Source organism: Peromyscus californicus, unplaced genomic scaffold (assembly GCF_007827085.1).
Source record: "Peromyscus californicus insignis strain IS unplaced genomic scaffold, ASM782708v3 Scaffold_4__1_contigs__length_199733344, whole genome shotgun sequence".
NCBI classification, from domain to species: domain Eukaryota; kingdom Metazoa; phylum Chordata; class Mammalia; order Rodentia; family Cricetidae; genus Peromyscus; species Peromyscus californicus.
The window spans coordinates 147,354,764-147,498,942 of record NW_026294562.1 but is presented as its reverse complement, the minus strand read 5'-3'; the positions used below and the strand labels follow the sequence as shown (position 1 = coordinate 147,498,942).

The 144,179-nt window shown below is 38.6% G+C and overlaps 1 pseudogene; it reads left to right on the top strand.

The window, feature by feature from the left end:
* The first annotated feature begins 52,471 nt into the window (after positions 1-52,471).
* On the top strand, positions 52,472-131,833 carry LOC128123972 (polyamine-transporting ATPase 13A3-like; annotated as a pseudogene).
* The last annotated feature ends 12,346 nt before the right edge of the window (positions 131,834-144,179 follow it).

Below are 144,179 nucleotides of genomic sequence, written 5' to 3'. Positions count from 1 at the left end.
TAAGCTGCTATGCAGATTCAAGGTCCAAGATGGTCAGTGATTTATTCCAAATGCCAGGGTTTTAACTGTGTTTTGTTAAAATAACAACAAAACAACATAAAAACAGAATCCTAAAGCTTCTTTATTGGAACAAAAAAGGAACATTGAATTTGTGATGCTACATTGTAGTAGTTATTAACTGGTGTATTGAGACAACTAGAGTACCCACAGTATACCCTGTTACAGGGTATATACAGAACAGATTGCATTAGGAGGAATGAAATTTGCAGTTTTTTTTTTTTTTTTTTTTTTTTTTTTGGTCTTTCGAGACAGGGCTTCTCTGTGTAGCTTTGCGCCTTTCCTGGAACTCACTTGGTAGTCCAGGCTGGCCTCGAACTCACAGAGATCCGCCTGGCTCTGCCTCCCGAGTGCTGGGATTAAAGGCGTGCGCCACCACCGCCCGGCTGAAATTTGCAGTTTTTTAGAGCATGTGAAACCGATATACTGAGTCCATGTTATCATGAACATATCTCACTGATGGATATTTACTATGCATGATAGAGAACTAGGTGGCACCCAGAAGGGAGAATGATTTGAAAAGTGACACAACAGAAAAAATACCTCTTTAGACAAGAGCATTATGTTTATTTGTTTTTTAATAACATGAGAGAACAAAGATGGAGAGGTTTTTGTGACTGGGATCCTGTAGCAGGTATTCTAACAGGTCAGCTCTGGGAGTGAAGAAAAGTGGGGAAAGATCAGGCTTAATTTTCCCAAGGAAAGAACAGGGGAGGTAAAGTACATACATCACAGAACCATCAGAAGGACACAGGTGTAGCTAGAGTTTTTTGCCTGGCCCACAGTCAGGACAAATCTCTGTCACCCACTAGTCCCACAGCCACTCAGAGCCAACCAAGTAAACACAGAGACTTATATTGCTTATAAACTGTATGGCTGTGGCAGGCTTCTTGCTAACTGTTCTTATACCTTAAATTAATCCATTTCTATAAATCTATACCTTGCCACGTTGCTTGTGGCTTACCAGCGTCTTCACATGCTGCTTGTCATGGCACAGCTGGCAGTGTCTCCTCCCACCTTCCTATTCTCTCAATTCTCCTCTCTGTTAGTCCCGCCTATACTTCCTGCCTGGCCACTGGCCAATCAGTGTTTTATTTATTGACCAATCAGAGCAACAGATTTGACATACAGACCATCCCACAGCACATAGGGTCTCTACTCCAAGAAATACTAAGAGACTGAAGACAGATGCTCCAGAGATGAAGCACCACAAAAATAGTGTGACAAATATTGAGTCTCCCTACACAGATAGGTAAGTCAGGCCATGTAGTCATTACATATCATAATCCAAATTATTCTAAGATATAGAATGAGGGACATGAGACCAAACCCCAGTTCTACTCATTGCATCTCATTAGCACAGAGATATCAGCAGATGATTGACATAAAGATGGAGGAGGGAACTTATATACTTCAAAAGATTTCACAGAATGAAAACACTGACAAAGACCAGAAAAGCCTTCTGATTAACAAAAATAATACAAACTTATGGTATAACTGAAAAACAGAAAAATAGAAGGTAACATTTCAAATATAAAAAAATATAAGCCATGAGCTAAGTTGTCTTCCATTAATCAAGATGACTAGGAAATTCAAAGATGTTTTCCAGTGAAATGGAACCATGAGTACTATGAAATTATCAGCTGTGAATTTTGATACACTTATATGACAATAAGGAATGGGTAATAAGCACCATGAAAGGGTATGTCACATCCTTTAGGAATCCCACTGTCCACTTCAGGAAGTTCAAAGATCTCAATTACCGTTTGCTATATGATGAACTTCTGCTGTGGGATGTTCTGTATGGCAAATGTGTTGCTGATTAGTCAATAAATAAAACACTGATTGGCCATTGGTTAGGCAGGAAGTGTAGGCGGGACAAGGAGGAGAATAAAGCTGAGAAGTGGAAGGCTGAGTCAGAGAGACACTGCCAGCTGCCACGATGAGAAACAGCATGTGAAGATGCCAGTAAGCCACGAGCCATGTGGCAAGGTATAGATTAATGGAAATGGATTGATTTAAGTTGTAAGAACAGTTAGCAAGAAGCCTGCCATGGCCATACAGTTTGTAACCAATATAAGTCTCTGTGTTTACTTGGTCGGAACTGAGTAGCTGTGGGACTGGCAGGTGAGAGAGATTTGTCCTGACTGTGGGCCAGGCAGGAGAACTCTAGCTACAAACTTCTGTTGTTGCTTGTTGTCCATGATGCTTTCTTGCTGTTTGCTGTTTTATTGTCTTTGACCCTGCATGTTACTCTACAACCCAGGGTGGCCAGAGACTTCCTATTCTATGGCCTCACTCTCCCAAGTGCTGAGATTACAGGAATGTGTCACCATATTGAGCTTGACTACTGTGACTTTTATGTTTATTCTTTATTTTTTAAAGAAAATATTTTGTGTGTATGTGTTCTTTGCCTGCATCTATGTCTATGTATCATGTGTACATCTCACATCCCTGGAGGTCAAAAGAGATCATCAGACCCCCTAAAACTGGAATTACTGACAGTTGTGAGCCACCATGTGGGTTTGGGAATGGAAACTGTTCCTGTGTAAGAACAGCCAGCACCAAGCCATTTCTCCAACATCCATTTTATTCCTTTAAGTAAGTCACTTTTTAATGTATAGAGATAAATGTTTTTATAGAGACTGGGTAAAGAGGATTAAACATTCAGGAAATTGAAGAACTGCAAAAATGGAGAGTGCTTACTCATGAAAGTTAATTTGATAGAGTAAGAGTGCATAAATTTATGAATATGTAGTTGAGGTGTGGATAACTTAAATCTAAACTCTAACACTAATGCTGGTTCCCAAATTCACCCTGAAATAATGTGGTCAAATGTGCCAACAGAAAGGGTGGGATGACATTGGTGATAACTACATACCAACTTCTGTAAACTTCACATTAATGTGAGAAACCTCCTTCTATGATATTATTTACTAATGACATCTTCCTCAGCATGTTTGAAGAATGGACTTTTCAGTTCACATTCAAAACAGGGGACCATGGTGAAACTGAAGTAAGATGACATGAATACATTTTAATTTTACAAGCATATCTCCGTCTATAGGACTTTGTGAAATTTCTTAACGGTAATTTGAAGAGAAAAGCATTAGAGGAAATACCTGCTGTTAGAGAAGCTTCATTGCTATAGCTCAGCCTTTAACAAAAGTGGTCACATGAAATTTTCACAGGTGTAGCAGGGTCCTGTGCTGTTGTTCCCTTTGGGGAAGGGAGCCAAACAGGTACAGAGTCAATGACACGGACTCTGGGAGAATGTTGAAACAACAAGCTCAGTTTATTCAGGAAGAGGCAAGCCTTATATACCCTCCACCTCAACCTGGGGGAAGGTCTGATGAATATGCATCTGCTTGTGTGACATTGCTGCCTCTCATTGGTCCAGGTCATCTCCAGACCTTGTCTCAGCTGCTGTTGCTAAGGCCCTTAGGCAGACCCAGGTTGGCTGTCAGAATGTATCTTTTTTACTTGTTTGGGCTGGCTGGCCCTCAAGCCTGTTAAGGGTGAGTCATCTCACACATGGAATATATTTTCTAGAAATAATTTTATCTTCCATTTGTATCTGAATGGTTTTAATCTGAGACACATAGATGTTAAGATCCTGCAGTTAATGCTTTTGAATAGTGGTATTTTAAATTCATTTTTATAATCAAAATAATCATTACTAATGGAGAAAAAGTAAAACATCTAAATTGTTGAAAAAGCAAAAATAGTTTAGCCTCCAAATTTCTTTTTTTTTTCACTGTATAACTTTACTATATTGTAAAGTAAGTTATCAGAGAAATGATCTGTATTTTTCTTGATTTCTTTGGCTGCTATATTCATTTCAGATATTATACAAACAGTGAAATATAAAAAAATGTAATTTGAAAGGAAAGAAAGATATCTGAATAATCAATAATTTAGTGAAATGGATTACACTATTCCAGTTTACCTGCTATTTGGTTTGGAAGATATTGTAACATGAAACACAGTTGAGAGAATGACTGATTCAAGGTATACAGTAGTTCACTTGCTTCCTGATTCAGAATAACTTTCTTAACTTACTTTGCATCAGTGAAGATCAATGAACTCACTTGTAGCATGAATCTTAAAGAGTCTTATTAATAAAAATAAACCCAGGGCCTGGTATTGGGGTGAATGCTGGAAGATCAGAGAAGCAGAACAAGCCACAGCCACCTCACCTTGCCAATTCCTCAGCTGATCCTGTTTTCTCAGACTGGAAGCCTCTGAGTCCTTATCCAGATGGATCTCAGCTGAACTACTTCTCAAAAGCCTAAAACCTTAACCAGTCTCTAGTTCCTGGTCTTCACGTCTTATATACCTTTCTGCTTTTTGCCCTCACTTCCTGGGATTAAAGGCTCACTTCCTGGGATTAAAGGCTCACTTCATGGGATTAAAGGTGTGAGTCACCATGCCTGGCTGTTTCAAGTATGGCTTTAAACTCACAGAGGTCCAGGTGGATTTCTGCCTCTGGAATGCTAGGATTAAAGGCATGTGCTACCACTGCCTAACATCTATGTTTAATATTGGGGCTGTTCTCTTCTCTGACCCCAGATAAGTTTATTAGAGTGCACAGTAATTTGGGGAGCACAATACCACCACACTCACTAACCTACCAAACTGTGTAGAAAGTGCCCATTGCAGTGATCAAGCAAATAATATTGTCCTGATACCATGTATTTGTTATGTGTCCAGATTTTAAACATTTTCATCTTATCCTTTATGTATGTCTACTTTTATTTAAATTATGATTTTGATATGGTATGAGTTTGTATTCAAATCCCTAAAAGAATAGACATCTAAACAATAGGGTTATGAGATTGAAATTAAAACTCTGTAAGCTCATTTGAGAACTTTCATAAATGCTATTAACAAAAAAAATGAAGAAAAGTGAGGAAAAAGTTAGAAGATAAAAGTAAAATACAAATTACAAAGTGACTTTTCTTCCCTTTTCTAAAACATCATAGACTGTCCTTCAGAGAGTAATTATGAGTCTTGTCTTCAGTAGCTATTATGACAGATTTCTCCTGATCTCCAGTCCCACCTCCAACTACTCCAGTAGACATTTTTATTGCCAGTGACATCGCTCTTTCCCTTTCGTTTCACAGAAGCATTCTGTGTGGGACTTCTAAAAGTTAAACACGGTACCTAAATGAGAAAAGCAGACACAGATTTTGAGTAAAGGTTGCATTAACATACTCAGACACAGCGAGAGCAAATGTTATCGGAAGAGTAAATAAAGGTAAGGTGGAAGGTGAGGGTTAGAGTTCTTCCTGGACGAGAGAAAGGGAAGGAACAAAACACTCAGATATACAAAATAAATTTAATAACTACTTTTTCAATTACTTTTTATAGGTCATTGACTCCTTCTGAATTATGTTCTTTGTGCAGATGGTTTGTCTGCATCCTACAGATGAAGAGAATTGGATTTAACATTGACTTATCCATGGTAAAATAAGGGACAAACAATCCTTGATTTTGGGCTTTCAAATCCAGATAGCTTCATAATTCCAATATTATCCAATAAATTATGGTTTAAGATGTGCTGTATAGATTATAATATGAGGTAACAACATTATTTAAAAAATAGTTAAAAATAGTAATGAGAATGGAAGTACAGGATCTCATAGTCAGGTGTATCATTACATATAAATCATTCATTTCCGGGGTTGGGGATTTAACTCAGTGGTAGAGCACTTGCCTAGCAAGCACAAGGCCCTGGGTTCAGTCCTCAGCTCTGGAAAAAAAAAAAAGGACAAAAAAAATCATTCATTTCCTTCATATAAAGATTGTAATTAAAAAAATATGAGAAAGCATAAACTTACAGATATATCTGGAAAGGTATTCAGAAGAATATATGCATACATAGAGAAGGGAAATAGTTTACATGAAGGAAACATTCTAGGCAGAAGTAACATTTGCACAAACAGCCAGAGGCAAAGACAGGGAACAAGGCTTTAAAGATAAACCTGAAAGTCTAATACACTAAGATAACCCTGGGCATGGGAGTGAGAACAGAGTTGAGACCAGCAAAGGAGATGAGAATGAAATGTTCAAGGCTTTTACTAAAAGGATAAGGGTTTTGAAACTGACATTTTGCCCAGAGCCAACCCTAGGCTTACTTTTCTCAAGCGCAGTGAAGACACTTGAAATAGTGAAAAACGCTAGTCTGTCTAGGGCAGATTCACCATGTTCAGCTAGTAGGAGAGGTTTTTACATGTTTCAGAGGGATGACAAAGATGTCAGCAAGAACATTTATAGTACTGCTGATCTTTAATTCTTTTAAACTGTTTTAAAGATTTATTTTATTTTAAATTATTTGTATATATGTGTGTCTAAATGGGGGTTGGGTATGTGCACATGAGTGAGTGCAGCACTCAAGGAAGGTAGAGGAGTCAGATCCCTGGAAATGGAGTTACAGGCAAACATGGGCCACCCAGCATGCTGCTGGGAACCCAACTCAGTTCCTCTGCATGGTTAAGGGTACCTTCTCTTAATTGCTGAGTCAACTCTCCAGCTCCAAATTTCAATTTTTCGACTGAATTTTGAAAGGAATATAATGATCAGATAAAGAATGACAGATGCTTATTACTGACTGATAGTATATAACAGAATTCTAAAATTTATCTTCTGAACTAAAACAATTCATCTATATATTGATAAAATTAATTAATTATTTCTGTAGGTCACTTAGTGTCTACTGGTGGTATATCTAGTCATTGTCAATAATTCAGAACTTCACTGACTACTGACATTAGAGCTAATGCTGAGCTATTTCCCATCTGCCACATGTGACAGTGGTCTGAATAAACACAGCCTTATACAGAATACAAAATCGCAGTGGTAAAACTGCTTATTTTAACTTTCCTTCATACCCTGTGATGAAGAAACAGTCCAGGAGTAGAAGGCACTAGAATTTGAAGAGAAGCCTGCCATTTTCAAATATATCTTTTCCTTTCTGTCTCTATTAACAAACATCCACATGCTAACCTTTTCCATGTCTTGACTGTAAGGAAGTCTCAGGGTCTGCTCACACTAAACAGAAATGGTTTACATGTAGGTGTGCCCATTTAGATTCTGCCTACTTCTGAGAATAGATGCAATCCTAATGTGTGTTCATGCCTCTGTGCTTAGAAATGTCTAGAGATGTACAAATTGATTTGGGTCCCTGTGTTGACATTAAAAGGAGAATTGCATTTTACCTGTGTATAAATGAAGGAAATTATCTCCAATTCTACTTTTAACCACTTGACATACTGTCAATCTTCATGCTATTTGTGCTGCCAAATATCAAACCAAAGGAAAAGTATCCAAGAGACAAGAAGTATCAGCATGGAAATCCATATATTTTAGCAAAACCCATTTCAGTGAATAGTCCTTGTGTTATTTAAACCTGTAATTCCTAATCAATTGCCTTATAGTTGTTTAAAGATAATGAGTCAAGATTTAAATTAAAACAAAACCACAGGATGTTATAACTAACAAAATAATTTAAATCTTGCTTTCCTTAATGCTATTTTATGGGAAAAGAATACACTAAGCTTAGCACATGTCCACAGCTTGCAAAACATGTTGCTTTGGGAACCACACAACAACTATATTCAATTTTTATCTTAGATCCCCTGGATCTGAGTTATAGATGGTTGCAAAACCGTGTGGGTGCTGGAAATTGAATCTGGGTTCTCTTGAATAGCAATAAATGATCCTACACAATGAGCCATTTTCCATCTCCAGAAGGAATTTACATTTGTAAATGTGACAAATTTACAACCCAGTGATATCTAAAACCTATGGTTTGTATGAACTATAAGCACTAAGGAAAACAGCACCCTAAGCTAAACTCTTCATGTTTGAGAAAGAGCCTGACCATGGTATATTAATTATTACAAATTGTGAAACTATGAAATCATAAAGATTAATAATTAATAAAAATTAATATTCTTTAAGGTCACGGCAGTTAGCAAACTGAGATGTCCTGTGTTCTTACCACCCCAGTTAGCCATTGTTTCTATGAAGTAGAATTTAGGCTGAGTTCTGATCTTTAAACTCTATAAAATTTTTCTAAATAAATATTTACTTCATAACTTTTGTTTGGAATCTACATAACTCTATAAAGACAAAACATAAACAAAAACAAACAAAGGAGAAATAGATGAAATCTCCATGAGTAAACTGGGGATGAGGAGGGCCAATGGAGGGTAGGGAGTGGGGGATGAGAGCATAAGGAAATGGAATGGTCAAGCTGAAACAGGAATGGAGTGGGAGAGCAATGAAAAAGATATCATGATAGAGTGAGACATCATGGGAATAGAGAGAAACCAGATGCTAGAGAACTTCCCAGGAATCCACAAGGATGACCCCAGCTTAGACTGTTAGCAATAGCAGGGAGGGTGCCTGAACTGGCTTACCCAATTAATCACATCAGTGAATACTCTGTCATCATAGAGCCTTTCTCCTGTTACTGATGGAAGCAGATGCAGAGATTCACAGCCAAACACCAGGCTGAGCTCCAGGAGTCCAGTCAAAGAGAGAGAAGAGGGATTCTATGAGCAGAGTATCAAGATCATGATGGGGAAACCTACAGAGATAATAAAACCAAACTACTGGGAACTCATGAAATTTAGACCAACAGCTATGGAGCCTCCACAGGACTGGACTAGGCCTTCTGCATAAGTGACACAGTTGTGTAGCTTGGTCTGCTTAAGGGCCCCCCTGGCAGTAGGATCAGGATTCATCCCTGATGCATGACCTGGCTTTATGGAGCCCACTATCTATGATGGGGCACCTCAAATAGCCTTGAGGCAGGAGGAGGGGCTTGGACCTGCCTCTCCTGAATGTACCAGGTTCTGCTGACTTCCCATGGGAGGTCTTACCTTCTTATAGGAGGGAATGAGGAGTGGGTGGGTGGGTGAAGCCTGGAGAGGTGGGAGGAGGGAAGAGGGGCATCTGTGATTGGTATGTAAAATGAATGATAAAATTTCTCAAAGAAAAAAAAAACATGTAACAACAAACTGAAATTCCCAGGGACTCACTACAAGTGTTCTGACTAGATGCCACAAATGAAAGGCACTCTGGGGATCCACTTGGTGAAGAGAGAGTTCAGAATTGGTATTTTGTAGGTGTGGTTTGGACTCCTGGGCCTCTCTAGTATCTGGCCATTCCTATAGGGTCACACCTACCTTTATAGATGTGGTGACATGACCCATGACCACTGCTTCCTGCCCAGGCATTGGTCACTTTCTGATTATCTAAAGAGAATCCATTGACAAAGTGTTTCCCCCTTTCTACTGGTTCTAAAACCGTCACGTTCAATTCTTAGCTATGCAGTGTTTAATAATTTTATTTCTTTATCCCTTCTTTAGTCCTTCCCTCCCTCCCTCCCTCCCTGGATGACTGCACACTTGATGATGTTGAGACAGCAGCTTCTTACAACCCAGAATCATACTCTATATGCCCAATTCAATGCCTATGATATGAATTTCTGAACACTACAGTGAAGATTGCTCATGAGGAGAACTCCAAATATAAACACAACGACATACTAACTGACATGGGGAGTGTTGATCATGTGATAGTTTGTCTTAAGAGAAGTTTTACTTATGTAAATAAAGTTAAATGTAATATAACAGATATCTTCTGTATAGGACATCCCTGTCTCTATAGGAAATTCTGTCTGCTATCTGCTGCAACAAAGTCAAGAATAACATCATAAAAGATAAAGGGGGAAATGAAAGAGGAAAGATTAAATAAGTTAGGGAATGAGAGGGCATGGTAAAGGAAGGAAGACAAGGAGGGGTAACTAATACTAAAGGTCTTTTGAATACGTCATATGGAAACCAACTACTGTAGAAGCTTCTTAAAACATACAGATGTAAAAGGAAATTAAATACGATTTAACCTGTAATAAGGAGATGGTATCCCAACTATATATTGTGTTACGAAATAATGATTCTGATATCAAGAATGTGTTACCTTCATTTGAGTTGTTGGCCAATGGGACCCTATAGAACCTCCACTCACCACATTACAGGTTATTCCCAATGTATAGATGGACACAAAGTCCACTTGCTTACAGATAGCACTAAAGAAAACAGAATTGTCAAACATGTAAGCTGTTTCACTCAATGGAAGAAATTGAAACCTTTTCATCTAGAAGGCTGGAATGGATGTTGTTCAATAGCCTGATGATCTTTTGCTATTCTGTGAAGCCAGGCCTCACTCAAATCCCTCAGACCCCTGAGCATTTTTTTCAGTCAATAGAACCCATCCTTATGAAAGAGATCTAATATACTTTGAAAAATGGTTTGCTATTATGCTATTACAAACTCTTCCTCCCTAGATCCTTGTCCTGAACACTGTTTCTCTGTCAATAGAACCCATTCTTGTGGAAGAGGTCACAGGTCCTCTGCAAAGAGACGTAGTTTACAAAGGAGTTTTGATACAACCATGCCATAAGCTTTGTTGTGATAATTATCATGAGAAAATTTTCCTACAAAGTTTTACTATGTTTAAATATGTAAAAATAAACTAGTTGAGGCCAGACTTGAGAAGCAGGAGAGAGTCCAACTAAGTCATCCTGAACTGAGTTTCATTTTTGCTCTCCGTAGATGGTTTTGCTGCTGACCATTATGCTTGTACAGACCCCACCAAAGTGCATGGTCATTTTCCAGAGTTTTATTTTAGACCCTATTGCTGAAGACACCACACACTTATATCATGACACATAGAGAAATTGAGCCATTGGTCAACTGGAAGCTTCGTACATTCTGGCTAGCATTTGTAGCTTTGGAAGTTGCTACAGTTCTGAAGGGAAAAAGTAATCATCATTCTCACCCAGCTAGCAACGCGGTGGACTACAATAACAACCCGCCTGGTAAGATCTGCCCACTGGTGCAATGATGGCACAAATGGTATGGAAGTAACCCACACTTGCTGATTGGATTTTAGATATGCTCCATGAGATAGACAGCTGAGAGCCATCCCCGATGGTGGAAAGGTCCCAGCAGAGGATGTAAGGAGTTGGCAGGGGAAGGAGGTGAGCCAGGCATGATGGCTAGGAGAATCTTGCAGCCTGACTGACTCGCAGCCAGAGTGCTTCTTTATTTATACAGAATTTAATAAACAGGGATACATTCATGATGTTCCAAAACACAGATCATATCATTTTTATTTTTGGCCATGTGTTTCACTTCCTTTTGCTCATCTTTTAGTCATCATTAATAAACTATGACAGAACAGAGTTATCATTTCCAATCATTTTCCTCAAGTTTTGACATCACTGATAAACATAGTTATCATTTTTACTCATTAACCCTATAACTTAATTTTTAAGAGTCTAGAGGTAAATGACAACTTGTTCTCAGGCTGGTATCTCCGGTTGTTTCAAGGATGCTAGACCAAAACAAAATTTCCAAGTTAGCCTGGCATATTGCCATATCCTAAGCAGTGTATTGTTAACTCTTAGTTATCTGAGTGCCCAGGAAAAATCATCAGGCCAAAGCTGCTGCTGCAGTTATTATTCAAATTCTGGCATAATAAAATGTTTATATTGTATATCTTTATAGAATTTGTCTGTATGTTTAATCCTGGCATTCTGTTGTTCTTTGGTCACAGTGGCTCTGCATTTGTTAACTTTTTTAAGAAAAGGAGATCCTGACTTCTCATTCTTTTATTATCTTTCCATTCCATAATTTTCTCATCAATATAAGTCTCTGTGTAGGGCTGAGGTACCTTCAGCTAATCTAGCTTTGTTACTGTATATGCCACATAATTGAGTGTATAGTGGGAAGAGGCTTGCATTATGAACTGTGGCCAATTCCTCTAGCCCACCCAAAATGTTGACTATTTTGAGTTTACTTTGTTTTCAATATCTTATTCCTGTGTAAGTACAGGGACGGATGTTTCAAGAATGTCTTATAACCTCATAAAGAGACCTCTAGCTTCTGTATGTGTGTCACAACCTCCAAGGCATAAGGAAAACCATCAAGTAGATAATGATCTCTCTAAAAGTAGGGGAAATAGTATGTTCAGGACTGTCCTGGGGAAGAAGCTTGGAAGCAGCATTTTTGGGGGAAGGCATAAATGATTCATAAGGAATTTTCCATCAACCCAACATACCCAAACAGCACAAATATTACAAGTCTCTCAAGTATCCAACAGGTGAATATGAAAACCAAAAGTGGCACGGTGGCGATCATGTGGCTGAGCTTTCCTGGGTCTTTGTCAAGCAGCTGTGTGGCTTTATGACTTTTGCCATTCCCATCAGACATGTCTGTGCTAATGGACACTGTGCCTGACACTGTAAATGAGGCCAAGAATCCGAGGCTAGATAAGTACTGTGACTTATGGGAAATTGATTATTATTCTGCTATATTGCCTTAGGAACAAAATAGCTTCTAATGACATATTACTATACCTATAGTTTATTGTACTGCTCAACTCCCATCAAAGAAGCTTCTTTTCTTCAGTATAGGTACTTAACACAGACACACACAGCTAGTCAATGTTCAGAGAATAAGCAACCTTGGAGTGCTCAACCCTAAATGGAATGTCTATATAACACCCATCAGGCTCAAGGATCTTTGTACAAGAGAAGGCAGGGAGTGTTTAAGAGCCAGAAGTTGTCAATGACCCCAAGGAAACAGTTTCTATCTAACGCAGCAGGATGGATGTTCATATGAACTCACAGAGACTGACAACACTCACAAGACCTGCTCAAGATCAAGCAAAACAAAGTCCCATCAGCATGGGGTATGTAAGATGAGCATGAAATCCCAGCCCTAGTCAAATAGCTATTGGCAATTGCTACCTGTTTAAGACACAAAGCTATTTTCCTTAATGAAGTGACACAGTAGACTTATCACACACTGGGGCAGACGCCACACATAGGAGTAGTTGGCAAACACAAATTGGACTCTGTGGTTTATCTTTTAAAGGATTGAACACGACTGAAGTTGGGTGATTATGGGAGAATTTGGGAGGGGTTCAGGGAGTGTTGCATATGATCAAAATACAGTGTATGAAATTCTCAAACAATATACAAAATCATTACTAAAATTAAATTTAAGCAGGAGTGCATTACTAGAAACATTCTATTTTGGAAATATAATCTCTAGGTTGTCTTTTGATCTGTGGGGTGTATCTTCTTCGAGGTGGGAGCTTTTCAATTTAATGCAGCCCTATTCATCTACTTTTGATTTTGTTTGTTGCCAATGCTTTTTGAGGTTGCATAAGAAACCAGGAGATAAAACCAGGGGCTAGACTCTGTCGCCTCAGGTTTTATGAGCTGAGGTATTATGTTTAAGCCCTTTATCCATTTCAGTTGAGCTTTATGTGTAGTACACAATAAAGGTTAAATTTTATCCCTTTCTATGTATAAATCCTGCTATACCAGAATCAATTATTGAATAAACTGTCCTTTCAGGATGATGTGTATTTGGCACTTTTCTCAAAGATCAATGTGTGGATTTATCTCCTGCCCTTCCATTCTATTCCATTCGCCTGTTTTTCTGCTTCCGTTATCCTCCTCCTTTTTCTTCTTCTTTATTGTTTGTTTTGCTTTTTGTTGTTAAATAACTGCTCTTCTCTATCTCTCTTCCTCACTCCCCTTTTTGGAGTCAATTTCTCTCTCTAGTCCAGACTATCCTCCAACTTCCAATTCTCCTAGCTCAGATTCCTAAGTTCTGGGATCACAAGCAAGTGCCAACATGTCCACCTAGGTTTGTTCTTGCTCAAGATCATATTGGCTGTTGGGGTATTTTATGGTCCCATACTGTCTTAATTTCTGTCTATTCTCTGTGTGAAAAATAACATTGGAATTTTAAGTGACTTATTTGAATCAGTGTATCCCTGAAGAAGCACTTGCTATTTTTATAATATTAATTGTGCTGATCCATAAAGAGGAATTTTCTGTCTATTTGTGCCATCTTTTGTTCCTTAGATTCATGTTTCTTAGCTTCCTGTGCATATATCTTTTACATTTTGTTTAAACTTATTTTCAATTTCTTTCTAGAACTATTGCAAACGGGAATTTGAGTGCATGTGTGCATTTGTGCATGTGTATGTGTGTGTAATTTTTTTCAAGTAATTCATTATTAGCTATTAATTTGTATGTGCTGATTTTATAACCTGAAACTTTGTTGCATTTACTTCTTAGATACCTAAGATTTTGGTACATTATCTACCTCCTCCTGCCCATCATGTGTGTATGACATACCATCTGTGAACATGGGTGACTAAGATCTTCCTTTCCAATTTATGTTTGTTATTTCTTCCTAATTGTTCTGACTTGGTTCCTACAACTTTCTCAAAGAGATGTTCTAAGAGTGAGTGTCTATGTTCCTGCTCTCAGAATCAAAATTTTCACCATTGATGATGAGGTTAGCTTCAGACATGCTAGAGAGGATCTTCAGTAAGATGAATTTCATTTATCCCTTTATGTTTAAGGTACCTAAATTTGAAAGATCATAGACTTTTATCATGTGCTTCCTTCTGCATTGAGGTGATCCTGTGATTTTCATTCCACATTAAGGGCATGATGTATCTCTTACTGATTTGCAGATGTTGAAGATTTTCTGCAACTCAAGGATAAGTCTCACTTGATGACAGTGCACAATGACTTTAATGAGGTCCTAGATTCCATTTGCTACTATTATACTCAGAGTATTGACAGCTGTGTTCACCAAGGCTACTGATAGCATGCAGATTTTCTTTCCTTACAACACCTTTGCCTCGTTTGATTCAGGGTAATTATGCCTTAAAAAAACTTAAAGTGATCTTACTTTTTTGGGATTTTAGAAGAAATTGAAAGAGGTTTGTGTTAGCTGTTTTGAAAGCTATTGGTACAATAAAACAGTGGTGTCATTATGTCCTGGACTTTTCTTTATTGTATGTGTCATAGTCAACTTCTGCTTACTATAATGAAATTCTTGGAGTGATAATTTATAAAGAAATAATGTTTATCTTTGTCCACATTTTTGACAATCCCAATCCCAACATTAATAAGTACCATTCTTGGAGACTATGGTATGAACAGCACATTTTGACAGGATTATACAGTAGCAAAAGATGTTCATCTCATGAATCAGGAAGATGAGTGAGAGGCTGGGGGCTTAAATCATCTCATGATCTAAGGTTCTACACTGAGGCCTCAGCTCCTCAAGCCCCATTGCTCCTTCTAAGAGCATCACCCTAGAGACAAAGGCTGTGACACCTGTGCCCTGTGGACATCCCACCTCCAATCTGTAAGCAGATAATTAATCAGTGATTGCATTAATTCATTATCTATTTCAATGTTTTGTTTATTTATGAATATTGAGAGATTATCCATTCCTTCTAGACTTTGACTTTTTGTGTTAATAATCATCTCTCTTGATCCTTTGCATTTCTATGGTATCATTTGTCTTCATTTATATTTTTATTTGACTTTTCCTTTCTTTTTTATTTCCTAAAATATTTGCAAGTTTGTTTAGTTTTTTTAAAAAAACCCAGCTCTTTGTTTTATTAATATCTTCAACTGTTCTCTGTGAGTCTGTTTTTTATTTCTGTTGTGATATATATTATCTTTTTGCATTTTTTGCTTTAAAGACTATTTTATATGCTGTAGGTAAATATATCCCCATTCTTCATGGTGACAATTTAAATGGATTTCATTTCCCATCATTCCTTTTCTGCCTATATAGAGCCTTAACATCTGTCTCTTGAATGTAGCATATCATTAGATCTTGTATTTGTACCTATCCAACTATTCTATATCTTATTATTTGATAATTTATTGCCATTTAATGTAGTCATCCAGGGAGCAGAGAGATGGCTCAACAGTAAAGATCACTCACTGGGTTTGGTTCTTAGTACCCACTGGGTCACTTGCCACCATCTGTGACATTAGACAAAAGAATACAGTGCCCTCTTCTGGTTTCCATAGGCACTGCCCACATGTGGTACACGGACATACATGCAGACAAGAAACACACACAAAATAAAAATAAATCATTAAAGCAATTATCCATAGACAAGGATTTACTATTGTAAACAATCCAAGAACAAAATTGTATTGATTTATTGTGAAGTGCTGTGTAATCTGTTTATTTATTTATTTCATGCATCAAGGAAGTGTTCTTTGAAAATAGTCTCCAGCATTTTCATGCATCATCAGCTTATCCATCAGAATTTGAAGCAATTACTGCTGGGTACAGACTGCCGCCTTCTGTGTTGCCCACTGTTTCAGACCCTTTCTCAGTTCTTCTTGTTCCTGCCATTTCCTTACACAAAGTTTGAAGGTTTGGAGAGAGGCAAGCTGTGGCTTGGTTCTGATAGCCTTTGATTCATCTACCACAGGTTATTCCTTACAGTGACCACGAGAATTTAGTGAAACATTTTATAATGTTCAATTTTAATCTCAAGATCCAAGCTGCAAATTTAACTTTTCTTCTGATAGTCTCCTTCATGGTTTGTTACTGCTACCACAGTTTGAAACTGAGATTAAAAGTCTGTTGAAATGTTTTGGTAGTAGTTATTTTCAATATTTTTTGTCTCTCAGCTTTTTAAATAGGCTAGCAAATTATGCAGCACCATTACTATTATAATATGGGAATGTTATGAATTGGATAACATCCCTGCTTTTATAATAAATTACACTTTCATATGATTTTTGGGTTGCTAGCTGATATTCTTTCATCATTTGAATGATGAATGACTTTGTGCTATATTTTTTATGAGATGAAACTCTTTCTTTCTTCTCTGGGAAAACCTTTCTCTCCCCTGACCTTCCAGAGAGAACTTTCTCCCTCATGACATCCTCAATAGAAGTTGCTTATATTCTTCCCAATATTTTGAGAATTCCTAAGGAGATGACAAACTAAAAAAAATGCAAATGAAAACAACAAAGCATCATAACCAAGACAAGTTATTATAAATCATGTATTTGGCTTATGTTCTCAGAAGGTGAGCTTCTGTGATGGTGGAGCATGGCAGCAGAAACATCTGAAACATCTGAAAGCTTACATCTTGTGACAAAATCACAAGACAGACAGACAGACAGATACACACACACACACACACACACACACACACACACACACGAGAGAGAGACAGACAGAGACAGAGACAGACAGAGACAGAGAGACACAGAGACAGAGACAGGGACTGGGAATGGCATAAGATTTTTAAAACCTCACTTTCATTGACCCACCCCCTTCAACAAAGTCACACCTCCTAATCCTTTCCAAACATTTCCACCAAGGAGGAATCAAATATTCAATTGTATGATTCTATGGGTCCATTCGCATTCAACAAACACATCCTCTTATACAATAAATTACCTTTTCCTTATCTTTGGCTTTTGAAGGGTTACTGCAGTCTGTGCTGGTGTGGATCTCTTGAATTCCCTCTAGTTGGAGTTGTTCATAGATGCTATGGATCTGGCTGTTAAGTTTCACCTTCTGAACTTGGAAGTTTTCAATTATTATTTCTTATGTTAATTTTCAACTAATTTCCTGTCTTTTATTCTGTTCCTGATCAGTTCCAGCCAAAGGAAGCTGGGAGAAGTGGTGTGAGCTCCTTCTCAGCACAGCACTCAATCACTTAATGGATGGTGTCCTCACCAGTTTTCTTTGCTGACTGAATTGAGACTGGCCCTGTAACATAGAGATAAAAGGATGGAAAGTTACCAGGAAGAAGAGCCCTAATTGCTCCAAGTACCCTCTGTGCAGAAGTTACTCTCAGGCTATCAGGAAAACCTGGTTTCAGATTTAAGGAAATAAATATTCATCACATGTGAGCTGTTAGTGGTGGGGGCTTCTGCTGACTTTCATTAGCTACACAATATGAGTCTAAAAAGGAAGGGAAATATAATAGTAAAATATGTACATAAATGTTAAATATACCTCTGGAGGAATATTTTTAGCTAAAGCTTATCAATTCGTATTATACTCAAAATGTTTCATCCTAAAGAAACAAAGGATAGAAGTAAGAAGAAAAGTCGTTGCATGTACAGAAGAAAAGGCCTAATGGAAGAGGGGTAACAGATAATAACGCTTTTAGTTGCACTTACACCCTTGCAACACTTTGAGACACTCATTATAAATGCATGAAATGATAACATCTTGTTTTCCTTACTGTTTTGATATCATGTATTCTTTATGCCATTCTATTCCAAAATGCTTTGTTTGCCACAGGTGAAAAATATGAGAGATTTCTTTCAAGATAGCTAAATAATAATACTGAAAATTTTATATTGCTCAAACTTTTTAAGGAACTGGAAAATGTTGGGCTTATCTGGAATGAATGGTTGTTGGGTGAAGTGCTCCTCAGAAGCTATGGTTTCTTCTGTGAATGTATGCTGCTTAGGTCCAGCTGCATGGTGGAGGGCTCCTTAGGACATTCAAGGATGGTACCATTCAATGTGACCTGCAAATGAGGATGCTCAGTAAATGTTGGCCCTTGGATTGTGATTGGTGTTAATAGTCCCCAAATAATTTCTAGGCCCTGTAGATAATTTGAAAATACCCCTTCTAACATTTCCCAGACCTCACTTGTTTAAACATTTGCAGTCATGTCAGGTTCATGAAATATATTGTCACATTTAAAAAAAAAATGTTTAATTAACAAAATTTTTTCATTCATTTTACACACCAAAGATCCCCCTCTTCCCTCCTCCCCCTCCCCAGCCTCCCCCTCCCAACCCACCCCCTGTTCCCCCTACAAGAAGTCAAGGCATCTCATGGGGAGGCACATCCAGTTGAGGCAAGTCCAAAACTTTCCCCCTGCCTCAAGGTTGTGTGAGGTGTGCCATCATAGGCAGTGGGCTCCAAAAAGCTCGCTCATGCACCAGGGATGGATTCTGATCCTACCACCATGGGTGCCCCAAGCAGATCAAGCTACACAACTATCTCACCATGCAGAGGGCCTAGTCCAGTCCCATGAAGGCTCCACAGCCATTGATGCAACATTTAAGCTTCCCTCCAGTTGGGCTTTATGTAGTTAGATAAGGTTTATTTTCTGCCTAAGAAAGTCTGAATATTTTACTCTGAATTTATTGATAAACTAAACACAGACTTAAAATGACTTTGGGAACCATAGTATACTTTTTTCCAGTTAAGTTATTGGAACAAACAGTGATAGAAACTTAAAGAAATTTACATTTAAATTTTAATATTCTATCATGGAAAATCAGAACAAAAAGTATGCATGTTGGCTCACACATATAATCTTAGCACTTAGTAATCTGAGGCGTAAGGATTATCATGAGTTTGAGGCTAATATATGCCATAGAGTGAATTCTAAGCCAACATAATATAGAATGTGACTTTTCTCAAATGTAAATAAATAAATAAAATAAAATAGAAATAAAGCTAGAGCCGGGCGGTGGTGGCGCACGCCTTTAATCCCAGCACTCGGGAGGCAGAGCCAGGCGAATCTCTGTGAGTTCGAGGCCAGCCTGGTCTCCAAAGCGAGTTCCAGGAAAGGCGCAAAGCTACACAGAGAAACCCTGTCTCGAAAAACCAAAAAAAAAAAAAAAAAAAAAAAAAGAAATAAAGCTAGAACTTTTTTTTTAGTTATATGCTCTATTGTTGCACATTTTGGGGGGAAATCAGTTTTGGAGATAAGAAACTGTTTTTTATTAATTCTTTTTTCTTTCCTTTTACATACCAATTACTCTTCCCCCTCCCTTCTCTTCTCCCGTTCCCCTCACCTACCCCCATCCCACCCACATCCTACACCAATCCCACCCCCATCCCCTCCTCACAGAGGGTAAGGCCTCCCTTGGGTAGTCAACACAGGATATCATGCCACGTTGGGAACGGACCTAGCCCCTCTCCGCTGCATGAAGACTGAGTAAGGCATCACACCATAGGGAATGGCGTCTAAAAAGCCAGTTCTTGTACCCGGGATACGTTCTGGTCCCATTACCAGCGGACCCACAAACACATCAAGCCACGCAACTTTCACCCACATTCAGAGGGACCTCATTCAGTCCCATGCAGACTCCCCAGCTGTCAGTCCAGATTCCATGAGCTCTCGTTAGCTTGGGTCATCTATTTCTGTAACTTTTCCCATCATGGTTTAATCCATCTTGCTCCAGCCATTAAAGGCTAGGCTCACAAACAAAAATATAAGAGTTGGTTTCTTTTTTTTTTTTTTTAAAGAAAATCACTGACGTAACATTATAAGACAAGGAGCCTCCAACGATGAGGCTGAACTCTTATTCTGTTGGCTATATACTGCTGGGTGTGCAGCCTACTCTTAAGAGCAGTTTGTTTTCCCAATGAGACTCTCTTGGAGAAAACTAAATTTTTACTTGCAAGTAGTTATCAACTGAAGATAGCTTCTGGGTTAGTCATAGGAGTTTTTGTCCAAATTTCCTTTCAGCTCTAGGACCCCACTTGGTATAAACCCATTCAGACCTTGTGCATGCTGCCAAAGTCCTTATGAATTCTTCTGTGCATCAATCTTCTTGTTTTAAAGGGCCTGTAGTCTTGGTTTCCTCCATCTCCTCTGGATCCCACACTCTATTTGCCTCCTCTTTCACAAGGCTCCCTGAGGTCTGAGGGGTGGGATTTGATAGAGATATCTGTTCTAGGCTAAGTATTCTAAGTCCTCTCTGCGTAATGTCTGGTTGTAGATCTCTGCACCTAAACCTATTTTCTGCTGGGGAATGTTTCCTTGATGATGACTGAGCAGCTATGTCATAGATATTCCATAGATATCTTTGAGTATGGCATATTATGAGTATGTGGAGTATCATTAGGAGTCATTTTATTGCTCCATGTTCTGTTTCATTTGGAAAGGTATTACGTGGTTTCATACTAGGTCCCTGGCCTATCTAGTCTCAGTTTCTTGCTTATATAACCAGTGTTCAGTGTGGGTTCCATCTCGTGGAGTGGGTCCAATACGATATTGGTTGTTTACTCCCACAGGCTTTTTAACACCATTGCACTAAGCATATGTTGCAGGCCGGACACCATTGTAGATGAAGGGGTTCATGGCTGTGTTACTGCTTATGTTTCTCATTTGGTAGAGTACCTTCCAAAGATGCTAGAATATAGGTGTGAAGGCTTGTGGCTCTGTTTCTTCCTCGGGAATCAACTGTGGCTCTGCTTCTTCCCCAGGATTTCCAGTGTCTGTCTGTGAACAGAGTCAGCCAAAGTGGTGAGCAGGGTTGGACAACTTGTGAGTCAGCAGAGACAGCTCTCCAGGGAAACATTTAAGTGTTAAAACTCTAATTCATTCCAGAAAGAAAAGGGAATATAAAGGCTGGGGACAGTGACTGGGGCATCACACAATTTGCATTAAGAAGCATGTTCCTGTCACAAGACTTTGTATGTGGCAGTAGGGTCCCATAGCAAAGCTCTTAGTATAAACTTTAGTTACCATATGTGTAGCATGGAAGGCTTCTAGCAGGAATCCGTGCCAAGGGTCATCCTAGAAATTCCAGGCTAAGAGACAGCTTTCTCATAAGGTCAGTCCTCCAGGCCCAGGGACATTCTCCAGACAAGGGCAGGTAGAGAACCACAAGCCTCACTAGAGTGGGAGTTCCCATGTCATCGATCTTTGGAAAAAGCTGCAAGGCCATAATAGACTGTGACCTGTGACCAGCACGGCCTTCCAACAAAGGCTCTATGGAGGCACCAGTTTGACTTCTCCATGTTCAGTTAGTTGTGCAGTTGACTGTCTTCAGCAGTCAAGGCCTTGCTGTCAGTTTATGTATAGTAACCTATAGTCCTGGCAGCAACCTCAGTTGCTTGGAGAGTCATAAGAACCCCTTTGGCCAGCAGCTCAATTAGATGTAACCCAATCCTGCTAATGAAAGCTTCATTTGGTGACAAGAGATGTCCAGTTGGAGCTCTGTCCCCCAGTATTTGATGATTTCATGTAGATCATCTGCATATATGTATATAGTCCAGGAATCTTTTTCTGGGTCAGATTTCTATACTATCCTTTAGACAGCTCTTAGTTTTAGCTTTCTCCCTGTATTTCCTCCCTTATCCTCCTCTTCCTTCCTCCTCCCCACTTGATCCTCTAGTTCCAGCCCCCCTTATCCATCTGTATCTATTCTAGTTCCATTTCCTAGGGAGATCTATCTGCCCTCTCTCCTCATCTCTTACTCTACACCTAACCTAAGTGGTTATATGGATTGTTGCTTGGTTATGATTAGTGTAAAAGCTAATATCCACATATAAGTTAATACATGCCATATTTGTCTTTCTGGATCTAGTATACCTCACTAAAGTTTTTTTTTCAGTTCCATTCATTTACCCATGAATTTCATTTTTCTTTCAGGACTGAGAAATACTTTATTTTGTTAAATGTACCGTATTTTAAAAAATCCATTTTCTGTTTCCAATTTCTGGCTATTACGGATAGATTATCAATGGACATGGTTGAACAAGTGTGTCTGTGGTAGGATTAAGCATCCTTTGTGTATAATCTCAAGAGTAGTATAGATGCATCTTGAGGTAGAGAGATCCCCATTGTCCTGAGTAACTGCCACACTGTGGCTCAGTGGCACACTTGCCTTTCTGGCCTTTAGTAGTAATTGCCATAGGAGTCATCATTAACACCTTGACAAACAAACTAAAGTGGTTATTTACTAACATTGAGAGTCTTTCATAATGCAGAGCATGGCAGAAGAAGGCACATGAGACTTCCCCTTGTGGCTGCTACCATGGCACAACTCTAAAGAGCCTAATAATTCTAAGATTCAATATGAACTTCAGGATATAAACAGGATGATTCTAAGAGTCAATATGAACTTCAGGATATGAGCAGGGTAATTCTAAGATTCAATATGAGCTTTCAGCTCCTGAGGTACAAGTTGCTGTTAAGCCTGACTACAAGTTGTTCTTTTAGCTCCATATGTATGCTGTGGCATCTGTGCACATATACACATGAAGACATAAACTAAATAAATAAAATGTAATTTAAAGAAGTTCTATTAAAAGACTGTTTATCAAGTGATATTAAATATGCTAACAGGACATATCATAATTTACTAACAGTTTTTAACTTTTTGATAATTGTAAAATATCACAACACAGAATCCATCAACTTTTACTTGGATGTTTATTTTGGAAAAGGAGTGGACTTACTTCTTTGGCTCAAAAGATACACTCTTAGCCCCTTTGCTGAGCTGTTTCTTACAATATAATTGGGAAAATGTCTGAGCCTTGGTCATACATTATGTTCTTTGCACATCATATGATTTGTGCATCAGTGCCTGTAAACAATGTGGATACAACTAACACATGGGATGTGGGTGGGACAGGTGAAGCGAGGATTCAGGGAGAATGTAAAGAATCAGAAAGTGTTCATTGCCGAAAGCCTTTTCTAGTGTTTTGATGAAGTCCTAAGTTGGATTACATCTCAGAATGTTTTAGGAATACACACAACATTCTTCAATTATGTGCCACCCAGCTATTTGTTGTTGGCTAAAAAAATCAATGAGTTTCACGTGGACCTCATCTTTAAAGTAATTTTGTGAGATTTGACATCATTTCCTTTGAATTTTTTACTGCATGGTCACATGAGGTGTTTTTATACATTTTCTAACATTTAAGTAATGCATCTTGCTCAAAGTTTTCTTTTAATTTTAATTATAGCACACTGTTAATTTGAAAAATATTTTCAGTTTCCAATAAAATTCAATTATAACAATCAGTATTGCATGACCCCTGTTCTTAACAAGGGTTTGGAAAATAGAAGTCAAAGCAAGAATACACAGAGAGTACATGAAGAGAAAATAGGCATGTCACAAGACTGAATTGTCTTGGTGAATTTTAAGCACTTGGCCAGATATAGTGATTTTGTCATTAAAAGTTAGTATCATCCATATTGAAGATGAATTTTGAAAATTATAATTACATGAATATGAACACGCCGGGCGGTGGTGGCGCACGCCTTTAATCCCAGCACTCGGGAGGCAGAGCCAGGCGGATCTCTGTGAGTTCGAGGCCAGCCTGGGCTACCAAGTGAGTTCCAGGAAAAGGCGCAAAGCTGCACAGAGAAACCCTGTCTCGAAAAACCAAAAAAAAAAAGTTAGTATCATCCATATTGAAGATGAATTTTGAAAATTATAATTACATGAATATGAACACAAGGATCAAATCTTGCATAGAGAATTGTATTCTTTGTTGAAAGAAAGTAATAATTCTAAAAGTGCTAAGAAAATATTTTTGCTGTACATTTTAAATTTTTGTTTTTCCAAGTAGGTTTACCATTAGAAGATTGTGGTATATAAATGTTAAATGACAGTACGTGCTCATTGCATATAGAGTTCTACTGTTTTTCTCCATTAAGTAGAGAAGCAGCATCTACAATGTTTGAGTTAAATTTTTTAAGTCTTCTAAGTCTTATTCCATGCATGTCCCTGAGCCCTTGTCCCAAGTATGTCATTATCCCAGTGACACCTACCACAGTCCTAGTCTGCAAAACTGTCCCGAGCTTCAATCACAGGAGTTTCTGTCTTTGCACTATAAAGTATTATGCAGTATTTTGCAGTGGAAAAGAAGATACATATGCACTTCACAGTTAAGTCTCTTAAACAGCAGCATATGCCATCAGGAAGTAACTATGAACACCTCTTATCTGTCACTGAAGAAAGAACTCTCATCAATGCTTATTTGTCAATAGCAGACAGTTCTCTGCAGAGGTCTAGGATGCAGTCCCTGGTTTAGCATCAGACTCACAAACCACTCACAAATGCAGAGATTTAAAAAATAGTGAGACTGGCTCTGTGCATGTTTTTACACACTGAACACAAAGTAGAAAAACTTACCTGTATACAGATTGAGCAATAAATTATTTTGTTACCCAAGTTAACACTTGGGAAAACAGACAATAGTGATTGGTGGAAATGTGATTTATTCTTTAATCAAGACTTCTACACAGCATAGTCTGATTTAAAACATATTGGAATTAATCAATATACAGAGGAAAATTATGTAAATTCTGTGGGTTTTTGAAAGCCTGGGGATCAATCAAAGAGATTCTCATATGTGAGGTAAATCTCCCACCACTGAGCTACATCCTCCAAAATTCTCCCTAATCTTGCTTTAAAAAATATTTTGTATGTTTTTAATTTTTACTTCTACATTTTCATCATTTATTAAAGTTGATTTTTTCATCTAATATATCCCGATTGCAGTTTACCCTCACTCTATTCCTCCATGTTCCTCACCATTTCCTTCCCCTCCTGATACACTCCTTTTCTCTCTCTCATTAGAAAAGAATAGGCTTCTAAGAGATAACAAAAAAATATATAATAAGAGAAAACAAAAACCGTCACATTGGTATTGGATAAGGCAAACCAACAGAAGGATCAGAGACACACTTGTTTACACACTGACAAGTCCCATAAAAACACTAAATTGAAAGCTAGAATATGTTTGCAGAGGATGTGGTACAGACCTGTGTGTGCTCTTTGCATACTGCTTCAGTCTCTGCGAATTCATATGAGCTTTGCTCAGTTGATTTGGAGGGCTTTGCTCTCCGGGTGTCCTCCACCCACTCTGGCACTTACACTCTGCCTCCCCTTCTTCAGAGTTGCCTGAGCAGTGAGGGGAGGGATTTTATGGAGACATCCCATTTAGAGGTGTGTTTTTCAAGGTCTTACTCCCAGCATGATGTCTGGTTGTGGGTCTCTGTATTTGTTCTCATCTTCTGCAGGAGGAAGATTCTCTGATGATGGCTTAAAATGGCACTGATCTATGAGTATAGCAGAATATCAATAGGAGCCATTATATTACTGCTTTTACTTTTTTTTTAAAGATCAGTAGTATTTGATTTTCAACCTAGGTCTCTGGGCTATGTAGTCTCTGATTCTTAGTTATCCAAGCAGTGTCTGGTATGGGTTCCATCTCATGGAGTTGGCCTTATGTCAAGTCAAACATTGTTTGGTTACTCCCACAAGATTTGTGATATCATTGCCCTAGCATATTTTGCAATCAGGTCATTAAAATATTTCTTAACATTTATTTTTTATGAGCATAATTGTTTGGTTACTCCCACAAGCATTGTGACACTATTACCCTAGCATATTTTGCAATCAGATCACGACAATATTTCTTAACATTTATTTTTTTTATGAGCATGATTATTTTGCCTGAATGTATGAGTGTACACCATGTGTATACTTGTTGTGCATGGAGGCCAGAAGAAGGTGTCAGATTCCTTGTAACTGAAGTTACAGACAGTCAGTTGTGAGCCATCACTTGAGTGCTGGAAGTAAATCTAGGTCCTCTGGAAAAACAGCCAGTGTTCTTAATCACTAAGCCATCTCCCCTGACATGACTAACTGTTGTCTTTGTGGATCAAATGAATGATACTCTGATAACAAAATGTTTTCATTTAAACAAAATATCTGTGCTTTTTTGTGTTGGACCTCATGCTTGGAAAAGCATGAACTCACAGGTTGACTAAAGTTGAGAGTGATGATAGTATCCATAGGAGAGAATGATATTTATCTATATACAGATGTCATTTTTATACTGTGTTCTTTATCAGTGAATAATTTCAGGGAATCATTCACTGCATGGAAAAATTTGCTAATTCCTACCTTTTAGGAGGAAATGAGATAATAGTAAATTCAGATGTGTTTGAAATGTCATTTACTAAGAATTGGAAAGTGGATGTCAGGATATCAGAATGTCATTATCATCAGATAATACTGGGCTCCAAAATGAAGAATGTAGCAGAGTCCTTGCCTTGATATCACACTTTATGACTTTTCTAATATAAAAATGTGATTATTTTAATGACATGTTAGATTGAGAATATCAGCTCCACACCATGAAGCAACCACTTCATAATCCTATCTGTCTGGTTATGATTTAGAGTGATTACTGTCAGGGCTGACACTGCTCTGAGAGTGTTTACACAGCATGAATTCCATGGATGTGCTGCTAAACGCCTGACATTATCCACATTCAGGAAGAGGCAAACATCACATGATGAACAGACTCACAGTCAGATCACAGAATGGAAATACAGGCTTCTGACACAACCCTATTTCCTTCATTTTAGTTACAGACATTCTGGTCTTATAGTAGAGCTCTAATGCTTGGATTTAGGAGCTCTAATTCTTTTTATTTCATTACATTTATCACTATTAATAAGAAAAAACACAGAAATTTAGAATAATTCTCACATGCAAGTAATCCTGTCAGCACTTAACACATGTACTATTAATTTAGTCTTTTTACAACCCCTTATAGACTTTACGATTTTGCTTAATTTTGACAAAGCTTGCTTGGTTTTACAGTAGTCTTTCCCTTTATAGTTAATTACGTTAGTTTCTCCTTCAAGAAATATTTATGTATAACCACTTTATACCAGACATTATCATAGTGGAACATCTTTTAAAGTAAGTAATAACATTTTTAAAGGCACATTGAAAATTAAATGCTTTATACAATGTTTCATAGGAAAAAAAGAAACTCATATAAAGAGCAAAAGTAACTACAGCATACACTCTTTTATTGCTCTGCCTCTCTTCATTGTGCATATCATCCTCCAAGTGCAGACATTCCAACTGTGTTAGCATCTCTTGCTTCCACTTACTCAGTCTTCATATTTTCTACTGTCCACTGGTCAGGAAAACACATCTCATATTGCCTTGTGGTGAACATTCATATCTTTATACATGCGCATTCTGGTTTCTTTGTTATTTGGAAAAGGTTCTCTGCTGACTTCTGGTTCCCACACATCTTCCCAGGCTCCAGTTCTGCTCACATTTCCCAACTCCCATTTCCCACTTCTTTTTCCTTTGCTCTCTATGAACTCTTTAGACTAGGCTTTCAATTCACTCTTCTATGGGAGACCTTCTAATTAAGGGCTTTCTGTAACATGGTGACTCTACTCTGTCAGTGTGCCAGGGATGATACCGTTTGATTTCTCTAACTCTGCAGTGGAACCCAAACTTCAGGATGCTGACATATCCAGCAGTGTTTTTATTGTTCAAGGTGGGTTTTGCTACCCTCCTTCTTTTATGTTTCCATATGAATTTTGATTCTTTTTCAATTTCTGTGAAAAAATGTGTTGCAATTTCCATGGAAATAACATTGAATCTGTACAGTGCTTTTGGCATTTTCATAATATTAATCCTACTAATCCAAGAGCACCAGCCAAGAGGGCAAGGAGCTGCATTGGAGCAGTTTGTGAGGCTGGATCACTTGGGACTAGCCACTTTGGAGCAGTCTAGGACGTAGATTCTGAAGGAAAACCTGGGGTGGCACATTGTAGGCTGCCTTGGAATAGTCTGCAGTTGACTTGAAATCTTCTGGGACAGAAGGTAAAGTTCAAGAGTTCAGGGGAATATTTTTTGTCTTTGGTGTACATTTGAAACTTCCAGGCTCATAGTCCTGGAATCACAAGACGGGGGGTGGGGGGGGGGGTGGGGGGGAGTGAGAGCAAGAGCCAGAGCCAGAGATAGATTACACTCTATGGAATAGGAAGGGGAAGTATAGGCTGTTGATTGATAGGAATATTTATTCCAGAGTCCATTTGACCTGTGAGAGGTAAATTCAAGTTGACTCCCTAAAGCTTACATCAGTTTTTTTTTTTTTTTTTTGAGTAGCATTTATAAATCTATACTTAGAAGACAACCAAGAGGAATTTAAATTTTTGGGCTTGTTGACTATGATAAAATTAATAATGCTCTACCAGTGCTAGATTAACAGCTTATTAAAATTCATTGATTAATGTTAAAATTGTGAACTTTAGAAGTTTTAATGTAACAATGGCATAGAGAGTGAAATAAATTTTAAACATTTTTATTAACTTAAATCACTTTCTTAGACCTTTATAACTTACATTTACACATCTTAAAATACCTTTTTAGAGCCTCACAACTTACTTAAGCTTTTATATCCTCAGACACTTACAACCTGTATGTACATATCTTAAACTATTTTCTTAGACCCTCACAACTTACTTAAGCTGGAAACCTTTGCTTTTCGTCCAATCATTTACCATGACATACAGATGGCTGATTATTGATGGCAATCATTGTAAAACAATTCCTTTAAATAAATAAATAATAAATAAATAAATAAAGAACTAGTAAAAAGTTACGTTGAATCCTGTTTTGTGAGTTTATATATTTAAGAGAAGTAGGCCATCAAGGTAAACTGTGTTTGCCGTTCTCACCAGGAGGCCTAACAGCTCTGGAAAAGTGAGGTCTGAGGTCTGAGTTAAATGAATTACCAGGGCATCTGCAGCCATGGGGAAGGAGCTGATGTGTTTGCCCTGTTAAAGCTACAGTTAGAGTAAGTCAACATCATCAGAGATCTGAGGAGGATAAATCACAGCAGGAAGTATAATCCAACTGGCCTCTGTATTGATTAAAATGGCAGAGACTTACCTACTGGCTAGTCAGGTGCCTTAGACTCCAGTGATCTTGTTGGTTTCCTTGGTGAATCTTCTGCTGTCATACAGGACAGCAGTAAATCTTCTGTACAAGACAGCATCATCCTTCAGCTGTCAGACCCAGAAGGTCTGAGAGATTTTCCTGTGGAGAAGGAACTTGGGAAAACTGGCAGTGTCCACAGTTTGGATAGAGGAGGTGGAGGAATGGGGGCAGTTCTGTCCAGTGATTAGCACATTACCACAATCCAGATGGAGTCATTGTGTCCCTGTGTCTTCTTTGGAAACCTTAGAATTGACTCTAGGATTTGGCTTTTCTGTCTATAATGGGAAGAATTCTTATTAAACATTTTAAATGCCATAATCAGAACATCTCTGAAGAGTTTGAGAACCATTTATTAAGTATACCTGATTTGATTTGATTTTTGTTTTTTAACTTTTTATTGATTCTTTGTGGATTTCACATCATGCATCCAGATCCCTCTCTTCTCCCCATCCCCATGCTCCCACCCTCTGCCCCTGCAACCTCCCCCTAAAACAAAACAAAATTTAAAGTAAAACCAAAACAAACCAAACAAACAACATCTCAAGTGGAAGCTGTAATGTGGCCCAGTGGATCACACAATACATCATTTAGTTCATATGTCTTTACTTGTAAATATTCATTTCAATGTATCATTGGTCTGGTTCAAGACCCCTGACTCCTATTACACTATAGATACTGGGTCCTAGCTGGGACTCCTCTTGGATATACTGTTGTTGCCTTTTGTCATAGAAACCCTGTAGCTTTGGATCAGTAGCTCCATCACCATTTACATATTCCAGGAGGTCATAGATGAGGTGGGATCAGCTCTCCTACTCTCAAGCCCTCAGGCTGGCTCACCTACACCCCTGCCAAGATGGTCAGCTCTACTGTGCTGCCCAGACAAGGTACAGGGCCTGCTCTCCCTAGTGCTGCTGCCAGTGAGGGGCAGTGTCAATTCTCCCACTCTCATGACCTGAGGGTCAGCTCTCCCACCCACTACAGGCAACAAGGGGTGTGGGAGGGGTAGGTCATCTCTCCCTTATCTACTCTAGCATATAGCAGATGAGGGGTGGGACTAGATCTCACACACACATTCTTGAGGGTGGATCAACTGTACCCCCACCTACAGGGTCAGCTCTACTGTGCTGCCTGGGCAAGGTACAACAGCCAGTGAAGGGCAGGAACAGATCTCCTACTCTTATGACCCTAGGGCCAGCTTTTCCTGCCTGCAGTAGGTGACAAGGGACAAGGAGAGAAAGGTGAGGGGGTATCTCTCCCTTACTCACACCACTGTGTAACAGACAGTGGGGTGAGCTCTCCCACATTCACACCTTCAGAGATAGTTCATCCAGACCCTTGGCAACAGGGCCAACTCTACTGTGCTACCCAGGTGAGGTGCAGGGCTTGCTGTCCCTAGTGAGGCAGTAGATGAGGAGTAAGGTCAGTCCTTAGTGCTGCAGCCAATGAGGGACAGAACCAACCCCGTGCAGCCCTCTCCTCACTGCTTTCGATGGTAACAGGAGCCACAGACCTCAACACAGACCGAGGCTGCAGCAAGGCCATGGCCCAAGACAAGGCCCTTGGCAGTGGTCCAGGTTTTTGTAGTCCGAGGAGAATAATGAGAGGGCACAAAACAAAATTCCTCAGGAGGGAATTTCTATAGGTTCAAAGGAGCCAAGAGAACATAGGGGCCTCAAAAATCTTAGAGAAGATACAGGACTTTTAGGAGGGAGCTGAGAGACAGAGAACAGGGCTCTTCCTGAAGGAGGAGAAGCCTAGGAGGGCTTAAGCAGGTATATGAATGCTGTGTCCTCAGTGGGCAAGGGAGACTGAGCACAGAGCACTAAATAGGTATGGCTGATTGAAACTGCCATCTTGTCTCTCCATAGTCTCCCAAAACTCTACTTCCAAGGTAACTCAGGAGATCAAAGCTCAAAAGACTTCCAGAATTCCTCCGAGAAATTAAACCAGATAGATAGATCACCCACTGGGAGAAACTGTGGACTGAAATACAAGTTTACTGTGAGACAAGGCTACCCTTTTCTGACCTTCTCCTTGACAGAGTTTAGATGAGAAAGGATATATATGAAATGTCAGACTAAACAGAAACAAAAGAGAAAGAGGAGGAGGAGAGGAGGAGACAGAGAGAGAGAAAGAGAGGGAGAAAATAATCATCCATAAACCACTTGTTACTCATATGGCGAGTAGTCTTAAACTACTTCATTTACATAAATGAAGTATGTGGTGAACTTACGTTGCTTTATTGGTAGAAAATGCAATAACTTCACCAAATTTATACTTATATTGTGTATATACAGTAGAAGTCCCTCTTTCCATCTCCTTCCACATTGCCCCTGTGTGGGTTTAAAGTCTTAATCCACTTAGAGCCACTTCATGAACACAAGACTTCACACAGAGGCCTTAAATACAAGTCAATTTCAGATGGTCTGTTTCAATGAGAAGTCACTTGGCAAGCACATTATTCACAAAAGCAAACAATGAAAAAAAGCCCTAGTGGTAAGAAACTCAAAAGATTAATCTAAAGCAAAGTTTCCAAAACAAAACAAACAAAAAAATCAAAACCATTTTGTTACCTACTCCATCAAACTCAGCAATCCTATGAATGTCAGAACTACTATAAAATCTTTTCTTCTTTAATTCAGAAGCTATGTGATAAAGAACTGTCTAAAGCACATGTAAATCACGACTCTGATGCTCAGCAGTCGGCCTGCCTGTGGGTCTACTGGAGTTAATAGGGACCATAAAAATGTACATCCTTTGGGAACAGGTGCAGACAGCCCTCAGCATCGACTGTGACTAAGTCCTGGAGGCACAGTGGGTTTTGAGCCTCCCATCCAGCAAGGATGCTCATGACTGCCAGGACTAATCCTGTCACTCTGCACAGGCTCTTGGAAAACTGATGACCCGTTCACTCCACAGTTTCATCTACTGCCTTTTCCCACCAATGTAAAACTTTTAGAATATCTTATTATATCTATATATCTATAATATTTTATTATAGCTATGCTCATGTTCCCTGCTGAATGTCTACAATCTCCACAAATATTCTCTGTAGGTAACAGTGTCTCTCATGACAGAAATTTCAGACACAGTTGAGGAAGAAAATGTGTATCAAGATTGATGTGTGTGTGTGTGTACATGCTCTGTATATATGTGTGTGTTCTGCTTAAGAAGTTAGAAAAACTCTGCCTTCTCTATTTGTATCATTGTGGCTAGATTCTGTACCATGGATCCATGTTGGGAAATAGGTAAATAAGCCAATAGTTTTGTATACATTGAAAATGCTAGTGAGTGAAGAATTAAGACAGCAGGAAACTGATTGCTATTTTCGCCTTGAAGATGAATAAAGGCTAAGAGCTGATTGGAAGTCCTGCATATACACATTTGATCAATATTCACATCACATAGGAGTGAGTGCAGTTCCTTATATATAATGATACTTTAGTTGTAAAAAGGGCACAGGTTAAGTGAAAAGCACATTTCTCCCTTAGAATACACTGTGTGTCTCTAGGCTGGAGAGACTGCTAAGTGCTCATCCAGGAAGACACCACTGACAGGCAGATAACTCACTGGAAGGTATTCCTCAGCTTTGATCTCCAAGGACCATCTTCCTTCAAATTAGGGACAATCCCTATGGTGTAGAGCCATGGGAAGTTATTCAACCAGCTGTTAACTAAACTATTTACTCTACTCTCTTTTCCCTCTCTAATTGAAATCTCAAAACATTTTGCTCTAAAGTGTCCTTTTGAGATTGCTGTCTTCTTACAGCTGGTCACAGTTGTGGTGTGAATATAAAATCATCACTACAGGCTCTTGTGTTTGAATATATAGTCTCCAGCTGGTGGCACTGTTCTTGGAAACTTGTGGACTTTTGGAACATGGGATCTAGAGCTGGACCTCAAGGTTATGGCGCAGCCACTCTCTGGTTTTGTACCTGCTTCCTGACCCAGCAACATGTAATAATCTATAGCCCTGAGCTCCTACCGTCATGGACCAACATACACCACTATGCCTTCTAATTCTTGTTGGACCAACTCCTTCTGCCATTGAGGACCTTTGCCCAGGTATTGAGTCTGAGAATGACAATACAACCACTTGGCATCGTCTTCCCTAAGAGGCCCTGTAGGTATTTACATGCCTCCTGCCTGTAGATATTGTGAGCGCTGTAGCTTTGTTTTCTGAGGTTCTCCATCATCTCATTCTTCAGGTGAGCTGACCAGGCATCCAATGAAAGAACTCTGAGCAATAATGTAAAATACAATGTTTAGAAATGAGCCAGGTTTGTGAGTAACTTGCACCTAGACTCAATAAATTGAAGCCTGAACATCATAGCTCTAAGGCTGTCACTTAGAATTTCCATCTCACAGACTTATCATCTATAAAGCACTCTACCAGTGGGAATATTTGGGGGATTAGAAAGAGATATTTGAACATCACAATAGTCTTCATACCTCATCATTTCAACCAGGAGAAAAACTGTGCTCTAGGGACCAAGGTCTATTGCTTTGTGTAAATAATAGCTCCTCTATGAGTCTTGAATGGTACTAATTATGTATCAGCGGTTTCAAGAAAGTAATTATTCGAAACACTTCCATACTCTGCGAATGGAATGAAGAGCACACTAGCTGCATCTGTGATCTCCTGACATTCAGATTCCCAGAGAATGCAGTAGTTTCAAAATCACTGGGTCTTTCTTCTTTATAAATAGAAATCAAAATTCTCATTGTTGTCCAAATAGTCTAGGCCTTCGCCTACTTGTCACAAAATCCAAAGCTTGATAAACTTTCTGAAAATTAGAGAATTCAAAACACATCATTGTCCCTTAGATAGTTGCCCAGCCAAGGCAACAGTAACTGTGGAGGTGCCACAGAGAATACTTCCACTTTCGTGTTAATCACCTCAAACTGCCCGAGCTCCTGATACTACAATATTGTGATCACTGCTACCCTTTCTACAGATTCTAGGCAGGAAGGAAAGGAAATAAAATTCTTCTGGTCCTCTTTAGCTACCTACATCCCAGGTTCCATTTGAGATATAAATATCAGCATGTAAACTTCCTGAGAAAAATAGATGTGTGGTGATATTTTATTTGTGCTGAAATGTGGCGATATTTTATTTGTGCTTTAATAATTAAAGTTTGCCTGGAGATCAGAGCAAGACCAAGCCATTTTATGTAAACAAAAAAGTCAGGCAGTGGTAGCACATGCCCTTAATCCTATCCCTTAGTAGGCAGGATCTCTGTGTGTTCAAGGCTACACTAGGAAACAGAGCCAAACGTGGTGACACATGCCTGCTGTGGGATGTCCTGTATACTGTGAATATATGTTACTATGATTGATTGATAAATAAAACGCTGACTGGCCAGTAGCCAGGCAGGAAGTATAGTGTAGGCGGGACAAGAGAGAGGAGAATGGTGGGGAGATGAAGGCTGAGTCAGGAGACACTGCCAGCTGCTATGAGGAGAAGCATGATGTAAGATACCGGTAAGCCACGAGCCACGTGGCAAGGTATAGATTTATGGAAATGGGTTAATTTAAGATATAAGAACAGATAGCAAGAAGCCTGCCACTGCCATACAGTGTATAAGTAATATAAGTCTCTGTTTGTTTACTTGGGGGACGCCAGTGAGAGAGATTTGTCCCTACTGCCAGCAGGCCAGGACACAGGAAAACTTCAGCTACACATGCCTTTAATCTCAGTACCAACTATAGAGGCCTGGAGGTCTGTACAGGCAGATAGAAAGTGACAGAGTTGTGTAGGAAGAGAAAATGAGGTAGCTGGGCTAAGAGAGCCAATGAGAGGGCAGAAAAGCAAGGCATATAAAGGCATGGGTGAGCAAGAAGTAACTCGCATTTGGAAGCTGCTGAGTTGGTGAGGTAAGGTTAACTGTGGCTTTCCCTATTTGCTTGATCTTTCTCTAAGGCTTTTACCCCTATATTTGGCTCCATGTTTTTTTATTTAATAAGACCATTTAGAAATTCATCTACAGGAAATGACCAGAGTTCTGTAATAATTTGGTAATTATGCAAATAAGACATAATAATATCAAATAAGAGATTGTCTTTGGGTTTCTATTTCTGTGAAGAGACACCATGACCATGGGAACTCTTATAAGGAAAATACTTAATTGGGGGCTTGCTAACAGTTCAAAGGTTTAGTCCATTATCAACATGGCAGGAAGCATGGCAACATGCAGGCAGACATGGTGCTGGAGGAGCCGAGAGCTCTACAGCTAGATTGACAGGCAGCAGAAAGGGAGACAGAAACAGAGGAAGACAGAAAGAAGGAGAGATGGAGACACTGGGCTTAGCTTGAGCATCTGAAACCTTAAAGCACACACTCAACAACAATACACTTCCTCCAACAAGACCACAGCTCCTAATAGTGTCACTGCCTATGAGCTTATAGGGGCCATTTTCATTCAAATCACCACATTCCATGTCTGACCCCTTATATGGTTGTAGCCATATCATAAAGCAAAATGCATTTAATATAACTTCAAAAGTCCCCATAGCTGTAATAGTATCAGCACTGTTTAAAAGTACAAAGTTCCCTTATGTTCTCATCCCCCATCCCCTACCTTCCATTGTCTTCTTCATCCCCAGTCTACTCATGGAGATCGCATCCATTTCCCCTTCCCAGGGTGACCCATGTGTCACTCTTGGGGTTCTCCTTCTTAGCTAGCCTCTCTGGAGCTGTGGGTTGTAGTCTGGTTATCCTATGCCTTTCATATATTATCCACTTATGAGTGAGTACATACCATGCTTGTCCTTCTGAGTCTGGGTTACCTCACTCAGGATGATTTTTTTCTAGTTCCATCCATTTGCCTGTAAATTTCATGATGTCATTGTTTTTTACTGCTGAGTACTATTCCATTGTGTATATGTACCACATTTTCTGTATCCATTCTTTGATTGGAGGGCATCTAGGTTGTTTCCAGATTCTGGCTATTACAAACAATGCTGCTATGAACATAGTTAAGCATGTGTCCTTATGGTATGATTGAGCATTCCTTGAGTATATGCCCAAGAGTGGTATAGTTGAATCTTAAGGTAGATTGATTCCCAATTTTTGCTGATTTCCAAAAGTGGATGTACAAGTTTGCACTCCCATTAACAGTGGAGGAGTGTTCCCCTTACTCTGCATCCTCTCCAACATACGTATTTCACTGTTTCTAATTATAGTCATTCTGACAGGTAGAAGATGGTATCTCAGAGTCATTTTGATTTGCATTTCCCTGATGACTAAGGATGTTGAGCAATTTCTTAAATGTCTTTCAGCTTTTTGAGATTCTTCTGTTGAGAATTCTCTGTTTAGCTCTGTAACCCATTTTTAGTTGGATTGTTTGGTGTCTCATAAAATTGGGAATCAATCTACCTCCAAAAGGGAGGAAAGGAAGCATAAGAAGGGAATGCTGGACCAAAGCTAGACTGAAAACCAGTTGGACAAACTCCAAACTTTACATCTCCATTTCTGATGTCAAAACTCTATTCAGATACCCAATTCCTTTCAGCTTTGTTGACTATATCACACTTCTCTCTCTTGGACTGTTTCCACCTCATGTTAGCAGCTTTCCTACGGAGGTATCCCATAGCTCTGACATCTCCAACATTGTGGGGTCTCCAAGGCAATCTAGGTTTCACATTCACAGTTTCATACAATGATCTTTCTAGGCCTCCATTCAAGAACCCTTGGACACATGTCTGGCCTCAGTGGCTTTCCTTAGGCATAGATAGAGATTTTATACCCCCTTTCTTCTTTTCTTGTCTCTAAAGCCAGAACCACATGACCAAAGCTGCTAAATTCTGCTGCCTGGTATGACTGCAACATAATCCCCTCATTCAAGTGCATCTTCACCCTATTTATATTTTCAATGGTTTCCTTTACTGTCTAAGCTTGGCTGACCTGGAACTCATTCAGTAGAACAGGCTGGTCTCAAACTCCTAGATCTGCTGCCTCTGCATTCTGAGTGCTGAGATTAAAGGTCTGCACCACCATGCCTTTCCCTAACCTTTTCTTAAATTTATTTTCACAAGTTGGAAGCTTAGCTAGCTGGGGTCTTTCTCTGAAATAACTACTCTCTTTATGCCACATAGCATCAGGGTTTTCTTTAATCTGTTTATACTTCCTAGTGCTCCTTTCACCCTCATACTGTACATTTTATATTTTTCTTTGCTTAGCTTGCTCTTTTTATTACAGATCTGCATAAGTGTGGCCACTAATAACTAAGCAACACAGTCAATACTAGGCTGTCTTGAAATCTTCTCTGCCAATGCTGTTAATCCATAGCTCCTCAATTTAGCCTCAGGTAGATTTTTTGAACAAGGGCAGAAGACAATCACATTCTGCACCAAAATATCACAAGAATGATGTCTAAGCCACATATTAATATTCTTCTCCTCTGAAACCACTTGAACCATGCCCCCACAGTTCAAATCATTCCAAACCACTGTATTCCATGCTCCTACTAGTATGGCCCATTAAGCCTCACTTAAAGCATCTGGCTCCTTTCCTAATCCAAAGTCACAAAGTTCACATTTCTCCAACTAAAACCATGGTCAGGCCTGTCACAACAATACCCCAGTTTCTGGTACAAACATCTGTCTTAGTTAGAATTTCTATTGCTGTGAAGAGAAACTGTGACCACAGCAACTCTTATAAAAGAAAACATTTAATTGGGGCTGTATTACAGTCCCAAGGTTTAGTCCATTATCAACATGGTGGGGCATGGTAGCATGCAGGCAGACATGGTGCTACAGAGGTAGCTGGGAGCTCTACATCTGGATAAGCAGGAATAAAGAGAGACACTAGGCCTACCTTGAGCATGTGAAAGTTCAAAGCACACCCCCAGTGACACATTTCCTCCAACGAGGTCACACCTTTTAAAAGTGATACTCCATACGAGCCTATCGGGGGCTATTTTCATTCAAACCACCACAGAGACTACTTCTAAGCAGTGCAATGAAATACCTCTAGTGTGTTCATAACTTGTTTACAAGCTGGCCTCCATGGATAGATAAAATTAAACCTTTAGTAGCACGTCAGTACCAAGAAGATCACAAGGTTAAAAATGCACCAGTGACCAGTTTTATACTGGCCGCAAATAGGAATGGGTAAACTAATGGCAGCAAACACAATGAGCTGTGCCTTCCTGACCCAAACCTGCATAACAGAAATGTAGTCAAGATGCAGTCAAGACTGTCACTTTTCCTCTCTGAACATAAAACTCAATGGTAAATGGAAGACAATAAATACTATATATATATCCTGTGCTCTACAGCACCCAGAGCAACTCCTGCTGACTGCAAGGTTAAAACAAATAGCACTGAGGTTAATATTCTTCCTTGGTCTTCCTGAAAGTACAAAGTTCAGATTTTACACTCAAGCCCCATGTCACCATGGAAAGATGGCAATTTTGGCCTTCTTAATAAAAAGCTAACAGGAAGAAAGGCCCTTGGCTCTTGACCCACCTCTCTGTATTCCAGGATCCCTCATCGTGTTCTCCACAGACCATCATTTTTATTTCAATCAATGAAAGTCATTTTTGAAATGGGAAAATCTCCCCTCTTCTTCCATGTCCTTCCTCCGAGTAGCTGTTACCAGATCTGTTCCTGTCAGTACCTAGGATCTGACCACCCTAATGAGCCGGGCTCAGCCACCCTTCTTCAATAAGACAAGAAGAGGCAAAGTGAAACACCAAAAAAGGAAATTAATCCACTGGAGCCTCACTGGGAAGCGGGACAAAGAGGTCCAGAGACAGTCCCTCAGTTTCCACTAGAGGGTTGAGGGAAATCCCAATTTCTTGGTTTTCTTATTTCAATAGACTGACAGCCAAATGTGGAAAGAGATGTACTAGGATAAGTACTTTCACAGTCTAAACCCCAATACAATCACCTTTGAATTCCTTATGAGTCACTTTCATCTTTGAGAGAAAGAACTTGCCTCAGTTACATCACTGAACTTGCAGGAGTATGATTTTTTGAAACTGATTATAGATTCATGGTTTTAGGGTCTTACACTAACATTCTTTGGGAAAATTTAATGTATATAACTTATTGAACAATTCAGGGTTTAATCTTTGAAATTAGCAATAAGGTACATATTTCTTCTTTGTATACAAATTAGGAAAACCAATTATTTATCATTCTCTCCTTTTAAAGTTAATTATAAATACATGCCATTTTAACTTTGTGCAAATACAAATTTCATCAATTTTAGATTTTATTATATGCATAATCTAGTTAAGTTACATCATATATTATGCATGTCATCTTTGAAAGCAGCTGGCAGTAAATTCTTACAGTGTTTTATCACCAGTTATCTCCCAGACTCAAATTAACAACACACAGCATCACTATAATGCAAGGAAATACAAACTTTCATTTGTATTCTTCCTTGATTTGATAAAAATTACATACATAATAAGGCATTTGAATCAAAATAGACCAGAAATAAAAATCTCTCCTACCATAGTTTGCATACATATTGTCACCGAGTAATATTTAAATTGTAGTGCATGAAATAAGTCATTTTTGTGTTAAGTAGTATCTGTTTCTCATTTTATCTGAAGACAATGCTAAGCAGTAAACACCACCACAAACCTCACTCAAGGAATGTTGTAAAGATTGGAATTCTCCCCTAAAGATTTGCAGTAGTGAGGTATAATGTATCTCCATGAAACACCAATGAAATTCAGCATAAAAGATAATTCATTTTAATCAAATACAAAGCTTGTCTCCATATACACCAATTAGCATCCACAGGTCTTGTATGAGTAGAATATCAGTGATCTTCTAGAATAAATGCTGAACTTGAAAATTAAGACCAAGATATATGGAAAAATGATAGAGTAAAATTTACAGCTAAAAAATTTTTAAACTGTTTGGAAAACAATACAAAATTGTCATTATCAATATTTTTGTAAGATTGGTCTTTCAACTTGCCATCATCCATAGAATCTCAGCTGTATAGTCTAATAGAACTATCTGTATAGGTATCACATGAAAGTATCCATTTCAATTTTTATGTATGTTATATATAACAATATAACTTTTTTAAAATTTTGTTTTTACTGAGGAAAGTATAACTATGTTTAATAAAATCAATTTCCTTTACGGTATTATTCTTTCCATTTCTTTCAATAACACTAGAAACATACTTCTGAAACTAAAAATGCTTTTTGTTCACTTTGACTTAGAAGAGCTTCTCTTTCTTTTTCTCTTGTTATCTTTAATTCTCAACAAAATGCTTACACACTCACATTATACACACAGTTGATTCCCACCTAGTCATGAGTACTACCTAGGAAATTAAATGTGAGGTGATTATTATGGAAGCATTATAGAGAACAGCTATTTAGTCATTTATGGCACAACATTACAAACACCAAATATATATTTATATGACTATGTGATATATATCCAGTCACAAATTGCTTCTAGAGATTCAGTAAATGAAATAATATGAAATTAAACCAGATACATATCAAAATTTCAATCTATAGGCAGGATCAACACAAGACCCATAAGGCTGGTGCTCATATGAGCCTCACATAACCCTATAATTATTACAGTAAACATTATAACTAAAGAAAGACCATAAGCTAATAATGTAATATATCATATAAGAGCACATGAGTGAGTAACTGTAGAAGCACAAGTTCTTTGTGCTTACAGATAAGCACTAGGAACCCCAGGAATGTTAAATATGCAGAGTTATCTCCTCAATAGAGGAGATATATACCTGTTTTCCGTGAAGAAGTCTGTGAGTGGATGTTGTTAATCACCTGGTGATCTGTGCTATCTGAATGGCCAGGCCACACCCAAATCCCCCAGACTATTATGTTTTTCCCAGACTCTTCCTCCCTAGACCTTTATCTTTAGCTTTGTTTCTCAGTCAATAGAACCATCCTTCGGGGAAAATTCACATGTATTTTATAGCTTGATGACCTATACAATCATAAGACTACACCAGATCATCCTCTAGGCCCTTAAGCTATTGAACCCATTTTTATGGAAGAGGTCACAGGTACTTTGTAAAAGAGTTTTGATGGCATCATGCCTTAAGCTTTATTGTGAACATGGGATTAAGATAACTGTTAGCAGGAAACTTCTCTTACAAAATTGTGCTGTATTTAATGCTTAAAATTTAAACTCCCTGGTGTCAGACTCTAGAAGTTTGAGCCAACACCAGCTACTGAGTAGTGTTGAACAGGATTTCTTTCTTGCCTCATGTGGATCATTTCTCTGCTGGTCCTGGTGTTCGCAGTGACCCACACAAGTAACATAGTTATGTAATATTATTGTCAAGGACTGTATATTATACCTAATCATGGGTTATAAGATCTGAACCACAGATTTGCACACATAGCAAACATGACCACAAGCATAAATAATACATTGCTCTCCATCAGTACCACAAAGACGTCAGTCAACTGTAGGAAGTTTTCAGTTCTGTTATCCTCTAATGAAACTACCATGATATATGCTGTGGTTGGTTGAAATCTCTCTTCTCTCTCCTTTCCTCCATCATTCTTCCCCCCTTTACTTTCCTCTCTTTCTATGTGTCTTTACTTCATACATACAAAATAAATCTAAATGACAGTATTTTGATAGCTAATTCAATTGAGTGAATGGAAAAATTTAGATGTATAATTATAGGCATTTCTGTTTGAGATGGGATGCTGCAGTGAACACCTGGGAGATCCACCTACATCCACCTAACTGGCTAAGGCTTTAGTTTTGTTTTTTTTTGGTACGGAGATAATTATTCCACAATGTTATTCTGGGAAGTATGGGGATTGCATAGCCTTTTATAGGAATGTAAGTAGCACCTGGAGTGTAATGAGTGCTTAGTGAATGATGCTGATGATAAATTTAGACCCTGAATACAGAACAAGAGAAGCCATGGAACACACATTATATGCTGTGTTAATGTAAATGTGTAGGAGGAGGAAAATTCCCTTTCTGTAATTGGATTGTGCTAAACTGGAGGATTTGCTTAGATAACATGCGGCTCATCTATGTAAAGTATCAGCTCAATCCATAGATAGCTAAACAGACTTATAAACCATGCAGAAGCATTAAACTGCATTTATCCTATTTGTATATTTTCATGTTGGCCAAATTGATGTATAGACCCAAAATATCCACAGTTTAAGTAATGCCATTGTAATAGTTAATTCTACATACCAGACAGACTGGATTTAAGAGTTCACAGATCAAATATGATTTGTGGGTATATCTCTGACAGTGTTTCCTGATGGGCATAGAATTCTCCTCAGTGGTCATTGTTGTGCCCAGATTGCAACCCCCAGAAAGACCACCAAAGACAAGTATGCCAGAATGCAAAAGCAAGGTTTAATCCAAAAGAGCAATACAAGCCTAGGCAGGGACTTCATCCAACAGATCCAACACAGTGGAGGCTGGAGGAAGTGCCCACCTCTCTGCAAGCTCAGTTTTGAAAGGCAAAAACCACAAGGTTACATCATTTAGGGCTGCTAGTATGGGTACAATTCTGATTGGCTCACTTCTAGAGACTTTCTAGAAAGCATGGCTTAATCTTTACTTCTAAGGGAGTGGTTGCCTGCCACCATCTCATTGGCTGCCCTCAGGTGGGGACATTTTATGGTCAGTTACCCTGAAAACCAGGGTTGAAACATTCTTTGGTCAAACAGTTACCTCGGGAACCAGGGAGAGGACATTCCATAGTCTGGCAGTCATTACCTCGTGACTACCTTGTGACTCTGTACTTTTACACTTCCTGGTTTCTGGAATCTGGACTGACTGGTTTTAGTAACTTGTAGCCTATTCCAGTAACTAATGGCCTGTACCTAAAAGGAGACCTCTTAGGCCTTAGTTTTAGGGTGAAACATTTTGGTCTTATTTCAGCTTATCTGTTTGCCTTGTCAGGAGTTTTACAACCTATCTCCGGGGTCTGGTCATGTTGTCTCCAGAGAGGGGCATCTCGTGGTTAATCAGTCACTACCAGACATCCTGACTTTGGTTTTTTGAAAACTCCTGACTTCACCCTCTTCAGGAAGGGGGAACTGACTCAGTTCTGTTTATCTTTAAGATATCTCTTCCCTCAGCACTTTTGGGTTTCTGGGAGAAACTGTGTCTGGGCCTTTGGTGGGGGTCTTTCAGTCATGGTGAAGGAAAACGTTCTCTGCATTGTGGATAAACACTATGAGGTCCTAGATGGAAACAGATAGAGGAAGGAAGGAGATGTCTGTTTCTTCATGACTTTCTGCTTTAACTAGGACATCATCTCCCTTTTCCCCTTAAACTATAATTTATGTCATTGATTTTCCCAGTTCACTAACATTCAGTCTAGACCAGAATTGTACCAGTGGCTCTCCTGAAGTGATGGCATTTAGATAGACAGTGACATCACTGAGTGAAGCAATTCTTATAAATAATTTTCTTTGATCACACACTCTCACCAACTCAGAAGGATTACAGTTCCCCAGAGAAGGAGAAGCAAGATAAAATGTGTGGGTGTGCCCAAACACACAGATGCATATATGTCTGTGTGCCTGTGCCTAACACCCTTCTGCTTAAACATCTCACTCATTTCCAGGAATTGTGAATGTAGGCTTTGATATATACAGATATGCAATATCCAACCATGTGAAATAAACTTTTGCCACTTTCAGACACTGTTATGTGCTGAAATAAAATAAAGGAAACTGTAACTCTAAAGTGAGAGGTGTTCTACAGCCTTGAAATGGTAGTTTTATAGGGAATAGCTTTCTATCACCTTATATTTCCTATTTGAAAGTATAGATGAGATTCAAAAGATGATATGGAGTTACTCATAAATAAAAATGTGCCTTAGGTCACGACAAGTATATTATCAGACTGTATTTGTACTGTGGTGAATTTCTAAAAACTACTGAAGGATAAGAACTCAACTGAGCATAAACTTATTTTCTGTCTATGAACAGAATATTTACACATTGAACTTGTTAGTATTGTGACCTTGAACCCAAGCCCACTCTTGATTTTCTTCTTATGACCTTTATATTCTTTTATAAAAAGAGATATGTGCACCACACTCAATGTTCTAAGGACTGTAACATTTATCAGAAATAGAGCAAGGGGAAAATTGTATCCCAATTTCTTAATTGATAGCTCTTAAAATAATTAGCTAATTTTCAGTGAAGTAATAGAGGGTGCTCAGTCTAAATATCTGAGGCATTTGGTGCATTGTTTGCTTGTAAATCTTCTTATTCACCATGGCTAAAGCAATGAACAACACACAGGGTTACTATTAAAAAGAACTCTTGTAGGTGATTGACTGAGTAACAGTAAATTGGATTCTTTTGTTCGATGCCAGTTTCAACTCACTGATGGTCATTCAAAGTGACTGTTGGAGATTGCTTTCTCTTCTGTTGTTCCATTTACATATGGCAAGTGTGACTTGTTTTCATGTTCTATGCACCCTGAGAATGTCAGAGTTACAAGGATTAGGCTTACCATCAACTATATTTGTATTAAATTTTACCCAAAACCTTTTCATTCCTCTTCTTCCCTTTTTTTTTTTTTTTTGGTTTTTCAAGACAGGGTTTCTCTGTGTAGTTTTGGTGCCTGTCCTTGATCTCGCTTTGTAGACCAGGCTGGCCTTGAACTTACAGAGAGATCCACCTTGCTCTGCCTCCTGAGTGCTTGGATTAAAGTCGTGTGCCACCACTGCCCGACCCAAAACCTTTTCAAATGGTTCTTTTCATGGAGGAGTATTTCCTGGTTAATATTTTCCACTATTTGATGAATGGCTGAGGTCTCAGTAGGGCTGCAGATACCTGTTTATGGGAACCTGGCTCCTTGAAAGGAGTGGAAATTGAATGTAGAGGATGTAAGAGGGATAACCATTTAAATACAGATGCAAATGTTACATTTCACCAACATTTGACATGCTAAAATACAAAGATGGAAAAGAGTCTTTGACAATCCCAAGAAGCCAGGGCACAAAACCTCAGTGATAAAACCTACACTACTCCACATCATTTTCCTTCGAGAGTGCATCCATTTTTTTTTCTTTGTGCTTTGAGACAGAGTCTTGATATATAGTCTATGCTAGTATCAAACTCATGTCAATCCTCTGGTCTCAGCTTCTCCCATGCTGGGATTACAGGCATGTACTCTTTTGCCAAGCTAATAGTTCACATATTTAATATGGAAGCTAGCACGTGAACTGGTCATGTTCATAAGAACAGTGTGGAACACAGTAGCAAATTAATTGTTTTGCTATTAAAAACTTCTGATCTCACCCATAGACACCAACTACTTTGCCATAAGTTAGGATTTTTTCCAAGTAAGGATTTTACAACACAGTGTCTATGCTCAGCTAATGTTGAATTCTTTCCATTCTTCATAGCTACTGTGAAGTTGGGGTTCTTGATTAAATAATATCTCCCTCAATATGTTGCTTCTTTTCCTTGGTAGGCTGGAACCATACTGTCTCTTGATGACAAGTGTTGCCTGTGGTTGCAGAAATCACAATCGTTACATGCACCCTTGTAACTACAGGGCCAGAGTCTGGGGAGGACACAGCTTTGTTGTTGTTTTTTATTGTATTTCCTTTTATCATCATCATTATTATTAGTTTTTTTATGATTAAATTTACTTATTTATTTTACATCTGGACCCCAGTTTCCCCTCCCTTCTCTCCTCTCATTCCCTCCTCCCACCAATCCACTCCTCCTCTGTTTCTGTTCAGAAAGGGCCAGGCCTCCCATGGGTGTCAACAAAGCATGGCATATCAAGTTGAGGTAGGACTAAGCTCGTCTCCTTAAGGTTGGACAAGGCAACCTAGTATGAGGACTAGGTTCCTGGAAGCCTGCCAAAGCCTTAGGGACAGACCCTGCTTCCACCACTAGGAGTTCCACAGGTAGATCAAACTACACAACTCTCACATATATGCAGAGAGCCTATGTGAGTTCCATGCAACCTTCCTAGCTGTTGGTCCAGAGTCTGTGAGCTCCTATGAGCCCAGGTTAGTTATTTCTGTGGGTTCCCTTGTGATTACCTTGACCTTCCAGACTCATACAATCCTTCCTCTCTCTCTTCAACAGGATTCCTTGAGCTCAGCTCAATGCTTGGCTGTGGATCTCTGCATCTGTTTCCATCAGTCACTGGATGAAGGCTCTCTGATGACAATTGGGGTAGTTACCAATCTGATTACAGGAGATGGCCAGTTCAGGCTCCATCTCCACTATTGCCAGGAGTCTTAGCTGGGGTCATCCTTGTAGATTCCTGGGAGTTTCCCATGTACCGTGTTTCTACATGATCACAAAATGAACCCCCATAAAAATGTTTCCTTACATTCTCCCTCTACCCACCGCTACAACCCAATCCCTCATGTTCCTTTTACCACCCATCTCCCGGTCTACCCAGGAGATCTCTTCTATTTCCACTTCTCAGGGGAATCCATGCAGAGAACATAGTTTTATAATACTGTTTCTTTTTTTTCTTTTTTCTTTTTTTTCGAGACAGGGTTTCTCTGTGTAGCTTTGCGCCTTTCCTGGATCTCGCTCTATAGACCAGGCTGGCCTTGAACTGGGATTAAAGGTGTGTGCCACCACCGCCTGGCTATAATACTGTTTCTGTTCTGGTTCCTATCACCTACACAACATTTGTTAGTCCACAGTGATTCACAGGGTGGGCAAGTGTTGTTCACACACACTTGTGTTTAGGGCGACCACTTGTGATTGGATAGCCAGACTATCAGAGCTCTTACCTGGGGAAGTCTTTATTCTCCCTCTTTCAAAAGCAATTGATTGCCTGCAGCTCTTGTCCCAGGCATGGGTCCTTGTGAGATTTCCTCTGGCCACACTGACTTGCCAAGTGGTGTTTGTCTTTTAAATAATGTACGATAAAAAATTCTTTATTTTAGAATTTTATTTTATTTTTATTTATGTGTGTATCCATGTGTATGCCTGTGAATGCATGTGCATTCGTGTGTGTGTGTGTGTGTGTGTGTGTGTGTGTGTGTGTGTCTGTCTGTCTGTCTGTCTGTCTGTCTATGGACAGTTGTTCACATGGAGAAAAACCCTAGTGATAAACTAGTTGGGTCCTAGAAATGTGTCAAGTTACCTGGACAGCTTTGAAATTTTCAACTACATGATAGAGGTTTCAATGGTTATGACTCTTGAGGAATGGGAACACATTTTGTTATGTAATACATAAAATGTATAAGCTACATTTTGCAATTCAAACCAAAGCTGCCTATCCATATTCTGAGCATTTGGTGCAGTGGAAGGGGCTGATTTCACCTGGTGTACAAGAGAAAGAGAAAGGGGAGGTGACGTGGGGGGGAGGTGGATGGGTGGGGGAGTGAGAGGGGAGAGATATCCTAGCAGCTGAGAGATAGCTTTTAGATCCCTGGCCATCATTTATTGATATTTGTTTATACTGGTTTAGGTACTGTGTTTCCTTTCCAATTCAGATGTTTAATCTATACAATTATATATTATAAATTATATATATTATATTTTATAATTATATAATATAGCATATAGTAATATAATATAGTATATTACTAAATTGCTGTGGATATCGCTCTGTATAAATAAAATGCTGATTGGCCAGTAGCCGGGCAGGAAATATAGACAGGACAAGCAGAGAAGAGAATTCTGGGAAGTGTAAGGCTGAGTCAGAGAGACACTGCCAGCCACCGCCATGACAAGGGAGATGTAAGGTACGGTAAGCTATGGGCCACGTGGCAACTTATAGACTAATCGAAATGGGTTAATTTAAGATACAAGCACTAGATAACAAGAAGCCTGCTGTGCCCATACATTTCTTAAGCAATATAAGTCTCTGTATGTTTGCTCAGTTGGGTCTAAGTGGCTGCGGGACTGGCGGGTGAGAGAGATTTGTCCTGACCATGGGCCAGGCAGGACCAGGAAAACACTAACTACACTAAATATTAATCTATATAATCAATATTAGCACAAAGTAACTAAAGCTTTTGTGATAACTATTTTCTATGATCAATAGTATAAAATAAGAATGGTGTATCATTATACTTTAATTCCTTATGTTTTATATTCATTATCACAGCCTCCATGAAAGAATCAGTATTTTACATTGCAGGCACAAAATCAAGTCAGCAAATCAGCTTGACTGTAAGCCATAGAAAAGCAGTTCTCAGACACAGGCACGACTCAAAAGAATAATATGAAAATCTTTTGGCATCAGATATCTCACAACATAAATATTTTTGTATTAGCATCCAGGAACAAAAAGTACACATTGTACCTTTTCATGAGTTACCATCATTGTGATCAGGGAAATCACTTAGTGTAAGCATTTGACCCTCAATTAAATTATGTCTTAGCACAGGAGTAATTAAGATGACCTTGGGAAAGAACAAAGTCTCTTCATTTTCTTTGCCAAACAGGAAGCATTCATCTTTCAGAGTCTAAAATTGCTATATGATGCTTCTGGTGAACACTGATTTCTGCTACAGGGAAAATGTCCAAAAGTCCTGCCAGTCTAAAGAGCGATCATGATGATGTCATTTCCTGCATTATCATAAATCAGTGTCAGGTCTGAAGGAACTATATAGACTAGTGAGCTGACAGAGATGAGGACAGATGTGAGTCAGCACAAGGACATCTCACTGTTCCCTACTGTTCAGACCATGCTCATTCTTCATAGGGGAATTTAAAGATTTTGATTTATGCTTTAATTTGTCCTTAAATTCATAAAAATATTATCTTTGAAGAAATGACATTTCTAGTGAATAAACAAAAAGGATATAAATATATTGATAGATATTAGATAGATTGATTTTAAAAAGACTTGGCTAGTGCCACATACAAAATTGTCTTTAATGACCTTGAGAGCAGCAAAAGAAATAAAAATACCAATTTGCTTAATTTGAACTATGTTTTCAGACTACTTAATAAAATTTAGAAACAGCTTTGTAAAATACATTTCCAGAGCTTCCATATGTATTATTTTAATATAAATACTCAATGATGACTTAGCAGGTAAATCCGTATGTTGCCAAGACTGATGACCTTAGTTTGATCCGCAGGACCCACATGCTGGGAGAGAACAAACTCCTACATGTTGTCCTCTGTGTCTGTGTGTCTGTGTGTCTGTGTGTGTGTGTGTGTGTGTGTGTGTGTGTGTCCTCCTCACAACATCTTACTATGTAGCCCTCGCTGGCTGCACTTACTACCTTGTCCAAGATGGCTTTAACTCACATTAATCCTCCCTCCTCAGCCTCATGAGTGTTGTGATTCCTGGCATCTGCCATCATGATTGGCTTAAAAACTTTTAACTTTCACCAAGAATCAGCTACTAAGTTTCTGTATTTTCTGAGTATGAAAATAGAACAATGGACATGCTTTAATTAAGGTTGGTGTCTCTAGGGAAATGGATGTAACAATTTCACTTTCATTTTCACACAGGTGTGGCAGAGATGTTCACAGTCAATTCTGTTATATCTTACCAGGAATTATGTTCAAGTCTTTTTTATTTTAAAAGCTTATATCCCAGTGCTCAATAGCACCTGGACATGGTGAATTATCTGCATCAATCTTGGTGCTGGCAGTGGTCAACAGCTAGTTAACTACATTGTTTCCTCGGTAGTATTTTCTATTCACTAATCTTTTGATATGTTGTACATTTAAATTTCATGATCTTCAGACATCTATCACAAAGTCCTATGGAATTATCCACTCATGAAAAAGTGACTATACATTTCATTTCATGTTCTATTTTTATGTTTTTTTATTTAAATTTTTGTATTCATTTTATGTACCAACCACACCTCTCATCCCTCCTTCCACCACCCAGCCTGCCTCCCACCCACCCCCCATGGCAGTGGGATCAGGATCCATCCCTGATGCATGAGCTGGCCTTCTGGAGCCCATTCCCTATGGTGGGACACCTTGCTCACCCTTGATGCATTGGGGAGGAACTTGGTCCTGTCTCTGCTGAATGTACCATGCTTTGCTGTATCATGTATCATGCTCTATTTTTCATTCATGTGAGCCTGCTTTCTGTTCCAGGTCTCCCTCACTCTATATGCATGAAAATGTTGTTTACCTACCATTTTTTATCCCAGCTTCCTTTTGGTAAATTTCCAAGGCCTAAATCATTATGCTTCTCTCCTATAATGGCTTCTCTCTTCTCATCCAGAGAGTTGTCTAGATTACAGAAATATCTGACTTCTGTTTAGCTCTAGCTAGATAGCATCCTGGGTTTTATTTAATGTCCATTCTTCTGTTAGGGCACATTACAAGGTCTATTTTGTTTTAATTATTATGTTTGGTGTGTGTGTGTGTGTGTGTGTGTGTGTGTGTGTGTGTGTGTGTGTGCATGTGACAGTCAGAGAACAACTTGCAGGAGTTGACCCTCTCCTTCCACCATGTGGGTGTTAGGGATCAAATTCAGGTTACCAGCATTGGCAGCAAGTGCCTTTACCCAACAAGCCATCTTGCTGGCCCCACAGGGCCTGTTTTAACTTTTAATTTGAAACTATATCATTTTAGTCATTTATTTTGTTGCTAATAATGATGAAATATTCATGATCATCCATTCAGCTGTCAGGTACCACTCTAAGTGTGTGTTGACATGTCAGAATACTATTTTAATACAAATAGGAATTGGGATTTCATGGGATGAAATATATACCTGAACACATGTTTCCTCCTATTCTATACCTCTCACTCTTCCCTTTACCATATCATACACTTTTATATGTATTATATTTTAAAATAAACATTTACAAAATACAAAATAAGTTAGTACTGTGGAAAGATTAATGTGAACATCAGTAACCCACATTTATTTACCCATATTCTTTAATACTCTTATTGCCAGGCTAGCGTTTAAGATCATATTATACTGTTAATTTTAATATATATGCATATTACTACTATAAATGTCCATACATATATTAACTAATTAGCTAACTAGCTAACTAACTAACTATATACATATATATATATATACATATATATATATATATATATATATATAGAGAGAGAGAGAGAGAGAGAGAGAGAGAGAGTATTAAACCTCACCTAGAAAGGATTTTATGTAAACCACAAGTTATACACACAGATACACACACATATGTGTCAATGTTCACAATACAAAATACGGGTCACAAAGAGTAAGTGATAAATATTCTTGAATGGTAAAATAAACAAGCAATAAGTTTCTTGAAGGCACAACAATTAAACTAATGCAAGTTATTTGTTATTAGAAATATATCCCATTGAGTTTTCATGACATTAGTCAGAAAAGACATATCTTGTGAGGTCATCTCCTGTGAATGCTGAACCACAAGTTAGACAGTCATGATAGTGGAGTTTAAATGCAGTAGTGGACAATTCCTTGGGTGGTGTGAGTGACAGAGACCATTGGAAGTTTGACTGGAAAGTTTACATGAAGCCTGGTCATTGTTTCCTGGCTGTTTGTTCTGTTTTATGGGAAAAGTCAACCTGCTGACTTTCTCAGTGCTTCTAGTCTGAGTCCATATATACCTATGTATATAGCAAGATAAGTTTATAAGGAATAGAAGGATAGTTATGAAAAGAACACTTCTCTGAATGTTTCATCAAATACAGACTATCAAATTAACATTGGTTGATTTATTAATTTAAATCTTTATTAGTGTTTATTAGTTGCATAAAATAATGGTTTGTATTTTTCATACATGTGTTTAGTATATATTTAAAAATCAAATTCACCTTGTTACTCTGCTCACTTCTCTCCTCCTAGCTATCCCCTTATATCTCTCCTACAGTTTCCTGCTTTCATAGAGTATTTTAAATTAGTCTATGTTTCACATATGATACAAATGTGATAATTGTCTTTCTGAGTCTAGCTTATGTGACTTAACATCATGGTCTCTGTCTTAATGCATTTTGGGAAAACATGTAATTCACTTTACTTCAGCCACTCATATGCTGATGGATTCCTGGGCTGATTCCACAACTCAGCTACTGTGAAGAATAATACAACAATGAACATGGATGTGCAGGGATCTCTGTGGAATGTTGAAGTAGCAGCCTTGGTGGACATGCTGTGGAGTGTGGAGTGGTAAGCTGAGCTCATAATGTAGCTCTGCTTTCAGTTTCTAAGAAATAACCACACTAATTTCCATCAGGTTTCACTAATGTTTTTCCTGTTACCAGTGTGTACTTGTTTGTTTTTAATTTATGTTCTATATTGTTATTTGACTGCCTATTATTATCCTTTAAATATATATTAGGTGAAAGAAATATATGCCTGAGCTGCCTGTGTTTACCTAAGAATTTGTTCTAGTATAGTTTTGCTATTGTTCTCTCCAAAGTTCTGTAAAATAGCACAAAAATTTGCTTGCTGCTCCCATGAATTAAAATTCTTGGACTTACTGATAAACATTCATAGAAGAATTGAGCAATGGTATGAATACAAATTTCATAAGATAATTTTTAAAAAATAAAGAAATTTATTAAGCTTCATAGTAACATCATAAATAAATAGCCATTTAACTTCAAATGCTGAGTTTGCCAACAATATACTATTGGTGAAATTATTAAGGCCACTCCACATAGTTAAAAGGAAGATTTATTTAGTGGGTAACTTACAAATGAAGGGATAGGTAGGTTGCGGGGTCTGGGGAAGGTGTATCGCAGTCCAGCGGTGTTCTCTGGAGCTCTGCTCGGTCAACCTCCACCATCTACGGTCCAGGAACAGAGAGCTCGCTGGCCCATCCAGATCTCGGGTCTCCAGGCACCTCCCTTGGCCCCGCCTTGTAGGCGTGACAGTTGCTGAAGCCTCAATGGGGGTTGGAACTTCCAGGTCAAAGCTGGAATGGCTATCCACTACAATATACTTGTGATATTTTATTTGTGCTCTAACAACCAAAACTTATCAGGGGATTAGGACAAAGCCAGCCACTAGATTAGACATAGAGGCCAGACAGTGGTGGCACACATGCCTTTAATCCTATCACTTGTGAGGCAGAGATTTGTCTAGATCTCTGTGAGCTCAAGGCCACACTGGGAACAGAGCCAGGCATAGTGGCACACGCCTTTAATAGCAGCACTAGTTAACCATAGGGGGTCTGGAGGTCTGTACAGACAGACAGGAAGTAATAGAGCTGGCAGAAAGAGCAAAGTGATATAGCTGGGCAGAGAGGAAATAACATGGCAGGGCATGGAAAGGTATATAGGTGTGAGTATACAGGAAGTAGCTCTCCCTTGGGCTGAGGATTTCCTAGCAGTAAGAACTTGTTGCTTTTCCTGTTCTATTCCTCTGCACTCTCAGTTTTCACCCCAATATCTGGCTCCATTTTTAATAAGACCTTTTAAGATTTGTGTTACATATGCTAGAAATTCAACTGTGACAAAGATGTTCACCAGAAGGTCAAGGTGGCATAGGAAAAGATTTTACTTTATTTTAAATGTATTATTAACATAAATGTTCAAATGTTATAATTTTTCAACTTTTTATAATTCCCCTTGGCTGGAGTGATGTTTAGCTTCAACTAGTGTTTTGAAAATTATTTCTTTTACTTTATGGGATTATAATATAATTATACCACTTTCCCCTTCCCATTCCTTCCTTCCAAACCTCCCATATATACCTTCTTGATCTTTTTCAAATTCATAGTCTTTATTGCTCATTATATTTTATTTATACATGAATTTACATGTGTGTGTGTGTGTGTGTGTGTGTGTGTGTGTGTGTGTGTGTGTGTGTGTAACTAGTTTTTCAAAACTGCATGGCCCTCTGTTATCATTTAGCCCATCACAGCTGTCTGTAATCTGTTATAAAGCAAACACCTCACTGAAAGTTAGCCTTGACCATGTCTTCTTCCATCATAGTGCTTTCCTGTGTCACATTCCACAACAAAGACAGTACACACACACTTGCTCTGTTAGAACAAGACTATATTTTCAAAATCAGGATGAAATAATATATATATATATATTTATATATATATATATATAGAGAGAGAGAGAGAGAGAGACAGAGACAGAGACAGAGACAGAGACAGAGAGACAGAATAATATAGTACACAAGTAAACTGAGTATATAAAATATATGGAGAATTTTTGTCTTTCAATGAACACAGAATTTAGAATTTCTAAGTTTTAGAATAAATTAATAAAATTTCATAAAACGCTGAACTCTGTAAATTCTTGAAAACTTAATCTTTCATATATATAACAATTATTATACTACTTAATTTTCAGTACTAATAAAAATGAAAAGATATGACTAAAACTGATATATACATACATACACACACACACTCACACACACACACACACACACATATATATAATATTTTTCAGACTAAGCATGTCATTGACCCTCTAAATAATCATCTTAAATTTGATGTCTCAGTTATTAAATATTGGAATGTTGAAGGCTTAGAAGAGGTGAATTTGAAATCATTTCTTTTCAGTATGTCTAACGTGAGTGTTTTATTTGCTAAATTCTCAAATACACTTGGAAGAAAATAACACAGAACAAAAATGCTTCACTAAAAAGTTAATGCATCAATCATATGTAGTAATCCTGATGACACAGGACCCAAATTGAAACAACCAGGAGTGAGCTGAGGGCAGCCATGATCTGGCTTCAGATGTGCCAGGCCCTGTGGATCTCCCTAAAGCCACCTGAATACTCACACAGTCTTCCTGCCAATCATTTAGAAGTTGGATGCAGGGAAAGCCACAGCAGAAGCATCAGTGTTTCTGTATAACTTTTTCATCTCATATTAAAGAAGGTGACTTTAAGTGACACCAAAAATAGGATTTCAGAGACAATTAGCAGAAATAACTGGATGTTCACTCAGCCATTAAAGACTAACAGAGGGGTGAGAAAGAACCAGGGCTGGTTGGAGATTGTGATGAATACCATTGGGAATGTTCAGTTTCTAAAACCAAAAATTTTCTTTTTAGTTCAAACCATTACACAAAATCTTTCTAGTGACTTAAAGTTCAAGAAGACATGTGAATCAACATTGCTTTTAAGAGTAACATCATATCAGTCTCATTACAGTGGCTCGTATACAGCATAGTGTCTGAATAATTTTACAAAGTCTTTCTGGAAAAAAAATCATTTAAAACTAGGGGCTGCATACATAAATCTAAATAATTTTAGAATGATCCACTAAATAATATGTTGGGGGTTATATTTTATACAAATTAGCTATATATAGTGAAATAATCCATTCATATTTTGAGCTGGTGAGATAGAAAGAATAAGTTTGATCCCTAAAACACATGTAAAAAGGCAAATCTTTGTGTAGTGATGAATGCTTGTAAGCCCAGTGCTGAGGAGATGTACAGATCTCTGAGGCATGGTGGCAGTCAGCCTAGCCTACACAGACTACTCTAGGCCAATGAGAGACCCTGTCTCAAAAGACAAAAACAATAAGGATGGTTCCTTGGGACCATAGTCGGGGTTTTTCTCTTCTGTCTACACACAAGGTGCACAAGTATCTGCATATACATAGTTATCTACACAAACATAAACATATACATACACATATGGATAAACACACATGCTTATTCTAGATCAATACCTATATCGGATAGAGATTATGTTTGCTGAATACATATAATTTCTCAGATACTAGTAAATTACTACATAATAACTTAGATACCAAATCATTTCCCAGTCTCCAAATTTATAACCATTGGTGAGTCTTCTCTGTTTATGACTCACCATTTTCTCTGGTGGAGTGACATTCATCAAACTTCTTTGAAACATCTATAGAATTATGAACTAGCATGTTGAAATGGCCTCTCAGTACTGCCACTAATTCCCATTCTATCTCCTGAAGGAATCAAAAAGCTTCTTTATCTCGACAGGACAATTTTCAAGTGTATATCACTACATAGGCCACTGATTGATTTTTATGTAATCTCAAATAAATATCAGGAACTATTGGTATTGCATTGTTGGAGCATTCTGTTCCCATTAGTTGAGGAAACTCAATAGTAAATATTGCTTCAGGCTTTGCCCCCAAACTCTGACTAGAATTGACTGCAGTTGGCTGAAGATCAGTTGTTGAGACTTGATGTTTGAATGTATGCCAGGGAGTTATGTTTGGAGTGTTTCTAAGACATGATCAAGACTGCTTCCCAAATCAATTGTTTATCTGTAGAAATCTAAGATCATCCCTTGAATATGAGCATGCAGCAAGTGGTTGTGCTTCCATGGGTTATACAAATACAATTTTGTCAGCTACTGTACCATTGCTGTGATAAAATGCCAAGACAAAGGTAACTTATTGAAGAGTTTATTTGGGCCTCTTGTTCCAGAGGGAAAAGAGTCCATGATGGCATCATAGAGGACCTCAAACAGGAAGAAGACTGAGCAAACTAGGAAAGGTTCATGGCTTTTGGTGCCTCAAAGCTTGCCTCTAGTGAGGTACTTCCTCCAGCAAAGCCACCCCTCCTAACCCTTCCCAAACAATGCCATCAACCAGGGACCAAGTATTCAAATACCTAAAACTATGGCAGACATTATCATTCAAACCACACAGCAATCAGGAGGAAATTCAAGCTTGTTGGTGTTGGATTGTAGGAGTGACTCATGATACCAAAACACACAAACTTCTGAGTTTAGTGAGTTTGTGAGATAATGGGAACCTGAATGGTCTTGGCAAAGATCAGAGATCAGAAAGCAAATGACAAATCATTCTTATCATTCGTTAAAACATTTGTTCTTATACATATGTATGTGTTTGTGCATACCATTGTTTGGGTGGGAGCTCCACCTCAACCCCTGGCACCCTAGCATCCCTATACCCAAAGAGTCTGGAATGTTTGGAAGGAGTCTGGTGGAAGATCCACCTCGGCTTCCTTCCCCATCTCTTTCCCTAAACCCGCCCCTTCAAAGCATGCCAAACACAGCTCCTCCCCCAGAGAGGCTCAGGATGACTCCCACAGGGGATATATAAGCAGCATCCCAGAAAACAGACTTGTGGTTCTTCTGGTCTTCTCTCTGAGGGACCAGAGAATTTCCCGGGAGCACTTTACCCATTAAACATGGGCTTTTCAGTTTAGTCTAATTCGGTTTGTTGCGATGGCAGAAAGGCCAGGAGGCTTAAAACTTATCGATCATGTGTATACAGGTACCTGGTGAGGCCAGAAGAGTGTGTAAGATTCCCTGAACCTGGAGTTGCAGGTGTTTGTGACCTGCCACATTTCTGTTTTGACAATCAAAAACTAAGGTCCATTTGGAGAACTGTAAGTGCTATTAATTGCAGAGCCATCTTTCCATCCCACTTCTATTTTAATAGTATTAAAAATATTAATTTTTCCAAGATATTAACTTCATCTGAACACATCCTTTCACTGAAACATACAAAGGAAAAAGTAGAGCAGATAGTCCTATAAAGCAAAACCTTTTTGATATGCATCACTTTGATTTGAGATGTGTTTTATTAATTTCCTGGAGAGGGAATCAGAGTCAAAATTATTTCCGGTTGTATTTAAATATGCAATTATGTCTGTCAACTTTTCCATCTGAAGAGGACAAGATGGCAAAAAAAAAAATGTTTGATTTGTCACAGAATAGTTTTGTAATGACAATATTAAGAAAGACTATTTTGAGCCTACCCCCGCCCCCATGGTGGGATTTTGTTTGGCATGATGAGATTGCACAGGTCTTGTGCATGCTGTTAAAGTCACTGTGAGTAAATATGTGCAACTTCCATGATGTGTCCAGAAAACACTGTTTCCTTGTAGCCGTACAAGGCCTTTGACTCTTACAACATGCCCCACCTCTGGCTGGGGAATTATTGGCAACTGATAGCTGCTGTAAGAGGGGTCAGTTTTCTCTGTAATTGCAGGCTCTGGTGGGCCAGCTGCTTTAGTAGAAGTCCACAGAGCCAAGAATATAGGGACAGCACAAATTGGACTTGACAGGTTAAAAAATAAAAAGGAAACACTGTTGGGGGGGTGGGGAGGAGGCTCTCAAGTGAAATATGGTTTCTTTCCAGTGGTGAAAAGTTCTTTGATGCTAATTTTTTTCTCTCTGCAAATATTCTTGAATGTGTGATAAAAAAGTTATTTTTTTTCTTGAATAGTTTGATCTTTTTGGAGGCTGACATTTAAATGTGACAAAAGGGACCGTTAGTTTAAGACTAATTTTGCCACCCCACTGATCAGTAGTTTCTGGAAATCTCTGTGTAAGGTCTCTTGAACTGTGAGTCTTTTTCTCAGCGGGGGACCAGAAGTCACGTGTGCACTGATCTGTTTACTTGAATGGTGGCAGGGTTCACCAGGATCTCTTTCTTGGGCTTAGGCAGCTTTCTCCACTAACACCCACATCATTCCTCAGCTCTGTGAATAGGGAAAGCCTCAGTGGCCTCTGTATCTTCCCGTCCTTCTGTGTGGTATTGTCACTGAAACCTCTTGTCTCCTTGACTTTCACAGAAACTTGTTCTTTGTTCTCAGCTCAGCAAAACCACTGGGCTCTTGCCAGGCTCGCCAACCTCTGCTGGAGCTTGGCAAAGCATCCAGCATTAAGCAAGACCATTTCAAGTTTAGTCTTCTGTCTCTCTCTGCTCCTGGCTTCTCTCTCTGTGCTATGCTGCATTCAATATGTAAAGCTTTCAAGTTAATCAATATTTATACTATGATCCTAACATAATGTATAATAAACTATGCTGAAATTGGCTCTTTATGTGAATTTGTGAAAATTTCTTTCTGCATATTGTCCACACACCATAGACCCTCTCTGTTTTAAATTGACTATGCATACATAGCCTCTGTCCATGCTCATCTGAAATCCACCTGAAGACTCCTTTTCCACCTGGGTAGTCCATACCATAATATTATGAATTCAGACACTTGTTGACAACCCACCCAAATTGATCTATTTCCTGTGTGTGTGTGTGTGTGTGTGTGTGTGTGTGTGTGTGTGTGTGTGTGTGTGTGTGTGTGTGTTAATATTTCTCTTTGGATTTTCAATGGAGAATTACCATGGACCATTATGTAAAGTCAACATTCCAATCTTCACTTAAAAAAAAAAAAACAGATAACAGAACATTTATAACTCAAGGTTTTCTCCACATAAATGGAGTGACAAGCCTGGACTTGAGCCTGACAGTGTCAATCCAACCATTTGTCTTGACACCTCCTTCATGTCACCTTTCTGTGTGACAGTTTTTATGACTTTGAACAGAACCTGTTGCTATCTTGCTTGCTTTTCATTTCATTCCATGATACAATAGCATTTTCTCTTGCTTTCTCCTCTCATCTCTCTGAAAATCATCTTATAATGCGTACCTTTAGGAATATTTAGGAGCATCTCACCAGGCAGACTAAGGAATTTCCTGGCATGCTTACAGAACACAGGTGTGAGGTCAGCTATAGGTGTTCAGTATTTCCTACATAGTCATTCATTCTATTCCTACAATTCTTCATGTAAACTATTTGCATGTGATTCAGTGCTGGAAAAGCACCAAGTAGCCCAGCATTGTGCAAGTTGGGTGAAAATCTAATTCAATTCAAATACCAATTCTTGTGGGTTTTTTTGGAACCCTCTGCTCTTTGGGATGCTATAAAGGGGAGGTATAGCCATGGACCTAGTGGGACTCCATGACTCCTGCAGAGAGGCCCATCGTCTTTGATCTGCGAAGCTAATGACCCCGAGTTTGCAGCATGCACTGAGAAAGAATTTGGATTCTGAAGTCATCCTGATGTGAAGTAGCATCAGTTTTGCATTTTCCTTGCTGTACACATGCTCTCCAGTAGGGATCCTCAGAGTTTTTAGCTTCACTCATTTTCATGGCCCAAAACTGGGACAGGAAAACACATGAGTGTGGGAATTGTGGGAGAATGCTGCCACAAATGTAAAGGACGTGTCTCTTTTCATAATCAGTGTCACTGCCACAGTACTCATAAATGAATGTAGCTGCATTTCTTATACAGGAAAGGCAACTGTCTGTGGCCTGGTGAATTCCCTGCTTCAGTGAAGCAAAATGAAAGTACACTCAACTTATAAAGTGTTGAGCCTAAACAGAAAAAAATATTAGCTGTACAATCAAGGGAAAAATGATGATAGCAAATATTTTTATTAAATATTATGTCCAGTTGGATAATATGAATAACAGAAAATATTAGTAAAATTTTAAAAGTTGTGTTAGCATTTATCCACTTAATATGATTACATGTCATATTTTAAACCTTCATATTCATGTTTAACTTTCATTTACTTCAAATTATGAAAAGGCTAACTAAAATTATAGAGATTACTTGTAATAATCCCCACTTTCCTCTATGTACCTAGATTTCTGGTGTTTAATGCTTGAGCAACATTAGAGACTTGATTTAAGCATGCTGATCAGGTGAGAAATCCTCTTCAGTGCTCTGTGTCTAGTACTTAACTTCTGCTTTGCAACTGGGCTTCTCAGCATGAACAGCATGCTCTGTGCACTTGGGAGCCTGGAGAACTTGAGCTTTGGTATTATTTGACCTTATATCCTCTCTTACCTTCTCCATCTCTTATTTTGGGATATTTTTGTCTCCACAGCAACATCGTTAAACAAGTTGTATTTTCTTGGAGAAGCCAAACTCAATTTAGAAAATTGCTACAAAGATTTTGAGAATATGACCATTAATTTAGATTAAACATACTTGATATTATTTTGAGAAGCAGGGGAAAAATATCAAAAAAATTGACAACTGGGGTATTAGCCCCTTAGCTCATATATACAGTATTTATAGTGATGGGATTATAATCCTAGTACTTTGATTAAGGACAAATGCATATGATTATATATGACAGAATAGAGGAAGGAATATAGGAGGATATAAATAACACTGAATACCTTTCAAAAAAGACACATGGAAGCCTATGTACTACTACAGAATGTCACATATACATGAAGAGACAGTGTTAAAATGGAGTTACCCTGCAATGGGTGGCAGAGCCTTACTAGACACCAGAGCCTAATAAATAAAACTGCCCAGTTCCAGGAGTAGATTGCATCTTAGGAGATGTTGTCTGTGAGCCCCATAGGCTTGCGACTTTAAAGTCTATTGCCAATGCTCCAGGTTCATAACGTGTGAGTCACAGAACATGTAGATTTCAAGCTGGTGCTGACCTAGAAGTTTCATGCCTACTGAATAGCTTTCAATGTGCTGCTTAGTGCTATGCATGCTGTCAGAGGGGGAAAGTAGTCATTAGTCTTAGCAAGCTCTTAACCCTGTGAATTACAGTGAACAACTTTGCACGACATGCCCATTGATGTATAGTGGCAAAAACATCATGAGAGTAACCGACCACTCTCTGATTGCATTTACGCCCCTCTTCACAAGATAAAACTCATATTTGGGAGTAATGTTGGGTCACAAACCTGAGCGTACACAGATCATTGACCCTAGTGGAAGACTTACTATTGCTATTCCGATAAATGGAAATAGCATTAAACTGACTGTTAATGACTGATAGATTAACGCGTGTCTCAACCCTCATCAAAAAGGCTTCACTTTGCTTTGGTGTTTAACACAAAGACCCACAATGGTCTAAGGTGCAGAGCATAAAAATTTGCAGAATGCTCAGTCCATAAATGGGACATCTATATCACTTCCTTTCCTTTCGAGTTTCAGGGAGCATGGTGGAAGAAGTGGGTTGAAAGACTCTATGAGCCAGGGATTATGGATGGAAACATGGAAACATTGCCATCTGGACACAAGGAAGCTGCATATGTGAACTAACAATAATTGTAACAGCATACACAAGCCCCATCCAAGCTCAAGCAATACCAAATTAGTGGTCATGAAGTCCCACCCCTAGCTGAGGATTAGCAATTGAAGCCTGCTGGGAAAGAGATGATGTTCTTTAAGATTGTTGTCCTTGGTAAGTTGAACACACTTCAGTGGAAGGCTGCACATAGAAGAACGTGTAGGCAACTCAAACTGGACTTAATAAGTGAGGGGGAAAGTAGTCACAATGTTGGGTGAACCATGAATGGGAGGTGGTTCTGGGACAATTTTGGGGGAGGGATGAATGTAATCAAAACACATTGCACAAAAGTACTCAAAGAATTTAAAAGAAAAATAATTAACAAAAAGCTCTTTAGGAGTAAATACATGATAAAAAGGACATCTGAGTGCTATATTTGACTTTACGTTAAAAATAGCAAATTTTTCTGACACTGTACAATAACAATGTTAACTACTAGAAACCATTTCTGGAGAAGAAACTGATAAACGATTATGGCACAGCCATATCTGAATGGAATAGCAGAAGTCATAAAACCAGCACAGCTGTTTGACAAAGATCCATCAAAGTTGAGCCACATGATGGCTGCCATGCCACCTTTGGTTTTCATCTTCACCTGTTACATACTTGGGGCACTTTTAATATTTGTACAATCTGGGAATATTATATTGATGGAAAATTCCTTATGAATCATTTATGCATTCTCCCAGGAATGCTGCTTCTAACCTTCCTCAGGACAGTCTTGAACATACTATTCACTCTGCTTTTAGGGAGATATCATTATCTACTTGAAGGTCTTCCTTATGCCTTGGAGGTTGTGATACATAAAGAAGCCAAAGGTCTCTTCATGAGGCTATGAAACATTCTTGAAGCATCTGTCCCTGTACTTACTCAGGAACAAGATAATCAAAACAAAGTAAACTTAAAAAAAGGTCAACAAGATTTAGTGGGCTAGAGGAGTTGGCCACAGTTCAGAATATAAGCCTCTTTCCATTGTACACTCAGACAATTATGTGTTTTATATACCTCTGCCTTATACAAAGACATATTGAGGAACAAAGTGTGGAGTGGAAAGTTGATAAAAAGAATGAGACATCAGGAACTCCCTTTCTTAGAAAAGTTAGCACATGCAGTACCACTGTGGCGAAATATGACCAAGAAACAACAGAATGCCAGAATTAGACACATAGACAAATTCTATACAGATATAAACACTGTATTATGCCAGAATTCGAATAAAAACTGCAGCAACTTTCATCTGACTATTTTTCCTGGGCACTCTGACCACTAAGAGTTAATAATACACTGCTTGAGACATGGCAAAATGCCCGGGGTGGCTTGAAGATTTTGTTTTGGTCTAGCATCCTTGAAGCAACCAAAGCTACCAGCCTGAGAACAGGCTGTCATATGCCTCTAGATTCATAAAATGGGTTATGGAGTTAATGAGCAAGAATGATAAGTCTGTTTATTAATGATGTTAAAACTTGAGGGGAAAATGATTGGAAATGATAACTCAGTTTTGTCATAGTTTATTAATGATGACTAAAAGATGAGCAAAAGGATGAGCAAACACATGTCCAAAATAAAAAATGATATGATCTATGTTTGGAACATCATGTATGTATCTATGCCTACTAAATTCTATATAAATAAAGAAGCACTCTGGCTGCTGGTCAGTCAGGCTGCAAGATTCTCCTGACGACCATGGCCTGGCTCACTTCCTTCCCCCATTGACTCCTTACATCCTCAGCTGGGACCTGTCCCACTGGAGATGACTCCTGTATGCTTCCTCTTTGTCCATCTCTCCTAAAATGAAACTAAGATGTGTCTCATGTCTGATTCCTCCATCGCTGCTCTTGCATCCACCCATCTTCAGATCTTGCCCTCATCCGGAGCTGGACTCCAACACAAGTAATTCTAAGTATGTTTATTAGCTGTTTGTGCAGGCACTGTTTAAAGACTCCCTATGTACACCTCCTCTGAAATCCTCACAGAGTGGAATAGTCAAGTAAGAGGCCAGAGAGTGAACAATAGCTCCAGGCTTTTCTCCTCAGGAAAAGGACATGAAGAAATTTCAAATGTCTCCTATGCACATAGAGAACAACCTGAGTTAAGTCAGAATGTGATAGATGAGAGCCGAGGCTGGGTACAAGCACATCAACGGTGGTTCTCCTTTGATTTAAGGATCAGGATTAGTGTTGAGCCTCTACTGCATGTAGATCACTGTATGCTGAAGAACAGCACAATCGCACCCTCAGGACAGATGTCTAACAAGGCAGACTGACCAGAACATTGTGTGTAGAAAGTGAGCTGGCACACTGGAGATGGACCTATGCCTTACAGAGATGGAAGACCCCAAGAATGATGACGTAGGAGGGGATGAGATGCTAGGTTTAACAAAGAAAATATAGAATAGCCACTTACACTTGAATTTCAGATTAAAAATTTTTGTATATTACACATTGGTGCACAATGCACTACATACTTAAATAGATCTCATTATTTATTTGAATTCAAATTTCACTTAGCCTTTTGTGTTTTGCCTGAAAGCAATAAGATAAAAAAAATTACTTCCAAGAAATATAACCCCTTGCATTGAGATCTGAGAGAGAGAGTTAGAAAGTGGGAGAGCATGAGCTCCTTGCAGAAAATACTGTTTGTAGACCCTGACCTTGCTGGATCACAGTGTAAATTCAAGCCCTGCTTACGGTGATATTTCTAAGCACATTTTATCATGCCCAAATAGTAGCTGATAGTGTAACAAAGTAAACAAGGGTTAGGTAATAAAAGACGTATATTACAGGCCATCTTGGGAGCAAAAGTACAATTGACAGCAAGAGCTGACTTTGCTTTCCCTACTGAGTTTTGTAGGTTAATCAAAGAAATACACTGGCAACAGATTAACAGAAATAAATGCATTCACCCAAGTTAGATTCAATAGTATAAGCACAAGTGCACCATAGGAAAAGGGCTGAATGTCCACAAAGTCTGAAGATTTGTGAGCTTGTATATCATATTAACCCCAGCCCAAAAAGGGGATAGATGTTGGAGGAGAGAAAACAGATTGTGGATTAATGGACCCTCTTGTCTGTACCTTCAATAAATAAGTTCTCTTTCCTGGAAGATGAAACTCCAGGGCAAGGTTCTGAGCATTGTGCCCTTTGTGGAGGTCATGTAATTGGGAAGATGATGGTAGGTAGGCAAGAAGAAATGTCTCTGAGTTTTTCTTCTCTTTTAAATGCCTTGCACCTCAAATAATCACTAGGGACAGCTGGCATACTTTTTGTGCCATGCCGTATCCTGAACTCTCTTGTAGTCATGGTTCAGTGTGGTATATTCTGCTTTCTACTATGCTGCTCAATGAATGTAGATGGTGGTGAGGTCTTGTTTTCCATGTAGGGAAGCCACTGATGTCATGACGACAGTGGGGACAAGGGGGCAGGGGACTGTTAACATTAAAACTCTTCCTTCTACAGTTTTCCCATGATTTTAAAGACAATATATAGTATCTTCAGAAATTTGGGAGTATTATGCTTATATCACATAAGGCTTCTGTGGTGTCTATAAAAGAGAAGCCAGTACTCTTCCTCTCCATTTTGATGTAAAGACACAGCTAAAAGGCAGTCCTCTATGACACAGGACAAAGGCTCTCACCAAACACCTAATCTGCCAGCACCTTGATGGATGAATAACCTGCTCTCCAGGATTGTGAGAAACAAGTTTATTTCGCTTTTAAGTGTCATTGACTATATTAATTTCTTATAGGCTGAGCTAAGGCATGCAAGTACCATGCTAATAAACAGATGCATATGCACATACATACAATCACATATACACAAATATGTACATTTATACACACATCAAGGTTTACTTATAAGAAACTAGCTTAAATACTATGGAGTTAGGGATATCAAATTTCTACAAAGTTCCTCGACCTCTATAGACCCAGGAGAGCTGAGTCTAGCCACAGTATGAGTGTTAAGGCTAGAGTATCAGAGAAGAGATGAGAATGTAATCCACATTAGATGACTCTAGGAAGGTGATGTTTCACTGTGAAGTGATGGACAGAAGACAGTGGACATCCCAGGTAAAAGTTTGTCCTCCAAGGTGTTACTTTAAGTTTAAGAGAAAACATTGTCGCCATGCAGTGGTGGCATACCCCTTTAATCCCAGCACTCTGGAGGCAGAGCCAGGCGGATCTCTGTGAGTTCGAGGCCAGCCTGGTCTACAGAGCGAGATCCAGGACAGGCACCAAAACTACACAGAGAAACTCTGTCTTGAAAAACAAACAAACAAACAAACAAAAAACAAAAAAAGAAAGAAAAGAAAAAGAAAGAAAGAGAGAGAAAACATTGTCAATACTGACTTAGAAACCTCATCAGCTAAACACTCTATGTGATATCATTCCTCACAAATTCTACTGTCTACAAAATGACAGAGCACAGTTCAGAACAAATGGCTTCCATTTCCCTTATAACAAGGGTTATCTTTGCCATCACTTAATGTTCGTAGCAATGGCTTACTTGGTTTATTCTACCTCTGTTGTCCTGGAATTACAAAAAAAAAAAATTATATTTTTGTTAACAGTCCCTTGGATTTAAACAAGCCAGGGCATTTCTCCCATGTTTTTAAAACTCTTCCAATTTCTATACGTTTTCCTCAGGTGAAATGATTCAGTCCAAACAGTCGTTCAACTTGTAACACACATCTGGGAGTATAATTTTAAGATATTAGTGAAAGTGACAGGGAAGTCACTTTCACTCTGGAGACTCAGTGATTAAAACACCTCATCTATGTTGGATATAAATACTAGAATACAAAATATGCTATTCTTCCTCACCCATCTTACTTGTCAGATGCTGACCCTTTTGTGCACGCAATAATGGTAACACACTTCCTTATGGGCAGCAAAGTACCCCTTCACCACACTCTCTTGTTACCCTGATCTCCTACTCGAGTGCATGGAACCGGGTCAGCAAGGACTGAAACCTCTGGCTTGGTGAGCCAAATAATTCATCTCTGTAAGTTTTTCTCTTCAGTGTTTCTCGGCTTGCCTGGCATATACCAAAGAGAACCTGGGGTCTGACAAGGGGCAGAGTCTCACAAGGGCCTGGTTAACAGCAAGAGACCAAGCTCTCTGTCCTGTACATTCTTGGACTTTCGGACTTTACTTGTCTTTCTCTGGCATGAATAAATCAATTTTCCCTCCTGCTTCCTTTAAACACACGTTCTTTATCTTGCAATTATGATTTTGATTGTTCTATTAGAGTTCATAATTTTTGCCTTATATTAAAAATTATGAGTTCATGGAATCTGAAATATTCTGGGTTCTTGCTTAATTAGAAGGTTCTGAGGCAGAAAGTGACCACATTTCTGTGACATATTTGGCCTGATATTAGGAAATACCTTATGTTATTGGAGGATATGCCAGATGCTGTGGTGGACACAGCTATGTGCCTCACAGGATTCTGTGGAGCTGACGCTAAAGCCAAACATCCATTGAAAGGTAGTGAATCCCAGCGATAAATACAATCTTTTCATTATTTTGTAATCACTGATTGATTCTGCCTTCTAGAAAGAAGACCCCTATCTCGGTGTAAAGCAACATTCCTAGCAACCCAACCTAAGAAGGCCTGCTCACTCATGGACTTCCCAAGTGTTAAAATGTGGGACAGGTTTTGACAAAGCAGACTCTAGAAGCAGTGTGTCTTCTGTGCACACTCATCTGTGCCCACAAAGCAGCTGCACTAATTCTACCCAAAGTTCAGGAAACGAATGCTTGTCGAGAATAACAATGAAATAGGCCAGAGGCAAGGGCTGTGATGTGAACTTTTATAATTTTACATACCTTACCATGACATTAGCCAGTTGCCTTGGTTATTTACCATGTATAATCTCACTTCATAGTGGGCACAGGGAAAAAGAACAGGTTTGAACACTAGACCTCTTGAGTAGCAGACCAGTAATGGTTTAGTTCATTGTTATTCAACTCCCTAGAAGCACTATTCTGCATCCTCTATCTCCTTTATTATTTGATTCCTTTTGTATGATATTTTGTTTGTGTTCTCTCAAATAAAGCTTTCCTGGGGATTAGAGGGCAGAGCTAGCCACTAGTTAACCATAGAGGCCAGGCAGTGCTGACACACACCTTTAATCCCAGCACTCTGGAGGAGGAAGCAGGAAGATCAGGAGTTCAAGGCCACCCTGAGTTACACTAGATTGATCTAGTCTAAAAGAGGAACAATGCCAGGCAGTGGCGGCTCATACCTTTAATCCCAGCACCTGGGAGGCTCATGCCTTTGATCCCAGCACTAGGGAGGTGGAGACAGGATCTCAGCCTCCCAGTTCAGTTTGAGGATTCGTAGAGATAGGATGCCATTTTCAGTCTGAGATTTCACAGAGGTAAGAAGTCTTTGGTAGCTGGCTGTTCTGCTTTTTTGATCTTTCAGCTTTCACCCTCGATATCTAACTCTGGGTTTTTATTGTTAAGACTAATTAGGATTGCGATTTCAGATTTCCTAACTTACAAGAGTAATTATTGGTGGAATGTTGCTGTGGATGGAGATTATTTTTCTTAATTTTGAGATCACATACTGATTGTATTCAATATTATGTCTGCTAGGGATAAGTAAGTGTATTATTATTAATTAGAAATTGTGTCCATTTAAAAGAATAAGCCAAAAGCATCATAATTAAAATAGTGATTCCATTTTAACTCATGAAGTAAAATTTGGAAGCAAGAGTTTGGGGATTCAGAGAGTGTCATCCTGGTGAAACAAGGATTTTGGACTTTGATGTTTCTGTGAGTCTATCGATAGGTGGTCCATAATCATTCCTTAATAGTCAGTGTGAGCAGCTTGAATTACAGCTTCTAGGTTCCCTTCTCTTTGAAGAATAGAAGAAAAAGCTAGGTCCCAGGAGTTTATTGTCTCCTGAGTTCCTTTTCAATATTAATATACATTCTCAAATCCCTTTCCCACACTTCTCATAGAGCATCAATAGCTAAACCTAAAACCTAAGCAGACTTGGTCACAAATGGGGGCAAAACTTTTTAAACAGATCATTAGCATAGACAAATCAACTATATAATAATATAAATGGGAGGATAGCTTTTGAGGCCATTGAAACCTATATGGAATACACATAAAGAAGAGAAGACTTTGGATTTAAATCTAAGTTTATAGACCATAAACCCAGAGCATTGCTATTTGTCTAGCCTTGGTCACATGAAAAGTTTAGACAGACAACAGAGCCCACAGAATGTGACATGGTGAGCAACCTTCTGTGAGGCTGATGGATGTCAAACATGTCTATCAACAGACAGGGTGGTTACAGGGCAAGTTATATCTATGTGGTTAGTTGTAACAACAGATGAGAAGACCCTCTGTTTTAGTTTGCTATCGTAGTGAAAATTTGATGAATGTTCTGATTTGACATGCTCACTTACTTAACTTGACTGAACTGCAGTATAACTGCCAGAAAACATCGTGGAATGTCAAAAATAGATGAAATACATAACACTGGTATAGCAGAAGATGTATTTGGGGTCTGGAATAGCATCAAAGACCACCAATGCTGACTTATTCCTTCCTGCCTTATTATTTGGGAGCATGGAAGCAGATTTCTATACAATAACCCAAGAAAAGGTTTAATTTTGTAAATTAAATAAATTTTCCAAATACAGGTTCATCATTTGATCATTTTCCATAGCTATCACCTGTTCCTGAAAATATATATAATGATGGGTGTTGATGCCTTTTAGACTTTTTAGCATAAAATTCATGATATATTATTAAATATGATAAAGATCAAGTATAAACCACCTGTAATTAAGTTAGCTGACTATATCCCAACTGAAGACAACAGATTTAAAAAAAAATTGTCTTTTAGGGGTATGGCAGTCATAAAAACAACATATAGTGATTTAATTTAAAAAATGAAGAAAATACTTAGCAATGTTTCACTTTTTGAAGGTGTCATTAAACAATGATGGGTATCTCAAACATGTGTTGAAATTTACATCCCTGTCATCCTCTTTACTCATCTCTGGCAGTAAAGTGCAATTTTACTCTTTAAAAATATTTACTTTATTTATTTATTTGTGTGTATGGTGTGTAAGTGTGTGTGTGTGTGTGTGTGTGTGTGTGTGTGTGTGTGAGAGAGAGAGAGAGAGAGAGAGAGAGAGAGAGAGAGAGAGAGAGAGAGAGAGAGAGAGAGAGCAGTGCCCATAGAGGCTAGAAGAGAGCTGGAGTTGCAGATGGTTGTGAGCTGTACTACACAGGTGCCGGGAATTGAACCCTAGACCTCTGAAAAAGCAACAAGAGCTCCTAACTGCTGTGCCCTCTCTCTAGCTGCCAGCACTTTTCTTTTAGTCAGCAACTCTGTATATCTTAACAGATTCTAAATTATAGCTACAAGTTGACATTTACTCTGTTTGTACTAAACATTCTCAGAAATGACCTGAAGCAAGTGGCATTTGTCTACCAGGATATTTGATAATAATCAGGAAACTATCAGTGATCTAATAAATAAATAAATATTTTCACATATTTGCATAAGACTTTTTGGGCAGATATATATATTTACAGTAGTTAAAGGGATCACAACAGGCCAATTCCTTTCAATCTTATTCTATTTGTATGATGTAAGAAGTAACATGTCTGCTGATGATGATGCTTGAATACTTCTTAATGTGCAGAAGCACAATTCATACAGCCCTTCTATCTAGCTGTGCAAGCGTGGTCAGCTCAATGAGAGGAAACTTGCATCAGGCTTGTTACAGTCCGGCACAACTTATGGTTGGTGCTATGGACTTTTAGATCAGCTAGTTAAGGCAAGACCCTAATGCTTTGCTGGTGCCTATCCAAGGGAGATTCGTTTTCCTTCCATACAAGATGGTGTATCAAACAAGTTGGCTGAGAAAGTATCTGGGATAGATGCATTCTATTTAATTCAATGAGACAGTCGCTTAATCTGAGTATACAGTAGAGCATTGCTGAACCTCCTCAGTTGATTTAATTAGATGGAGCTCAATGTTAATTATTTTGAATGGAGAGTTTTGAAGTCCCACAGATGAAAAATAAATATATAATTCACTTTCAAATTTGAAGAAAATTTCAGTAATAAAAACAGTTTGCATGGTTCTTAGGGAGTGCAGATATGCTAAACAAATAATGAATTATTCAGCATTGTACATCCTTGGAATGACATGCAGCTTTTAATGACCTGTCTAATTTTACTTTCATAATTTCATATTATTTTATTACAAGTTGTGTTTCCAGAATGGTTTGCATTAGAAAAATGTTTTCAGTAAGTTACTGTGCCTTGCAAATAGGACAGCTAAATTTTTTTCTTCAGGATGTCTTATAGTACTTGCTTTAGAATATGCATTGGTAAGTTTTAAAACTCTGCAACTGCCCTATATAGAAAGGTAAGAAATGTAAATGGAAACCTCAGTTTGCTTGGGTTTTCACTTGGGAATCATATGTCAAATGATCTCACAGAACCCAATTTAAATACATGTCAACACTTCTGGCTATTTTAGTATCTTTCACTCTTGAGCTGCCTGGTGCAGATGAAATTCTGTGACAGAAACTGCAGTTTGTACAAAGCCTTGATTTGCTTTTTCTTTTCTGCAGATGGACAGGAAAACATCTATTATTTTTATTGGTAAAGTGACATTAGAAGTTATTTCAATGTTTCCAGTCATTTTATACTATGGAGGATGTATTTTTTTTATCTCAAAGTATATGGGTTTTGTCTTTACACACAGATGTCCTCAAAACAGAAGAAATACTACTGTCAGGACACAAAATAGGGTGTTTGTGGACCTGGCCACTGGCTATATAATACTATGTAAACATATTTGCATATGTGTGTATATATTTTCTCTCTGAGCACTCCCTGGAACCACTACCGTGAAATGGAACATGTCTTCGTCTGCCCTGCTGATGAACAGCCATGTTCAGAGCTGTGAGGTCACCACCCACACTGCACTCAAGGTCAGCGAAGGAAAACAGCCTCACCTCCCACTTCTACCTCTGTTCAACCTGAACAGATGATTTCTATGGACTTAAAACTAAAAAGTTTACCTTTCTCTTTGCTTTAATTTGTTGGAAATGTATCTGGTCTCTCTAACACTTATAGAATATGTAAAATTCATCAAGCTTGCTATTAAATTTTAAAACACCAGGTTTCACATATTGTAGGGTGTGAACACATTTCCTGAGGGTTGATGCAATTGTGACTGCAGCTGGCAGTCTACATGATTTTCATTAGGATAGTTTTCTCATTTCACTCTCTTAGTGGTAGTTTCAATAAGAGTGCAGATGGAAAAAATACACTGTCAAATATATAAGCTTAAATTGACTGAAAAATGCACATGATATTTTATTATAAAATTGTAGCTTTGGGATTTGCAAAGATAGAAAATAGAACCAAAATTAATTTTCCATTTTTAACAGTTCAGTTTATTTTTCCTTAGTTGTAGATTTAAACAATTATTTTACTAAATCCTAACATTTTACTTCATTTCTTGTAAATGATAAGAGCACAGAAATTTCAGCTAATTCATACTTACCCATAAAATATTGGTAGTAGTTTAAGATTTTTGTATTTTGTTGGTGTTGTATTTGATATTATATTTGAAAATCGTGTATCTCACTTATTTCTAGGAAAAATGTCTGTTTTCTGACTTGTGAAAGATGACTAATTTGCAGATCAGATTTTGACTGGTTGCAGAGTAAGGGACTGTGTGTAAGTTTTCATTTTTCCCCATCATTTTTTTCCCAGTAACTTATATGATAGAAGTATAAGGACAATCTATATCTTCAATGATGGGTGATTTGAGAGGAGATATGCATAGTTGTTCATATCCCAACCTTAGACTTTATTGTTGGGCTGGTGAAGAGAGAGCCTTGAGAAGGCTGGTCGCATGCCAGCCCCCATGTCTCTCACTTTACCAGTGGGCCCTCTCAATAAGGGTTTGAAGAATAACAGTGCTTACAGTCCCACATCTTTGATTACAATTCTTTTCCAGAGCTGATAGGAAAAAATTTATATGAACTGCCTTAAAAGAAATCTGTGTGCTGGTTAGTTTTGTCAACTCAACTGGAACCTAGATATACCTGACAAAAAGGAATCTCTATTAAGGAATTGCTTCTATCAGATTGTCCCTTGGGCATGTCTACTTGGCATCTTCTTGATTCATGATCAGTGTGGGAGGTACCAGCCTACTGTGGGTGGTGCCACCCCTGGATACATAGCCCCAGGTGGGATGTAACAGCAAGCTGAGAAAACCTTGGAGAGTAAGCCAAAGAGCAGTGTTCCATCATGGCACCTGCCTCTGCTCCTGCATGAGTTCCTGCCCTGATTTCCCTTGATGATAGACTGTGATCAGAACTTGTAAGCCAGATAAACACATTCTTCCCCAAGCTTCTTTTGAAACAGAACTAGGGCATTCTGTGTCTATACTCTAATTTTATAGACAAAAGGTGTTATATGTCTATCTAATCTAATCACTTGTCTTTTGGAAAAACAAGTTGAGGGATTCCATCTTAAAGTCTGGTGTGGAAACAAGACCCCTTTCACTAGAAATTTCAGAATGGAGGCTGGGATGCACTATGGTAAAGATATCCCAAATACCCTTAGAATGCCCAAAGCAAGCTGTCTTTGCAGACTAAACAGTGTAAATCAAACACTTGCATGTTTGTAGTTTCAATTACCTCCAACTTTCTGTAGTGGGTAGCTGTTCTAGCTGTGACCTTGAAGCACCACCCCTAGTGAGGAAGCAGGTAACTGTTACACTTGCCTATGACCTTGAAGTACATGCTCCTGGGGTATGGCTGCTCAGGACCCTTAAGACCTGGGATACACGTATGCATCTCTCTTCACCTCCTTGTGGTATTGGATGCTGAGATCTTGGGCAAGGCAAATCAGTGTGGGACATAGCTCAGCTTTCCTGGACCCTAAGATAAATCTTCCATGGTAGTGAGTTAACCTCCAAATAAATTCCTTTGCTCATTAAACAGACTTCATAGATTTCTTGCACTTAATTTCCTTATTATTGTAATTACAGTTATCTTATTTTTAATTTACCTTCAGAGTGTTCTGTTAATAAAACCACACATGATTCCTGGTGGTAGAGATGAACCTTCAAAAGGTAACAGGAAGGATCCCTGGGACCACCTGGTTTAGGCTGGCTCTGGTGTCAACTTGTCAAGAACTTGAACAACAAAGTCTGAGCTCTAAAACTTCTTGCAAAGGCATTGAGATCAGAAGATATTGTAAAATAAGACTCAATCCAATAGTCACTAAAAGCGCAAGTATCCCCTCGCTGTCCTCTTTTTAATCAATCCCTTCCATTAATTTACTAAGAAGCATAAAAGCTCATGGGTAGCTATGGTTCCAGATCATTTATGATCTTAATCAAATCATGAAAGTTCTCAGGATCTGTTTCCATTTTTAAAACAGGATAAAAGTGTTGACAGCTGTTGAGGATGCTGAGGTCGGATGTAGCAGCATCCACAAAACAAGCTGTGCTCCTAGGGAAGCAACATCACTTGTAATAAAAGTAGCAGAACAGCTATAAAATGCATGCATGTCCCATGTAATCTCTAAAGACATCTGGGCATCTGCTACCCAGAGTGTGATGGCCTTTGATTAAAAACAAATGTCTGCCAGGATTCATTAAGGGTCATTTTAGAAAATTGTTACTGTCCTGCAATGTCCCTGGTGAGTGCTTGGCAGATTAACAAAGAGCTCTTAGGGAATGCACTGGGCCATGCTCATGACCTGGACTTATTGTGTGTCCATCCACCACCAACAAGCAATGTTCTTCCTCATTGATCCTAGGAGGTGAGGTTTTACTGTTTGACAGAAGTGTATGCTGACATTCATAATACCATGAAACTCTTAGTGTTAAATTTTAATGGAATAACTGTCCACATAGCTATTGGTAATACCTGTAAGTTCTACAGTTGAGATTTTTGGGTTATTTTTTAGTCATATATTTAGGATAACCATTTTGTCATTCATTCGACTATGTCAAGATTCAATTATTCATGTAAAAGACAGGACAAAAACATGTTCAAAAGCTGTGTGTTGATGAGTGCAGTCAGCTTTGGCATGGTGTGTAAGCTTTAAAGGTGCATCAACTGACATCGCCTACACAGGGCTCTTTCCCAGACAGACATGACGGCTGAACTTGTTCTAATGAGTGCCCATCGGGGTACAGTCTTTACCCACAGCAGTGAACTGGCAATTTTGTCTCTATGTGTCGCTCTATATATTGACAGAGAAAGCATAAGAAAAATGTCTTAGGAAATGTTTTAGTCACTACCTGGTGAATAATGAGAGTCAATTATTATGAGTAAAAAGTGAATCTCTCTCTCTTTCTTTCTTTGTGTATGTGTGTGCAGAGGAGAGAGAGAGAGAGAGAGAGAGAGAGAGAGAGAGAGAGAGAGAGAGAGAGAGAGAGAGAGTTTTCAGGAGTATTTGCAATCCATTCTGAGGTTACCTATCAATCAGTGAAGTACAGTAGGAACAATGTGTGCTCTTCATTTCTGTCTGATGAAAATGGACTTTAATCTGTATCCTGTAAAGACTGACTGCTGTTTTAAAAGAAACCAACTCCCCAGAGTTTCTTCTCCTAGTGTAGGAAAACTATGAAGAGTTCTGCATAGTTATAGAATGACTTCAAATATACTTAAACACAGCAGGCTTGAGAAATTCAGTAGTAAACAACGACAAAAGAGGTGAGACATTAGACAGGTCGCTTCCATTGACAAAAGCATGTATCTAGTGAAAGTTACATGGGCTCTGGTATTGGCCAGACTTTCTGGCAAGAAATCATACTTGATATGAAGCCAAATAGCGCATTTCCCCTTCTGTACCCAACTGGATTAGATCATCTGTTGCCTTTACAATGAAAATTATTTCAGGACATCACAAAGGAAGGTAGATTCCTTCATTTGATGAACACACTTTTATTGAGTGCATTTTTCTTGTTTCATAGGAGCAGGGTGTTGAGACAAATTTGGGGGTGTTGAGAAAGTTAAGAAGGTACTTTAAGCACCAGAAACAATCCTTGGTTGTGGAGGATACAATGAACTTATTTTAGTGACCATAAAAGACCACATGGCAGCCAATGATTTATAAGAAACCAGAGCACAACTCTCACAAAAACAAACAGAAGGAGAAACTGGGGGCTTCGCAATCATTTAAATCCATTTTGGAATACCCAGATGATAAAGAAGCAGTGTAACAAGGGACATCCTATTACTTTTGAATGTTATTATTTATTAGTTTGGAATTATCAAGTGTGATTTCATGGGTTTTTACAAGTTTTTATGCTCCTTCAGATTTATTTTTAATTTTATTTGTTTGTGTGTATAGGTGTCTGTGTGTGGATATGTGCATGTGCACACAGTGCCTGAAAAGTCATGAACAGGACATTATTCCTTAAGAACTGGAGTTACAGAAGGTTGTGAAGTGTCATGAGGTACTGGGAACTGAACCTGGGTCCTCTGCAAGAGCAACAAGTTCTCTTAACTATTGAATTAACTTTCTAGCTCCAAGTTTTTATGCTTTCTATTAATCTGTCTATGTCATAGAAATAGTCAGTATATAAATATTTCACCAGACACTTCTGTGCATTTTTCCTGTGAATGTTGCCTAGAACCATGAGAACAAGGGATTTTCTCTCTTCCTGTGATGTAAAGTTCTACATAATGATAACATATGCTCAGCTGGCTTACTATTTAGGGCAGTTTTTACTTCACCTTCTGCCACGGTCCCTCTAATGACTTCTCTCTTGTTCTCCACACACTGTACACATCTTTTGAAGCTTGTCCAACATAATCTAATTTTACCTATGACACATGAATACATACATTAAACTTTGATTTGTAAGCCAAGCAGAAAAGTTTATTCTTCTGGTTGGTAACCTGTGACATTAGCCTCTATTTTATGACTAATATAGTTACACTCAATTGTACTATGATATATTCAGGTTATTAAATATAATTAACTACATTTATTGATTCAATTATTTTATTAGAGTTTTAATCTCCACTCCTTTGTATACACACACACACACTCACACACACACACACACACACACACACATATATATATATATGTATATGTATATGTATGTATGTTCCTTTCTATTCTGTAATAATGTATACAGGTAGCAAGTTTTCAAGGATATTTGCTGAGTATGCCTTATTAGAAAGCATAGCCACACTGGGCAGTGAAGGCACACACCTTTAATCCCAGCACTAGGAAGACAGAGCCAGGCGAATCTCTGTGAGTTGGAGGCCAGCCTGGTCTACAGAGTAAGATCCCTGTCTTGAAAAAAAAAAAAGAAAGAAAGAAAGAAAGAAAGAAAGAAAGAAAGAAAGAAAGAAAGAAAGAAAGAAAGAAAGAAAGAAAGAAAGCACAGCCACAATATTTTCAATTTTTGTTTTATTTTCAAATGCATCTTTCTCTATCATCAATTGTAATATTTTCCACAGTGTTCTCTTGAATGTGTCTAGCACACAGGACTGGTTACTTGGGGTTGCAAGGCCATGTCTATATCTGTGTAATTCTCCAGATTTTGTTAATTAATTCAATGGAAGTGATCATTTTTAAGAAGACTATAAGAATCTTTGTTTAAAAGCTTACTAAATTGCAGCATTATTACAATTACATTCTTCTGTTGGTATCAGTTTCAATTCTTTTTCTATCTTCTCTCTCAAATTTTTTATGTGAGTCCTGGGTTCAAAATGTCTCTGTCAACAGATTTTAGTGACTAATTTCCACACTAAATTCTAAACTTCTTCAACTTTGTGTTAAAATGATATATTGAAAATAAGCTTTGGACACGAGAAGCAGAATGTAATTTATGTGCCTTAGAGACCCTGTGGGAGGTAATTTCCTGACAGTCCTTAACTGTTGAAAAGAAAATGAGAGTCCTTATGGAAAGACCCTTCACTTAAATTTTTTATTTCCTTATGTATTTCTCAGAACTTTCCATTTTACCTATCAGAATACATTTTTACCTTCCAGGACCCCAGTTCCTTAATTATGCAGTGATAAAATAACCACCAGCCCTTTAGTTACCATTGATACAGAGTCAGAACACCTCAGATCAAGAGTGCATGCAAATTATGAGTTCCCATTCATTCTACCACACCATGTCAATGTGAGAATTGCCTCTGATAGTGTGAAAGTGATTTGAAGATATAGAATATGTATAGAGACAACAGTTGAGTTTGTGAGTCTGTTGGTTGGATGTCAATCTGCCTGGTGACACCATCACTAATATAATAGCTTACATTTAATTTAAATTTGTGGATTCAAATAATTTTATAAACTAATGTAGTTGTATATGTAGGTGTGTATATATTTGGTGTATATGCCTGTGTGTATGTGTGTTCTCATTAGTGAGTGCATGCACGTGTGGGACATGTAGAGATCTCAGATTGATGTCACATATGTTCCTCATGATCTCTCCACTAGGTTTACTGAGGAAGGGTTTCTTATTGAATGTGGATTTCCCTGGTTCTTTTGGTTAGTCTGGCTAGCCAGCTGCAAGGATCTAGGCTTGGCTTCAAGCACATCTGTGATGGGTGCTGGGTGCTGACATAGTCCACAGCATTCTGGAATGACTGCATTATTAAGCTCCCTACTGGCTGTAAGGTTGCACTAGATCCACATTCATAGAGCAGCACCTGAGTTTCATTAATCAAACCAAGTGGATCTCTATGGGTCCTATCACTTTGGAATATAAGAAAGGAGCTAATGGCCTCACTGATTGGTGTCTACCCTGTTTCAAATTTCAACTCCTCTAAACTACATCTGAATATGAGGTGGATTAGTGAATAGGACTTGATTTGGTCCTGATGCTGGTAGATTTGATCCTTGCTTTTTTCAAAGGAAGAACATTCCATGAAAGCAAAAAGGACTACCTTATATTTGAATCACATAGTTTTGTAGAAATAATATTTGGTTAATTCTAAGCACCAAACAAGTACAGGTAAATCTGAGATAAAGAATTTATAATTTATAAAATGGGCTAGAAGAATGGCTGAGAGGCAAAGAATACTTTGTGCTCTTGCAAAGGACCTGGTTATGTGGTAGCCCATAACCTTCTACAACTCCAGTTCCAGGGAATTCCATAGCTTCTTCTGGCCTCTCCTGAAACCAGGCACAGATGTGGTGCACAAATACATGCAGACAAAACGCCCATATTCTCAAAACATAACTATAAATTGCATAGAATTTTTTCATACATATTTATTATTAAAATAGCTTTGATAATAGTCACTCCAATGACTGACAATGCAACTACTATTTTAAAATTATGTTTGATATGATTTATGAGGAAATACCAAGCTATTATTTAAAAATTCTGTTTTCTAGAGGTCCGGTCCTACTCCAGCCCAAAAGAACTCTACTTTACCATTGAATCCTAACTATTCCAAGACAAATCCTCACAGATTTGTTCTAAAACATATTGATTAAATTTAGAGGAAAATAAATGTTCTGCACCATGTTGATGGTGCTCAGGACACACTGTCACCAACTGCCTTTTCAAACTGAAGGCTTTGTAAAGAATGCTGTCTCGCCATTGACATCTTTTCCAAACGAGAAGAAATAAAATACAGATGTGAGTAAGTCAGACAGTACACATGTAACCATGCAAAGCGATATTTTAAAAATACATCAGGGCTTGACCATTCTACAAACTCAGAGTGACTTGATTTTAATAAAGCCAGTGTTTGTAGAGGAAGGTTGTACTCTGGTGACTAGAATTTGAAACGGTTTGATTTTTTCCCCTTACATTCACTCCGTTTTCTCTGTTAACACAAACTTATGATGCATATGATATATTGGTCTTCAATAACATGAGATGAGAAACTGTGTGTCTTTCATCCTCCAACATGAAGCAGCAAAGTCAGTGTCATGGTTTGAGTCGGTTTAAGGTTGGCTGCTGCATCTAAGCACCAATAAAATTACTCAGTTGAAGTTTTTCCAACTTGGTAAGCAAACTCAATAAAGTTCCTACAAAACTAACTGAAAAAATTAAAATAGTCAATACTAAACTCAACATAACTAACAGTGAGCTACAATGTTTACAATGATTTTGTTTCAGTGTTTTTTTTTTGTTTTTTTTTTTTTTTTTTTTTTTGGTTTTTCGAGACAGGGTTTCTCTGTGTAGCTTTGCGCCTTTCCTGGAACTCACTCGGTAGCCCAGGCTGGCCTTGAACTCACAGAGACCCGCCTGGCTCTTCCTCCCAAGTGCTGGGATTCAGTGTTTTAAACCAAAGATCATTTGGACAGTATCTGGGTATGACTAGTGCTAATGTTAATTGTTAATTTAGTCATATCTAGGGATGTGGTTATATGTCCCTTCAAAAGAGAAGACCTGGGTACAAGATATCATGGGAGCTACCTTTGAGGCTTGATTGAACAGTGTTAAAAGAAAAAATATGGACATTGCTATCCTCCATGCAGGCAATCTCACTAGAACAAAAATGTCCATTCATGCCAAAGAGGTATTGTTTACCTTTGGAAGTGTTTAATAAAAAGTGGGAACTCAGCCTAGAAAAAAAAATTGAATTATGTTTTCATTATTAATGTCTTAAAATATTTCTTCATTTAAAGGACACGTCTATTCTTCAGTGAAGTTTGCATGGATACATCTTGCCAGGATGATTGCAGTTTGCCTTACACTGTCTACTTAAAAAAAACATTATTTTGAATAAGTTGATAATAAAATTTTCACATTTCTTGAGTGCAGGAATAAGTCCATAGTATCCGTATGCATAGAATGCATAATGAGCCCTGAAATATGGTGACTTACTTTGTCATTTTTATCTACCAATGTGACTTAATGGGTTTTCCTTGTATACATATTAAACAAGAAAAACATCCCAAAATCCCCACTGCCTATTTAATTTAGATCTATGAGAGCCTATGCATTTGGGATTTACAGAGAACAAATTGTTTAGGGAAATTTTAGCACAACATGATGTGGCGAAGTTAATCAACTCCATCTAAACTAAAATGTACACAACCAATTTTCTTCTAAACAGTGATTATTTGACTTTGAGAAAAAATAAACTTCTATCTATAAAACAATGTGTAATGTGTTCTTTAAACACTAACTGATGGAAGATTATGAATCTCAAGATCAGATAAGGAAAGCCAATTTCCTCTTGCTAGAACAAAAATTACCACCTTGTAACAAAATTCCTATAGTTCATGAAATAGAATTCTCCTATTTCCCCCAGTCATTTGCCATACCTAATTATACTTTGAATCAGGCCTCTCACCTCATCAGCCATGACAAAGTGAAGCATATCTTTAGTTAGCATCAAGACTTCTTATTCATTTACTGTTTTTGAAACACTGAAAGCCATTTGTATTTCTCTAGTTATAGCTCCTGGCCATTGTTGTCGTGTTGCTAGAGGCTTTCCACCCTTGTCATGTATTTGCAAATAACTGGGTAGACAGAACAAGGTTGGGAGTCATGAGATTGGCCATGCTGGTCACAAAACCTAGAAACTGCACCAACTGGTGTCTCCTGACTATTTTGACGGCTGTGTAACAGAGATTCTACTTGAGACAAGTCTTCCAGGAACTACAGAAGAAAGATTTGATGGAGAAAGTGCAGTTTTCAGTCCCTTTAACTCCACTTGAATGTGTTTTAAGACACGATGGCAGACAGGCTGTGCTACCCATTTTCTGCTGCTCTTAAGCCAGTGTTTTATCCCAGAGCTGATTGCTCTGGAGCCGAAATGACAGCTCCCACTTCTATCTGCTGCAAGTGCAACTGGGAATAGTATGTCATTACTATGGCTCTTTTTAAACTGGATGCTAACTTTCTACAAAAACTGTATCTGTTCTTTTCCGGTGGAGGTTAAGAATGAGACTAGCTGCCTCCTATTTTTAAATATGACCTATGATGTCCTTTGTAGCATCTATCAGGGTAATAATCCGAGTTTGACATTAGTAGCCCACATAGAACCTGAGGCTCAGAAAACATTACAAATTTGTTTTAGAACACTAGAGAGATATCTCAGTGCTTAAGAGCACTGCCTGCTTTTCCAGAGGTCCTGAGTTCAATTCCAAGGACCCACATGGAGGCTTACAACCTTCTATAACTGTAGCCCCATAGGAACAGACACACTCTTCTGGTGTGCAAATGTACATAGAGACAAAAACACTCAAATACATAAAATACAGAAATAAATAAATCTCAACAATTTCCTTTAGGTTACAAACATAGCATGTGGGTTTGACCTAGCATTTGAATTGTAAATCTTGCTGTTGTTCTTAATTAGTCTTCTCTCCACTAATGATGGGGTCTTGAACTGTGAGTGTCATCATTTTCTAGCTGTCTACTGTATCCTCACACCTTCAGTTATAAGACTTTCTTTAAATATCATCTTGTTAAGCTGCTATCAATTTGTTCATAGCCTCTGAAATTTGCCATTATTTTGTTGAGTTTTTTTCTCTTGTTTTGGCAGACTCCAATTTCTTGTTACCAGCCTATTTATACCTTGATGTTAATATCATTCGATTGTTCCTCCAATCCCCTGACACCAGCTCCAGGAGTCTACACAGTCATGTACACAGACTCACTATCACTCCAAACCATTTCACAAAAGAAATGGGAAACCCCAACAACTCCCTCCTAACAGAGCTGGTTACCATCCAATCTCTGTCTCTCTTCCCATCTTTAAGCCACTTAAAAACAAATGATCAATCCAGTCACTCTGACCCCAGTGGAAAAAAACAGGTGGTGCTTGTCATGAACTCCAAAACTATGAGCTTCAAATTTGCCTGGTAAACCTGATCATGGGCATTGGGGTACACAGTAGGGGAGGCAATACGAAGCAGTTAGTATCATAATTTTGATAATTGAGATTTGTTTCCCCTTATGATTCTCATAACTTCTCGGGAATTCTGAGCAATCTGTAGCTCTGCAAATAAAGTTTGTCACTTAGGATGGGATGCTCCTGTTAGTTTTTAGTTCAGTCTTCCACATCAGATGCAGGTCATTTAGACTGTACCTATAAAAGGTTTACTATGGCATTGACTACTTTCTCATTCTCTTTGCTTCCTGGATGAACGGGGGTGATAATTTCCTTTGCCACACACTTCTCCAATGATATACTGCACCATGACAGGTCCAAAAGTGAAGATGTTCCTTGTACATCAATTTATGAAAAGCCTAGTGCAGGACTGACAAAGGGGATGCATGCCTACAGAAAGTTGCTTTATGGAGTAAATGAAATTGATGTGAAAGTGCCTTCTGTTTTTAAGCTTCTAATTAAAGAGATTCTCAATGCATTTTACATTTTCCAGCTGTTCAGTGTTATTCTGTGGAGCATTGATGAATACTAATACTATGCTCTAGCCATCGTGAGTATGTCCATAGTATCCATTATAAGCTCACTATATTCCATTAGGAAGCAATATGTTATGTTACATGACATGGTGGCAACTGAGTATGGTGAGAGTTTCAGTTTTTAGAATAAATGAAGAAATAGAAGAAATCTTTTCTACAGACCTTGTGCCGGGGGAAATGTCATGATCATTCCATTAAATGAGACAGTCATGTCTTGTGATGCAGTACTTATTAATGGTACTTGTATTGTAAATAAAAGCATGTTAACAGGAGAAAGTGTTCCAGTGACAAAGACTAACTTGCCAAATCCTTCAGTTGATGTAAAAGGAATGGGGGAGGAGCTTTACGTCCAGAGACACACAAGTGACACACACTGTTCTCTGGGACAACTGTTATTCAGACCCATTTCTACACTGGAGAATGTGTGAAAGCCATAGTAGTCAGAACAGGATTTAGTACTTCTAAAGATCAGCTTGTTCATTCTATACTGTATCCCAAGCCAACTGATTTTAAACTCTATAGAGACATCTACTTGTTTCTACTGTGTCTTGTGGAGGTGGCTGGCATTGGGTTTATCTACACAATCATCAATAGCATTTTGAATAAGAAAGAAGTTCAGAAAATAATTATTAAGTCTCTTGATATCATTACAATTACTGTGCCACCTGCACTTCTTGCTGCAATGGTTGCTGGGATTGTATATGCTCAGAGAAAACTGAAAAAAGTAGGGATTTTCTGTATCAGTCCACAAAGGATAAATATCTGTGGACAGCTGAACCTTGTTTGCTTTGACAAGGCTGGAACTCTTACTGAAGTTGGCTTAGATCTGTGGGGAATTCAGTGAGTGGAAAATACCCGATTTCTTTTTACCAGAAGACAATGTTTGCAGTGAGATATTGGTAAAATCTCAATTTTTTGCTTGCAGGGCTACTTCTCATTCACTTACAAAAAAAAAAAAATGAAGGCATTCTTTCTGGTGGCCCACTCGATTTGAAAATGTTGAAGCCATTGGATGGATTTTGGAAGACACAACTGAAGAAGAAACAGCACTTCCTAACCAGATTATGCTCACTGTAGTTTGCCCTTCCAAACAGCTGCTTCCTGATCTACAACTACAGGAAACCAAGACATGGAGCTGTTTGAACTTCCAGCTATTTAAGAGATAGGAATTATTTGACAGTTCCCATTTTCTTCTTCTTTACAACAGATGAGTATGGTTGCAAGGGTACTAGGTGACAAGAAAATGGACACCTACATGAAAGGAGGCCCTGAGGTCATTACCAGTCTTTGTAAACCTGAAACAGTTCCAGTTGATTTTGAGAAAGTTTTAGAAGATTATACCAAACAAGGCCTTCATGTGATTGCTCTTGCACACAGAAAATTGGAGTCAAAACTGACATGGCATAAAGTACAGTGTATTACTAGAGATGCTATTGAAAACAACATGGATTTTATGGGATTGATTATAATGCAGAACAAAGAAACACTGCCAGCTGCCACCACGAGAAGTAAGATGTAAAGATACAGGTAAGCCATGAGCCACATGGCAAGGTATAGATTTATAGAAATGGGTTAATTTTATATATAAGATCTAGCTAGCACAAAGCCTGAGACATTAGGCCATAGAGTTTTAATTGATATAAGCCTCTGTGTGTTTATTTGGGTCTGAGTGGCTGCCAGGCTGGTTGAGACTGGAGAAAACTCCAGATACACAAAAGCAAGTGGGCTGCATGACCATTGACTGGACACTCTAAAACCATGAGCCAAAGGATTGCTTCCCCTCCTTGAGTCTTATTTCTCCAAGGGAATTTGTTACTGTGGTGAAAACTTGGTTAATGCAGAAGAATGAATGCAGTGTGTTTTTGAATTTTTATTTTTTTATGTTTTGTTATACATTTTTTTTTGCTCTTAGTAGGGAAAAAGGGTGCAAGATTTTTATAAAATTATAATTTATTAATTTCACTGTGAGATCAGTTATAAGCTAACATTGTGTTTTTCCTATGTTCCTGATGATGAAATCTCTTTTATTCCAAGCATGAAAAAATATATGTGCGTGTGTGTGTGTGTGTATCAGTGATTTGATAAATCTATATGCCAAAATTTAAGGATGTGTCCATATTAGGAAGTGAAGTTTTTGGAACATGAGTGCTTTATAGAACATATCTTACACAGCACCTATCCATCTCCTCTTCCTGCATTCCGCAATATGAAAACAGCCCTTCTTCCTCTGGCACAAGGGCATAGAACTCAAAGTGTCATCTTGGAGCACAGATCAGGCCCTATCTGGATACTGAATTAATCTTAGTATTCTCAGATACTAGAAACAACAGAAATAACTTCATATTATTTAAGCTCCATGTCATAGATTTTATCATACAATTCACAAACTAAAATGTGCATTAGATCTGATGTTCAAATTTAAAAAAAGTTACTTCAAGTGAAATAATGAAACAGAAGATGAATATGGTTGCTTTTTTGTTTTTTTAAATCATTATGCAGCTCTGCTTTCCAGAATTACTGACCCATTTTTGTTCACAAATCAAAAGACCAAAATATAGAAATTTAATGTACAAACCCCAATTTGTTAAAGATTATAGTCATCAGATATGAAAATGGAAATTTACACTGAACACATTTAATCTTAACTCAACTTTAATTTTGTACATCATTCTAGAAATTTATATATAGTAATTATAATATCTCAGGAATAAACATGAGTCAATAATAAATTTTTACATAGTGGAATTCAAAATGAATGACTTAGGCATGTTATAAATTTTTAGTACTACTACTTTAAAGAATATACTAACAAATTAAAAAAAAAATGCCCTGAGACACAAACTCTTCCAGCTCTGAGTGGAACAAGAATCCCAGCTGCTGGCTAGCAGGCAGGGCTCCTGCAGGCAGGCTGGACTACCACCATCCCCCACCAGACCCTGTAACCTACAAGCCCCACTCCATCCCACAAACCCACCCATCCTCGAAGATCACAGCTGCTCCCTGAGACATAGACTCTACCAGCTCCTAGTGGACCAAGACCTCTGATTGGACCAAGAGCTTCTATTGCAACAAGATCTCCCATTGAAACAAGAATGCCCATTGGACCTAAAGAGGCTCCCTCAGACCCAGACACTGTTTGCACCAATTGGAGGAAGAGATGGGTAGACACCAGTGCAAAAATACATTCAACAACATAAAGAGCAATGTGGCACCACCAGAACCTAATTGTGCTACATCAGCAAGACCTGAACATCCCAACGCAGAAGAAGAAGAAGAAGAAGAAGAAGAAGAAATCGACCTTAAAAATGATTTTAAGAAACTGATAGAAGCTTTCAAAGAGGAAATAAAAAATTCTCTTCAAGAAATCAAGGAAAAGACAAACAAAAAATTGGAAGAAATCAATAAATCCCTTAAAGAAAGCAAAGAAATAGCAATCAAACAGATTAAGGAAACAGTTCAAGACTTGAAAAATGAAATGGAGGAAATAAAGAAGACACAAACTGAGGGAATGCTGGAAATAGAAAAGGAGAGTAAGTAAACAGGAACTACAGATGCAAGCATAACTATCAGAATGCAAGAAATGGAAGAAAGAACCTCTGGTGTGGAAGATATGATAGAAGAAATAGATTGATTAGTCAAAGAAAACATTAAAGCCAACAAAGTCATAAAACAAAATGTCCAGGAAATCTGGGACACAATGAAAAAACCAAACTCAAGAATAGTAGGGATAGAAGAAGAAGAATACCAGCTCAAAGCCACAGAATACATATTCAAAAAAATCATAGAAGGAAACTTTCCCAACATAATGAAAGAAATTCATATGAAAGATATAAAAAGCTTACAGAAAACCAAATAGAATGGATTGCTCCCCCCAAAAGTTCCTTCACCACATAATAATCAATCCACTAAACATACAGAATAAAGAAAAAATATTGAGTGGCAAAGGAAAAAGATCAAGTAACATATAAAGGCAGACCCATCAGAATAACACCTGACTTCTCAATGGAGACTCTGAAAGCCAAAAGGTCCTGACAGATGTCATGCAGACACTAAGAGACCATCGATGCTAATCCAGACTCTTATACCCTCCAAAACTCTCCATTCTTATAGGCGGAGTAAACAAAATATTCCATCATAAAACCAGATTTAAACAATACCTACCCACAAATCCAGCCCTACAGAAAGCACTAGAAAGAAAAATCCAATCTAAGGAAGTTAGATACACCCATAAAAACACAGGCAATAGATAATACCATACCAATGAATACCAAAGAAGGGAAACACACAACACTACCACCAAAAAATAACAAGAATTAACCATCACTGCTCATAAATATTCCTTAATATCAATGGACTCAAATAGCCTATAAAGGACACAGGCTAATAGAATGAATATGAAAACAGAATCCATCCTTCTGCTACATACGAAAAACACACCTCACCTTCAAAGACAGACAATAATTCAGAGTAAAAGGCTGGGAAAAAACATTCCAATCAAATGGACTCAAGAAGCAAGCTAGTGTAACTATCCTAATATCTAACCAAATAGACTTCAAGCTAAAAGTCAATCAAAAGAGATTGGGAAGGACTTTACATATTCATCACAGGAAAATCTGACAAGATGAAATCTCAATTCTGAACGTTTATGCCCCCAATTCAAGAGCAACACATTTGTAAAAGAAACATTACTAGAACTTAAATTGCACATCAAACCCCACACACTAGAAATGAGAGACTTCAACACCCCACTCTCACCAATGGACAAGTCTGCCAGACAGAAACTTAACAGAGAAATAAGGGAACTAAAAGATAATATAACTGAAATGGACTTAATAGATATCCACAGAACATTCCACCCAAACACAAAAGAATATACCTTCTTCTCAGCACCCCATGGAACTTTCTCTAAAATCGACCATATGCTCATTCACAAAGCAAATCTCAAAAGATACAAAAAATTGGAATAACATCCTATATTTTATCAGATCACCATGGCTTAAAGTTAGATTTCAACAACAAAATTTACAAAAACCCTACAGTCTCCTGGAAACTGACTAACGCTCAACTGAATCACCAATGGGTCAAGGAAGAAATAAAGAAAGAAATTAAAGATATCCTGGAATTCAATGAAAACTAATGTACAACATACCCAAACTTATGGGACACTATGAGCGCAGTGCTAAGAAGAAAATTCATAGCACTAAATGCCCACATAATGAAGTTAGAGAAAACACACACAAGCACCTTAAAGCTATAAGAAACTGAAAAGCAAACTCGCTCAGGAGGAATACATGCCAGGAAATAATCAAATTGAGGGCCAAAATAAATAAAATAGAAACAAAGAGAACAAGACAAAGAATCAATGAAACAAAGATTTGGTTCTTTGAGAAAATCAACAAGATAGATAAGCCCTTATCCAAACTAACCAAAATGCAGAAAGAGCGGATCCAAATTAACAAAATCAGAAATGAAAAGGGAGACATAACAACAGACAATGAGGAAATCTAGAAAATCATCAGGTCATTCTTCAAAAACCTATACACCACAAAATTGAAAAATCTGAAAGAATGGACAATTTTCTGGATAGGTACCACATACCAAAGTTAAATAAAGACCACATAAACAATTTAAATAGGCCAATATCCCCTAAAGAAATAGAAACAATCATTAAAATCTCCCAAGCAAAAAAATACCAGGGCCAGATGGTTTCAGAACAGAATTCTACCAGATTTTCAAATAAGAGCTAATACCAATACTCTTCAGATTGTTCCCACAATATAAACATAAGGAACATTACCAAACTCCTTTTATGAGGCTACAGTTACCCTGAAACTCAAACCACACAAAGATGCAACAAAGAAAGAGAATTATAGACCAATCTCCCTCATGAACATTGATGTAAAAATACTCAATAAAATATTGGCAAACCAAATCAAAGAACACTTCAAAAATTATCTACCAAGAACAAGTAGGTTTCATCCCAGAGATGCAAGGATGGTTCAACATACGAAAATCTGTCAATTTTAATAAACAAAATAAACAATAATAAACAAACTGAAAGAAAAAAACACACAAGATTATCTCATTAGATGCTGAAAAAGCCTTTGACAAAATCCAACACCCCTTCACTCTAAAGGTCTCAGAGAGATCAGAAATACAAGGAACATACCTAAACATAATAAAGGCAATTTACATCAAGCCGACAGCCAACATCAAAGTAAATGGAGAGAAACTCAAAGCGATTCCACTAAAATCAGGAACAAAAATCAGGAACAAGACAAGGCTGTCCACTCTCCCCATATTTATTCAATATAGTATTTGAAGTTCTAGCTAGAGCAATAAGACAACAAAAGGAGATGGAAAGGATAGAAAGAAGTCAAAATTTTAACATTTGCAGACGATATGATACTGTACATGAGTGACCCCAAAAATTATACCAGCGAACTCCTACAGCTGATTAACTCCTTCAGTAATGTGGCAGGATAAAAGATTAACTAAAAAAAAAAATCAGTAGCCCTTCTGTATACAAATGATAAACAGGCTGATAAAAAAAAGTCAGAGAAACATCACCCTTTACAATAGCCACAAATAATATAAAATACCTTGGGGTAACTCTAAACCAAGAAGTGAAAGACCTGTATGACAAGAACTTAAAGTCTCTGAAGAAATTGAAGAAGATACCAGAAAATGGAAAGATCTCCCATGCTCATGGGAGATTAACATAGGTAAGATTAACAGAGTAAAAATGACAACCTTACCAAAAGCAATCTACAGATTTAATACAATCCCCATCAAAATCCTAACACAATTCTTCACAGACTTGGAAAGAACAATACTCAACTTCATTTGCAAAAACAGAAAACCCAGGATAGCTAAAAGAATCCTGTACAATAAAGCCACCACTGCAGTCATCACGATCCCTAACTTCAAGCTCTGTTATAGAGCTACAGTAATAAAAACAGCTTGGTATTGGCATAAAAACTGACACATGGACCAAAGGAATTGAATTGAAGACCCTGACATTAATCTGCAAACCTATGAACACATGATTTTTGGCAAAAAAACCAAAACTGTACAATGGAAAACAGAAAGCATCTATAACAAATGGTGCTGGCATAACTGGATGTCAACATGTAAAAGATTGCTGATAGATCCATATCTGTTGCCATGCACAAATCTCAAGTTCAAGTGGATCAAAGACCTCAACATAAATCCAGTTACACTGAACTTGATAAAAGAGAAAGTAGGAACTAGTCTTGAATACAGTGGCACAGGAGACCACTTCCTAAATATAACACCAATAGCACAGACACTGAGAGCAACAATTAATAAAATGGGATCTCCTGAAATTGAGGAGATTTTGTAAGGCAAAGGAAACAGTCAATAAAGACAAAATGACTGCCTACAGAATGGGAAAAGATCTTCACCAACCCTACATCTGACAGAGGGCTGATCTCCAAAATATATAAAGAATTCAAGAGATTAGGCATCAAAATAAAGAACAATCCAATTTAAAAAATGGGCTACAGAGCTAAACAGAGAATTCTCAACAGAAGAATTTCAAATGGCTGAACGACATTTTCCTTAAATGTCTAAATTTCCTTAAAATCCTTATTGCTCAACATCCTTAGTTATCAGGGAAATGCAAATCAAAACGACTCTGAGATACCATCTTACACCTGCCAGAATGGCTATGATCAAAATCACTGATGACAGCCCATGTTGGAGAGGATCCAGAGCAAGGGGAATACTTCTTTACTGTAGGTGGGAGTGTAAACTTGTACAGCCACTTTGGAAATCAGCATGGCAGTTTCTCAGAAAATTGAGAATCAGTCTACCTCAAGACCAAGCTATACCACTCTTGGGCATATACCCAAGGAATGCTAAATCATACCACAAGGACACACACTCAACGATATTCATATCAGCATTATTTGCAATAGCCAGAAACTGGAATCAAAGTAGATGCCCCTCAACCAAAGAATGGATACAGCAAATGTGGCACATATACACAATGGAGTACTACTCAGCAGTAAAAAAAACAATGATATCTTGACATTTGCAGGCAAATGGATGGAACTAGAAAATACCATCCTGAATGAGGTAACCCAGACTCAGAAAGACAAACATGGTATGTACTCACTCATACGTGGATACTAGATGTAAAGCAAACGGTAACCAGACTACAGCCCACATCTCCAAAGAAGCTAGCTAACAATGAGGACCCTAAGAGGAATGCCCAGATTGCCCAGTGAAAGAGAAATAGATGAGATCTACTTGAGAAAACTGGGGGTGAGAAGAGGGTAATGAAGGGCAAGGGGTGGGGGATGAACACACAAAGCAAAGGGAGGTTCGAGCTGGAACAGGGACAAAGTGGGTGAGCAAAGAAAGAGATACCATGATAAATGAAGACATCATGGGAATAGGAAGAAACAGAGTACTAGGGAAGTTCCCAGGAATCCACAAGGATGACCCCACTTTAGACTACTAGCAATAGTGGAGAGGGTGCCTGAGCTGGCCTAACCCGGTAATCAGGTTAGTGAATATCCTAATTATCATCATAGAGCCTTCACCCAGCAACTGATGGAAGCAGATGCAGAGAACCACTGCTAGGCATGAGGCTGAGCTCTAGGAGTCCAATCATGAGAGAAATGAGGGAGTCTATGAACAAGGGACATTGAGATCATGATGGAAAAATGTATAGAGACAGCCAGCCAAACTAGTGGAAACTCATGAACTGTGGACCAATAGCTGAGGAGCCCCCATGGGACTGGACTAGGCCCTCTGCATAGGCAAGACAGTTGTTTAGCTTGACCTACTTAAGGGGCCCCTGGCAGTGGGATTGGGATCCATCCTTAAAGCATGAGCAGGGGTTTTGGAGCCCAGTGCCTATGGTGAGATACCTTACACAGCTTTGGTTCAGGGGGAGGGTTTTGGACCTGCCATAACTGAATGTACCAGGCTCTGCTGACTCCCCATACGAGTCCTTGTCTTGGAGAAGTTGAGAAGGGGGGGGGGTTGGGGAGGAAGGCTGTGGGGGTGTGCTGAAGAAGCAGCGCCTGGTTTTGGTATGTAAAATGAACAGAAAATGTCTTAATAATAAAAAAAGAAAAAAATATCCACTAGGGCCAGGTTATATGTCTCAGTGGGATACAGCCACTCAACACACATTCCTGAGCATCTGAGTTCAAACTCTGGAATCCACTTAAAGGTGGAAGGAGAATTGACTTCACTTCGTTGTCCTCTGATATCTACATGCACATGTGGCACATGTGCCCACACAAAAGTAACAATGTTTTTAAAAACAGAAAGACCAATTACTGGGCACTTTGCCAATGGCATTCAATGAACAAATTGCTTCATTTGGTTTTGGAAGTCAGCATGTGTGGAAACACTCAAACACAGCTGCAGCAACAGTCAGATCTCTCCAGAGCTAGAGCCATTCTCCTGTCTGCACGGCAGGTGCCATGGCCTATTTTCAGTGTCCACGTTCTAAAGGATGCAGGGCCAATTTACATTTTAAAGAAACGGGTTGCTGAAATCTTGCCAGTTCAACTTTTAGAACTATACAAAAAGTAATGTGATAAAAAGGCTTTTAAATAAATGAGTTAATTAGCTTCCCAACCATTCAGTAAAATTTTCATATTTTTCCTCTTTAATGCAAAGCTGAGGAGAAATGCAGGGTGACCTGACAGGGCCCTTGTCTTCAGTGTACTTTATACCCTAGTCCAATGTGGCTTGCTCCCTTTTTCTTTGAAAACATATTCTCTTTCTGTCCACTCTGGAACTGATAAATAGGTAGGCACATGCTATACTGGAAATACACATCATTATTTTCCACAGTGCCTGGAAGCTTCTTAGTAGCTAGTGCTGTATTAACAGGGTGGAAGCACGACACATTCATGTAAGCAGAATTGGACCCATGCAGCAGGGACTTTGGAGAAGGAAGAATGAACAAACATTGGGATTAGAGCCAAGACTGCCTTCCCTGAATCTTTAGTTCACTACTAGGTCTGCACCAAATTTCCTTCGTTTGTTTTTGAGACTTATTTTCCTTTGGTTAGAAAGCCTTGGGCAGATTTAATTTTAATTCCCAGGGGACTTCATACCCCCCTATTCTGGCAAGAGATAACAGCAGCAGTGTTTTGTGTGACATCCCATTTGTCCTTAGCTCAATTTCATGATGTAAAGGCAATTTTTACAGATGAGAAAATGTAAGCACTATGTATACTTAAGCACCCTCTTAAGTTCACATTGTCAGATTTTAAATTATGATATGAAATAAGATATTTAAAATATGATACCCTTTGGGGTCCAATGTTGATTCTCTTTCAGTGCTAGGATCATACAAATCTTGTTTATAAATAGCAAGGTACATATTTTTAATTTAACTCAACATTTTATTTAGTTCATGTGTATATGGAGGAATGAGGGGGTAGTTCGTACACATGTACAAAATTTTACACATGCAGAGTCAAGAAACTGCAGTTGCAGGCAGTTGTGAGCCACCTGACCTGGGTGTTGGGAACCAAACTTAAATCCTCTGAAACAGAAGTACTTGCTCTTAACCACTGAGATGGGAGATGTGAAATCCTACTCATGATACAGTATGTAAATTAACAACAAAGCATGCTATTCTATCACTAGTTGCTTTTCCCTGTGATCACGTCAACCAGATTTCCAAGTGCCTCTAAAACAACTGTGCTGAGATCTAACAAACGATATTGAGAAAGAATATGCAAGGTAAATGATAAAGTCATGGACAACAGCCAATTCATTGACTTGGTACTTTCTGATGTTGAATGCTCAAAAACCACATATTTCCTTAATTTAAATGACAATTTCATAGTAAACAAAATCCATTGTTTTATTTTCCCCTTATGTAAGTGAACCAATTGCTTACTTTTTTATTAATTAATTAATTAGTTAATTGTTTTTTTCCCAGTCCGGATCACAGTTTCCCTTCCCAGTTCCTCCCCCCTACCTTCACTTTTGCCCCACCCCCATCCAGAGCTACTCTTGCTGCCAGATATAATAGTAGCAAGAAACATTCTCAGCCTTCAGTCCTCAGGTAGCACGGGTCAGAAATCTAAACACTGGTAAAATGTTATCCTGTTTCCGAGCTGATACATAAACTAATCAAATGTTTTTGTACAGAATGTTCTTCATTTAGAGAGCTCACAAATAGGTTCTGCACAAGTATGCATACTTCAAATGAAGCATTTATCCACACCTCAAACTATGATGTCAAACATCTCATACTGTATCATTTATCTTTAAACTAATCTGCCCCAAACTGCCAAAGTTCAGGATGTCAAATGACCTTCAAGCTGTTTGGATTCTCTCTTGCATTCTGAATCCCCAGCAAGGTGTGTGCTTTGCAGGCCTGAGTCACCATAGTGAGTTTACTTAGCTTGTGGAGAATAGCCACGCATGTATGATCATTAAATCACATCACACCCAAAGGGCGTTTCAATGGTGTATTTTCTTTGTTGGAGGAAAAAATAGTGATTCTTGTGTCATTCCAGAAATTTGTGGTACTGTCTTCTCATGGAAGAACAAGCTTCAATTAAAAAAATAACCAACATATTCAAATCATTTTCTGTGTCATTAAAAATGAAATTGGAATGTCAGCAATATCAAAACCTAATGAATTCACATGTCATTGTTTAACTTGTTTTTCTATTAGAATCTACTGAATTAACCAAAACTGTTACCCTGAGTGAAGTTTGATGAGTTTAATATAAGCTCAGGCTCCTTCACTCTTCTGACATTACTACTGCTCCATCCAGATAACTACCTAAGTCTTTCAACAGTTCTCTGATGGTGTATGCATTTATTTAGGTACCTAGAAACATTTTTCTCTTGTATAAGAACTATGTTGTTCAAAGAGGTTGTGGTGGTATTTGCTCCGCCAATGACCTTGGGCAATAAGGCCTAAAAGAGGCGGTGCTTCCTGCCATTGTACTTGATCTCTGATGAGTTGGAGAAGGGTCACATGACCTTCTGCTCCCTGTTCCCTGCTCCTGCTTGCAAGGTGGATTTGCTCCTGGATAGCTCAGTTGATAGAGCATGAGACTCTTAATCTCAGGGTCCTGGGTTCGAGCCCCACATTGACCACCACTTATTACGATCAATCCATGTGAGTCTATCAAAATGGTAGCATAATTTATTAAGATATAAATTGAGGAAATACACTCACGATTACAGAATGGAGTAGACAACAGAAGTCATTCTCTGATCTGACTGGGAGCAAATCCATCTCACAAGCAGGAGCAGGGAGCAAGGTGCAGAAGGGCACGTGACCCTTCTCCATCTCCTTATTGCAGGTTGCATACAATGGCAGGAAGCACTGCCTCCTTTGGGCAGTATAGTCCAAGTCATGGGCAGAGCAAATACCACTATAAGAGGTAATAGCCAAACTCATGATATTTAATGCAAATTCAGCTCTACAAAACATTTCAACTATGGTAAAAATGCAGATCATTTAGGTTTTGGAAAGGTCCCTCCCACAAACAGTCATCTTTACCTCTCTATATTTTAAACAGCTTCATTGTCCACACAGTCTACCTCCTCCCTGAAGCACAGGCTCTGTGTGCCTAATTTTCTGCTATGTGTCTTATATCTAAAAAAGGAATTTCTTTTTCAGAGCAGGCACTCAAAAAATATTTTAGTAGATGAATTAAATAACGTGGATTCTTGGTTTCTTTTCTTTTAAGTTTGTGTGTGTGTGTGTATGTGTGTGTGTGTGTGTGTGTGTGTGTGTGTGTGTGTGTGTGTGTGTGTGTATGTATGTTAATGTGTATATACAGGTACTTGAGGAGGCCACAGGTGTAGGATTACCTGGGAGCTGAAGTTATAGACAGTTAGGAGCCTTCACACATGGATCAAGGGCAGATGTGTTTTTAAATACAGAGTCACCTCTCTGGCCTACTGTTTAGCTTTCTCAGAGAGCTGAAAGAAACATGAGTTTGTTACCATGTTTTTGTCAATAAAATGCAATTTTTAAAACATCATATGATTATTTGAAATTTTTTTTAAATTTTCATCTTGTAGACTAGGCCAATATATAATTGATTACATTATTAAACTCACATGAAGTAACATTTATCAATATCATAATCTTCTTTATGTATATAAACATACATTTTAAGTACAGCTATTATCAGGACAAGATACTAAAATGCTTCAGTGCTCAAGGCTCCTAATAAATCAAGTCCCTGCAGCTGACACAGACTGACACTAGCTCCAACCTTAACCTTGCACAGAACTGACAGTATTCTGATGTGTGGGGAAGCTCCAAAGCAGTAGAAGAGAGCCTAAAAGAAGACTGCATTGAGCCATACACTGGAAGTCAAGGAGACAGGGCCGGCCAGTGTGATGAGTGACCAAAGGGACAGTTTTGAGCACTTTTGAGAACAACACATCTTAAGTATGTGCTGTGCAGTAGATCACTCTTCTCAGTTTGATGAAGCCTATTGATTCTTCTCAAAGACAAAAGCAACATGAAATACAAAATCAAAACTTTTAAGATGAGCTCATCATCAAGTAGTTTAAGATGTAAACCAGGTATATTAACTATTGTTTTTTTAAGTCACTAACATGTAAAAGATCTTTAGAGAGATCTTCAAAAACATCACATTTTCAGTGAAAATTTCTGTGATTTACATTGAAGACTAAATCCCAAGGACTGTAATTCAGTCATGGTATTTGTTATATGCATCTTGGTAGAGAAAACTAAATATTTGTTACTGAAATAAAGAAGTTATATTTGTATACAAATTTACAAGTTTCCTGATATTTGTACATGACTCTGACTTAAGAATTCATGGTGTGAGGGCTGGAGAGACGGCTCAGTGGTTAAGAGCACTGGTTGCCCTTCCAAAGGACCCAGGTTCAATTCTCAACTCCCACATGGTGGTTCACAACCATGTATAACTCCAGTTCCGGGGGACCCAATGCTCTCTCTGGGCACCAGACATGCGTGTAGTGCACAGACAGACATTAAAAAAAAAAAAAAAAAAAAAAAAAAAAAAAAAAAAAAAAAAAGCCGGGCGGTGGTGGCGCACGCCTTTAATCCCAGCACTCGGGAGGCAGAGCCAGGCGGATCTCTGTGAGTTCGAGGCCAGCCTGGTCTCCAAAGCGAGTTCCAGGAAAGGCGCAAAGCTACACAGAGAAACCCTGTCTCGAAAAACCAAAAAAAAAAAAAAAAAAAAAAAAAAAGAATTCATGGTGTGAGGTGCTGGAGAGATGGCTTGAGGGTTGAGTACTAGCTGCTTTTTCAGAGGTCCTGAGTTCTTTTGTTTGAATCTTAGATGGTCGTTAAATAAAAAAATAAATAAATAAATAAATAAATAAATAATGAAAACCAGAGCTAGGTATCAGGATGGAAGCTGAAAGATCAGAGAAGCAGAGCAGCCAGCCACTAGTTCTTACCTCTACGGAATCCTAAACCTAAAGAGAGTGAGTTCCTGTTTCCCCATGCGTTATATACCTTTCTCTGCCCAGACATCACTTCCTGGGATTAAAGGTGTGTGTGCTTCCCAGTACTGGGATTAAAGGTGTGTACCACCACTGCCTGGCTCTGTTTCTAGTGTGGCCTTGAACTCACAGAGATCCAGAGGGATCTCTGCCTTCCCAGTGATAGGATTAAGGGTGTATGCCACTACTGTCTGACCTCTATGTCTAATCTAGTGGCTGGCTCTGTCTTCTGATCTTCAGGCAAGTTTATTAGAGTAATATATAAACATATATATTATATATTATATATTATATAGTTATATATATATTATATATTATATAGTAATATTTATATATTATATATATTTAAAACACCACAGAGTTCTATTCCCAGATTCCCAGCAACCACATGGTGGCTCATTAGTGGAAACTGATACCCTCTTCTGGCCTAAAGGTATACATGCAGATAGAGCACTCACATACATAAAATATATAAATAAATCTTGAAAAAAACCTGATGTGGAGTATTCCTGTGTGCTGAAGATCACTCATTAGCATTCTGTTTAAATTTTCTAGTTTTAACTGAAGTAATTCTCACTGTAACCTCGGTTATCTGGGAATCGGTCACTTAGCCAAGAGGCTATTTCAGTCAGTGCTTTTTTCACACTCTCCACCGAAACATCTAGAACCTTCTGGGTTTGTTAACAACCTTCACTTTTCTACAAAATAATTATTATTTATGGTTTTCTGAAGAGATAAGAAATTGTCTTTTAAGTATAGATCTGAATAGAAATTCATATGTCTAAGAAAAATCTACAGCTCATCCATCAGAGATACATATATATGGTCCTAGTTGGTTTTATATTCCTTAATATTATATTAGAATGTTCAATATTCTTCTATATGCTGATAAATTAAGAATTATTTATCTTAGGTTACACTCACATCATTTAAAAATACACTACACATTTCTATCATTCACTAAAGCAAGGCATCCATAGCCTCATAAGAGGGAACACACAAGTTCTATAACAGCACACATTCTAATAATGAATTCATGCGTGGATATATTATAAAAATTAAAAACTGACTTCAATCTTATTGGATTTTTTTGAATGGCATGCCAAGAAATAGTTGATACTAGAAAATACTAAAAAATATAGCATTCTTTGTCACCTTAGTTCTTCTGGAACAGTACTGAATATTAAATCCAGGAAATTTTCTGCTTGAATGATTTAGCCTCATTGTCAAGTGATTGTCAGTTTGGAGAGAAATCTTCTAAATGCTGAGGTGTGAAGATAGGTGAAACTTCACTGAGATGCTGTAACACAGGCTGTGGTTTTTGACATGATCATATCTTTGATCTGTGGGATGCCTTCAACTGTCTGCAGACAGATGCTAGTATGGGATATAGCCTAATATAGCTAAGCTGCATAGTCACATGCAGGTAACTTTGTGCCCTGTCTCTGTTCCATGTCCTTGTCAGTACAGCAGGAGGTTATGACAGTTCCTTCTTTGCTGAAGCATTGTCTCATGTACGCAGACCATTGTACTCTGGCAGATGACCAGACTTGGTCCATGGACCCTAAGGATTCTATGCTTACACATCTCAACAGTGCTTCCATAAGGAGACACAGTACAAATTATTTAGACAAAAGACAGTTTTTTTGTGAGTTCTTAATGCAAGGATTTCAAATTTTTGTGTATTTTGAAGCATTTGAAATGAGAAGCTTGAAAAATCCTTTTAAGAGATACTAAAATGTACTTTTCATTTTCTTGTGTGAAAAAAAATGATTTACACAAAATTGTGATGCAAAGATGCAAAGTATGAACTGGAATTTTCAGAAAAAAGAAGCCACACCTCCATTAAACTTTCCACAACGTTGATCAGCTCAATGATTGTGGAGAGTTGGACTACTCTAGGTTCAGAGCCAAATTATCCCGGACTGTTTTAGTCCCCCTAAATAGTTATTAATGGCCCACTTCTGTGAATGACCTAAAATCCTTGAGCTTTCAAAACAAACTCTTCCAGAGTGTACAAACTTTCTGCTACTTCCCTGAAGCCCAGAGCTTAAATTATATAATCAGATACCAGCTAATGCTGATAGCAGAAATTTTCCCTTTGCTTTACCCCATCTATCTAATGGTTGGTTCCACAGACATGTCTGGAATGTGTCTTGGTTTATGATTGCTTTTTTCCTGTTGTTATAAAAAACTTTATGAAGCTTTTACAACATCATAACATGGTATTTGGAATGACGAATCTATGTTGCCAGGCCACAGTCCCTTATGTTCTATCTATTATTCCCTCTGACGTGGAAGCTGTATTTCTAGTGTCAATAATAGTATGGGTTCAAGCTTTAAATGTCCATTCACCCAGCAAGAAAAAAATAAGTCACTAATAATCAGGACACCCATAAAACTACAGATTTTCCTTTTTTTTTGTACGTTATACAGAAATTATAACTTTAGTGTGTTTTCCACAACTGAAATACAGACCATGACAACTGAGACAATATGAAGAAACAAATACAAGGAAATCCTCAAAGAAAGCATAGAATTAATAACTAATCAAAGCTTGTGTGGAACACAAATTAAGAATCATAAAAAATAAGAAAACCCAAAATAATTACATAGTAAAAGAGAAATGCAAACCTGTGTGGCATGACTGTTGACAGCTTGAATGAGACAAGAAGCCATCCTGCCTGTGAGACAAAATGGTTTTACTTAATTTGAGACAATGCAAATTAGCAATGAAATTTGTATTACTACCTAATTTTAAGCTGAATATTGAAAACAGCTCAGTTACCAAATACACAATTATGGTAAACAATTCAACTAGAAGTATCAGAGAAAGAAGTTATATGCTATGAAGAGAATTGAAGTAAAAGAAAAAAAATCACGTATTTTAATATGTACTATTCTGTATAGTTTTAGTAATGGTTACTCACAGGTGTTTTGATGGGAAGTGTGATCTCTATGTGCATGATAATTTAACTGTGAAATTACCATCTACTTCAAATTAGATATCCTTTTCTCTCTGGCCGTTGATTGAACTACTATATTTTTTTTTAAGTTTTTATTATTGTAGCAGTTGAATGTTAAACTGCATTTGATCATTTTTAGTGTTGTTTGTTCCTCTTGGCTCTCTGAGAACAGTCCCGGTGTCTAGTCTCGTTTGTAATCCTTTGGCTTCACTATCACCCAGGCTTGCTCAGGGGAAATAGTCAACTCCCACAAGATACTAACTTACCAAATTTAGCAGTGATAGAATCTTTTCTTGTGTATCCCAGATTCCCTGCATAAGTTTGGAATTCACTCTGATTGGACCTTATTATAGTGCGGTTGTACTGAAGACATCAGAGCAGAGTGAAATGGATGGATGGAGGGCTGACTGCCAAACTCATATCAAATGCAAAGGAGAAGCTAGATAAATGGAAATGAAATAAGAGGATTGGACTTCGGAGACAGAAAAGAAGCATGTTCCTCGTGTATTTCATTACCTTATACACTTCATGGATTTTTTTCCTTTTAGTAATTAATTAACTTTCCCAGCCTAATCACAGTTTCCCCTCCCTCCCTCCTTCCTCCTTCAGTTCCTATCTTCTTATGAGAAACAATACAGACAATAGTAGCAAGAGAATAGTAGTAAGAATAAGTAGAATAGTAGCAATAGTAATAAGAGGTGTTGGTAGACTTCAGACTTCCCTGGACCATTGAGTTAACTTCACTTCTAAACATTTTTAAAACCATTGTTCCAGACACGTGATATATAAATTAGTGCTAAAAGTCTGAGTCCTAGTGCTCAGGACAATGGACCTCCTACCTGGATGCCACACTCATCAGGGTGCACACCCAGGGCTGAGAACCTGAGCTCTTCGCACATCGTACACTGGATCACTTTGTGGCCCCTAACAACAGAACCTCAGATTTCTGATTTTAAATCGGGGGAGCTATTTGCTCCTTGAGATAAGGAAGAAAGACAATTTTTTTTAAGTATAATGAGTTTTTATTATAATGGATAGAACTAGAAAAAAATCATCCTGAGTGAGGTAACCCAGGCCAAGAAAGACAAACATGGTCAGAAGTGGATATTAGCTATAAAATAAAAGGTAACTATGCTACAATCCATAGAACTAGAGAGACTAGATAAAAAGAGGTTTCAAGGAGAGATGCCCAGATTTCCCTGGGAAGGGGAAGTAGAGATTTCATGAGTGGACTGCTAGGGGTGGTGAACATGAGTGATGGTAGTGGTGGGGGTAACAAAGGAGAAGAGTATTGAAAGAACTCCTGGAAAGAGGATGGCATTTCAGGGTCAGGTAAAAACCTAGCACAAAGGGAATCTCCCAGGACTCTACAAGGATGACCCCAGCATAGACTCCTAACAATAACAGATATGTAGCCTGAACTGGTCATCTGCTTTTACCCGGGAAGACTTCAAGTGGACTAAGTGGGACATCAACCCAGCCACATAACCTTCAACCTACAGTCTGTCCTGCATATGGGATATGCTGAGGTAAGGGTGGCCTAGAGAGTGACAGAGTGGACAACCAATGACTGACCTAGTCTAAAACCCATGCCAGGGGAGGAGGCCCACCTCTGACACTGCCTGGAGCACCAGGAACCAGAGGCTGGATGACCTAAAGATCTAGGACAGAAGCAAATATAACAGTAGAAAAAAAAATGTCAGTGTAATGATGCCTAATGATATTCTTCTATACACATAGATTGGTGCCTAGCACAATTGTCATCAGAGAGGCTTCATCTAGCACCTGGTAGAAACAGATGTAGACCCACAGGCAAATATTAGGCAGAGCTCGAGGAATCCTGTAGGAGAGGGGGAGGAAGGATCGTAGGAGCCAGTAGGGTCAAGGATACCGTAAGAAAACCCACAGAATCAATTAACCTGGGCTCATAGGGGCTCGCAGAGACAGAACCAACAACCAAACCAGGGAGCCAGCATAGGACTGACCTAAGCACACTGCATATATGTTACAGCTGTGTAGCTTGGTCCTCTTGTGACACTAGTAACAATTGGAACAGGGGCTGTTTCTGACCCTTTTATTGTCTTTTGGGGCCTTACTCCTCGTACTGGGTCACCTTGCCCAGTCTTAATACACAAGGAAGTGCTTAGTCTTATTGCAACTTGATATACCATATTTTGTTGATATTCATGGGAGACCTGTCCGTTCCTAAACAGAAATGGAGGAGGGGTGAATTGGGAGGTGGGAACAGAGGAATAGGGGAGGAGAGAAGAGAGGGGAAACTGCAGCTGCGATGTAAAATAAATAAATAAATTCAAAAATAATAAAATAAATAAATGAAAAATCAAATATGCATATTACTCTCTTTTCCCTGGCCATAGACTCTCTGACTTGAAAATAATAGTGTCTGCTTACTATTACTTAAGCACACTTTACTTTTCTGTATTTTTCAATTGTATCTGAGATAAAGAGGGATTGTGCCTAGAGCTATTCTTTCCCTTTCCTTCCTTCCTCCCTTCCTTCCTCCCTCCTTTCCTTCCTTCCTTCCTTCCTTCCTTCCTCCCTCCCTCCCTCCCTCCCTCCCTCCCTTCCTCCCTCCCTCCCTTCCTGCCTGCCTTCCTTCCTTCCTGCCTGCCTTTCTTCTTTCCCTGTATTCTTCCTTCCTTCTCTATTTTTCCTTCCTTTTTTTCTTTTCTTTGTTTTGTCGATTTGTTTTGAGAGAAGTTCTCATAGTATAGCAAGGTTGACAATTCATAAACTATGTGCACATGCTGGCCTGGAATGTTCAGTGAAGTCCTTCCTTATCTCCATGTGCTTGAAGTGGAAGAGATTGTCACTACACCTGCCCAACAATAAGCTTACATCCTTACACAATAACCTCATAGTCACGGTCTATTACACCTTGGTGCATGAGTGTAGCATTCTGGGGGACATTTCCAGCAGTCTTCTTTGCCAACTTGTTTTTCTTCTATGATAATATTGCACCCTTTGTGTAAAATCCTTCTCCCCCAGTCTGCATTATATTCTAGGAGGTATTCCACTGGCTGCAGATGCTCTTCAGGTGTGTCTCAATTATCTGTATGCATCCCCAATGAATATACCAAAATACAAGCTTTATATCTGGAAGCACCAACATAACTCACAAGTAAATGTAACTAAGTTACATGGGAAAAGGTGCTTTCTTTAAAGCACATGGTGTATAATAAGGTTTTAGAATGCTTTACATAATTGCTATATGTGTTTTCAGACACAGTAGGTTTAATATAAAAGCAGATATAAGTAATTCTATTAATAAAGATGTGCCAGACTGGGAGGTAGGGAGGTGGCTCAGTAAATAAAATTCTTATCATACAAGGACTGGAGTCTGAATGCTAGGATCAACTTAAAATCAAAGGACAAAAAGCCCTTTTGATATTCCAGTGTGAAGGTCACGTGACACAGGAGACCAACAGAGCGAGATGGCTACATTGAGGAGCCCACATCTGTGAGCTCTAGCTTCAGGGAGACCATGCCTCAATGAATGAGGTGGAGAATGACTGAGGAAGACTGCTGACATCAAACCTAGGCTTCCATAAGCATTTGCACCCCTACACTTGCACAGACACAAGTATGCCAAACACTTGCAAACAAGCGTCAAACACATAAGCATACCCCACACAATACACGAACAGAAAATATATACATATAAATAAAAATAATTCTATTTAATAAACCACCACATAAATGAGCAAACATTATAGTCACTTAAGTACTAATTCTCAGAATTGTGTTTTAAAATACTGCACTAACACTGACTGTGTGTCAGCAATGTGCTATGCATTGGATGTATACTGGGAGGCAAAGCACTGTGATTCTCAACTTCACAAACCTTGCTTTGTAGACTCTCTTCTGCTTAACTACATTTATTTAAATTGTTGTATTAGAACAAATATGCTTTGTTTTTAGGATTTTAATAACCAATATTTTGTTTTTCCTTGCTATCTCCTTAGGCTGTTCAGGAGGCAGTGACATTCAATATTGCCCACTACAGAATGAGCCATTGTGCATGCAGTAGATCCCATTTCCAAAGCTCCAAAGCATGTAACTAGGGAAATCATATTTTTGACAGCAAGCCTCTTAGTGTGTGGCTGTGTTCTTCTAGTGCCCATCTGCGTCTTCTTAATGAGTGGTTATGTCCTACCTTTCCTTTTGTTTCAGGGTTCATCACATAACAAATAACAAACTTTCCCTAGAGATTCAGTGGAATATAAAATACTCATATATTTAAACTGACTGCAAGATACTCATACTTCATTGAAACCTTGATGTGCAAGGGTAATTGTGGTGCAGAATTTGTGGAAGTGGACAACCAGTGGTTCAACTTGAGGCCCATGGCATGAGAGGAAGACCATGCCCGATATTCCTGGATGGACAGGAACCAGAACCAAACACAACTGCCTGCCTCTTCACCCAGTAAAAGAAAAGTCAATGAAGTGATTCCTAATAATATTCTGCTATACTAATAGATGGGTGCCTAGCCCAATCATCATCAGAGAGGCTTCATCCAGCAACTGACTGGAGCTGAAGCAGAGACCCAGAATCAAACAGTCGGCTGAGCTTGGGGAACCCCTCAGAAGAGGAGGAGTAAGGATTATAGGAGCCAGAGGGGTCAAGGACAGCAGGAGGCCATGGCAGGCAGAATCAACTAAGCAGGGCTTATGGGAGTTCACAGAGACTGAAGTGGCAATCATGGAGCCTGCATGGGTCTGAGCTAGGTCCTCTGCATATATGCTATGGTTGTGTAGCTTGAGGGGAGACATCAAAGCTCCATTTTCACTTAGCTGTTCTGCATTTGAAGTGAAAATAGCTATTATTAAATTTTGATGTATTTTCACTTAAAACATACAATTTATTACAAGAACCCCCTTTTTTATCCATTTTCAAGGACTATACTTTGTTATGGGGAGCAAACTAACACAACTTTTGCATAAATGCACAAGAGAGTTTATTGGTTTTGTGGCATTTATCTATTAAGAATATTATGTGCATGCTGACAAAGATTGATAAGGATGAGGCTAATGGCTCTGACTGTAGGGAAGGTGGTTCACTGCTGCTGACTAAGACAAGTCACAAGGTTGTTTTTAAAAACCAAACAACACATTTGAGTAATAAACTCATGTCACGCAATAAATCACCCTGAAATGTAATGGTTTAAGGAACCGTCATGCATTTCTCTCAGCGTGTAACTCTGCTCTCAATGTTCCACGTCCAGCTGCAGCTGTAGTTTCTAAGAGTATAATGAAGGAACACCCAGAGTGCTCTCACTCTCATGTAGGTGCTGTCGGACAGAGCTCCCTTGTTGTCAGCAGGTCAATCCTGCATGGATTTCTTACATTCCAGACACTTTCCAAGGGAGTAAATCCCAAACTGAAAGCACTGTGCAAGCTTTATTTCAGTGTTGTTTGCTGAGGTTCCACAGGGCACAGTCACGTAATTGGGCACCACACCAAGCTACAGACAGAGGTGGAATGTGTAATGGGAGCCGATCACTGCAGCTTGTCAACCCAACAGTGCATGTATAGATGCGCTCTTACCACCGTTTATGAACATGGAAACACAAGAGGACTAAAGAAAAATAAAATCCAGACAGAATATAGAAAACTCAGAATTCTTTACCCTCTAATAAACTAAAAAAAAAAAATCCTTTTTTTTCACACTGCATGCCCATAGCTACCTTCTTTCATATTTCAAAAATAAATAGATTAATTTCTTGTATTAATGAGTGCATCTGAAGGCTTATGATTACATTACTTTAGAAGAGTAGGTAATTATAGGTGCTTAGAGTGTTGAAGAAGTAGAGTCTCATTGTCCAAAGCACATGCTTTTCTTCTCAATAGTGGGATACATGTGGGAGCATACGAGTTTCAGTCAGGTGGATGGGGTTGTAGAATACATGTGGGGAGCATATGAGCTTCAGTCAGGTGGACAGAGTTGACACTAATGGTCTCCTAACTTTAATTTCCGTTTTTGTTGGAGGATAATATGAGTTAATATATATGTGCATTGTGAATGTGCTGTGCAGGTTTTGTGGCCCCCAGTCATTCTTCCTTTTCTAAACAGATGCTCATAATCAATGCCCTTGAAAGAGGACTTTTCTGTTAATATCCACCAAGCACCGTTGGAGACTCTGACCCCAGGAATGCCGCAGGCAAAACAGCAATGGGCTGCAAACTGCTTCCACCACTGGCATTCCCTGTCCAGATTCAAACACTGGTGTTGCATTGGTCGTTTATTTCTTCTTTTATGGAGTAAGTTGGGCTCTGAAGACACCAGTTGGATGTGAGTCAGGTTCGCAAGGCATAAGTCAAGTGTTTTATATCTTGCTTGGTGAAAGGGAAGCCTGGGGTGATGGTTTTTTAAAAGATTTTTGAAGAATCTGACATCTTTGCCTCCTTACCAAGTGTAGCACAGCTGCACAGGAAGCTAGGACAGCTTTAGAGTGTGAGTTTAATGAGGCAAGTTCCTTCTCCGACATGGTCTTTCAATGACTCTTCACCCTGTGCCAGGGCATGATTATCTCGTCCCTCTTCTTTGTCTGCCCCCTTGTTTTTCCTTTATGTCTGTTTCCTTGCTTTGAGTTAACCAAGCACAAAGATTATCTACTTTTGGTGATGCTCAATGGGACCCAGACACAAAAGTCATGACACTAGAGTGGACTCTGCCTTAGCTCTGTTGGGTTCATCTGTATGTCTTTTTGAAGCACCATGTGAAGTGTTCTGCTGGGAATGTCAGGGAAAGACAGCCTGACTGGATCCGATTTGTATCTCAGGTATTCCTCCTGTCACATCAGCTTTCCTCAGACCCATGCTGTGTGAATCAATTAATGACTCTTAGTAAATCTAAGAAGACACATCTCAACTTACTTGAGATTTCAGTATACCTAAGGACACACCTCAGCTTCACCTGGCTTGCATGCCTATTTTCTAGATTCCTAACACTGAATAATCCATTTATTTTAAACAGGACAAATATTACCCTCATCATTGCTGCTTCACACTTGAGGGAAACAGTTGTTATCGATCTGCATGATGACATCCTTCACTGTTCATATCTTACCCTCTTCTGTGTTCCCAATGATTTTTTCTTCTAAAATAAGCAGTCAAGCATCATCTGTGATACTCAGTTTCTGTTCTTGTTTTCTTTCACCTCATATTACATCAATTTGGTTAATTCAAATGTCACTTCACATCTCATTCTCATTCTCTCTGCCTAACTCTGTCTCCTCTCCCCCTCTCTGTCTCTCTGCCTCTGTCTCTCTTGCATATAAGAGAAATGGATACAGTATTTTAAAACCTTTATCTTAACCTTAACCACTGTCTTCCAATTTTTTAGGATAATATTCTAATCTAATAATTTTTAAGGATCAATAGTCATAGAGATAGCTCTGTTTTCTTCTGTGGGTTTTATTATTTAGTTTAACCTTTTATGGAACAGACTTTAGAAGTGCTGGATCTTTGGAACAAAAGAGTATTTTTATAAAAGTTAGAGAAATTTACAATAGGCTATAATTTATCTGATATTGTGCAGCTTTGCAGGATGTCTCTGTCTTACTGAAAGTTATCAGGTAGAGCACAAAGTGTCATGTGACTGGTCTCCAGCACTTGTCACAGTTACTCACTCAACTGCTTAGTGTTTTCTGTGGGCCTTGTTCAAGAAAATGAAACAAAGCCTCACTTTTACATTAGCGTTCTATTAATTACACAGCACACACACACACACACACAGGCATACACAAAATAATAGAAGAAAAGGAGAAAAAATAAAGAAGAAAATCATGATGCATACACCTCACTCTTCAGGGGTCTTTAGACGATACTTTTTTGGTATGGAGACATTATTTCACTTTTTATTTTACAGCACATAATTCTTATTTAACATGGGAAATAGTAAAATACTGTTCTAATATATGATGAGTAATATGTATTTTCTCATAAAAATAAAATTGAATAATATCATTGTAGTAAGCATAGTAAAAAATGCCTTTTAGACAAGTAAAAATAGCTTAGTCAGAAATCCTACTATACCCAAGGCTGCACCTGATAACCAGAACCCAGCAACATCACTCATTCAAGACAACCAGACACAGGCCCAGAACCCCATGATACCCTGGAAAATGTATAAGCAACATATAATGCTCTGCTCTGCACATCTGGAGAAATCCCACCTTGATCTGCCCTGCAGCTGGAGAGTCTCCCCAAGGATCCTGACCCTCAAAGACACTGTTAGAGGCTGACCTGAACTTCAACGAAGATATGTCACACAGGTAAGCAGCCTTGGGGAGGGAGGCTCAGGACACTAGTTAGGAGTTTAGTGTGTGAACTTTGAGTGATGACCCTCAGCAAATAAAATACAACTTTTGTTAATACTAACTACACATATCTACCCTCTTGTTCACAAGAATCACATACTCTTAAGTCTGAAAATCCTCTTCAATTAAACTAAGAGAATTTCCATTTGTTTATTCTTTATAAAATGAGTATTTTTCAGCCAAAAACAAATTTATTAGATATTTTTGTGCCATTTGATAAAGCAGAGACATCAGAAATGCTCATTTGTGGCCACTGATGGTTAATGTCACTGTATTTTGCAGATATACTTTTAAAAAACTATCAATTATGATGCAAAATTTAGAAAGTATGATTGAGAAAAATATTAAATTTAGATAATATTTTATTTGTTATTGTACTGTGTGTGTGATGTGCGTAGGGGTGGCACAGGTGTGGAAACTAGTAGACAACTTGGTGGGGTCTCTTCTTCCACCTTCAGTTTCGAGGATCAAGCTCACCAGGCTTATGTGTCAAGAGGCTCTTCCTGCTGAGCTACATCACCCGGCTGACATCAGATTTTAAATGAGATGGCTAGCCACAGCAGGAGTGGGCCATTGTTAGAGCACATCCACCAGAGTGTGAGTTTTTTATTTATTTTTTTGACAATTTTAAACCTGAGACCAATGGATTTTATCGTGTCTTTCTTGCAACTCCTCCCACATTCCCCCAAAGTTCCCTTCTCAAAACACTCAATTTTCAAATTCACTTCCTCTGTACATCAGTGCATGAAACACTAGGTTCTGTATACTTTCCTTGGCTTAGAGCAGAAGTCAATAATTCGTAGGATACAACAAATGAAATAGGCAACATGTGCTAAAGACCAATGGAAAAAGAAATGATTTCTGCTACTTTATCATCACTAACAGATCTTCAAATGTGTCTCTTTAGGACTAAAGTTTGTTTTATTTGTTAAAACAAAGTTGATTGGAGCTTATGTTTCTAGGCAGTATCTAGATAGTACTATGTAGAGAGACTAGGGATGAGACCTTCTAAGCAGGGGAGAACACTTCCTGGATTCCTGTGCTGAGTCAGAATTAATAGTCCTTCTCCAGGATAATAACAGGGTAGACTATTTTGAGACTTGCATTTAATGCTTACTTTGTCTTTATTAAGCATAGTTCTTTTATTAAAATGGCAACATGCTGATGATAGCCCTTTTCAAAGTTTGGCAACTTCATAATAGTGCTCAAGTAGAAGCTGGTAAACTCCAATTAATATCATTAAGAATTTTCTGAATCCTCTGCTGACAAACTCTTGTTAATATTTCTTGCAGTGATTTTGCCTTTATTGCTATCCTTTGTGTTATTTCTGTGATCCCTTCTCTAATATGAATCCCACATGGGAGCTAATCTCTCACTTTCCTGTGGACTCAACATCCAACAAAATAAAACAACGGCTGAAAATTATGGTTAACTAAGAGACATCATTGCTACAAATCCAATGAAAAGTCCAGTGGCTTACAGGACTTGTTTTTCTAAAGTGGTTGGCCTTTCTTCTGGACTTTTCACATTTAGCTCCTGCCCCTGTTCATTTATTAGCCACCCTGCCCCATCTTACCTCTGAATGTTCATGTATTTGTCTTTCTAGGCAGCCAACAATACCTTTCCAGTGAAACTCTCACTTTTTCTACTTTTCTCACAAAAATTCAGTCCTTCTTTCTTTGTCCACCTGCATGCCAAATAAGCCCCCATTTTTTAAAAACTGTCTGAAAACTATGACCTCATTTCTGTCTACCCATTTTTCACACTAAGCTGATCCTATCAATACTTAATAAAATAAAATTAATAAAAGTATGTACTTACAGGGAATTTTGTGTCAAAACTAAACGATAATCTTTGCTATACATGTTCTTAAAATAAGAACATTAGAAGTACAGGGTGATTGCTTAGCTTGTTCTGATACCATGACTCACAGGTGACAACATTTGTATATAATTGGCTCATTTCATGAACTCCTGGTTGTTTTCTTTATTGCTGCTTGCAATGTCTTATACAAATTATTTAATCATGTGATCTTACAGAGAAAGTTAGGAGTTAGAACAATACTGTCGTAATTTGCTTGTAATTAGACCCCATAATCTCACAGGGAATGCCACTATTAGAAGGTGTGGCTTTCTTGGAGTGGGTATGGCCTTGTTGGAGGAAGTGGGTCACTATGGGGGTAGCCTTTGAGGTTTCCTATGCTCAGTGCACTGCCCAGTGTCTCAGTCAACTTCCTGTTGCCTGCAAGATGTAGGACTCTCAGCTACTCTAGCACCACATCTGCCTGCATGCTGCCATGCTCTCTGTCATGATGATAATAGGCTGAACCTCTGAAACTGAAAGGGAGCCACCCCAGCTAAATGTTTTCTTATAAGAGTTGCCATTGTCATGTTTCCTCTTCAAGACAAGAGAAACCCTAACTGAGACAGATACACTAAACCATCCCCATATACTACTCCATGGAATTCAGGGAAGATTCTAACAGCCACATTGGTAGCAAGTCCCAGAGAAATATGGGAGTCCTTGAAAATACAAAGGTCAAGTCATGGGGAGGTAAAGGGGCAGTGCTTCCCTATCAAAAAAGGCTGTGGATGCTAGAAATACTTTAATATAACAAGAGGGAAAGCCTTTGGTAATCACAATTTCTGTGCAAAAGTCAGGTAGATGGTAGCCATTTCGATATGCACAATAATTATAATGGTTCTCTTAAATTCCCCAAATATTATCTGCCACTGTAATTTCTACAGTATTTGCTTAAAATTCTAGAAATGCCTCTTATATTACATGCCGCAATTGATCTTGAAAAGGCTGCCACCTTAGGCTCAGTTTTAAAGGGCAACTACTTCCTCTGAAATTTAAAAACATTTACATACATACTATGATATTTACCCTTTGTTGTCAGCTTGACTGGATTCAGGATCACCTGTGAGAAATGCCTCTGCTTTTTCGGTAAGGGTCTTTCCAAAGAGAATTAACTTCAGACAGAAGGCCCACCCTGAGTCTGAGCATCCTTTGTGCTGGGCACTCAGACTGAATGAAAATGGACAAAGGAGAAGGGCGAAATTTTCCAGCCCTCCCTCTTCTCTGCATCCAGATCCCAGGCAAGTCTTCCTGTGATCATGAGCCCACGACAGTGTCCTACCATGACTCTTTAAATTAGGAGGTCAAATAAATCCTTCCTACAGTCAATTGTTTTTTTGTATGGTATTTGTTCATAGTAATGAGGAAATTAATGGATAGAAACAACTTATTAGCTAAGTTTACTTGGCTTTTAGGTCCACAAGCCTTTCTTCTGACATCAGAAGTAACTCTGTTTACTGAGGAACTTAAACATCCTGTCAACATTCATATTCTCAAATACACCTCCCATGGTTAAGTCTCTTCTTTCTGAGACAGTCTCATCCAATGACTATTCACAGAAGACTTCCTTAGAAAATCTCACAGATTAGTTTCTGAACAGAACACTCATAGTAAAGGCACTAAGATCAATAATTAACAAATGGGACCCCTGCAAGGTAAAGGATACTATCATTTGGACAAAGCAGCAGTCTAGAGAATGTGAAAAGATTTACCAACTACACATCTAATAGAGACTTAATAACCAAAATATATAAAGAACTCAGAAACTGGATATCAAAAAAAAATACAACTCAATTAAAAACGAGGAGGGGGATGGAGGGAAAGAATACTGAAGGAGACTACTGGAAATGGGGGAGGGGGCATTTCAGGGTCAGTTAAAAAACCTAGCACAAAGGAATCTCCCAGAAATCTACAAGGATGACCCCAGCTAAGACTCCTAGCAATAGCATATTTGTAGCCTGAACTGGTCATCTCCTGTGACCAAGGAAGACTTCAAGTAGAAGGAGTGAGACACCAGTCCAGTCACATGAACTTTGACCTACAGTCTGTCCTGCTGATGGGATGTGCTGGGGTAAGGGTGGCCTAGAGATTGAGAGAGTGGCCAGCTAATGACTGATCTAGTTTAAAACCCATGCCAGGAGAGTAAGCCCACCGCTGACATTGCCTGGAGCACCAGGACCCACAGACTGAATGACCCACAGATCTAGGATAGAGCTAAACATGACTGTAGAAATGTCAATGAAATGATGCCCAATGATATTCTGCTATACATATAGATTGGTGCCTGGCCCAGTTGTCATAAAAGGGGCTTCACTCAACAACTGATGGAAACAGATGCAGACTCACAGCCAAACATTAGGCAGAGCTTGAAGAATCCTGTAGAAGATGGGAAGAAAGCATTGTAGGAGTCAGGAAGGTCAAGGACAGCAGAATAAAACCCAAAGAGTCAGTTTGGTTTCATAGGGCCTCACAGAGACAGAACTAACAACCAGGGTGCCTGCATGGGACTGAACTAGACACACTGCATATATGTTACAGTTGTGTAACTTGGTACTCTTTGTAGGACTCCTAACAGTGGGAACAGGGGCTGTCTCTGACGCTTTTACTGTTTTTTGGGGGGAACCTTCTCCTACTAGGTTGCCCTGCCCAATCTTTATACACGGGGAGGTGCTTAGTCTTACTGCAACTTGATATGCCATGTTTTGTTGCTATCCACGGGAGACCTGACTTTTTCTGAAAAGAAACAGAGAAGTAGATTTGGGTGGGTGGCAACAGAAGGGGGTGGGGGAAAGTGCTAGGAGGAGAGTGAAGAGGGAAACTGTGGCTGTAATGTAGAATAAATAAATAAGCTGACCTACTCTGGAGATCAGATGGCTGAATACCCTATCATCATAGAACCCTCATCCAGTGACTGATGGAAGCAGATGCAGAGATTCATGGCCAGGTCCCAGGCAGAGCTCCAGAAGTCCAATCAACGAGAGAGAGGAGGGATGCTATGAGCAAGAGATACCAAGACCATGATTGGAAAAAATACAGAGACAACTAGCCAAACTAGTGGAAAGACATGAACTGTGGACCAATAGCTGAGGAGCCCCCATGGTACTGGACTAGGCCCTCTGGATAAGTGAGACAGTTGTTTAGCTTGAATTGTTTAGGGGGCCCCCAGGCAGTGGGAATGGGACCTGTCCTTAGTGCATGAGCCAGCTTTTTGGAGCCTAGTGCCTTGGTGCAAGAAGGAGGGGCTTGGACCTGCCTCAACTGAGTGTACCAGGCTCTGCTGACTCCCCAAGGGAGACCTTGCCTTGGAGGAGGTGGGAATGGGGGGTTGGTTGGGGGAGGGAGGACTCAGGGGTGGGAAGAGGGAGAACAGGGGAATCTGTGGTTGGTATGTAAAATGAATAGAAAAGCTCTTAAAAAAAAAAAGAAAAAAATTCAAAATGTCAAGAATTCCCAATAGAGCAATCTCCAATGGCTGAGAAACACTTAAAGAAATTTTCAACATTGTTAGCCATAAGGGAAATGGCAATCAAAACTATTTGGTATTTCATCTTATGCCTGTCATAATGGCTAAGATTAACAGAAGAAGTGACAGCTTGTGCTGGCAAGGATGTGGAGTAAGAACATTCCTCATTTGCTGGGAAGAGTACAAACCTTTACAGCTACTATGGATATCAGTGTGGCGATTCCTCAGGAAGATGAGAATCACTCTACTCTCAAGATCCAGCTATACTGCTCTTGGGCATATATGCAAGGACACTCTATCCTACCACAGAGACACCTTCTCAACCAAGTTAATTGCCGCTCTATTTATAATAGCCAGAAATGGGAAACAACATATTTCTCTCAACAGAAACAAGGATAAAGAAAATGTTAGGTACATTTAGAGGATAGAATATTACTCAGCTGTTTAAAAAAATGAAATTATTAAATTTACAGGTAAGTGGATGGAACTAGAAAAAGAAATCATTGTGAGTGAGGTAATTCAGACCCAGAAAGACAAGTATGGTATCATCCACTTATATGTGGATATTTTCTGCTAAGTCACTGATAACCAAGCTACAATCTATAAACCCACTGAGGTTAAGTATCAAGACTATGTCTGTGTATTGCAGGGGGGCAGACAGATCTTGTTAGGAAATGAAAATAGAATATAAAGATATAGATTTATATATTTTATATATTATATATAAATATATAAAAGATATAGATGGATGGGCTGCTAGAATCGGAGGATACAGTGTGGAGGGGGAGGAGAGAGAGGAACTAAGGAGGAAATATAGGGAGAGACAACTAAACTTGGGAAACATTTGAGGCGTAGTATGGAAACCTAATACAATGTAACTTTCTTAAAATATATACTTATATGAAGGCTATCTAAATGGAATCACTAAATAATGGCAGGGACAGAACCCCTATGGTCTTCTCTTGTCACCAAATGAATCTTCCAATAATGGGATTGAGTTGCATCTAATTGAGTTGTTGGCCCAAGGTATTCATTCCATAGGAACCCTCAAACAATCCAAGCTACTGACAAGACTGTAGCTTTTTCTCCACAAACTGACAGCAAGACCTTATTGCTGAAGACAACACATATACATCTTAGTGAACATAGAGAAATCAAGATGATGCCTACATAGAGCCTTTATTTCTCCATGCTAACATCATTGATACAGGAAGGCACTGTGCATGCAACAAAAAGATAAGTGTAAACAGCAACCCAACTGCAAACCCTTTGATCTACAATGGTGTCTTTCCTGCAAGATAGGCTAGTGCAATGGTGGCACAACACTTATGGGAGTAACCAATCAATATTTGATTTCAATGAAAGCCCACTCCATGAGATGGAACCCATACCTAATACTGCTTGGGTGAGCAAGAACATGAGACTAGATACCCAAGGTACTAGGGTAAAACCAAATAGTACTATTTCTACTAAAAGGACATAGCAATAAAATGACTCACGATGACATCCTGGTATATTCATATATCAGTGCCTTGCTCAGCCATCATCAGAGAACTTCCTCCTACAGCAGCTGAGAACAAATACAGAGACCCATAGCCAGACAATAAGCAGTGAGTCAGAGACCTTGGAACATTCATCCCCGGTGGAGTGTCTCCATCAAATGCCTCCCCTCTGGGTTCAGGGAACCCTGGGGAAGATGAAGCAGAAAGAGTGTAACACTCAGCACAGACGGAGGATACCAAGCAAACATGGCCCTCTAAATGATTCAACAGGATTAATACACATATGAACTCACAGAGACTGAGGCAGTACGCACAGGGCCTGCACAAGGCTGCACCTGATGAGATCCTAGAGCTGAAAGTTGAAGTGGACACATGTCCCCATTCCCAACCCAGAAACTACCTCTAATTGATAACCACTAGCAAATGAAAATTTTGTTTTCTCTAAGGGATTCTCACTGGAGAAACAAACTACTTCTAAGTATAGGTTGCATGCTCAGCAGTAGATGACCAACAAAAAATGAATTCAATGGCACCTTTGAAGGTTCCTTGTCTAATTTTGTTCGGATCATTTTTAAAAAATATATAATATTTTTATTATGTATATAGATGTGTGTGTGTATGTGTGTGTGTGTGTGTGTGTAAAAACAAAATACTTTGTTTTCCTCTCTTTTTATCCTACAGATCCTTTGAGTATATATCATGGTTTCAGTTTTGTGTTTTTATGGAATTCCTGGGTGTATGAATGAGTGGATCTTTGAGTCCATGACTGTTTCTTGTACCTGTTCTTGGGCTTTGTTCCTTCTATTTGTTTGTTTTGTCCTATTCCGGTGATTTACTTTTGTCTTATTGTATTACATTGTATTTATTATTATCACTTAGAAGCCTGTTGGTTTTCTAACGAGAGACAGAAAGGAGGTAGATCTGGATGGGGGGAGAGGTGGGGAGGGACTGGTAGGAGCAGAGGGAGGAGAAATAGTAATGAGAATATATTCTGTGAGGAAAAATATCTATTTTCAATTAAAGTGGAAAAAAAGAAAACTTGAGAGGTTGGCAGGGTTTCTTTTTTAATTAATTTATTTATTTATTCAAGTTGTCTTTTACATCATATATCATGATCCCATTAATTTCCTGTCCCTTTGCACCCACCTTCTAACCCTACACACACCCCAAATAAAACAAAATTTAAGAGGAAAAAGGAAAAAATGAAATCAAACAAAGGAAAAACTTAAAAAAGTCTCGTCATGGAAGCTGCAGTATGACACAGTGAGTCACACTATAAACTACTTGGTCTGTATATCTTTACTTGCAAGTGTTCATTGCAAAGAGTCATTGGTCTGGTTTGAGGCCTTTGGTTTCTGCTACACTATCAGTGCTGGGCCCTCACTAGGGCTCCTCTTGGATAGCCGGTTGTTGCCCTGTGTTGTGGAAATCCTGCAGCTTTGGGTCTGCAGGTCAGGTCCCTTCATGTGCTCCAGCAGATCATAGATGGGATGGATGATGGGGCGGACCAAGTCATAACCTTGGGTCTGGGCCTGGGCAGCTGTAGGGTTGGTCTGCCAGGTGTGAAAAGGGAATAGCTCTCCCACGCTTACAATTTCGGGAGCCCATGCTCACAATTTCAGAGCTGGCTTACCCATACCTGTGCTAATAGGGTTGGCTCTGTTGTCCTGCCCTGGTGAGGTGTAGGGCCTGGTTTCCCGAGGGTTGCAGCTGGTGGGTGTCAGGGATAGCGCTCCCACTCTTATGACCACAGGGCCAGGCCTCCCGCCTGCCTCAGGCATTCATGGGCAGGCAGGAGGGCATCATTCTCCCACCCTTGCCACCACAAGACAGATGCAAAGTGGGGAGACCTCTCCCTTGCTCACAACTTTTGGGCTGGCTCAGCCGCACCTGCGCTAACAGGATTGTCCCTGAAGAGGGGCAGGGCCTGCTCTCCTGAGTATTTCAGCTAGTGGGGGTCAGAAAGAGCTCTCCTGCTCTTACGACCACAGGGCCAGCTCTTCCACCTGCCCAGGTGTTGCTGGGTTGGTGGGTGGGGCAGAGGACAGCTCTCCCCAGCCCATGCAACCACCATACATATGGGTAATGAACCATCTCTCCTATGCTGGCAACTTCAGGACTGACTTGCTCCACACTTCTGCTAACAGGGTTGACTCTACTGTGCTGCCCTAGCATGGCGCAGGGCCTGCTCTCACGACTGTTAAAGCTGATGGAGTTCGGGGATGGGTCTCCCACACTTATGACCACAGGGTCAGTTCTCCCATCTGGCAAGGTTTCTTAAGTCAGCCAAGTGATAGGCTGAATACATTTAAACAAAAATTTAAAAGAGACCATAATGAAAATGCAAATGTATAGACACCATCTCTTTCAGAAAAATAAATCCAGATGTTGTCAATGTTTAAAAAAAGAAAAAAAAATGAAATCTTCACTCACTTACCTCATCATTTCATCAGCGGCTCCTTGGCCCTTCCATCCTAACCGAGCATGACAGACACAGGACTCTCCCATCCACTCTCGCACGTCCTATGAGACACTGCTCAGATTCCAGCAGTTTTTCCTGTGGCTCTCAGTTAGAGATTCAATTTAATTCCACAGCAGATGATTTTGTTGGTATTTTGTAGAATTAAATACTGGACATCTAAAACCTAATGTGACTTATTGCGTTCTATGGAATACACCACAAAGACATAATGTTGAGTTACCACAGGCAGTGTACATAGAAGACATTTTTTCCTTCATCTCAATGGTGCCAATTTATAAACTATACTGTTGATATCTATATTTGCAGCATTTTTGTTTTTATATTTCCAAAATGCTGCATTGGGAGAGAAGTATAGAAGGCACTTGAATGGGAGAAAATGAATAGGAAGCATTAAGGATCAATTAAAGTGTATTTTAAATCTCTAAACAACAAATTCACAGACAGAAAAGGACCACAACACATATTAAAAGGATTAGGACCTTATTCCTTCAGAATTTATATTTGAAAGGGTGCATGCCATGAATTTTGCACAAGTAAATGTCTGTTGGGAACTTAGAAGATACAATAATCATTTTGTGAATTACCAGTAGGAATGTAAACCCACCAGAGAAGCAATTGGGAATTTAATGAAACCCAGAAAAGTACTTCTGAGTTTGAGATTTTCCTTTTAAGCTGAGATCCTAGAATCAATGGGACCATAAATATACACCTAATAATTGTGATATATTGTATCCAATGAATGCAAATCAGAGAGATGTTAGTCCTTAGCATCAGTGAACTCCCTTCTGATCAAAACTCAGGTTTACCTTTTGAAGGTCTTTTATGTCACCCCTCTTCAGAGATATTGGAGCCATGTAAACCCCATCCCTTCTATCTCAGAGGACTTAGCATCAACATGCTCACTGTAGTCCACTGTCGAACTTGTTTTCACTTATCTTATTGCCCCCTTATGTTTAAGGATTTTCTAGAAGACAGCTGGGAATGAGGACTTTAAAGCCAAAAAGTCTAGTTCCTAATACACTTTGGCTGACTGAGTTTTTTTCTGCTTCTATCAAGCAGGTTTTTTGATAACTGGTTTGACCCCTCAAGTTACCTGGTGGGTTGTTATGGTCTGTGAGACTTAGCTAATGTCTGATGCCCTAGCAAGGCCTTCAGCGTTTGATCATTATGTTGAAACAGTTGTCTTTACCTGGAGCACATTTCACCTACTTGAGAAACCTATGCTATGGAATATATTTAGAGTTGCCATTAATATTGGCTTGAAGGCAACACCAATTCAGGAGCTAAACTTCTCTGTCAGGTGCAATTATCAGGGAAGCTTTACAGAGGACAGTATGCTCCTGCAGAGACTTCCACAGCTTCCTTTAGTCAAGCAGGCTATTTTAAAAACTTAAAGACATATAATCAGTTCAGTCCTTCCAATCTGTTCAGTGTTCTTTCTCTCTGCAAAGACATCAGAAATTAATGGCATCAGTGGTAACTATGGCAACATTACAGAAGTGACTTACCCAAAACTGTCACACTCTGCATGGGACTCTGTTGACAAATACTAACTGGAAACACAGGAAATAACTAGCACTCTATTTCACTGTTTACCAATCCTCCATCTGTGTTACTTTTTTTTTTTTCTGATGTTTATGTTTTGTTCAAAATCTCCTATGTGTTCTCTTTCTGTGGTATGTTTTGTCTGTAGCTATGAAGGTAAATGAAGCTATTTTAAGTACACATGAAGAACATCTCACAGATCACAGTTCCAATACCTTGGATTTACAGCAGTTGGATTTGTTGAGCCTGCCTCACATTGTTTCCCAGCTAGTCTTGAGCCCCTGTGTTTAAGTTATCTCACTGCCTCAGCTTCTCCAGAGTTTCTAAGAATAAAGATTCACACTGCTATGCCTGGCAGAGTTAATTAAGTTTGATATAAAAGGCTGGAAAGTGCATGATATGATTCTGGTAGGGTTTTATTTATTATGAGAACTCCATTCCTGGCTGTAATGCAATTACCTACTTCTAATTTTGCCTTTAAGTAGTGGAGGAAGACAAAAATTCTTGATATTAGCCCTATCAGAACAATATTCCACCCTTCTGACCTCAGTTTACTCTGATTAGTTCCCAAAGACCTTCTTACAATGCAATTTGACTGCAATGAGAGATTCACGGATTTAGGGAAGACACACTTCAATCCATGCAACTCACTTCTCTCTCTTTTTGAGAAAAACCTGAAAACTCACAAAAATGTGTTTTAATGTTTATCTGGGAATACATTTAGCTCTGTATGTATATGTTGTCTATATCCATAAGTCTTGTCAACTGTGGATTGAAAATATCTGAAATAAGAGAGTCTAAACATTTGCAGATTCTTTTTCTTGTCTTTATCCCCTAAACAATTAAGTATTTGCAAAAGGTTTCATTGTATCAGGTATCAGCAGCAACAGAAATGAATAAAAACATACAGTACAATGTATATAAAACATATGCAAATTCTACACCATAAACAACTTGAAATTGTAGTATTTATAGGGGCTCTTGGAACTAAAACCCCAAACAGAAAGTCAATCATATATTATATTGTTTATATTATATTATCTAAGATAAGAAAAGTCAGTTTTGTAAACCTTATTTTAGTTCATATGAAATATGACAGTTCCTGCTCAAAATTGACAAAGATTTTTAGTAGGGCATGGTAGGTTGAGGAATGTTGATCTCAAAATGTCCCTGATGTCTCTGTTCAACTCACAATTTTGTTGCTTTTATAAATACATGAAGTAAACAAAGTAATGGAGAATGACTTTATTCAGTGCCGAAAGTTTCGGTGCATGGCTGCCTGGATCATTGTCCTTAGGCCTGTGGTGAAAGAGAACATCTCTCTTTATGGCAGCAGGAAGAAGATACAAGCTAATAGCCTCCTACTCCTTCTCTTTTGCCATCTGAGGCCAAGCTGTTGAATGGCACTGACCACATTCAGAGTACATCTGATTTTACCATCTATGGAAAGTCCTTCCAGGAACACCCAGTGTACCTTATCAATTTCCCAAGTATTTCTCAGCACAATCAAGTTGACAGACAAATGGCCACTGTATTTCCCCCTTTTTAGTTTCATAGTCCTATACAAGGATACATATTACTAGCATCATATGCATCTATGGCTTACTTACCACTTTAGGGTTCATGCATAAGCCTCTGTGTCAGGCATCCAATGGACAGAGATGTATTGACATAGTTTTCCTGAGATGTTATGTGTTTTTAAATTGCTACTGTCCACATTGTAGCCAGTTAGAAAAAGCCAATGCTATGGGAAAAGACAATACTACATGGCACAGCCATATCTGAATGGAATGGCAGAAGTCACAAAGCCAGCACAGCTGTTTGACAAAGATCCAGCAAAGCTGAGCCACATGATGGCTATCATGCCACCTTTGGTTTTTATCTCCACCTGTTACATACTTGGGGCACTTTTAATATTTGTACAATTTGGGGATGTTGGATTGATGGAAAATTCTTTATGAATCATTTATGCCTTCTTCCAGGAATGCTGCTTCTAAGCTTACCCAGGAAAGTCCTGAACATACTACCCCCCCAAGTTTGAGGGAGATATCCTTATCTACTTGAGGTCTTTCTTATGCCTTGGAGGTTGTGACACATAAAGAAGAAACCAGAGGTCTCTTTATGAGGCTATGAGACATTCTTGAAACATCTGTCTCTGTACTTACACTGGAACAAGATTTTCAAAACAAAGTGAATTTTAAAAGGTCAATAAGATTCAGTGGGCTAGAGGAATTGTCCACAGTTCAGATTACAAGCCTCTTCCCACTGTACACTCAGACAATTATGTGGCATACAACTCTCCTCTACACAGAGACATATTGATAAGTAAAGTATGAAGTGGAAAGATGATAAAAATATGAGGTGTTAGGACCTCCCTCTCATAGAAGTTAGCTCATGTAGAGCCACTATAATGTCATATGACTAAGGAACAATGGAATGCCAGGATTAGACATATAGACAATCTCTATAAAGATATAAATGTAAACATCGATTGTATTATGCCAGAATTTGAATAATAACTTCAGCAGTTTGGCCTGAGGATTTTTCCTGGGCACTCTGACCACTAAGAGTCAATAATACATTGCTTGAGACATGGCAAAATGTCCAGGGTAGTTGAAGATTTTGTTTTGGTCTAATGTCCTCGAAGCAACCAAAACAACAAGCCTGAGCACAGGCTGTCATATGCCTCTAGATTCTCAAAAATTGGGTTATGGGTTTATGAGTAAGAATGATAATTCTGTTTATTAATGATGTCAAAACTTGAGGGAAAATGACTGGAAATGATAACTCTGTTTTGTCATAGTTTATTAATGATGACTAAAAGATGAACAAAAGGAAGTGAAACACATGTCCAAAACCAAAAATGATATGATCTATGTTTTGAAACATCATGAATGTATCTCTGTTAACTAAATTCTGTATAAATAAAGAAACACTCTGACTGCTAGTCAGTCAGGCTACAAGATTCTCCCGACCACCCTGGCCTGGCTCACTTCCTTCTCCCGCTGACTCCTTACACCCTCTGCAGGACCCATCCACCGCCGGGGAATGGCTCCTGGCAACTACAGAGTTTTGCAAGGCTGAAAGATCATCCTGTGAGCATAGGTGGAAATCCAAAACAGAACCTCTGTAGTGTTGGAATTACTGGCTTTCATTTATGCAAATCTTCTCATTTTACAAGCTTATAGTGGCTCAGAAAATTCACCCCATCAATTCTCATGGCTGCTCACAGGGACACCAATGGGCTATTAAAATGGTAAGTGGGTCTGGCTCTAGCAAATGGCTATCTCTGTTAACTTAGGGGCAAATAAAAATGATCTCAACAGAGAAACGGATTTGTATTACTTCCCAAGGTGGGAAGATTTGACAAGAGGATTTGACTCTGACATGCTTACTGCCTGGTAAGAATGTAATTAAACCAGGCTGGAGAAAGGCCAGGAAGGTACAGCAGCTAGTTAATCTAACCATTCCTCCAGGGAGCTCAATTTGTCTGGAGCAGAAATCTTAGCAAACTTTCTCCAGTAATTCTATCTTTTCCCTCTCTGTGTGCTTTTTGCCAGCAGACATAAATACGTCTAAATCTGTAAACAGCAAACAGAAGTATGTAGGAGCTGTGTCTCCATGCTTCTGTCTCAGTATAGCTGTTACATAAACCTCTCTGCAAGAATGCAAGTGATTCACATTAGGGCTGAGTCTACAGTGTGTGATTAGGGTACAGGGTCCACAGACACACTAAACCTTTGGATTTTGTAAGGATTTGTGTGGGTGCATTTTCCCTTTGAGTAGACTGCTCAAAAATACTATAATGTCCAATTTGACTTAAGTCTCACTTGATGAGATAGTATCCATATCTGATTCTGCTTGGGTGACCAAGAATCAGAGACTCAGAAACCTAATGATAAAACCAAATACTACTAGTCTAAAATAAATGTAACAATAAAATGACTTCTAATGGTATTCTGTTGTATTCATAGGTAAGTGCCTTATTCAACCCTTACCAGAGAAGGTATCTTCCTCAGCAGATGAAAACAAATACAGAGACCCACAGGCAGACATTACACACACACACACATACACACACACACACACACACACACACACACACACACACACACACACACACACAGAGAGAGAGAGAGAGAGAGAGAGACCTTGGAACACACATGTCTAAATTGGATGTCTCCATCGAATCCCTCCCATCAGAGCACAGGGAATCCTGAAGATGAGCAGGCAATGTGTCTAAAAGCCAGAGGGGATGAAGGACACCAGGTGAACAAGGCTGTCTAAATTCATGGAGGAAAGCTCATATGAACTCACAGAGACAGAAGCTGCAGGTACAGGGCTGACACTGCACCAGGTCCTCCATGTATATATTATGACTTTCAGTTTAGTATTTCTTTGGGACTCCTGAGTATATGAACGAGTTGGTCTCCGATTCTTGTGCCTTTTCTTGGGGCTCTTTCCCTTCTGTTGGCTTGCCTTGTCCAAACTTAATGTGATGGCTTTTGTTTTATCTTGTTGTATTTTATTTTGTTATGTTTGGTGGTTATCACTTAGAATCCTGTTCATTTCTAATGAGAGACAGAAATCGAGTAGATCCAGAGGGGAGGGGAGGGAGGGAGGAAGTGGGAGCAGTAGAGAAAAGGGGGAACCACAATCAGGATGTATTGGATGAGAAAATAATCTATTTTTAATTTAAAAAATGGGGAGGAAGGAACATTTACAAGGTGAGCTTTTGATGGAGGAAGCTGGGGGTGGGCTTTGAGTTTCATACTCTGACCCCACTTCCTGTTCTCACCCTTTACTTCATGAATATGGATAAAATGTGATCATTCTGCTTCCTGACCACCACCCAGCCTCACATTCCTGCTGCATTCCTGCCCTGCCATAATCAACTTTATCCCCTCTGGAAAGTAAGCTAAAATAAACCCTATTCTCTTTTTCTTTGCTTTTTTTAAGGCTTCAGATTTGAAAGATGCTGGAAAGTTGCAGAGGTAAGAAACCCTTGTTGTTAAGCAATAAAGCATGCGGGTAACACCGCCCTACACAAATACATCTGATGCAATCTAGGCTCATCTCTACTTTTTTATAAGCATGCCATCTTCACTGCACCCTAATATATTTTAAAGCATGAATCAAAGTGTGACACATGTCAGTTCAAGTTCAATACCTCTGTGTTTTGTGTCCGGAGTGTGTGATGTCTTCAACAGTAGGGTCTTAATGTCAAGTTCTGGGAGGTAACAAAAACCTACAGTAACAGTCAGTGTTTTGTGAGTCTCTTTGACACCATTAGCTCACAACTCAAAGGGAGATTTCCAGTGCTTGGCCCTGGGATTTAGGGCAGAACTACTCTCTGTGTAGGCCCCTGAATACGTTCCAGAGGGAAATGCAGCCCTGTGCAGCTCAACCCATTGTCCTGTGCTTCATTTTGTCCTTGAATGTGACTTGAACCTGACCCTAGTGTAACCACATGGCTTGGGAGGATCATTAGTTTGTTAATGTGATAAAGATTCCATTCAGCACATAGCATGTGCTTGGTAAATGCTACTCACCATTATGACAAATTATAATTATGTAAAATAACATTGCAGACATGCTCATTGTCACATTGTTTGGAAGTCACAAACTGTGGCGTGGGCAGAAATCATGAGGCTACATCTCATCCTGCATGGTGTGACGTTTTTGCTGAGATTGAGAAAACCCTGAAGCATCAATAACTCTGATTATGGGCTGATTGCTGCTAGATGGCGCAAATGACTGTCAGGAAAAGTGAACCGGCCGGCTCCTCTCAAATGAGGCAGGTGTGAGCCGCCTATAGACCTAGACACAATTTCTAAAGGTGAGAATGAGGAATTATAACAGAAGCTCATTATAGATAGGGTTAGGAGGCGTTTGCTCATCAGGACTGCTGCTTAGAGAAGACGCAGCTTGTTAATGCTAAGAAAAAAATGACTTCCACACAGCAACCTCTCTTTTATTATGTGGCTGCAATGTGCTCTGAGGCTTACAAAGGCTTATTATAAAACAAGATATTTGTTGTAAACCTGACTTAGTTTAGACTATCAGAATAATGATTAAGAAAACATTATAGGACAAGTATGATTTATGTTTTACTGGAAAAGTAGAAGTTAGCCGGGCGGTGGTGGCACACGCCTTTAATCCCAGCACTCGGGAGGCAGAGGCAGGCGGATCTCTGTGAGTTCAAGGCCAGCCTGGTCTACAGCGCGAGATCCAGGAAAGGCGCAAAGCTACGCAGAGAAACCCTGTCTCGAAAAACCAAAAAAAAAAAAAAAAAAAAAAAAAAAAGTAGAAGTTAATGATTGTGACATAGACAGCTTTAAAGTGGCAAATTTCACATTAAAAACAATTAAAACTAATCCCTAAGGAAAAAAAATTAAAGTTGTGAGGGCTGTCAAAGCTTTCCCTTCAGTAAATCATTGAAGATAAAGCTGGGCGGTGGTGGCACACGCCTTTAATCCCAGCACTTGGGAGGCAGAGGCAGGCAGATCTCTGTGAGTTCGAGGCCAGCCTGGGCTACAGAATGAGTTCCAGGAGAGCCTCCAAAGCTACACAGAAAAACCCTGTCTCAAAAAACCAAAAAATGAAATAAAATAAAATAAAAATCATTGAAGATATATCCACATCCTGAAGAAATTCCTGAGGACATGTACATGATCCTCCTTTATCTTCCTTATATAGGGGACAAGCTTAGCCTAAAGAAGCTTTCCTGTGACGACGTTCTCTGGGAGATATCTTCCTTAATTTGTGTAACATTTGAAACTCCACCTCAGTTCCTCCCCTCCCTCTCTAAACCCTGCCCCTCAGAAAGCCAGCCAAGCAGTGGCTCCTCCCAGGAGCTACTCAAGACCATGCCTACAGGGTACTTAAGTTCCAGTCCATAGACCTGCCACATGATTTCTCCTCTCCCATTCCCCTGAGATCACCCAGGAATGCTTTGCTCACATAGATCCTGCTCCTTTACCTTTTAATTCTGCTCAATTTGGCTTACTGTGTCAGCAGAGAAACCCACTACCAGGGTTTCAAAAATACTTATTCATCTGGACTAACATGTAAGGAATGTTCAATTCTCCTATAGTTTAAATAATTCTGAAGGCTTGTGTATAAATTTGTGTGTTTTATGAAAGACAACTATTCCAGATGTTCTTCCATATATTGAATACGGATTTTTTAAAGGCATGAAAGTAGGAAAAGTGAGTTTTGGAAAGAAGAAGAAGTGGAAGAGAAGGAGGAAGAGGAAGAGGATCAACAGAAGTGCCGGGGGATAAAGAGGTCAATAGAGGTAAATGAGAACAAAGTGAAAACATTGCTTTGTGCAGTCAATATAATATACTAATTAAAAGAATAAAGGAAAATGCACCAATAAATTTTATTATAAGCAGATAGAAAAATAGTGAAATCCCTCCAGGAAGTAAGCTGCACTGAGACCTGGTGTCCTACATACACTCCTTGCATCTGATCACTTTAGAGTCCAATTACTCTGAATTCCCCTGAACCCAGTTCTTCATCTCCAAAATAGGCTGAAGATTTCTACTTTTGCCCTCTTAGAAGGATTAAAAGAACATCTGTATGCATCCCTTAGTGTGCACAGTAGACTGTCATTAATAGTGTCATTTCTGCACCTAGTAAAAGCATTTTCCTCCATTGTTTGAACAACTAATTTTAGATGAATGTATCAACCAGACTGAATGTGTGGAGAGGTCAGAAAAGGTCCCTAGACTACTGTGTCTCAGGAGACACATGTGATACAAATGGAGGGGCCAAGTCATACTGATGAGTAGAGGAAACACTGAACCAACCAAGGCACAGCTCAGGTTTTTATTAAGTCTCCCCGGAGCTGGAGATGCACGGTCATGTGGAAATTCATACTTCCTTCTTTGCTGAGAACTATTGGCACTGCCATTGGGATAAATGAAAGTTGTTAAACAATACACAAATGACTCATGGAAGCCAGCATTCTGAAAATGTCAGAAATAATCCCATTAACTCAATAAAAACAGAGCTGAAAAGTGGTCTTAAGATATTGCAGCTCGCCGGGCGGTGGTGGCACACGCCTTTAATCCCAGCACTCGGGAGGCAGAGCCAGGCAGATCTCTGTGAGTTCAAGGCCAGCCTGGTCTCCAAAGAGAGTTCCAGGAAAGGCACAAAACTACACAGAGAAACCCTGTCTTGAAAAACCAAAAAAAAAAAAAAAGATATTGCAGCTCGTACATTCTGCACATGGGTCTTAATTAGAGTTCATTCCCCTCCCACAGACACACTTGCCATTAGATTCTGACTGGACACAGTGTGTATGGGGATAAAACTATCTTCAGAAAGGTAAAAAGGGAATTAATGCCAGACCATGGGGGATATGATGGTGACAACTGATAATCAAGGTGACTGGAGCTAACTCCTTGGACATCTACAGCATGCAGTGAGATATGCTCCTCAGAATATGCACAATCTAGAAAACACTGGCCCACCATGCCCAGGGATAGATGCTGGAGCAAGGACTCATGACAGTCTAGAGGCAGGAACAGAAGAAGCCCTGACAGATGGAGGTGGGCTGGGTAGTAAAAATAAAGTAAGAATCAGAGGTTTAAAGTAGCACTGAAGCCTTAAAATCTTCACCAATGATTACATGAGCAGGCGATCTCACTCAGGGTCCTTAAGCGTCATCAGTGTGTGTCTGTCACAAAAAGGATAATGAGTGATGTCAACAGAATAAGATAAAGAGGACCAAGTGCTTAGTGGGAAAATGCATACCAGGTGAATTTAAGTCGGTTTAAACTTATTCTATTTTAAAATATGCTATTGTCAAGTCAGGGGTAACACTGAAAGTTTATTTTTCTGTCTAGTTTTCTTCACTTTACTCCTTTAAAAAAAGATGTGGGAGTTAGTTTTAATAATATGGAGGACTTAAATTTTCCTAGAAGACTACTCAAAAGATCTGTGTGGAGATGTTATCAAAAAAGATGAAACAACACAATATTTTAAACCTTTTAGTAGAGTTGATATTTTTTTTCTCTAGGAAACAAAAAATGTTAGTTGTTCTCTTTCCATGACTATCTAAATGCACAGATGAGCCTAGGAGGGCCTGCTGAGAGGTCCATGAGCCAGGTTCTCAGCCTGCATCTGCCAGGCATGGCTTGTCACTGAGGCTTTGGCTAACTGGAGGACAGGATACACCCACTTTTGATTTTAATTTCATAATCAGATGACTATATTCTGAAGTATTAGACATTCAAATGTGGAAAAAGTCAACACAGAAAGCCACAAAATAATCCTTTTACTTACGAAATTGTTGTCCATTTTTCTTCTTGGATTCACTTTTGCACTGAGGTTAAACCAAAGTTTTCATACTTCAAGGTGAGTCCGATTTTGACAGTGTCACACAGTTTGGCTTATGAATGAAACACATGGAAGACTTTTTATGGGCTTAAAAATGATGGGTGTTTTTCATGAAGATAAATTGCTAAATTCTGATCACTATTTTTTTTTAATTTTCAATAATTATAATCATAAAAACAGTTTACTTTCACTCAGCTAATAATCCCTAACAGAGGTGTATTTAAGATCCTTTCTGATGAATAGGGCAGTACAAAGGGGTACATGATACATTGGGGAGATAGACAATGAACGAATTAAAGTAAATTTATGTATATTGTGTGAAATAATAATTTCACAGGAGAAAGATAAAGCCAAGAAGGGGAGGTAGGTTTGCAGGAATAAGAAAAACAGGTTAAAATGACACTTTCTAAAATCAGGAAAATCCAGATGTGCTGAGGAAATGATTATTGTGTCTGTCCCTTGAAAACCATGGAAGACAGAAGAGAAAGCAGATGTCAAGGCAGCCTTTGCGTGATGAGGGACAGAAGAGAGTGTGCCCAAAAGAGCAAGCAGGGAGTAAAGGAGCTCGACTAGGAGGCTGGATGATCACAGGTGACTGAGGACAAGTATTGAAGGCTTCTGTAATCTGAAGAATACAGCTTAAAAATTAACCACCAAAATATATTTGAAAAATCAGATTGCTGTGTTCTTAATTTTTTATTAAGAAATGTTTTACTCATTTTACATATCAATCACAGATCCCTCCCTCTCTCCCCTCCCCCCAAGGTTCCCCCACATCACACACCCCCATTCCCTCCTCTGAAAAGGTAAGGCCTCCAATAGGGAATCAGCAAAGCCTGGCACATTCAGTTGAGGCAGGTCCAAGCCCCTCCCCCTACATTAAGGCTGTGCAAGGTGTCCCACTATAGGTAATGGTCTCCAAAAAGCCAGCTCATGCACCAGGGATAGATCCTGATCCTACTGCCAGGGGTCCCTCCAACAGACCAAGCTACACAACTGTCTCCTGTATGTAGAGGGTCTAGTCCAGTCTGGTATAAAGCACTCTTTGATGAGGCTTTGGGATGTCTTAACACTTAAAGCCTTCTGTTGCCAAGGCTGATGACCTGAGTTCTATTGATCGCTGGATCCTGCACGGTGCAGGAGAGAATGGACTCTCCCACCATCACATGCATGTCATGGTATGTGCACCCAAACATGTACACTTATCCACACACAAAATCATATACACATAACATACAAAGTAATAAATACAGGGGGAAATAACTGCAATACTTTCAGGAGAGATGAAGCTACCTTTTCCCAATAATGAAGTGATTTCTCCATAAAAGATTCCTTCATTTGGAATATAATTTTCTATTTTTGTATACTATTTTATTAGTTAGCTAGTTTTTTTTTTCTGAGACTGGGTTTCTTTGTGTAGTTTTGGTGCCTGTCCTGGATCTCACGCTGTAGACCAGGATGTCCTTGAACTCACAGAGATCGCCTGGATTAGCCTCCTGAGTGCTGGGATTGAAGGCGTACGCCACCACCACCCGGCTTGTATACTATTTCAAAGAAGCAGAATCAAGAACTCAGAAGTCAATCAGTTTTGCAAAGCAGACACGACTTGCCCTAATCCATTCTCACAGACTCACCTACTGTAGCATATAATGCCTATTATAAAGCATGCTAAACACAGAGAATATTTCTGTACATGCCTGTGTGGATAATCCCCTGAAACTGAAAGTCATTTTCAGTTTCTTGTTTCAGAATCATGTCTCAGAGGAAAGCATACCAAAAAAAAAAAAAAAACCCAAAAACAAAAACAAACAAACAAACAAAAACTCAGCACATGTTGTGTACCTAGAGTGAACCATCTTCAGTGTCCCTTCATCTCTGCGTTCTTAGTTTACAGGAAATGGTGTCTCTGAAAAATCATGTCTAACAAAATTTCAATATACTTTAGCTCACTGTCTTTCTGGAAGACATTTGGCTGATGCTCTTATACACAGAGCCTGTTGTGGATGCTGAAGCTCTGCTTTCAGTTCCATAAATGAGTCATTTAACCTCTTTACCCTTTAAAGATAGGAATAAATTGTTCCCTGGACTTTTTCACCTGCTGAAACATCTATTGGTGAGATAATGTCTACAAAACAGAGTGAATGTCTCACCAAAAAGCAATTTGCTGCGTTTTTTTTTTTACCCTAAAGCTGAAAATGAAACAGATGGAAACAGAGATGGGGGATGAAGGCAAGTGTCTGTGACTTCCCAGAGATGAGGGACAGATGCAGAGGTCTATGACTTCACACAGATGAGGATGGAACAGAGGTCTATGATTTGACAGAAATGGGGGATGGTAGCAGATGTCTGTGACTTCAGAGAGGTGGGGATGGAAGAAGTCTATGACTTCACAGAGATGGGATTTGGAAGCAGAAGTCAATTGAGTTCACAGACATAAGGGATTGTAGCAGAAGTCTATGACTTCAGAGAAATATGGGAATGGCAACAGAAGTCTGTGACTTCAGAGAAATATGGGAATGGAAGCAGAAGTTTATGACTTCACAGAGATGACAATGGGAAGCAGAAGTCTGTAACTTCACAGAGGTGGGGATGGAAGAAGTCTCTGACTTCACAGAGATGGGGAATTGTATCAGATGTTTGTGACTTCACTGAGATGGAGATGAAGGCAGAGTCTGATTTCACAGAGGTAGGAGATAGAAGCAAATGTCTGTGACTTCACAGAGTTAGAGTACGAAGGGACACTTCTTGCATACAGAAGGGATCCTGCTGTTCTGTGATGTCACAACAGTTGAAGGAAAGGGTTTTGTCTCTCCTTCATGTATTTCTGATGATAATAAATATTATTAATTGACTTCATAGTTACAGAGAAATCTAAAGAATTACCACAAGATTTCGAAAGCAGATATAAGTGGACAAAAGTTCTTGAAGAATTAACTTTTCTATTTATTTGTGAGTGATGCCAGTGTTTACAAAGGTCGGCAAGGTACAAATTCCTGTTCCATTCTAGAGTTCTCTAACAAATTTTATCACTCTACAAAGCCAGTGAGTGCGTGGACAGCACATTGTATCTTTCTAATGCTTTATTTTGCCAGTATTGCTTTTCTTTGATTGTGGTTGCCCTCTCCTTCTAGCTAAAGCTAAGTGGTCCCATTTCTCTATTTCATCTTACACACACACACACACACACACACACACACACACACACACACACACACACCAGCTTTCTTGTCTGGATCCTGGTGTTTCCATCAAACCTTTGTTCCACAAATCCTGTCACATAGTCTCTGCTCCACCATACTGAGCTATTTAGCTTTCCAACGGCATATTTCAGGGCTTTGCATGGTGCACATCACCTCTGTGAAGGATGTCTCTCCCTCCTGATCAGAAGTAGTGGTAAGATGCTCTGAAGCTGGGCTCTGTCATCTGTCATAATTCAGCCACCCCTCCTAACCACATAAATCTGAGTAAATATCTAAATTTATCTGTTTTAGTAGATTTTTTCTCTAAAATAATATGCTCATAACACCCTTATCACACCATCAATCTGATTAAATGAGGTAATATGTACATTAGCACACACCAAGAAATCACAGCCTTTGATGTCAGTCCTGTCTTTTGTCTAAGTGTTTGCATGTTCCTTTCTTTCCTTCAATCTTTCTTCCTGTTCTCTCTGCTGAAGGTGGTTTCTAACTCATTATTTTGATCTATTCTTTTTTTCTTACACATGTAGTATAACATTCTTATGTATTCAAAATTACTAATTTTAATATCTCTCTTATATAAGGGACAGTGACAGTAATTGAAAGTAGATAGATATTATATTTATGCAATACTCTAAAAAATAATAGATTCTTAGTACACATGTGTTAAAGTGTGCAGGGACAGACCCCTGTTTATGTAATTAAACTACCTATAGAGACTCAAAAAAATGACTCTCCTCGCTTCTGAGAAATATAGAGTCCCAAAGATTCTGAGGGACAGATGGCTTCATCTCCCTATGTGTGATAGTTTTCCAACACATTTTTTTCATGGACATACAAAAACCATAAGAGTTTACTCAGCAGAAAGTTCCAAATTATTTTCACTAGTCACAGCTTTCACATGGCAAATCATAGATGCTTTTAATCTATCATAGTACTTGTTTCACACACTCTGGTAACTAAAACATTTGGATTTTAAAGAGTTCTTGCTAAAATATCTTTACTTAAATATATTGATCAGAAGGCATAAAAATGGGACATTGGACACTTATTTTGAAATATGTGTACTGGAAAAATATTCAGTTATTACAATCAAGATATATCATGCAAATTTACATATTACAGTACTCTCATATTTAAGAATAGATAAATAGTGTAAATTATTGCAATTTAATTGAAAAGACTGTGAAAGGCATTTTTTAGTTCTTAGAATTAGTGTTGTTATAACTATTCCTAAAAGCAACCTTTGTGTTGAACAAATTATATACTAATAGAAAAGGTAATTGCATCTTGGGTGATAATCTGAATGCTGAACTCTAGCTTTTGAGGCATTTGGAAAATATTGAAATTGATTTTTTAGTAACTTGACATTTGCCTTAGAAAAGCAAGTTGAAAATAGAGGTAGAGACCAGCTAGAAAATATTTGTCTTCATAATGAGATTTCTCAATGAAATGTCACCATACAAATAAAATCTGATGGTAAAGATGCTTCTTATGAGTACTTTCTAGATTTCTCTCCTCCTCTTCTCTATACCTGCTTCCCTCCTTTCTTCATGCCACACTTGAGCATATGGATACAGCTCCAGCTCTTCTGAAGAAAGAATGAATGGTAGATTTTTCTCTTCCTCCCCTTAGCTTACTGCATTGGCTCAGCAGCAAACCCTTAAGTGTCTGCTTCATCCTGTGTAGCCATCTTAGCTTTGTGTAATAATCTCATAGCAAAGGAAAATGCATACTTATCTCCACCCTAGAGTATGTGTCAATCAAAAGAAGAAGATGTGGACTAGAAAGTTTAGAGCTTTTAGTTACTAAATGCAGCTTTCAGGGACTTGGCAGTACCTTCTTCTTGCTTCTTCTAGAAGGGCAAAGCATCTTCACTGTGCTGGTTTAGCAACTTAAGGTTTCTTGTGTTGTTCACACTTCCTCACCTAGGGTCCTCAATACAAAAAGTTTAACCACATTCACACAGCAGTGATTTCTAATTGCCTTGTTAATGAACTTCCACAAAGTTATGGCTTAAAGCAACCCAAATTCATGACCTAGCAGCTTTGACAGTCTGGCTGGAGTCCCACTAGCTTAAAAAGCTCCATGTCTTAGAGCCCTTTTCTTTACTGCATGATCTGGCAAAGAACTCATTTCCTTGTAATTCCAGATGCCAAGTGTCCTTAGGTCTTGGCTCCTGGAGATCTTCCTTTATCTCAAAGGCAGACTGTTGTGTCTTTCAGACATTCTTCTTACTCACTCTTCTCTCAGTGTAGACAAGAAAGTATCTCACTGCTATGAACTGATATGTTTAAGCTGAGAATATTATACAAAAGAAGATTCTTTCAATTTTTTGGTAATCACACCTTCAATGTCCCTTTGCTCATTAAAATACCATATCTATAGGATCTGGAGACTAGAATACAGGCATGAGTCTACTCATTTCCCTGACCTTAAGAATTTTCTATTCATGTTATTGGTAGTTTTGTGAGTAGGGTACACATTTGATGTCCTGGACACAGTGGCTCAGGAAGGTTCCTTTTCTTTTCCTGGATTTTTTCCTCAGTGTGCTATCTCCCATACCTCCTCTGATTAATTTATTCTGAAGTCTCATTTGTCCCTTTAAATAATCCAAAGTTATCCTCTTTTCATTATGGACACTTTGATTTCTTAAATTTCACTTTATTTGTAACACATGAATAACTTCAGTTTAACAAAATACAGCAAAATCTTAGGTCCTTACTACATAAAGAGTATGTCTAATATTTAACTGAATATGCTAAAATAACACAGACAGTGGAGTAAATCTGAAGTAGGCAGCAAAGTATTTCATCCTGAAAACTACCCATGAGAAGGTAACATTGTACCAGAAACTATGATTGTCTGAATTCGAACAGCTTGCTCCACATAAATATAAATATGATATTGCTTATCTTATTGTTTAAATTAAGAGGCAGTCATATATTATATTTCTCATTATAAAGGATATAATGTTTCCTTAATACGGGACTTAAATGAAAGATTAAAATGGTAATATCTGCTGCTATACGTACAGTGATTAAAACTTCGTTTTTCCATATAAAAATGCACGTCCCTGTTATTCAACAAAACAGAGAACAACATACTATTTGAAGTTTCCCTAGCATGGAATTTTATGATCTTTCTTTAATTTCCTTATGGACTTATTTATTTTCTCACTTACTTTTTTCTCTAACTTCTCTCCCATGACACTCACTCCAGGGAATACTACAACCGCTAATCATTGACTCACATTCTCCATAATGGGACTTTCTAAGCTTGGTGCTTTTGTATTTCATATTTCCCTGGATGTTTGATATGGATTAATTAACTTTCTAGATCATATTTACCTTTTAGCTCAAACTTGAGGCTCAATTATTCCCTTATTTCTTCCATCAGGGTATTTAAATCTACTCTAGACTAAGAGAGTGCAATGGCCCTGCAGTGTTATTTCCCACAGAACTGTTGACTAGTCAGTGCATGCAACTAATGTTAATTCCCCTTTAATCTCAACTTCCTGAAGTATGCAATTAATATTCAATATCAAGCTATTCACACTTTCGCATGGAACTACATTGTGTCGAGAGTATCATTCATTCATGGTATAAAGCTGACAAATCTCAGAATTTCTACATGGAGTTCTTATTTTGATAGTCTATTGCCTTTAATCCTGTGCTATGTCATTGCACAAAAATTCATACTTTGCACAGTTTAATGGAAGATGTAATTAGTCAAGGATAAGATGGTATCTCTATGTTTCTCAGAGAGGTTTTCAACATAGTCATTGTTCAGTAAAAGACAAAAGTGATAAATAAAGTCAAAGGCTTCATGTTTCTTATCAAAGTTTTCAGTGCTCCAGATCATAGATTCACATCTTGCACCAGTGTCTGTCTGGTGCACTGAGATGGGATAATTGTAGTAAAGGCAAAGTTCTGTTCTGAGTATCCATGCTCTCTCATGTTCCTCACACATATAATCCCCAATACACAAAGGACTCCATTTATTGTTTCTGAGGACTTGGGAAGCATACAACCTCTCTTTTATTGCAGTGAATAGGATTTTTGTACAAAGAAAAAGGGCAATTTGCACACTGGGGAAATGTCCTGGCAGATATTATAAAAGACATATTTTTTTCCTAAAATGTTGGTTCATCTTTGTTGTTCATGTGACTTGTTCCCTAGCTGCACACAAGAAACCAAGATTATAACACCACTGTTACTGAATTTAATCATGAGAATACTTGGTACATAGTTGGATTGTCTGAATAATAGATTGGTGTTGCAGAATAGTCCTTTTGTACACAGTGAAGATATGTCATTTAGATTAGTTTAATAAAAAGCTGATTGGCCAGTAGTCAGTCAGGAATTATAGGCAGGACAACCAAACTAAGAGAATAATGGGAAGAAGAAGGACAGAGTCAGGGGAGTCTCCAGCAGATGCAGAGAAAACAAGATGAGCGTGCCATACTGAAAAAAGTACCAAGCCACGTGGCAAAGCATAAATAAGAAATATGGGTTAATTTAAGTGTAAGAGTTAGCTAGTAACAAGCCTGAGCTATCAGCTGATCATTTACAATTTACATTAAGTCTCCAAGTCAGTTATTTGGGAAGTGGCTACTGATTATTTGGGAGCAGGCCATCAGGACAGGAAAACTCTGCTTGTAAATGATGCCCAATGTGGGGCATAGATCCACATAAGACCTACAAAACCTTTTTTATTTACTGAGAAATTTTTTATTCATTTTACATACCAACCACAGATTTCCCTCTCTTCCCTCCTCCCATCCTCCAGGTTCCTCCCTCCCAACCCATTCCCCATTCCCTCCTCCAACAAGGTAAGGCCTCTCATAGGGAGTCAGTCGAGCCTAGTACATTCAGTTGAGGCAGGTCCAAGTCCCTCCCCCTGCACCAAGGCTGTGCAAGGTGTCCCACCATAGGTAATGAACTCCAAGAGGACTGCTCATGCACCAGGGATGGATCCTGATCCTACTGCCAGACAGCCCTTTGAACAGATCAAATTGCACAACTGTCTCACTTAAAAAAGTTTTTTAAAAAATGTCTAAACACACAAAAATGGAGCCAGATGTAGCTTCTTAGTCTCACAGCCTCACATCAACCACAGTGCAGAGACATGTCTCCTGACATCTGCCTGCAAGATGGAGCCAGTCACCAACCACCATGAGCTAAGTGGCATGTAGGGATCCTGCAGTCACTCACACAGGCCACAGTACAGAGAGGCTTCAACTAGCCACTGACTGAGAGCTCCACAAACAGGCTACATTGCAGTTTAGGGTTTTTGCTCATGTGGATAGAAAAGGTTACAGACATGTAGTAAAGACAGATTCAGACAAAAAAAATAGACTTGGGAGAAAAGAGAAAAAGGGGAGAGAAAGTTCTTAAAAAAGGAATAGAGTAATAAAAGTATAATAAGCCAAATAAAATTGGAAAATACACAGAGGGTCTAGATCCTGTATGTTACTGTGTTGTCTTTAAATTTTTCACCTGCTAAGAGACACTGGATTATAAAAACTGCTAGGTTCAACCAACCTACATATTTAAAAAATATCTTGACTTCAAACTTTAAGTCAAAAGATAGGTTACTTTGTGGGAGAGGTTATGCTCTTATTTCCACAGGAAATGAGAAGTTACAGATTCATTCAAGGTTAAGGAAAATCAGGTTTGACCAAGGAAGAACCCCCCCTCCCAAATCTAACTGCAAACATAAATTAGTAAATCTAGAAGAACTACAAGACATGTGATATATATTTTACCTGCCCAAACATAAAACACAAAAAAATCATTTTGGGCTGACTTATGTACTATATATAGTCTTGTAGTGGGTAGCTGATTCAGCTTTGACCTGGAAGTACTATCCCCAGTGAGGCTTCCAATAACTGTCATGCCTACCTATGGTCTGTACCTGAGGCAGGGCCAAGATGGGAGCCCTTAAGACCCAAGAAACAGATATGCTGATGCTCTTGGTTCCTAGTAATCCTTGATGTTGGATGGTAGACCGAGCAGAGTTCTCCAGAGAACACTGCTGGACTGCACTTCAGCTCTCCCGGACCCTGTAACTTATCCCTTTACTTGTTGTAAGTAAAACCCCCAAATAAACCTCCCTTTTAACTATGTGGAATTGCTTTAATACTTCTACCAATACTTGTATTAAATGCATATATATATATATATATATATATATATATATATATGTTGCTTTTAAAAGTTTATGTATTTTCAGAGCAAAAGCACAAAACACCAATAAAAATACAATACTCAAGTGTTCTGGTATTTCAAAATGCCTCTGTTACAGACGCCTCAAAAATTTGCATACAAACAGCTTCAAGGCTGCTGCCTGGGATGGTCCAGCCTCACAGACTACTCCAGCTGGAATTTCATTGTTATCCCAATTTTATCATGGTTCCCCAAAATACAGCAACAGCCCCAAACAATAGAAAGAAGTCTAGTGAACTATGCCCACATTTCCAAAAAAAAAAAAAAAAAAAAAAGGCTATGGATGTTTGGGATCACTTAAGGGGGATTAGTTACAAGCTGTTATTAATAATGGTCAGGAAAAAAAAAGCTGAACAAAGGAGATTAAATTCAGCGATCTTATTCTGAAAAGAAAAAGGGGGATATAGAAATGATAGGATAAAAGGGCAGATTATTGAATCCACTTTTCAACCAAAAAAAGTGACTATTAGTCTTAAATATTTTACATTGGTATGGATTTTGTATATTCATACAAATTTAAAGTTAATTTTGTTATACTATATGTATGTTTCTACTCCTGTTTGGGTTATACGAGTCAAACTTATAGTCATGTTAAATATGTTTTCAAGGTCATAAACAGATATATTTAGATAGATAGTCTTCAAACACTTCAAAGACCTACAGAATACGACATTTAAGAAATTTAATAACCTAAGGCTTTTCATGACAGTGAGACATGTCTGTTCCTAGGAGCACCAATCTATTTCAGAGAAGATGATGGGCATCAAAAAAACTCCATGTGGAGTTCGTTTTATTTATAGCAAAATCTAGTCAATTGAGCAAAAAACTGTCCTTGCTTCAACTGCTAACAGTTACTGTCCAAACTGGACCAGCAGGATGCAAGAAAGGCAACTTTCAAACTTTGCCAAGACAAGGTAGAACAGTCCTTCAAAATTCCCTGCTTCGCAGGAAAGTCTGTCAGATATGTTAGGCCTACCGGCCAGGTTTAATACCTCAATGTTACAGAGAAATTCAGAGTGACTGTCCAGGAAGGCTGATGTCCCTGTCATAAGGCAGCATTTCAAACTTCTGGGGTCTTTGATCGAGTTAAAAATTAGATAGTTACAGTTTTCCTTGGTTATGATAAAAGATAAATTAGATACAAAACTTTGGAGTAACAAAGATGAGATAAATGATAGAATATTTTCTCTAGTTTTGTCAAATAGAAATGGACTAGATATTATAACTAATTCTTATTTAATAACTGTTTTGTTGTATATAATATCACTATGTTAAAGTTAAAGCCTTCCTTTTTAATTGGAAAAAAAGGGGAAATGTTGTGAATAATCCTTTTATACATTGTGAAGTTTTGTCACTTGGATTGGTTTACAAAAAAAGTTGATTGGCCAGTAGCCAGGCAGGAATTATAGGCAGGACAATCAAACTGGGAGAATGATGGTAAGAAGAGGGATGAAGTCAAAGGAGTCACCAGCAGAGGCAGAGAGAGCAAGATGGGCATACTGTCCTGAGAAAATATACCAAATCACGTGGAAAAGCATAGATAACAAATATGAGTTAACTGAAATGTAAGAGTTAGCTAGTAACAAGCCTGAGCTATCCACCAATCATTTATACTTTACATTGTCTCTGAGTCAGTTATTTGAGAAGTGGCTACCAGTTATTTGGAAACAGGTAGTTGGGAGAGAAAAATGCCTACAGATTTGGTCATTTTTTTTCACTGACTATTATCCATTTTGCACTAACCATAAAACTTCCGCATATGGAGAAAAATACTTCAGAGAAACCTGGAACATGGTGCCATCATGCATAAGGCTAGCTTCTGACTTCTACTTCCTTGATGCATTGCACAGGTCAGATGTGATATTTTTGATGTGTGCAGTGTAAGAAATGGAGGCTACTGACAGAAGCCTTAGAATGGCACTGAGAATCACCTTATGACTTCTTTATTTTTAAAGCACAAAGTATTCCTCTTTTTGCATCATATTTTTAATCAATAATGCCACCTATACACTTATTTATTTATCAAGAGATCATGATTGTTCCTATTATTTTTAATAAATCCATAAGTGATTAATTATGCACGATTTTAAAGAAAGGACTACCCTAACACACACTCTGCAAGGTCATCTGCCCATGAATCTGAAAATGTCCAAGAATGGCTCTAAACTATTAGACCCTTTCGTATTACACAAGATACCCAGGAATGAATCCAAGACCTTGCACATGGTAGGTAAACTTTTTATATTGCTCCCTACCCTAACCCTCATCTTCCTTCTTAAAGTCAAAGCATCCATAGTATTACTAATGTGCCTCTTCATAAATTACTATTTTATTCTTTTCTGGTCATTGACAGAGTCCATAGAGTTTTGGTATTTCATAGCTATATAACATTTCAGTATTTAAAAACCATCATACACATCAGTAAACAAGAATGTGAGACCTACAATGACTTTCCAGGTTTTTTTTCTAGTGTTCAACACAGTATAATATTACATAACTGATTTCCTTTTTTGTGAAAGAGTAAAGGTATATGCATAATAATTTCTTTAGACTGTATAGTCATGCTTGGGTTTCTTAGCCCTAAGGCCATAAAAGTTCTTATAGCTGTTAGTATGTGTTATAAAATTGTTCTCCAAAGGGACTATAACTATTTCCTGTTCCTAACAGTAATTACAGTTTGTACCTCTCTAGTTCCCAAAGTCCTGTCAATTGCTAATCTTTAGAGCTTTTAAATAACCCTTGCTAATTTCTTTACTACATAGTGATACCTCATAAACAATGTTATGTAAATATTTTATATTGTGCATGTTGAGTTGCTAAGGGTATCTATAAAATGAAAAAGCCTGTGATATTAGTATGAAAACCTGTGTGCAAATGTTTTCAAATGCTTCCTGGAGCATTTGAATATAATGGTAAAACATATATGCAGTACTTTTGTGACATAAATAAATTCACTTTTTTCTAATATTAATAATGTTGGCCAAATGAAAGATGAGCTGTGAAAGAGGTTACAAAGCTATTATTCTTCTGGTTTCAAATCCATCATAGTTTTTTGATGTGATTTTTTTTATGAGGGAATAGAGTTTTTTGAATATTACAATAACAAGAACCATAAATATAAAAAATGAATAAAACTGTCATTGATCATGAAAGTATAAAACCCTAAGTGAAGCTGCATGACTTGAGAATGTCCATTCCAACCCTAAGGAATCTGACTGAGATGTGTAGATTTTGGAAGTGGGTAAGTGTTTGCCTGGCTTCCTTAAAATGTGTAATGGTTTTCGTATGTGTGAATTCATTAGAATTAAGTGATTTTATGAGAATAAATATGTAACTTCTCTTTGTTTGGTTGTTTTTTTGTTTTTTCAAGACAGGGTTTCTCTGTGTAGCTTTGCTCCTTTCCTGGAACTCACTCTGTAGCCCAGGCTGGCCTCAAACTCACAGAAATCAGCCTGGCTCTGCCTCCCGAGTCTGGGATTAAAGGCGTGTACCACCACCACCCGGCTTGTAACTTCTCTTACATATGTATGTTATCTATAGTATTTCAGTTTTATACTAACAGACAATATTAAATGTGTAAGAAAGGCATTTTAATTCTTCAAAAGTAATGCATGCAATGTGATACACTGATAAAAGATGTATAACAATTCCATGAAATTGGGGGAAAGTTTTCCATTTTCAGCAATAATTTTCATAGAAGCAATTTTTTTTAAAGATACTAATCATAGATTTTTTAATTTTATTTCTGGGTGTTTTTTTATTATTATAGATGTGTGATCAATTTGTTAATTTTCTGAATGTATTTCAATGATTGCTCTGTTTTCTACTGTGTTTTTATGGCTGATATAATACCAAGGACAATTAAATGGCTGAACACAATAAAAATTTATTTTCCTATATATCTGGAAGCCAGAGGTTTGAAATCAAAGTGTTATCAGGGCACTTTCCTGGAATCCGGAGTTCTGGAGTCAGTGTATTTAGGGGGATATATCACTCTGGTCATTTTCGGGGAGATTCTTTCTAGCTTCTGGAAGCTCCTGGTGTCACCGGTGCTGTGGGATGTTCTGTATGGCAAATGTGTTGCTCTGATTGGTTAGTAAATAAAACACTGATTGGCCAGTAGTCAGGCAGGAGGAAGTATAGGTGGGACAAGGAGGAGAATAAAGCTGGGAAGTGAAAGGCTGAGTCAGAGACACTGCCAGCCACGACGATGACAAACAGCATGTGAAGATGCTGGTAAGCCATGAGCCACGTGGCAAGGTATAGATTTATAGAAATAGATTAATTTAAGATATAAGAACAGTTAGCAAGAAGCCTGACACAGCCATACAGTTTGTAAGAAATATAAGTCTCTGTGTTTACTTGCTTGGGTCTGAGCAGCTGTGGGACTGGCGGGTGAGAGAGATTTGTCCTGACTGTGGGCCAGGCAGGAAAACTCTAGCTACACACGGGGCTTATAGAAGCCATCCTGTCTGCACCCCTTTATCAAGTGCAGAACACTTCTGTGTGAACTGCTTTGTGAAGTGTATGAAGTGTGGACACAACTGATGCTGTTCCATGTACATCTCTGTGTTTAAGTTGCTTTCCTTTTCCCTTCTCTTCTCTAGTAATACCAGTAACTGAACGGGCTCATCCTAAATCCAGGAAAGCTACATTTTTAGATCCTTTGCTCATCTTAACGGTCACAGACATTGTTCTTAAATTATGTACAATACTGATGTCTAGATGAATATGCATGCACAGGGAAGAGCTTGTTTTCACTCATAGTGAAATGCATTGGTTGATTTTTAGCAGTTAAATTAACCTTATTTTCTCTGAATAAAATGTACCTAGTCATTATGTACTATTGTGGGTCTCCTTCTACCTTGAGATCATTGGCTACCGATCCATGAGAGTGGAGGGAGCAGAAGTAGGGAACAGGATTCAAATGGCTGTGGATATGACAGAGATGACTTCAGCGAGACAATTCAACCTTATTCCAGAATATGGGAAATATATAGGATTGGGAAACCTGAAGAGAGACCCTAATTTGTATTAAGGGGCATGCTCCTATCATAAAGCTGGGTTAGTGGCAGTATGGCCCTATGAAAATAGGTAGAGCATGTTACTTTGTCAGCAGGGGAAGAGCATTTGCAAGAAACTATGTCAAGGGTCACCCT